The following is a 144,179-nucleotide window of genomic DNA, read 5'->3' on the forward strand; positions in this document are numbered from 1 at the left end:
AAAGAAAAAAACAGTCTAATTTCGTTGTTTCTAATGATATCATGGACATTCAAAAAAATGTTCATAAAACATAAGACTAAAATACCCACACACTCACACTTATATCTTGTCCTCCCTACAGGGTTTCTCGAACTTAACATAAGAAAACATTTATTTTCTTCCACCCGGTATAAGTTCAACAAAGAAGTTTAAGTAAACCTTTGCCAAACTGTGAAAATACCAAAGAAAAATCTAAAATAGTAAATAAATATATAAAAAAAATGTATTAAAGTCCAAAAAAATTGTCCCCGATTCATAAATTCGTTCACAATTTAAACAATAAAATGTTCACAAAATATAAGACTACAGCATCATTTCGATGTATACCTTTGTACCTTTCCTTCCTACAGGGTGTCTCAAACTTTTGTTTCGGTCAAAATAAATGTTAAAGAAAAAAACAGTATATTTTCGTTGTTTCTAATGATATCATGGACATTCAAAAACATGTTCATAAAACATAAGATTAAAATACCCACACACTCTCACTTATATCTTGTCCTCTCTACAGGGTTTCTTAAATTTAACATAAGAAAATCTTTCTTTTCTTCCACCCGGTATAAGTTCAACAAAGAAGTTTAAGTAAACCTTTGCCAAACTGTGAAAATACCAAATAAAAATCTAAAATAGTAAATAAAAATATAAAAAAATGTATTAAGGTCCAAAAAAAATGTCCCCGATTCATAAATTCGTTCACAATTTAAATAATAACTGTTCACAAAATATAAGACTACAGCATAATTTCGATGTATACCTTTGTACCTTTCCTTCCTACAGGGTGTCTCAAACTTTTGTTTCGGTCAAAACAAATGTTAAAGAAAAAAACCGTCTATTTTCTTTGTTTCTAATGATATCATGGACATTCAAAAAAATGTTCATAAAACATAAGACTAAAATACCAATATGTATTGCATATAAAATCTTCGGCAATGTATTGTTTGAAAGACTTAAACATTTTACAAAGGACATTGTAGGTCAATACCAATGCGGATTTACTGCTGGAAAGTCAACTATACATCAAATTTAAACACATAGGCATATTCTAGAAAAGTCACTAGAATATACCATAGATACCCACCATCTCTTCGTCGACTTCAAAGCAGCCTATGACAGTGTTAAAAGAAGTGCATTATATAATGCAGTGATGGACTTTGGGATCCCATCTAAGTTAGTTAAGTTGACCCAACTAACAATGCAAAACGTAAGCTCGTGCGTTAGAATTCAAGGAGAAAACTTTACGTTCTTTGACGTTAATAATGGTTTAAGACAGGGAGACGCGCTGGCGTGTCTCCTCTTTAATATTGCCTTCGAAAAGGCAGTCAGACAATTAAATATTAGAATGAATAGAGCTATTTTTAATAGATCGACGCAAATTCTCGCATTCGCTGACGATATAGTAATAGTGGGCAGAAGTATGAGAGATATGGTGCAGTGTTTTACAGGACGCGGCAAGTGAATTAGGACTTGTGGTAAACGAGGAAAAAACCAAATATATCTTGGTTTCTAAAACCTCCCGAAATATCCAACAGAGAATTCAAATTAACAATCACACCTCTGAGCAAATCAAGGAATTTACATATCTTGGATCGCTAGTAAACTCAATAAACACGACAAGCGATGAAATAAAAAGACGCATAGCAATAGCAAACAGAACTGTTCACGGTCTCCATAAACATTTAAAAAATAAAAATATAAAACGTGCAGTAAACCTCAATATATACAAGACCTTAATAAGACCGGTTTTGATATATGGAGCTGAAACGTGGACCCTATCTCAAAGTGATGAAAGACTTCTTGGTATTTTTGAGAGAAAAATTCGTAGAAAGATTTTTGGGGCAGTAAATGAAACTGGGCTATGGCGTCGAAGATACAACTTGGAACTGTATCAGTTATACACCGATCCAGATATTGTGAAATTCGTTAAAGTGCAGAGACTTAGATGGGCTGGACACATTGCTAGTATGTCAGATCACGAATACACTAAGAGATTAGCATTTTCAAAACCAGAGGGCACAAGAAGTAGAGGACGACCACGAAGAAGATGGATTGATGATGTGGACCTAAAGTTTCTAGGAGTTAGAAATAGGGATGGCGGTTTTTGACAAAACACCGGTTTTCGGTTATACCGGTTTTTTTTTCTTACGGTTTAACCTGGCAGTTATAACCGGCCAAAAACCGGTTTTTCCAAAAACCGGTTTTCGGTTTTTTTAATCCAATTGGTTACAATGTTACATTTACAGTGCACTTTAGTTTGCGATACTCTACTCGACTCGATACTGGATATCAATGTGATCGAAATTAGTACTATCGAAAGAACATCAATATCAATAAAAATAAAACACAGTTTTTAATAAAACCATGTTATTCTATTAATTATTATACTTATTTATTATTCTATTATTATTATATATTTCAGTTCGAGCGAATACTTGAACAAGTAAACATCTTTTTGTGCTCCGCTGTTATCTTTATATCGTAGTGCTATCGATAAAAATAGTAAATAGTTATTGCTATTTTACACTTGGACAAGTTAACGTATGTATTGAAATTTTATTTACATTTTTTTTTTGGTGCAAATATTAATTAGTATATCGAATAGTCACAGAAAGAATCTCCCTGCCCACCAGTGGCGTGGGTGCCTACAATTATAATGATAATCTAAACTTCAGAAAAATAATAGTAAGGGAAAACAAAGTACCTACATATACGAATAATTAATTAAATTAAATAAAAACTATAAGTAAATAGCTTTAAGAGAAGAATTGATCTCTGAAGAGTCAATCTGGATTAATTCTCCTATCGTAAAGCAAAAAAGAGCAAAAGAAATAATAAAATAACTACATAAAAAACTATTATAGACAAAAAAAAATTGTAAATAAAAATTAAAATTTACCCTAAATCAGTATGGTGGTAGTATGTGAAATGGAATGGGAAAACCAAAATCCAAAATCTGATAATATACAGAGTCACTCTCCCATGTTAGAGAAAGCAGATGTGAATCCAACAGTAAGAAAGTCCGGACTGGCCCGAACTCCTCCACCTTTATTCAAAAATAGAACACACAGTGTTTCTTCGAATGAAAACAGCATAAACGCCACCAATAGCCCATCTCAATGTGCCTCAACGTCGACATGCTTATCAGGTAACAAACCAGCACAACACACAGAAGCTACCCGACCAATCTCTTCAGAATAATGATAATACAGGCTGGACGTTAATTCCAAATAAGAAACGCCGATCCGAATATAGTCCTCCTAATAGAAGTAAAAAGCAAACTACTATTGAGGATTATTGGTTACGGAAACCTAAGCCAACGACCAATAGATATAGCCCCTTAGCTACTGATGATGATGATGTACAAGAAAAAATGAAAATGAATCCAAAAAACCTCCACCAATATTTATTCAAAATGTCGAATACATACAACCGTTACGTGAACTGCTTGACGAAAAAATACCAAATCAATATACCCTTAAATGCCTTAAGGATAACCAAATTAAACTTCAAGTTGATTCACCTGACAACTATTCAGATATTATTAAAAACAGAAAAAAAAACACAATTCCACACCTATCAGATAAAACAAGACCGTGGATTTCGGGTAGTTATCCGCAATATTCACCCCACAACAAAAGTTGATGATATTAAAACGGCACTCGAAAAACTAGGACATTCAGTGAAAAATATTTCCAATATAAAACGAAAAGAGGATAAAAAATAGAATTGGTGGAATCTTTTTCACGTAGAATTGGTTGCAAATGCAAATAATAAAAACATTTATAAAGTCAATAAACTGCTTAACACAATTATTGAAGTTGAACCACCACATCCCAAAAGAGAAATTCCTCAATGCCACAGGTGTCAACATTTTGGACACACTCATAAATATTGCAACAGAATGCCTCGATGCGTAAAATGTGCAGCCAACCACTTGTCATCCGAATGTCCAAAACAAAAACGAATTACAGATGTCAAGTGCACAAATTGTCAAGAGAATCATCCTGACAATTATAGAGGCTGTTTAGTTTATAAAGAGCTCCAAAGAAAACAATTTCCAAACCTGAGGGAGAAAACACAACCTAATCATCCAACTTCGTCTAGTTTCTCAAATACTCGTCGCCCATCTGTTACATATGCAAACGCTGTGGAAGGACGAAATCAAACCACCACCGCATTTGTCCCAAACACGAGCACTACACAAGAAAAACTAAACACAACAGAAACAAGTAACAGTTTAGAACTAATGGTCTAAAACTTATGGAGAGAATGGATAAAACGTTCGACCTTCTCATAACTATGCTCTCAAAACTTAATGTATAACACTAAAATTAAAATTGGATACTGGAATGCAAACGGTCTCACAAACCATAGTGAGGAGATTAAGGCATTTATAAAATTAAATAATCTTGGTATCATGATGGTCTCTGAAGCTCATATGACAAACAGGAGCTATTTTAGTATGCCAGACTTCTGCATCTATATCACACCACATCCAATGACAAAAGGTCATAGTGGAACTGCGTTAATCATTAAAAGTAATATAAAACATCACGAAATAAATAAAGTATGTGAAATAAACATTCAAGCAACCTCGATATCCGTAGAACTTAGCAAGGGACATATAACGATGTCAGTTTCGTATTGTCCCCCAGGTAAAATAATTAAAGAGGAACATTTGTCTAGTTATTTCAATGGGCTTGGTCATCATTTCATTGTAGTCGGTGATTTTAATGCAAAACGTACAAGTTGGGGTTCAAGATTGATAACAACACGCGGAAGAGAACTTATTAAAAGCTTAAACGACAATAATTTGACTCCAATTTCTACTGGACAACCAACCTACTGGCCTACGGATAGAAATAAAATTCCTGATCTCATCGACTTTGCTATCCTAAAAGGAATTAGTAGAGACTTTTTAAATATTAAACCATCCTTTGACCTTTCCTCGAACCATTCTCCCATATTTATTGATGTGATGGAACATGTATGCAATACAAATAAACACCCTTCCCTTTCAAATCATAAAACAAATTGGGGTCTGTTCAGACTTGACATCCAAAATGCAATTAATTTAAATCTTCCTCTTAAAACAAATTAAAATATTGAGGAAGCAGTCCATCACCTTACAACAATCATACAACAGGCAGCTTGGAGAGCAACTCCAGATCTAAATCAGAGGAATAACTATGCACCATATCCACACCATATAAAAATCCTAATTAGCCAAAAGAGAAAACTAAGAAAACAGTGGCAAACTTCCAGATCTTCTGGGGACAAAACTCAACTTAATAGGGCTACTCGCATTCTTAAAAGAGAACTACACAAATACAAAGATCAAGGCATAAATAAATTTCTGGAAGGTCTCACTGCGACGGATGACACAAATTACTCTATTTGGAAACTATCAAAAAAACTTAAACATCAGATCAAGCATGATGGACCCATTAGAAAGGAAGATTACGGCCAAGGCAGATGACGACAAAGCCCAAGCTTTCGCTAATCATCTCAGGCAAGTTTTTCAACCTCATCCCAGAATTGTTCCTACGGAAGAAGAAGAATTCATTCACAAGAGCTTAGAGGTACTCTACCAGATGTCACCTCCGATTGAAAATATCAAAATAAATGAATTTAAAGATTTAGTTAAAAATCTTAATATCAAAAAAGCTCCAGGGTATGATTTAATATCGGGAAAAATCTGCAAAAACTTACCTGAAGAAGGACTTCGGTTGGTTATGTACATATTCAACGCTATAACAAAGTTAGGGTATTTTCCGTTTCAATGGAAAATGGCACAAATTATTCTAATACCGAAACCAAATAAAGATCCGCACGAACTACCATCTTATCGTCCAATCAGTTTGCTTCCCATTATATCTAAGATATTTGAAAGGTTACTCCTTCAAAGAATGAATCCTATAATCGAGAAAAAAAAGTTGATACCGGAGTACTAGTTTGGATTCAGGCAACAACATGGAACAATTGAACAGGTACATAGGGTTGCCAAGGTAGCAAGAGATGCAATTGAAAAGAAAGAATACTGCACTGCAGCCTTTTTGGATGTCTCACAAGCATTTGATAAGGTATGGCATGATGGACTGCGATCTAAAATAAAAACTCATTTTCCCCATCCTATCTATACACTTCTGAGATCCTATCTTACCAATTGATACTTCCAGGTTAGACATAATGAAGCAGTATCAAACATAACTCCAATTCTATCAGGAGTACCCCAGAGCAGTATATTGGGACCAACTTTATACTTACTCTACACAGCAGATATTCCCACAACAGTAAACAGCACAATTGCTACATACGCAGATGATACTGTTATAATGGCCTCTAGCTCGGTTCCAGTTAAAGCGTGCCAAAATTTACAACATAATTTAAATGGTTTAGAGAAATGGTTACAACTGTGGCGAGTTAAAGTAAATGGCAGCAAACCTGCACATATAACATTCACTTTATGCAGGGAAAGTGTACCATCTGTGCATATAAACAATACCATCATACCCACAAGAAATGTGTAAATTGTAAATTTAGATTTGTAAATTGTTATTTAGATCTCAGATATTTTTATCAGAAATGTATCGCAAAGGATTTTCATCACTGGATGGATTTCCACTATGTTAATGTGATAAACCTATTGCTTATTGTTTTTTTTTTAATTGTAAAAACATATTGCAGTAAATAAAGGATGTTTAAAAAAATTATATATTTATTGATTATTATTAAATATAATATAGCGTAATATTAATATATACCTATTGCAATAATATAAAATTTAACCCAACCATTTCAACTTATAAAAAATTTCCCATGCTCTTTCAAATGGGATTTAAAAAAAAAATAATATCAACATAAATATTTTACTTAAAAATAAATTGGATAATGCAATTTACCTTTTATTTTTACTACCATCAAAAAAAATTTATCATTTATTTCTTTTAACACGTTTGTACATTTGTATAATAGGTACATTTTAACTCATTTAATACTTCCTGTATGGTATGGGTGTATCGTTTTGAAAACGTAGAGAAATCCTTGGAGATTCGTATTCGTAATCGGTAATTCGATATTCATAGTCAGAACATTACTTTTGGTAATCAGAAAAAGTCATTCAACCACTTTCAATGTCAAGAGTCAAGTGTGAAAAATAGATGTTTGCGTCTACTTCAACCAGATCACTTCTTTTGTAAATATTATGATTACAAATACTTTTTCAACGAAATATTATAATAAAACTTAATTGTTTCTGGCTGATGTGAGTTTGCACTTTCAGTTTGCTTCTGTATTTATAATATAAGATTTGAATTATGGTTTTGTTTGGAATAATTACTTGAGAATAGTAATTATGATTGGGATCCAAAATAATACCTAACCTAATCCTAATCACCGTAAAAACCTAATAACCGGTTTTTACTTTAAAAAGAAAAAACCGGTTATAACCGGGTTATTGCGAAGTAAAAAAAAACGGTTTTAGGTTAAAATCGGTAGGTTTTTCCCATCCCTACAGAAGATGGAGGGAAGTTGCCAGGAATCGACAGGAGTGGCGCCTTCTTGTGAGCAGGCCAAGATCCACAACGGATTTTCGAGCCACTTATGGTGATGATTTTAATGTATGCCCACACTTATATCTTGTCCTCCCTACAGGGTGTCTTAAACTTAACATAAGAAAACATTTCTTTTCTTCCACCCGGTATAAGTTCAACAAAGAAGTTTGAGTAAACCTTTGCCCAACTGTGAAAATACCAAAGAAAAATCTAAAATAGTAAATAAAAATTAGCGGAATCCGTTATTCAGTTAACGAAAAAATCAGCTATGAAAATGAGCATAAGTTTAGGTGATGCATAACTTTTGAAAGTATGTTTATAAATTAATATATATGATTCCATCACTAATAACCTTCGTAGTGGATGTGATTACTTAGAAAATAATTAAATTTGTTTTTGTTCAAAACAATAAAGGAATTTTTATTAGCTAAAATGTCCCCGTTATTACACATTGTAAATTCCGCCACTGATAATTCACATGTCGACCACAGAGTTAATCTTAAGGCTGATTATTATTTATGATAAATCGACGAGACGACGAATGTACAGTGTTCACTGACCTCACCTAGGCAGTGTCAGTGTATCTACCTGCAACTTGGTTCTCCTCCCAAAATTTAAACAAATAATGTTTAATTGAGTCAAAACATCAGTTCCGGTTTTATTTAGTGTAGTTAGCTTTGGTTGATGACAGTTACCTTTTAGTGGACGGGTTGAAATAATGTCGAAAATATTAGCAACGATTTTATTATGTTCTGTTTGCATAGCGCCTGTAGTTCGGTGCTACAACGTTTTAATAGTTTTTCCAGGTCTCTCACATAGCCACTTCAAACTAGGAAATGCTCTAGGAAGAGCATTGGCCGAAAGCGGTCATGAAGTGACTATGATAAGCCCTTTCGAGGATAAAAATCCTCCTAGTGGTTATAGTGAAGTTATGCTAACTGGATTTCTTGAAAAAAAAGATGGTATGTAGAATGTTTCTATTTTGTAATATTTATTATAGATTAATGTTTAATTGTTCTTGTGTTTTATAAATCTTTATACGTAAAATACATTTATTACCCCAACTAAATACCCATTATTAAAAGTACCGGGAGGTACCAATATCTGTTTGTTCGTTTATAATAAAATTTTAATAGTGGAATTCATGATTTTCTTTAAATAATTTATTGGCAGTTGTAGAAATGACTGTTGTAGAATTTTTAAAAAAATTTTATATGCATTTATTCTTTTTTGAAACCTATCCCTGTCTGACCAATATAGGTACCTATACTTTGGGTGTGCACCACAAAAGTGATATTTTATACTCCAGGATTTAGGTTTCTAGCATCTCTATTTTTATTGTGTTTAATATATTTACACAAATACCTTTGGGCAGTTTAACACCTTTTAGTTTTATAAATTTGTTACCTTTACATCCTGGATGAATGGAATGGTTATCAATGTTGGCATTTGTATAGGATGATTTGTGAAATATATAATTTTTACTATTTGGCTATTGATTATGTACTTTAGAACGGGGGTTCTAAATTAACGGGGTTTTATTGTTTCATATGGTCAATGAACCTCTAAATATGAAAAAACCGCGGAGTGCTACCATTTAAAGGCGTGCGTTTCTGAGAAACTGTTAAATAGTCCCTAGGCACAGGGTGAATTAGGGTGAGATCTATGCACTTTTGGTACAAACACGTCTACAGAAAAATTGTTCTAGGTTAAATTTGCTATCGAAATATTACCTTTTAAAGTCAAATATATATTTTTACAAAAACATATTAAAGAAAAACAGGAAAGAAGGCCATTTTGTTCTTTGCCCCATAACTTTTTTCCACAGGGATATAGGTAAAGGCATTGCTTCACAGAAAAAAACTTCCATCCTCTAGGATTTACAGTTTCCGAAATATAATTTTTCAAATTTCGGCGCTTACAGCATTTTTTGGCCATTTCCCCATTATTTCGCAAACATAGTTCTGTAACTTTTTTCTACGCATTTCTAGATAATATATTCAATATTTAGTAGGAAGAGAAGTCAATAACTTTAACATGGTCTATTGTATAAGGTTTTATGACGATTTTTAAGCAAGTTATGATTTTTAAAAAATTTATACTTTAATGATTTTTGGAACCCTACACCATTGTATGATAGAAGGGATATGATTATATAATATATATGATTTTTGATATTTTCTATGATTATTTTTTAAATTTCTCATTATAACTTTTTTTCTTGTACATTTAGGTATATACATTGTGCAATTAAAAAGAAAGCTTATTTTCTTTACTTTAAAACGGTGTATTGTAAAAAATTCTAGGACTGTTTTTAAATAAGATATCCGTTGGATATCCAAGAGTATACCAAATTTGGTAGTACATATACCAAAGAGTATACTAATCATTTTAGAATATCTTGGCGATGTTATGAGGAATGAACAGAGATATGGCTTGTTGCAACTCATTCTTCAAGGCAAGGTATCTGGAAAGAGAGGACCAGGGAGACGAAGAATATCTTGGCTTCAAAACCTGAAAAAGTGGTTTAACCCTTAAACGCTCAAGGGTGGATAAAAATGTCCACCTAATGCGTATTCCCTTGTAACAGATTTATTACGTGTTCAAAAATTGTTCAACAATTATTTATTGTTAAAAATACAGCCCTTTATCGAATGTTAATTTGGTTCTACCGATACTTTGAAAATAAAAGTAATATCTTAAGTTAAATTTGGGTGGGCACAAAAAGTACACCCTTGATAAAGCTTGTAACTAAAAGTTTCTATATAATTTCTCATTGGTAGGAACATAATCCATATAATTATCGATTTCTAATTACATAATCGACATAATTATCCGCTATTGAGGAGACTGAAAGGAAGAATGTGGAGACAATGGACAAATCTGAATTACTGGCTTTTACTGGTATGTTAATTTTGATGTACATCGTAATTTTGTTGTAAGATTTGTAAATTGTTTATATTAATATTTTAGAAGATGCTGTGTTTAGTAAGCATAAGATTCTTCAGTTTAATCCATTTGCAACAACTCTCAATAAATATATTAGCTATTTTCAAAGTGGACATTTTTTACCCACCCTTGGGCATACATGGAACCTAAAAAAGGTTGGGCGTTTAAGGGTTAATACATCGACAACCGGACTATTCAGACTAGCAGCAAGCAAAGTTAGGATAGCCATGCTGATCGCCAACATCCGGAACGGATAGGCACCTTAAGAAGAATATAAAGATACCAAATTTGAGAAAAATTTTGAAATTTTTTAGTTTTTTTCAATTAGAATAATATAATTATATATCATAACATATTTTCTAATTTAAAATAAATTCTTAATAACACTTTTCGATATTGTGAAATATAAAGGTACTTTTCTCTTGAACGAAATTAATATTTTTTAACATGCCTCGTATACTATAGATAAAATTTTATATCTGATGATTGCATCTTAGGTTTTAAACTATGCAGAGCATTTTATAAACAAATTTTTTTCATAAAGTTAATAATAAAAAGGTTTTCCATATGATTTCAACTTAACACACTTACTAACTTAAAAATTTTTCTGCCAAACTGAGAACCTTTCTGAAGCACCTAACATCATCACGACCTTTACATACGTTATAACGACATTCTGAAACCACTCAGTACGTTTTGGCGCATGACACATACAAATTGGAGGTAGACGAATTTCAGTACTGTTTATTTTGCCGCATACCGTAGAAAGTTTTTCATGACATATTTTTTAAAATTTGAACTTCCGAATCATACGTTTGCTGTGTCAGCAGAGGACTACGTGGTTTGCTTATTTATTGCTTTCATGCAGATTTCTTGACAATATTTTGTTGTTCTTCACGTGCCTTCTTCGCTACGGAGGTTGGCAATCATTATGGCTATTATCTTCCTTCCTTATATGCTGCGTTTATCTTGAATCTTGCATTGGATATTAAATTATAGGACAAAAATGGGACTTGATTTTACTAATCATCAACATCAACCCGTACGCGTCCACTGCTGGACATAGGTCTCCCTCAGCTCTTTCCATCTTTCTCTGTTTTGTGCGGCTTGCATCCAGTTGCCGACAATACGCTTCAGATCATCAGCCCATCTGGTTGGTGGTTGTCCCCTGCTCCGTAGTGCTTCTTCTCGTGGCCTCCACTCGACAATACGTTTTGTCCATCGGTTGTCTGACAATCTGGCAACGTGTCCTGCCCAATTCCACTTGAGCGACGCGATTCTTTCGACGGCGTCCGCTGTTTTTGTTCTACGACGTATTTCTTCGTTTGAGATTCGGTCCCTCAGGGAGACACCCACATCTGGCGCTTCATAGTCCTCTGAGTTATGCGAATCTTGTTCACTACCTTTTTTGTGAGTGTTAATGTTTCCGCTCCATAAGTGAGTACAGGCAATACACACTGGTCAAAGATTTTCCTTTTCAGGCATATGGGTAAGCCCGATTTAAATACATAGCTCAGTTTACCAAACGCTGCCCAGGCTAATCCTATGCGACGTGGGAGCACGCAAGTCTGGTTATCTCTTCCCAACCGAATTTCATGTCCCAAGTACTTATAAGATGCAGTCTGCTCAATATCCATTTCATCAACAACAATATTACGATTTAGCACCAGATTCGTCATTATTTGCGTCTTGTTGATGTTAATCTTTTGTCCGACCTCTAAGGAAGCGTGATATATATATATATATATATATATATATATATATATATATATATATATATATATATATAAAATGAATAATTTTGGGGAATGCAGTCAATGTGTTTTGGGCTGATTAGAAGAGAAACACTTTGAACTTTTGTCGAGCTTTCGGACAATTTATTTCCTTTATCAAGACAATCTAAAAATACAAATGTTTAATTTTAGATGAAAACTAGAAAAATAACAACTTACTGCTCGTGGTTTACAAAATAACTAACATACTTATAAAAAACATAAAAATTCTATCTAAAAAATATAAATTGTAAACGTAAATTAATTTTGAAATATGTCAAAAGGACATTAATCAAATGTAGTTAGACTACTTTAATAACTCGATAGATTGGGAAAGAAGTTAGTTATCAGTGTATAAAATAATGATATAAAGATGTAAGCAAATTTGAAGTTATAATTATTAGTAAAAAAAAAAACTGATCGTAATGTAAAAAAACGTTGATTTAGAATGTTATAAATATTTTTCTTTTGATACTATTTAGTGAAATTTTAAAAATTAATAAGACCAAATTGTTTATAAAATGCATAAATTAGTAATATCAGATCTCAAAATTAAAGTCAAAGTTAGTAAATTACAGTCAAAGTTAGTTAGTCAAAGCCAAAATGTTATTATAAATAATGCTTAGATTATTGATATCAGATCTCTTATTAATACAATTTGATTTTTTTATCCAAACCATTTCTTTAAATTCTCTTTTACGTAAATTTACTTCTCTTTCCAAAATTGTTGCTTCTTGAAAAACGAAAACATGAAAAAAAATAAAGCTCGACAAAAGTTCAAAGTGTTTCTCTTCTAATCAGCCCAAAACACATTGACTGCATTCCCCAAAATTATTCATTTTGTATTATTAACAGTCACTACATATTAATAATCATATATATATATATATATATATATATATATATATATATATATATATATATACATATATATATATATATATATATATATATATATATATATATATATATATATATATATATATATATATATATATAATATAGCTCAACAGGCCTTAAAGGCCCATGGCTTGGAATTTCTCCACGGTTTTTCTCCATTTTCTCCTGTCCATGGCCGCAGTTCTCCAATTTGATAACCCGATTGTTTGCAGGTCTTCCTTACATGCTTCTAGCCACTTTTTCCTGGGTCGTCTTCTTCTCCTCTTTCCTTCCCCTCTCAGCAGCGAGTCCTTTGCCCACCTTCTGTCAGCCATTCTCGCAAGATGACCTAACCAACTTAGTCTCTCTGTTCTGACCATCTGGCTTATTTCTGGTTTCCGGTACAGCTCTCTGATCTCTGCATTTATTCGTCTCCTCCAAATGTCTTCATCGTTTTTTACTCCCCCGAATATCTTCCTTAGGACACTCCGCTCCCAGATGTTCAGCATATTTTCTTGGTTTTTGTTCATGACCCATGTTTCGCTCCCGTAAAGAACTGTGGGCTGGATCACTGTTCGATAAAGTCTTAATTTTGCCTCTCTGGAGATGTTTTTGGCTCTTAGTAGTTTGTGTAGGGCTCCGACTGTCTTTCTTCCTCTCGAGATTCTTTTTTCGATTTCCTGGCTTTCTTCCCCTTTACTTGTTAGCATTACTCCTAGATACTCAAACTCCGTCACCTTTTTGAAGCAATACTCTTTATTCTCATTGTCTGTGGTAGTTTTCAGTTGTGTGTCTTCATTTGAGGTCTGTCCCATTTCCATACACTTTGTTTTTTGCTCATTAATTCTCAGTCCATACTGCTTAGCCTTTACTTCAAAGAGTTTGTAAATCCTCAGCAGTTCCCTTTCCGTTCTTGCCGTTTTTAAGGAAGCGTGATATAACTTGTATTATTGCATCATCCATACGATCGGCTATAAGAACGATGTCATCTGCGAATCTCAAATGACTGAGCTTCTCTCCATTTATGTTGATACCATATTCGTTCAGATCTGCCGTCTTAAAACTGTGTTCTAAAAGGGTTGTGAACAGCTTTGGTGAGATGGTGTCTCCTTGCCGTACTCCTCGCTGTATACAGAATTTATTTGTTTGTTGATCAGATAGTCTTACGCTAGCCGTTGCGTTGTGGTAGATATATTTTATCATATTAGTGTAGCGATAGGCTATTCGGCATTCTGTCAATGCTTTTAACATTTTCTGCTGGTTAATGGTGTCGAACGCTTTCTCGTAGTCCACGAATATCAGTGCCAATGGTTTGTTGTATTCCGCACACTTCTTGATCAAGTTTTTTATTACCAGTAAGTGGTCGTTAGTGCTATATCCGGATCTGAAACCAGCTTGTTCTCTAGGCTGATAGAAGTCTAACTTAGCCTCCAGTCTTTTTTTTTTTATCATTTTTGTGAAAAGTTTATATGTATGATAGCAGACTGATAGGACGGTAGTTTTTTAGATCTGTTATGTCACCTTTCTTGTGCAATAAAACAATGACTGCATTGTTCCATTGAGAAGGCGTTTTTCCTTGGTAAATGCATTCGGTGAAAAGTTTGGGCAAAACCTGGATAATTTTATTTCCACCTTGTTTGATTTCCTCAATCACTACTCCGTCATCTCCAGGGGATTTATTATTTTTCATTTCTGAAAGCGTCTTTTTAACTTCGTATGGTGTTATTTGGCAATAATTCTGATCCCTGGTTTGTGATTTTGGGCAGGAGCTGATCTTGCCTTGCGTTGGTGCTCTCATACATTTTGCGATAAAACGATTTGACAACTCTAAGGATTTCGGCTCTATCCGTAACAATGCTGTTGTCTTTGTTTCTTATTTTGTACATATTTTTGTTGCCAATGTTATTCGTATTTCGCCGCAAAACTTTTAAACTTTTGTTTTCTTGAATTATTTGAGTTATTTCTCTTGTATTGTATTCTCTTATGTCTTTTCGGATTAACCGGTGGATATCTTTATTTAATTTCTTCAGGGTTGTGTAGTTGGAGTCGTATTTTTCCGTCAGTTGTCTTCTTTTACTTATTAACTCTTTGGTATTTTGGCTTAATTTTTCTTCATGGGTCACGACCGTCGGGCAGCACTCCCTTTCGGTTTCTTTTAGTGCCTTCGTTATGAGATTATTTGCTAGTTCGACGTCTTCTATTTCGTTTTCTAAGTCTTGTGTACGTCTGGTTAGTATATCTGCATAGACGTCGTTGTTTTCTGAGGGAATCCATTTCTTCTTTCGTGTTTTGAAGATCATCTTTGTTCTTTCCAAGTTGACATTTAATTGTATCCTTGCTCGGATTAATCTGTGGTCGCTTCCTATCGAAAATTTGTTAAGTACTTCAATTTGTACTTCAATACACTTTAATCTTTAATTATTTCTTCTCTGTTCGTTATGATAAAATCTATCTCATTTTTGACACTGCCATCTTGGCTTATCCATGTCCATTTACGTTGAGGCTTTTTATCGAAAAAAGAGTTCATCACGGATAAATTTTCCTGGTGTAAGAAGTTAAGCAGTCTTTGCCCTCGTTCATTTCTTTCGCCGTACCCATACTTGTCCATTTCTACCTCTGCATCATTTTGTTTAAAGCCCATTTTCGCATTAAAGTCGCCCATAACTATTGTGTAGTATGCTGGGGCCTGATTCTAATTCATTTCGACAGTCGCAATTTCATTTCGACACCGCCATAACAGCCGCAGAGTATAGCGATTCTTATTCATTTCGATATTAGTTACCACTGGGGATATTAACCTTATCATGTGAGACTGCTCAGAATTTGGGTTGGCGCTCCGGTTTATTTTAATTTGTTGATAGTCTGGGAAAATTATCGAAAAAATGCCATTTTTGGGAAAAATTATTTACCAGCTATTTTATTGCTAAAATCGAATCTTAAGATTGCATATATTAGTAATATGGGGTATGACAAGTCCGCAGAAAGTGTGTTATTTTATTTATCAACAAATTAGCACTCCTAAATCTTCTTTTTTTTTCAATTAGTGGTCTGTAACTCCTAAAATTTTTCCTTTGAGCCAAAAACACTCAAATAAAAATTCACCGTAATTTAGTTCTGCACAAAGTTATTTTTTTTTTCCGATTTCCTTCAACAAAAATTTTACTCAGAAAATCCGAGTTTTCCCAAAAAATCTGCAATTTTCAATTAAAATTTTAGGGAAGTACCTAATTATTTATCAATAATTAAATAATTGATGACATGAAAGATTTATTATAGTAGATTACACAGAGGGGCTAAATTATGGAATAAATTCATTTCTTTAAAACGGACGATTTTGGAGCAAAATCCCGAAAGAGGTCGATTTTTATTTTTAAATTACAATTTTTTGGCATATATTTCATACTAGTGACGTCATCCATCTGAGCGTGATAACGTAATCGATAATTTTGTTAATGGGAATAGGGGGTCGTGTGGTAGGTCATTTGAAAGGGCGTTCAATTCTCTATTCAGTAGTATAAACATTAATATCATTAGGTATTTATACAGGGTTGCCAAAAAATAATTTTTAAATTAAATTAATTGGCGCAAAAAGAAGAATGTATGTAATTTATTTAACTCAAAATAAATTGTACTACTGTCAGAAAATAGAAAAAAAGGTTTATTTCAGAAATAAACTTTTCTTTTCGCTTAAATTAAATCACAAACAGCCTCCCTCCTACCTATTGGCAGTTTGAACATTTAATTTAAGCTAAAAGCAATGTTTATTTGCAAAATAAACATTTTTTCTATTTTCTGTCAGCAATAGAATGTATTTTGAGTTAAATAAATTACATGCATTGTTCTTCTTGCGTCAATTAATTTAATTCAAAAAAATTTTTGGCCTCCCTGTATAAATAATGATATTAATGTTTATAATAGGGCTTTTCATCGATTGTCATTTGTTTCGAGCTCCTGTCATATGTTGAATAATCTGTGTATAATACTAATATTTACGGATTATACGAAATATGACAGAAGCTCGAAATAAATGACTGTGAATAAAAAGCCCTATACTGAATAGAGAATTGAACGCCTTTGTAAATGAGCTACAACACGAACCCCTATTCCTATTTAAAAAATAATCGATTACGTCATCACGCTCGGATGGATGACGTCACTAGTTTGAAGTATATGCCAAAAAAATTTAGTTTAAAAATAAAAATCGACCTGTTTCGGAATTTTTCTCTAAAATCGTCCATTTTACAGAAAATGAATTTATTCCATAATTTAGCCCCTCTCTGTATATCAGGAGACCCGCGACAATCTAACCAATAATTTAGCAATAATTAAAATGTTAATTAAAAAAATTCGGTCGAAATAATAACCAGAAAGATTATGACGATATACCAGAATAACTATGATTTTCGTATAAAAAAGCACTATACCTATTCAACGTACATTACAGGATTGAAATTGGACCATTTGGGCGGTCTCAGGAATGTTATAAAGAAACATTTTTTTTGGCTTATAAACAAACAGAACCCCTCAGAAAATATTAGATTAAATTAAATTAAGTTAACGCTGTTGAAAAGGGCACGGCTTCTGTGCCCTTTTCGAAGAAAAAAAATTGAATTGCGAGGAATGATTCCAGGTATAACCGGTCAAATTTGACCGGCATTTGCGACAGAGTTATAAACAACAGGATTTTAATCTTTGAACCATTAGATACCTTTTAATTCCGGTCCTCTTTATACATACAAATTTTCATATCTTCAAGACACTCACAACAAAAAAGATTTATGTCACTGTCAGCAAATTATTTAATTATTGATAAATAATTACTTATCTCAAATTTTAGTTGAAAATTAAAGATTTTGTTTGGAAAACCCGAATTTTCCGAGGAAAATTTCCGTCGAAGGAAATTGGAATAAATTATCAATGTGCAGAATTAAATTACTGTCAATTTTTATGCGAGTATTTTGGTTTAAAGTTAAAATTTTCGGAGTTATAGAGCAATAATTAAGAAAAAGATTTCGGAGCGCTAATTTGTTTATAAACAAAATATCACACTTTCTGTGGACTTTGCACAGCTATATTTCTAATATAGGAAATCTTAAGATTTGCTTTCAGCATGTCCAGCAATAAAATAGCTGGTAATTAATTTTCCTTGTTATTTACTAATTTTCCCAGATTATTACCTTACATCTTTCATTGAGTTGATGATTCATGTTGTGGACATTCTCAATTATTATATTTCTAATTTAATACTATTCTAAATAATTCCTCAAAATAAGCAAATTTCAATTAAACCCAGCTATATTAATACCTTTTGCTTTAGTTTTCCTTGCAAGAAATAAACAAAACACATCTAAACTAAACCTAACCTCGCTTTTGGCCATTCATTCATCTCCGTGTCAAATAATTTCGACATCGAAATTATAATATCAACCACTTTTTTGGAGTCGCTATTAATTTCGATAGTCGCTATTTCGTGACGTCATTTCGTTAGTTAGAATAAAATCCACAAGGCTCGCACAGTCGCAATTCGACGTCGCCATATTGAAAGCGACTTGTTTAGTGTCGAAATTTGATTTAGAATCAGGGCTCTGGTGTAGTATGTAATACTGTTTGTAGGTCGTCATAAAATTTTTCAGTTTCTTCATCCAAGTGGCTAGTCGTTGGAGCATATGTCTGGATGTCTTAAGGTTATATCTTGCATTTAGTTTGAAGATGAGGTACACAATCCTGGGACTTATGCTGCTAATTTTAGTTATATTTTGGGCGTGCTTTCTATGTATAATGAATCCTACTCCACCATTTGAAGTGACTTCTTCTCCTCTAAAATGAAATAAGTGTCCCGATTTAAGGGTAACTTGGGCTTCTCCTCTTCGTCTGATTTCACTGAGGCCGATGATATCCCATTTTATTGTTTTCAGTTCTTCCTCCAGCTCCATCATCGTCTGGTCCGATATAAGAATTCTAACATTTTATGAGGTGATAATCATTTGTCGTTCTTTGTGGTAGCCTAATCTTTTCCGGGGATTCTTAGCACCCTTCCAACCCTTTTCCACCCGCTACCTTGGCTGGGGGTGTTGGAGCTGCCGGAGACTGAGGGCCGTTCAGTAGTTAAGTTAAGTTTCGTCTTTCATGGAAATTTGCCTTTGGGGTTTTTAGCCATTAAAACGCCACGCTTGGCTAGTGTGTGTTGGCGAGTTGGTTAGGATGTGGAAGGAGGGAAGGGTGGAGATGAGAATGCTTTGGGTTTGGACATGGTTTCCAATGATGTTGGGGAAATCCATGAGCTCGCGTAGGGTAGGTGTGCTATTCCTGAAGTAGATCTATTCCTTACCGGGATCGCAGAGAAGTATCTACCCGCTACCATTCCGGTGACTTAATAACTTGATTTTACTACCGGTGACTTAATAACCGTAATTAAGAATTCGGTAACTACCGTTCGTTGCTAACTTCGATAGTCGTGACCCGTGACCAGATATATCAAACATCTATTTCATGGTCACCTTCTCAGAAAACGTGTTTGTTACATTACATAATAAATATTGTGATAGTCTCGGCGAACGGTGACTCACATCTGGGGTCGTATTTTCGAATTCAATCGAATTTGTTCGCATACGAGTTATCTCGAATGAAAAATTTCGTATACGAATCTGAATCTGTATTTTTGAACGTCCTTCAAAATGTTATACGTATACGAGAAGAATTTGCACCGGCAACACTGCAAATTCGAACAACATTGGGCTTAACCTTCATCTGAAGATTCACAGTGTTGCCATACTTTTTTAGTTTATTTCTTGTATAATTTCAATCAATGGTATGATCACAATATTAAAAAAAATAGCCAAAATATTAGCTGGATTCGAATCTTAAGCTTGCATAATATTAGTAATATCGGTTTTGCAAAGTCCAATATTCTGTTTATTATTATTTTTGTATCCAGTATTTACACTGATATTTTACTAGTTTTTTGGTGTTTCAAAACTGTTTTTTAAATGCACGTTTATGTAATGTGATAGTATGAAAAAATTGAGAATTTACACTGATATTTTACTATTTACCTTTCAAACCCTTACTTTTTTGGGTGTTTCAAACTATTTTTTAAATAACTTTATATAATGGGATAGTATGAAAAAAATTAGGATATGGTAACGGTGTCATATGTCAAGCTTAGAGCTTAGATCCAATGCTAGAATACGTACATAAAGTTAGGTTAGGTTATATATTCAATGCATTATCGTACGGTGTGTCTTTTCTTTCTATTAAAAAATTATTTTAAACCAGCCATTGAAAAGAAAGTTCAATGTAAAAATATTGTATACAACAACGATTAAAACTATCAATGGCAACTGAAATGACCTTGAAATGACAACAACAAAACAATTCGTATACGAGCATCCAAATTCGAATGGTTCATAGCCATTCGAGTCATCGTATACGAAAAAATTCGTACACGAAATATTCCAAAATACAAGAAACTTGATTTCGAACGAAATTCTTCTAATTTCGCATGCGAAATATGCTCGAATGAATTCGAAAATACCACCCCTGGGGATTTACCAACAACGGTAAATACACACACCGGAGAAGTCTAAAGGTACGTATCCATACGAGGGTGATCCGCGCTCGGTGTAGCAGCTCCACATAGTGGATACGTTGCTGCACTCGGCGCTCACCCTCTTTGATTCAACCGGTTTACGGTTTATATGTAGGGGAGCGCATGCCGTAATCCATTTGAGCAGCTACACCGAGAACGGAGCACCCTCATATGGATACGTACCTTAAGGATATTTTTATAACATAATAAAATTATAAACCTGAGGGAGTTGCTAGTCCCCTACCAGGCGCGTACCAGGTGGCGGATAGGGAAATGCCTCCCAGATATGGGTGGTACCGAGGAAATGAAATATTCGGAGCAGACCAAAACTAGCAACAGTAGCGGCGGATCCAGAGTGGACGGCTACGAACAGCGTCTGACCCAGAGTGGGCGGCTGAATATTAGGTCCTCCAAAAGGGGGTTGTTAATCCCCGGGCGGTAATCCATATCTCTGAAGGAAGGAGCCCCATCGGTTAAGGGGGGACAGTTTTGCTTTATGTGATAGAAGCCAAGCTTCAAAACTCAACCAACTAACAAAAAGAAAAAATGCCAGAGAAAACTCGTACTCGGCATATGGAACGTACAAGGATGGCGAACAAAGGATAGAGAGGTAATAGCGGAGTTCCAAAGAATGAATCTGGATATAATGATAACGACCGAGACGAAAAAGAAAAGAAACGGTACCGAGAAAATAGGAGAAGTCATTCACTGTTGGAGCGGAATAGACAAGAAAGAAATGGCAAAAGCAGGAATTGCAATTATACTAAAAATAAAATGGGAACATGCCATCGAAAACTGGGAAACAATAAATAAAAGAATTGCCAAACTTAACCTAAAAATATACGGAAGACACTAGATCTTACTAGCGGTATACGGTCCAACAGCAGACAGCTCAATTCAAGAAAAAGAACAATTCATAGAACAACTGCAAGAGGAAATCGAAAAGAGAAAGAGGAATCAAGAAATGATTATTGCCGGTGACCTGAATGGAACAACAGGAAGAGAAGAAAACGACAGAACATTAGGTAGATTTGAAGAAGATATAATAAACGATAACTGAGAGAGAGTGATTGAACTATGCGAAATAAACCATTTAAGGATCACAAGCGGCTTCTATAAACATAAAGCCATACAAAAATACACATGGACACAAGAAAAAAGAAAATTGAGGTCTATTATTGATTATGTTATAGTAAACCAAGAAAGCTCGATAGAAATAAAGGATGTGAGGGTAAAACGAGGCGCAGAATGCGGCACAGGTCATAAACTAGTAGTCGCTCGGATGGAATTCCCCTTTATATGGACCCAACAGAAACCGACCTTGGGAGATACTGACGAATCTACGGCTCCGGCAATACCTGTCAATGTGTGCTCAATAAAAGAGAAGAAATTCAAAATAAACCTATTAGAAGAAGACTCCATAAAAGACTTATAGAAACGAAGATGGGACCGAAAGCTAGACGAGTTTAGGTATGAATCATTAGAACAGATTTACGAACACATGAAAACCTGCATAAAGACACCAGCCCTAGAAGTTCTTGGAGAAGAAGACCAAAAATACACCCACCAAAATACAAAATTAAACGAAGACACACTGAAATGTATAAAAGAGAAGAAAGAACTCCATATGAAATACCTGAACACAAAAAACTATGAGGACTTGGAAAGAAGTAAAAAGAAAATTAGCCAATGAAAAAAATGAAAGATGAGAAAACGTGCACAGAGATAGAACAACACATAGGAGGAACGATAAATTCAGAGTCATGGCGTATCTTAAAGTCACTCCAAAGAAATAAAACAGAGAACATCAAGATCGGTCAAATCAAAGAAAACGAGTAGCAAGAATACTATAAAAAATTGCTAACTGAAAATCGCCCCCAATTCAAAGAATCAGAAAGAGACGGAATAGAAATCTATACACATGACAAAATCGAATTAAGCCTAGCTGAGGTAAAAAAGAAACATCTGAAGAAATGGAAATAAAGAGAGGAGTCAGGCAAGGCTGCATACTATCACCTCTATTATTTAACGCTTATTCTGAAGAGGTAATGCGAGAAACTCTGGAAGATGAAACAGTCGGCATAAGAGTAAATGGAGTCTTAGTTAACAACATCAGATATGCAGATGATACAGTAATAATAGCCGATAGTTTACAACACCTGCAAAGACTCATGAGTAAAATAGTAAGGTGTAGTAGGGAGTACGGACTCTCTCTCAATATCAAAAAGACGAAGTTTATGAAAATTAGTAAAAACAACCATAATACTAACGAAATCTTGATAGTAGAGGGCCAGCAGATCGAAAGAGTAAAAAAGTACACTTACCTAGGAACACTTATAACAGAAAATAACGACTACACTGCAGAAATAAAAGTCAGAATCGAAAAAGCACGTTCTAATTTTATAAAAATGAAAAAGGTCCTATGTAGCAAAGATTTAACATTAGCTCTTAAAGTACGCCTAACAAAATGTTACGTCTACAGTGTTCTATACTATGGAGTGGAATCATGGACGTTAAATGTAGAGACAATGAGACGACTTAACGCCTTTGAAATGTGGACCTATAGAAAAATTATGAGGGTTTCCTGGGTAGATAGAGTTACAAACAATGAAGTACTGAGAAGAATAGGTAAAGAAAAGGAAGTTGAACTTACAATTAAAGAAAAGAAGCTACAGTATCTCGGACATGTGATGCGGGGCGAGAAGTATGGCATCCTACGACTCATAATGCAGGGAAAGATAGATGGCAGAAGAAGCATCGGAAGAAGACGAATTTCATGGTTGAAGAACCTAAGAGAGTGGTTTGGATGCAGCTCGAAACAACTATTTAGAGCTACTGCCTCAAAAATTAAAATAGCTATGATGATTGCCAACCTCCGTAGCGGAGATGGCACCTGAAGAAGAAGAAGAGGTAAAAAAGACGATCAAAATTCTAAAGAACAAAAAAGCAGAATGCTTCGGGGGAATACCAAATGAATTGATAAAGAACGGATCTGGAAAGCTATTCCGTATGATACACAAAATGTTTGAGAGAGCACTGAATGGAGAAGGCTTACCGGTAGAATGGACTCAAGCATAGTTATATGACATCAATGTACACTGTGTCCGTAAAGTATGGAACAAATTCTTTTTTAGCTAAACAGAGCATTTTAAGAAATAATCTTGAAACACGTCGATTTTTTATTTTAATTTACCGTATTTTAAAATCATATTCTAATATACAGGGTGAATTACTTTCGAGTAATGACGTCACAGTCATGTTTTTTAAATAGAACACCCCCATTTTGTCTCAATTTTCGGATTACTCTAGCTGAGCTGATTCCAAAAATTTATCACATGTTGATTCAAATTGGTACAGGGTGGTCAAAAATACAATAGTTTTGTGTGTGCTCATAAAGTAACGCGTAGTTAAATTACCAATATTATCAAAAATACTTATTGTATTTTTGATATTTTAATTAATTTTTGATATTGTTTAATTTAATATTTTAAGGTAATATCAAAAATTAGTTAAAATTTAATATTATGAGCACACACAAAACTATTGTATTTTTGTCCACCCTGTACCAATTTGAATCAACATGTGATAAATTTTTGGAATCAGCTCAGCTAGAGTAATCCGAAAATTGAGACAAAATGGGGGTGTTCCATTTAAAAAAATATGACGGTGACGTCCTTACCCGAAAATAATTCACCCTGTATATTAGAATATTACTTTAAAATACGGTAAATTAAAATCAAAAATCGACGTGTTTCAGGATTATTTCTTAAAATGCTCTGTTTAGCTAAAAAAAAAAGGATTTGTTCCATACTTTACGGACACAGTGTATAAAAAAGGAATAAAAAAAAACTGCGAAAATTATCGAGGAATCAGCATAATTTCATCTATAGGCAGACTCTATGGAAAGAGCAGAAGGGAAAAGTTAGAAATATATACAGGAAAAAATCGGAGAAGACCAGGCAGGATTCACAGCGGGGAAAGCATGCTTGGATCACATATACACGGTCGAACAGCTAATAGAAAAAAGAATGGCTAAAAACAGATCCATCCATCTGGCTTTTGTAGATGTTAAGAAGGCGTAGGACACGATACCTAGAACCAAGCTATGGGAAGCAATGGAAGACATCTAAGTCCCACGAAGATTAATAACTGCAGTAAAAGCACTCTACAAGAATAACACAGGAGCTATCAAAATGGGTAATCAAATATGCAGTCCATTTAAGACGACAAAGGGACTACTATAGGGCTGCTCCACATCCCCTACCCTGTTCAAAATATTCCTGGAAAAGACCCTGAAACCATGGAAAAGAAAGTGCGAAGGAATGGGTATATCAGTAAGGAACGAATATCCTATATACCCCAAGTTTTTCTGACGACCAAATATTGATCGCACAAGACGAAGATGACCTCAGTTTTATGATGAGGAAACTGGAACGGCAATATGCAAAGAATGGGGTGAAAATAAACCTAAAGAAAACTGAATACCTAACAACGGAGAATACAGAATTTTTTTTTTTTTTTTTATTTAATGTTGTAATATTTACAATCTGTCCTCAACTGAGAACAATAGGTAAATTATTTGACAAAAATTGAAAATTTTGACCTGTAGAGGGAGATCCAGTGATCACCCTCTTTACATAAATTAAATTAAAACAAATTAAAATAAGTTTAGTTATCACAGATTATTCGAATCTTCTTGCTAGATCCACTACTTTGAATCTCTTCAGGCGTCGTACATCATTGTGGTCATCAGTAAGGTTGCTGGCTAACTCATTTGGATGAGATTCTAGTCTCTTGGAATATTTTTTGTAATATTCCGTTATTACTGTTTTTATGGATGGCACATTGAGGTCTTGCTCTATCACATAGTTTGGCACGTACCAAGGGGCATTCAGCATTGTTCTAAGGACTTTGTTCTGGAATCTCTGCAATATTTCTAGGTTAGTTTGACTGGCTGTCCCCCAAAGTTGGATACCATAAGTCCACACTGGTTTTAATATAGTTTTATATATCAGCAGTTTGTTTTCAAGTGATAGTTGAGATTTACGACCGATGATCCAGTACATTTCTCGAAATTTTATTCCTAGTTGTTTTCTTTTTGTAAAAATGTGTTTTTGCCAAGTTAATCTCCTATCAAGATGGATTCCTAGGTACTTGACAGTATCGGTTTGTGGGAGTTGAGTTTCATTTAGTGTTACAGATGGACATGTTTGTCTTCTCATGGTGAAGGTTACATGGATGGATTTACTCTCATTCGCCTTTATCTTCCATTTTTTAAGCCATATTTGTATATTATTAAGGTCTTTCTGAAGGGTTCTGGATGCTGTATTTGGATCATGGTGAGAGGCTAGTAGAGCAGTGTCATCAGCAAAAGTTGCACACGTTGTTTTGTTACTTGTGGGTAGGTCAGCAGTGTAGAGCAAGTACAATATCGGTCCCAAGACACTTCCTTGTGGTACTCCGGCTTTTATTGGTCTTAGGCTTGTGTATTCATTATCCTGCTTGACTAGGAAATGTCGGTTGGAAATATAGCTTTTTAGGATTTGATAAAAAGGATGAGGAAGGTTTTTCTTTAGTTTAAAGAGCATACCAGCATGCCATACCTTGTCGAAGGCCTGACCAATGTCCAGGAATGCATCAGAACAATACCTTTTATTTTCTAGATCACTTCTGATGTGTTTTACCAGTCTATGTACCTGTTCTATCGTTCCGTGTTGTGTTCTGAACCCAAATTGGTGTTGGGGAATTAGTTTCCTTTCTTCTATAGAAATAAAACAACTGGAAATAGACGAAGGTAAATAAATCAGAAGAACAGATAAGTACAAGTATTTAGGTTTTATAATATCAAACAAAGGAACAACTGAGGAAGATATAAAAAATAGACTAGGACAAATAAGAAACTGCATACGAAGACTGAACCCGATACTGTGGAATAATAACATTAGCTTAACAACAAAAAGAAGGATATATAATACCATGACAAGAAGTATCCTCACTTATGGTTGTGAAAAGTGGACAATAAATAAGAAAACCAAAAACAAAAAAATAAGAGCAACAGAGATGGAATTCCTAAGGAGAAGCTGCAGAGTAACAAGGAGAGATAGAATAAATAACATAGAGATTAAGAGAAGAATGGGAGGGAACTCACACATAATAGACTACATCGAACAGAAGAGATTAACCTGGCACGGATATATCAGAAGAGCAGACCAAAATCGTTGAATAAACCGAATAACAGAGTGGAGCCCGATAGGGAAAAGGTAGAGAGGCAGACCCCGAAGATCCTTCGGAGATGAAGTGGACGAAGCAATGGAGAGAATAAATCTACAGGAAGGGGACTGGCAAGACAGAAAGAGCTGGAGAGAACAGTTGAGTGAAGGAATACAATGAAAACTGTGGAAATCCTAAGTATATATTATATAAAATAATAAAAATAAATTCACGAGATCGTTTGATTTCAATTTAATTTGTACAGTTGCTCATCCTATATAGATTTTTGTGAATAAACCATAATGGCAAACGTGATTATGAATATTTGATAAAGGTTTTTAGAGAGGAAAAGAATAAAAGTTTTATACTGCAGTAAATATTCTGCTAAAATAATTTTGATTTTGATCATGCTATAAATTTCTTGTTTATTTAGTAAATAAATAATATTGCTTTTTATCATGGAACGACGTCATTTAACTTTGGATAAGATAAATAGGTCTGCAGGCCTTCCTCAATGTGGTATGCGGCAAACTAATGTAGCTGAACGTATGGGAGTCTCCCAAAGTGTTATAAGTCAATTGTGGCAGCCTATTTGTGACGCTGGAAGTCCAGTCTGTCATCTAGGACGTGATCGTGCTACATCTGCAGCTTAAGACCGTTTTTAGTGTTAAACACTCGAAGACAACCAACAATTACAACATCTGAATTGGTTAGCGACTTGCAGCGGGCACACCAGGTAACCATGAATGGAGAAATCTCACGGCTAGGTCGAAGCGCGTGTTGATGCGAGTTTCAGGTATGTATTTAAAAATTAGACGTCGGCAAAGAGAGATAATAATATATATAATAGTGAGAACGACAGAGAGCACAGTACAACTCCATAGGACTGTAAAATTAGTAATATTTACTTTGTGATAAGATGGGTCAGACACATGGTTGGACATCCTATCCACAAGAATATTTATTGCACCGCGCCAGTGGGGCCGTTAAAAATATTAGTATTTGGTTAATTCACACAATGATAAAAAGTAAAACCCAACGTAATTAGACCACAAAATTACGACGACACTGATGTATTTCCTCGTTTGTCCAGCTGAAAGGGTCTTTGAAATGTATACCTGTACCGCCCACCCATGTCATTCAACGCTCACCATAATTAACCATAAATAACCATTTGTATTTGTTCAAGTATCGTAAATCACAAAATTTTGAGAGACATTTCTCTATTTCAAATTGCGTTTAATGTATTTCACGTTGGGTTGAATCCCGTCTTCAGTTTTTATCTTTTTCTGTTACATTTTTCTATTTCACTCAGAATGTCGCTTCACGGGCTTGGACCTAGCCGTCAGATTTCTCCATTAGATTCGTTTCGGTCTCTCCAGACCTCTTCGGTAGTGCTACATGAACACCCCTGAATCGAAATGAAACCAAGCTGCCTATTTAAGCAGAATTCTGCGTATCGGAATAAATCTGTAAATAATTCTCTTGGATCCAGGGCCGCCGCCAGAAAAAAATTAGGGGGTCAAAATATTTAAGTCGCTTTTCTATTCTAGAAATGAATGAAAGAACAAGAAAAATTTATATTTTAATAATCATTATGTAATACAAAAAAAGATTAATCGTTAAATAAAAACTGTAATCTCCTTCGATCTTGACCAAATTTATCAATAACCTTGTTTATAAAATTATGTTTATTTTCTAATACCATTTGTCTGTATACACTTAACAAACAGAAACCAGATAATCTATCTTCTGATGTACTTGACCGTAACCAGGTTTTAACACGTCGCATGGTGCTGAACGACCTTTCAATGGTAACACTCGTTGGCGGCAACGCTAAAAATATATTTATCGCCTTTTTAATTGATGGGAAAAAATGCACATTATGATTTAGAATTTCTTGAAATCCTAGGTTTTCATCGATTGTCTTTGTTTTCCAAAGTTCTATCCACGTTTCAATTTCTGTTGAAAAGTTTTCAAGATTATATTTCTGAGAAATTTCATCTTCCTTAAGTTTAAGTTCTGTTCCTAATTTTTTGGGATGTATTTACGAGAGCAAAAATGCGGTACTAGTATCGACAGAGAATCTGAGAGAAATGGACTGTATTATAGATATCATATATGGGATAAACAGGGACACTTTATAGTATTCTTCAGATCCATTTAATATATAAAATTCCCAAGGAAAAGAAAAAGTTTTCCTGTAGTTGGCTGTATACCATCAAGCACAAAATTGGAAAGAAATCCTTTGTAAAAGGTATAAAACTTTTTTATTAAAAATCCCTTAAAAGGGCTACATCACAACAAAACGTTTTCGATTTTTATAAAAAATCATCATCAGTGTTCGATTTAAAAATAAGTATAACCGATTTAATGAATATAAAGTTATTATTTAAATTTTGACAAAGGTTAGAGCAAGTTGGTTATACTTACAAACTGGATGCTAGCTGAGCCACAAAAGAAAAATATCTGGGTAAAAACCCTTTACATAAAATATAGATGCCTTAAAAGTGCATACTTCAATAAAAAGGCCTGTGATGGTCACATGGCAAACAGGATAATGCCCTAAGGTAAGGTATACAGGTTTCCCAACACGTGGGATCCAAATTGAGTTGATCACATTTCAATGACTTAATGGCAACTGAATGCGAAATGAGTGATGTTTCTGAAAGGTGTCAAAAGACAGATGGACAACGTGACGTGGAATTTACCCTGTATTACGACAGCCAACTAATTGTTAGTAAAATATTTAATGAAAATTTACATAGTAATAACAAACATCAACAAAGTTGTGGCTATAATTACATTTAAGTAAGTACCTTGAATATGTAAGATGAACGTAAAGTATGAAATGATTTTTATAATGAGAAATAGCCAGAATCTATGCAGCCATCTATACATGTTCATATTCAAATTGAAGTAAGTCCAACTGTGCTGTTGAAAATTTGATTTACTATGAATTAAAAGGAGTGTTTGGTTTAATTGTACCAATGGCAGAGTAAATTAGAGAGTCTGTGGTAAATGGAAGTCTGATATTAAAGTAGTGTTGAAATTAAGATAAGTTGTATGAGTCACAGGAGGAAACTGATATGATATAATGATATGTGAATTAATTGGTTAAGGTACCTGAGTGTTGATATTGGAAGTGAAGAAGAATATCAATTGAACTAATAACCTGGCAAAAGTATGAGGTCCTTTTATGTAACATAAGCATCTAGGACTAAACATGTTTATGAAATAGGGATTTTTTCTATTTTTTATTTTTTTTATACCAAGTTATCGAGTTGAATTGAAAAGGTTTAAAACTGGATGGATGTATGAAGGTGTATTGGAAAACAAGCAATATGTGTAAAATTAGAAGGTAGTGAATAATTTGAGATTTGATATCAGAATTGTTTACTGTAATGAGGTGTGATGAAAAAGGCTGGGCGCCCCAGAAACCAGACCCCACATCCTATGGATAAGAGAGTGGAAGAATTAGTATAAAAACCTTTTATAAATATTTTTCTGAAGTTTAGTTGGACCTATAACGAAAACCTGATCAAATGGCAATAAGTTATGAAATTGGGTGGAAGAAATCAAATAGTGTTAGAGTTGTGACTGGTCGATTTAGTAAAAACTGTGGAAAAAGTTAAAGTAGATTATTTTGGAAGACTAGTAGAAGTTAAGGGATAATGAGTTGATGTTAGAAATGTCATCTGTTAAATAAGTAAATATGGAGGAAAAGTTAATATAAATGAAAAAGAGTTTGGAAACAGCAAAGAAGTTTGGAAATTTAGGTTAAGAAAAAAGTTGACGATGTAAGGGATTGAAGTCACGATTGAAAGACACATGGCGGTTAACACAGTTAGGGCTACTTTGCTTTTCTCTAATTATTTCCAAGTCCTCGTATAGGTCCAGTCTTAAGAAATTCTTTTGAGGTATGTTGTGTATTAGAGAAACATTTTCCGGAATGTTAAGAGTATGACTGTTTTGTTTTAAATGTTGAGAAAAGGTGGAAGTGTTCTCTCTTTTTGTGTGTTCAAGGGAACGAGATGCTAGTGACCTACAAGTTCTTCCTATGTACGTAGCATCACAGTCAGAGCATTGAAGTTTATAAACCCCACTACGATTCTTGTAGTTGATAGGGTCTTTGCAGTTGGAAAGACATTGTCCTAAATTATTGGAAACTTTAAAAGAGATGTGTATGTTGTCAACTGATCTCTTGATAATATTACTGATATCACCGGAAAGGCTGGCTCTCTTGATGGAAAGGTAATGAAGCATAAATGGGTCTGGTGGTCAGATCCCTGGGAAACGCAGCCTCCCTCAGAGCCCTCAGTTGTCTCTTATGAAGGAGTTTGGTTATAAGGTTTGGTTCGTAACCGTTATTGAAAGCAATTTGTTTGATAGTGTTGAGTTCTTTAGTGTAGTTAGATTGAGATAGGGGGATGGTTTCTAGACGGTGTATGTAACTGTGGAAGGCAGAGTATTTATGTGACATTGGATGGTTTGAAGACAAGGGTATGACATGATCAGTCTGTGTTGGTTTCCTATAAATACTAAAATCGAAGTGGTCATTCAATCTGGTGATGGTGAGGTCGAGAAAGTTAATTGAATTGGATGATTCAAGTTCCATAGTGAACTTAATGTTGGGGTGGATTTGATTAATTTTAGAAAGCAATAGTTCAGCTGATGTGGAGGGTCCTGTTAAGAAAACTAGACAATCATCTACGTATCGAAACCAGTGTAGAATTTCAGGATTTTTCATAATCTGTGTGGATTCTAAATTATCAATAAATATATCAGCTAAGAGAGGAGATAGACAACTACCCATAGCTAGGCCATCAGGTTGCCTGTAATATGTATTATTAAATACAAAGAGATCTTGAGATAAGCAATATTGTAATAATTGGATGATTGAATTGGTAGTAGACATAGTTTTGGAGCTGGCTCTAAGAAGAGAATGTACCAGATTAATAGTTTCTTGTTTGGGGACCGAAGTAAAAAAGTTGCTGACATCGAATGAAATCATAGTAATGTTGGGATGAAGATTAATTTGTTGAAGTTTATTGACTAGATGATTGGTGTTTTTGACTGAGAAACGAGGGAAAAAATTCGTCATAGTGTTGATAAGGTTAAGTATGAATTTAGAAAGGATTGACACTGGAGTGTTTATGAAACTAACCACTGGACGAATTGGAATACCCTCTTTGTGTATCTTAGGTAAACCATACAGTCTGGGTGTCAAAGGGTTGCTGGGTGTTTTGTAATAAGGTGCATCATGTTCTGAAAAAAATTCTGTGTAAGTTTGAGGTTGTCTTTAAGTTTGTTTATGAACTTTTTGGAAGGATCCTCATGAAGTAGAGTGAAATTATTATCAGATAGAAAAGTAGTGACTTTTTCATGATAAAGATTTTGGTCTAGAATCACTAAACAATTTCCTTTGTCTGCTTTACTTATGATAAGATTGTTGGATTTGACTTTGTTTTTAATAGATTTCAGGGTGTTGAGGTGGTCTAAACGTTTCTTATCTGAAAGTGAAGGAAAAGAAGAGGTGAAGTAAGTGTTTTGAGAAGTAGGTGGTAGATTGAATGAGGATGTATTATTAGGATTATTTGATGAGATATATGCATTAGATAAGTTAGAAGAAGTAGCAGATGGAATATATTTATTTTTGAATTTATTGATAGTTTTGTGACATGAGTTTCTAATTCAAGTTTTTTGATTTAATGGGACAGAAAGATTTTGTATGATGATATCTAGCTCAATGGATAGACTCTGAAGGTCCTTTTCAGAAACCTTTCTAGGAATGGAGTATTTGAGTCCTAGATTAAGAAGTTCTAGTTCATTTTTGTTAAAGACAACAGATGAAAGGTTTTTCAATCTTGGATGGAAGACAAAATCAGAAAATTTGGTACTGTTATTATTATTGTTATTAATATGTAAGTTAGATTTGTCATTGATGAGTTTATTAAGTTTAGAATTCACTCTATTGAATTTTACAGAAGTCACCCTGTCCAGTCTGTCCTGGACATCATTCAGAAAACTATTCAAGTTATCAAAACCAATGGATGCTAATAATAAGTCATACGTTACCTTAAGCTTACAATTAATGAAGTTTTTCTTACTATAATGGTTACAAATCTCCTTTTTTAATATCTTAAGTTGGAAGGTGTTCTTTAGGTTGGTTGGAACATTTCTTGGAGTTTTCACTTTACAAAAGGTCGGAAATACTTTGTTATTAATGCAATTGGAGATGAACCATATATCCAGTTTTAGTGTGCATCTTTTTGTGGCTAAGCGCATGTACTGTTGAGCCAAGTTGACCATACCGTCAATTTACAAAATCCACAAGGAAAAGAAAAAGTTTTCCTGTAGTTGGCTGTATACCATCAATCACAAAATTGGAAAGAAATCCTTTGTAAAAGGTATAAATTTTTTTTATTAAAAATCCCTTAAAAGGGCTACATCACAACAAAACGTTTTCGATTTTTTATAAAAAATCATCATCAGTGTTCGATCTAAAAATAAGTATAACCGATTTAATGAATATAAAGTTATTATTTAAATTTTGACAAAGGTTAGAGCAAGTTGGTTATACTTACAAACTGGATGCTAGCTGAGCCACAAAAGAAAAATATCTGGGTAAAAACCCTTTACATAAAATAAAGATGCCTTAAAAGTGCATACTTCAATAAAAAGGCCTGTGATGGTCACATGGCAAACAGGATAATGCCCTAAGGTAAGGTATACAGGTTTCCCAACACGTGGGATCCAATTTGAGTTGATCACATTTCAATGACTTAATGCCAACTGAATGCGAAATGAGTGATGTTTCTGAAAGTTGTCAAAAGAGAGATGGACAACGTGACGTGGAATTTACCCACGGTTATTAGACTTTATTAGTAATGTCTCAGAACCGTGGAACTTACCCTGTATTACGACAGCCAACTAATTGTTAGTAAAATATTTAATGAAAATTTACATAGTAATAACAAACATCAACAAAGTTGTGGCTATAATTACATTTAAGTAAGTACCTTGAATATGTAAGATGAGCGTAAAGTATGAAATGATTTTTATAATGAGAAATAGCCAGAATCTATGCAGCCATCTATACATGTTCCTATTCAAATTGAAGTAAGTCCAACTGTGCTGTTGAAAATTTGATTTACTATGAATTAAAGGGAGTGTTTGGTTTAATTGTACCAATGGCAGAGTAAATTAGAGAGTCTGTGGTAAATGGAAGTCTGATATTAAAGTAGTGTTGAAATTAAGATAAGTTGTATGAGTCACAGGAGGAAACTGATATGATATAATGATATGTGAATTAATTGGTTAAGGTACCTGAGTGTTGATATTCTCCTTCACTTCAATTGATATTCTTCTTCACTTCCAATATCAACACTCAGGTACCTTAACCAATTAATTCACATATCATTATATCATATCAGTTTCCTTCTGTGATTCATACAACTTATCTTAATTTTAACACTACTTTAATATCAGACTTCCATTTACCACAGACTCTCTAATTTACTCTGCCATTGGTACAATTAAACGAAACACTCCTTTTAATTCATAGTAAATCAAATTTTCAACAGCACAGTTGGACTTACTTCAGTTTGAATAGGAACATGTATAGATGGCTAGATAGATTCTGGCTATTTCTCATTATAAAAATCATTTCATACTTTACGTTCATCTTACATATTCAAGGTACTTACTTAAATGTAATTATAGCCACAACTTTGTTGATGTTTGTTATTACTATGTAAATTTTCATTAAATATTTTACTAACAATTAGTTGGCTGTCGTAATACAGGGTAAATTCCACGTCACGTTGTCCATCTGTCTTTTGACACTTTTCAGAAACATCACTCATTTCGCATTCAGTTGCCATTAAGTCATTGAAATGTGATCAACTCAATTTGGATCCCACGTGTTGGGAAACCTGTATATCTTACCTTAGGGCATTATCCTGTTTGCATTTGACCATCACAGGCCTTTTTATTGAAGTATGCACTTTTAAGGCATCTATATTTTATGTAAATGGTTTTTACCCAGATATTTTTCTTTTGTGGCTCAGCTAACATCCAGTTTGTAAGTATAACCAACTTGCTTTAACCTTTGTCAAAATTTAAATAATAACTTTATATTCATTAAATCGGTTATACTTATTTTTAGATCGAACACTGATGATGATTTTTTATAAAAATCGAAAACGTTTTGTTGTGATGTAGCCCTTTTAATGGATTTTTAATAAAAAAATTTTATAACTTTTACAAAGGATTTCTTTCCAATTTTGTGATTGATGGTATATAGCCAACTACAGAAAACTTTTTCTTTTCCTTGTGGATTTTGTAAATTGACGGTATGGTCAACTTGGCTCAACAGTACATGCGCTTAGCCACAAAAAGATGCACACTAAAACTGGATATATGGTTCATCTCCAGTTGCATTAATAACAAAGTATTTCCGACCTTTTGTAAAGTGAAAACTCCAAGAAATGTTCCAACCAACGTAAAGAACACCTTCCAACTTAAGATATTAAAAAAGGAGATTTGTAACCATTATAGTAAGAAAAACTTCATTAATTGTAAGCTTAAGGTAACGTATGACTTATTATTAGCATCCATTGGTTTTGATAACTTGAATAGTTTTCTGAATGATGTCCAGGACAGACTGGACAGGGTGACTTCTGTAAAATTCAATAGAGTGAATTCTAAACTTAATAAACTCATCAATGACAAATCTAACTTACATATTAATAACAATAATAATAACAATACCAAATTTTCTGATTTTGTCTTCCATCCAAGATTGAAAAACCTTTCATCTGTTGTCTTTAACAAAAATGAACTAGAACTTCTTAATCTAGGACTCAAATACTCCATTCCTAGAAAGGTTTCTGAAAAGGACCTTCAGAGCCTATCCATTGAGCTAGATATCATCATACAAAATCTTTCTGTCCCATTAAATCAAAAAACTTCAATTAGAAACTCATGTTGCAAAACTATCAATAAATTCAAAAATAAATATATTCCATCTGCTACTTCTTCTAACTTATCTAATGCATATATGTCATCAAATAATACTAATAATACATCCTCATTCAATCTACCACCTACTTCTCAAAACACTTACTTCACCTCTTCTTTTCCTTCACTTTCAGATAAGAAACGTTTAGACCACCTCAACAGCCTGAAATCTATTAAAAACAAAGTCAAATCCAACAATCTTGTCATAAGTAAAGCAGACAAAGGAAATGGTTTAGTGATTCTAGACCAAAACCTTTATCATGAAAAAGTCACTACTTTTCTATCTGATAATAATTGCATTCTACTTCATGAGGATCCTTCCAAAAAGTTCATAAACAAACTTAAAGACAACCTCAAACCTTTCACAGAATTTTTTTCAGAACATGATGCACCTTATTACAAAACACCCAGCAACCCTTTGACACCCAGACTGTATGGTTTACCTAAGATACACAAAGAGGGTATTCCAATTCGTCCAGTGGTTAGTTTCATAAACACTCCAGTGTCAATCCTTTCTAAATTCATACTTAACCTTATCAACACTATGACGAATTTTTCCCCTCGTTTCTCAGTCAAAAACACCAATCATCTAGTCAATAAACTTCAACAAATTAATCTTCATCCCAACATTACTATGCTTTCATTCGATGTCAGCAACCTTTTTACTTCGGTCCCCAAACAAGAAACTATTAATCTGGTACATTCTCTTCTTAGAGCCAGCTCCATTACTATGTCTACTACCAATTCAATCATTCAATTATTACAATTTTGCTTATCTCAAGATTTCTTTGTATTTAATAATACATATTACAGGCACCCTGATGGCCTAGCTATGGGTAGTTGTCTATCTCCTCTCTTAGCTGATATATTTATTGATAATTTAGAATCCACACAGATTATGAAAAATCCTGAAATTCTACACTGGTTTCGATACGTAGATGATTGTCTAGTTTTCTTAACAGGACCCTACACATCAGCTGAACTATTGCTTTCTAAAATTAATCAAATCCACCCCAACATTAAGTTCACTATGGAACTTGAATCATCCAATTCAATTAACTTTCTCGACCTCACCATCACCAGATTGAATGACCACTTCGATTTTAGTATTTATAGGAAACCAACACAGACTGATCATGTCATACCCTTGTCTTCAAACCATCCAATGTCACATAAATACTCTGCCTTCCACAGTTACATACACCGTCTAGAAACCATCCCCCTATCTCAATCTAACTACACTAAAGAACTCAACACTATCAAACAAATTGCTTTCAATAACGGTAACGAACCAAACCTTATAACCAAACTCCTTCATAAGAGACAACTGAGGGCTCTGAGGGAGGCTGCGTTTCCCAGGGATCTGACCACCAGACCCATTTATGCTTCATTACCTTTCCATCAAGAGAGCCAGCCTTTCCGGTGATATCAGTAATATTATCAAGAGATCAGTTGACAACATACACATCTCTTTTAAAGTTTCCAATAATTTAGGACAATGTCTTTTCAACTCCAAAGACCCTATCAACTACATGAATCGTAGTGGGGTTTATAAACTTCAATGCTCTGACTGTGATGCTACGTACATAGGAAGAACTTGTAGGTCACTAGCATCTCGTTCCCTTGAACACACAAAAAGAGAGAACACTTCCACCTTTTCTCAACATTTAAAACAAAACAGTCATACTCTTAACATTCCGGAAAATGTTTCTCTAATACACAACATACCTCAAAAGGATTTCTTAAGACTGGACCTATACGAGGACTTGGAAATAATTAGAGAAAAGCAAAGTAGCCCTAACTGTGTTAACCGCCATGTGTCTTTCAATCATGACTTCAATCCCTTACATCGTCAACTTTTTTCTTAACCTAAATTTCCAAACTTCTTTGCTGTTTCCAAACTCTTTTTCATTTATATTAACTTTTCCTCCATATTTACTTATTTAACAGATGACATTTCTAACATCAACTCATTATCCCTTAACTTCTACTAGTCTTCCAAAATAATCTACTTTAACTTTTTCCACAGTTTTTACTAAATCGACCAGTCACAACTCTAACACTATTTGATCTCTTCCACCCAATTTCATAACTTATTGCCATTTGATCAGGTTTTCGTTATAGGTCCAACTAAACTTCAGAAAAATATTTATAAAAGGTTTTTATACTAATTCTTCCACTCTCTTATCCATAGGATGTGGGGTCTGGTTTCTGGGGCGCCCAGCCTTTTTCATCACACCTCATTACAGTAAACAATTCTGATATCAAATCACAAATTATTCACTACCTTCTAATTTTACACATATTGCTTGTTTTCCAATACACCTTCATACATCCATCCAGTTTTAAACCTTTTCAATTCAACTCGATAACTTGGTATAAAAAAAATAAAAAATAGAAAAAATCCCTATTTCATAAACATGTTTAATCCTAGATGCTTATGTTACATAAAAGGACCTCATACTTTTGCCAGGTTATTAGTTCAATTGATATTCTTCTTCACTTCCAATATCAACACTCAGGTACCTTAACCAATTAATTCACATATCATTATATCATATCAGTTTCCTCCTGTGACTCATACAACTTATCTTAATTTCAACACTACTTTAATATCAGACTTCCATTTACCACAGACTCTCATTTACTCTGCCATTGGTACAATTAAACCAAACACTCCTTTTAATTCATAGTAAATCAAATTTTCAACAGCACAGTTGGACTTACTTCAATTTGAATAGGAACATGTATAGATGGCTGCATAGATTCTGGCTATTTCTCATTATAAAAATCATTTCATACTTTACGTTCATCTTACATATTCAAGGTACTTACTTAAATGTAATTAAAGCCACAACTTTGTTGATGTTTGTTATTACTATGTAAATTTTCATTAAATATTTTACTAACAATTAGTTGGCTGTCGTAATACAGGGTAAATTCCACGTCACGGTTTCCATCTGTCTTTTGACACCTTTCAGAAACATCACTCATTTCGCATTCAGTTGCCATTAAGTCATTGAAATGTGATCAACTCAATTTGGATCCCATGTGTTGGGAAACCTGTATACCTTACCTTAGGGCATTATCCTGTTTGCCATGTGACCATCACAGGCCTTTTTATTGAAGTATGCACTTTTAAGGCATCTATATTTTATGTAAAGGGTTTTTACCCAGATATTTTTCTTTTGTGGCTCAGCTAGCATCCAGTTTGTAAGTATAACCAACTTGCTCTAACCATTGTCAAAATTTAAATAATAACTTTATATTCATTAAATCGGGTATACTTATTTTTAGATCGAACACTGATGATGATTTTTTATAAAATCGAAAACGTTTTGTTGTGATGTAGCCCTTTTAAGGGATTTTTAATAAAAAAAATTTTATACCTTTTACAAAGGATTTCTTTCCAATTTTCATTTAATATATAGTTAGAACTTTGTGTTTGTTTAGATGCTATTCGTGGTACTGAAATTTCTAATTTAAATGTATTGGCGTAATCCACACATTTTTCATATATTTTATGAAAATATTTATCTGGATCATTTCTTTGTGACTTCAATATCTGAAGAAGTTCGTCTACATGATTTTTTACCAAAAGTAAGTCCATTTCTTTAGATTGCAATATATTGCCAAATTGGTTCCAATTTACTTGAATATTTTGCCATAATATACAAGCAAACAATAAACTTTGAAGCCGATACGCTCGTCAAAAGCTGATTAGCTTTTGTTCTTGTTTGTATACAACTGAACTAAACGCTAACGTGTCAAAGGCGTTCGTGATTTCTACAAAATTTGAAGCAAACACTCTAATAGATTTATATTTTGCTGACCAACGCGTTTCCGAAAATAGTGGTAAACTAGGGACATATTTGTTTCTTAATGGACTATCTCGAAAATTGATTATTCCTTTGATGGTCGCAGCGGTGTTTTGAATATCTTGTATTTTATTTAGGTCATTAATTACTAAATTTAGCTTGTGAGAAGCGCAAAGGAAAAAGGTAGCTTTTGGATATTTGTCCCTAATTATTTTTTGGACGCCGTTTTCATGTCCTGCCATAGTTGAACAACCATCGAATCTCAAACCAACCAGCTTGTCCATATTCAGATTATTGTCTAAGCAAAAGTTCAAGATTGTCTTAGAAATCCCATTAGCATTTAAAGTGGTTAGCTCAGAAAATCCTAAAAATTCTTCTCTTATTTTGCATTTTTATTGCAACTAGTTAAATGATCATTCAATAATTGGTCCCACTTTCCACTCTAAAATCTAGAAGTTACCTTTTGTGGTACCACGTAAAGGTAAGTCATGTGTGCCACAAAAAATTATCGTCAAAATAATTGGGTACAGTTTTTTCCTATTTAACTCTATTAGCTCGCGTTCTGCATTACTAATTTGGTCAATTGCAGGTAGAGTTTTACCTTCAATAGATTTAATGAAGTTTTCAGCATTAACTGTTGATTGCTTGTGCCGATCAGAACTACTATGAGCTTTTGCAGATGCAATAAAATCATTATATTTTATAAAAGGCCTCACTATAAATGCTCCTTGTACGCCTCTATTTACTGCAGGTCGAAAAATAACGCAGTTTTTACATAAAGCCCCTTTTAACTTGGAGGAATACGCCAACCACTCAAATTGTTGAAACCATTCGTATCGAAATGCTCTTTTTTCCCCTCCCTTGAGTCGCCTTTAAAATTATAATTATTGCTGGGTTTAAATGGACTTTATATCAGATCAAATTTTATACTATCTGCTATCGGCTGTTGTGGGTTTACAAAATTGCCCAAGTCGAATTTATGATGAAAAATATCAACCTCAATGTTCGAAACATCCCGAGACGACACAATTTCTAAAAAAAAAAAAGAAACCGACAAGACTTTTTGCATTAGTTTTACCTAATCCGGATTTACTGGAATTATTGCTTTTCTTGGAAACCTCAGTAGGTAACCCAGAACCAATACCACTGCTACTAGCTATACCATCATCCTTAACATTATTTGACTCTTTTTCATGAACCTTAGGTATTAAATATTTTCTAATATCCATTTTGTCACAAATCTACAAAAAAAAACGAAATAAAAAATAGACAATTTTTTTGAAATAAAATTAAGAATTATTAGACAGTAGGGAAAAAATAATACATATTAATTCGTGAAAAGGGTAAAAAGTTCTGGCGTTTATCCCCTTTACAACAATTTTCCCACAGAACAGACGATTGTATATGCTAAACGTTACTTACCTACTATCCACAAGAACTAATAATAATTCTTAACAACACCAGCGTAAGGGCTGCACCACAGTTTAATAGTTACACTATTTAGAGCTCGCTTAATTTAGCCAAATCGCAAAAGTCACAATTTTTCACACTTCAATAACTATACCAACTTATTAAAGAATACTTGCTATATAAAACAGTTTCAATTTCACTACTAAAACAACTGCGGTTAATTCAAAACAAAGTTTGCACTGTGACACCGCTCTAACATCTTTGTCGAATGAACCCTATAGTTCTATGTTTATTGCTCGATACGGTACCGACTAGTCTTTTCCAAATATTAATACAGTTTAGGTAATCTACAGTAGAAAAAATGAAAGAATACCCATGAACGAACATAAAAAACACGCTGTATTTTCCTGTCACCGTGTCACACAAAAAATTGGCCAGCACAGGTACATGTAATAATTATTATTACATGTACTTGCGCTGGGCAATTTTCTTTGCGACATGATGACAGGAAAATACAGCGTGTTTCATATGTTCGTTCATGGGTATTCTTTCATTTTTCCGACTGTACCTATCATAAATCATTTTTGTCAAAACAGGAAAATCCTTTTGCACTCATACCGCCGCATTACTAAACGTGCCGGAATGTCGCACCACCGGATTACAGATATTGTACCTAGAATCTAGAAATCGTAATTGAACCTTTCGCACCTCATTCACTCTTTGTTTTGATAGCGGTCCTTGGCGCCAACAATGTCTGTGTGGAAGTTTTGCACAATGCATTTTATGTGATTTATTTTCTGTTAACATTTTAACTAAACGTACAATTTTGGGTTGTCGTACATTATTGTAAATTTTATGAATTGAGACGGATTTGTTTGATCTTAAGCTGTAATTATCCAGGGGGATCGGCGGACCCCCCCCCCCCGACCCCCCTTGCCGGCGGGCCTGCTTGGAACCACTTTCTCGAAACATCCTTAACATCTTCCTTTTATAATTCATAAGGCAAGGAGACGACGAATAAAGGAGACGAAAGTGGCTCTACAATATGCAGTCACATTCCGTCTAGTCGTCTAGGAAAAATTCCAACGAAAGTTGATTTCTGTTGATTGAAGTTGAAGTTGATTATTGTTCAGATCTGGGACTTCTCATTTCTCTTTAATAGATGTCGCTACCGCTACTATTTTTGAAAATTCTGCTTAAATAGGTACCTAGCTTGATTTCATTTCGATTCAGAGGTGTGCAAGTAGCCCTACTGAAGAGGTCTGGAGAGACCGAAATGTACGTATAGGCATGGTGGATCATACTGAATTGAAACAAGCTGTTTTTAATTTTTCATTTTACTCATATTTTGACACGGAACATTTTTTACACGGAAAATAACATTTTTTGACATTTTTACACGAAATCAACTTTCGTTGCAATTTTTCCTAGACGAATAGACGGAATGTGACTGCATATTGTAGAGTCCCTTTCGTCTCCTTTATTCGTAGTCTACTTACCTTATACATTGTAAAAGGCAGAGATTAAGGGTGTTGCCAGAAAGTGGTTCCAAGAAAATTTTCAGATTTATTGTTTATATCTGGGACTTCTCATTTCTCTCAATTATTGAACAGTTTAAACATGAAGGCTTACATGTTTTTAATGCCACTACAAAGTTCCAATGCTGTTTAGGATAGGCTCGAACGCTTGGATCTACCCATATGTCGGCAATCCTGCTCCTCCGTCATATATCCCAGATACTTTCTTGAAGTACTCAGAAAAGATAAACTTCTGAAAAAGGACATTCAATTCTCTTATAGTAATATCTGAAAAGGTTCTAATAGTCTAAGAGCTAGTGAACCCTCCGACTAACGGTCGTCCTGTAAGGCTAGAAATTTTTCTAGTGATAATCCATAGCACACCAAGGCTAAAAACCATGACCTGGCAGGCATCAGCGGTGCACGTGTATCTACCAGGTGAATCGAAAAGTGCAAATTTAGGGGGTAAAATAAACTTTCTCTTGTAAGGTTTAAATTTAAGTATGTGTTTGAGTAAGTCATTTGGAAGAAATGTGTACAATGACAGGCGATTTTCCTAAAATTATTCTTTTTGCATCGAACAAATTTTTTTTAGGTTTTTTGAATGATTCCAAACTGAAAAGGTCCTAAGCGATTTTTCTCTTAAGTTAATAGTTTTTGTTATATAAGCGATTGAAAATTTTGAAAATTGCGAAATCGGTCATTTTTAACCCTAAATCGGACATTTATCTAAAAATTTCAAAGTTGCCAAGGTAGGTAGATATTCTATAAACATTGATTGATGAAATCCCAAAGAGGTTTTTGGAATACAATATCGTAAACGCCTTTGTTTTTTAATTGCTATTCAAGCGGGCGCGACACTGTAGTATAAGTGAGGACGTTTGAGTTGGCATAAATTCATTATCTCGAGAATGGGCAAATTTCAAGAGAAATCCTCAGATAGGTCGATTTTTATTTTTAAATTAGGACTTTTTGGCATATATATATATATATATATATATATATATATATATATATATATATATATATATATATATATATTTATGCACAGATATCAAAGTGAGGTCCTGACATTACGCGCACTTAGTGAGGACCGGTAGAAAACGTAGACATAATCGTTTCAACTCTTCATAGTGACCTTGACAAGTAAATAGCAATTAAAAAATGACGAGTATACACAAAAAAAATTACGTATATGTGCCCCGTATTGTTCAAGTATATTGCCACCCAAGTGAGGCCATTATACGCAGCTATTAAAGTGAGACTGTATATACTTTTTCGTTATGCGCACAAAGTGAGGACAACTTTACGTGTATATTTCCTTACAGCTCATCAAGTGAGGACCATACAGTGTTGTCGATAAATATGAAATTAATCGTTTCTACTGCCTTTTTCTGTATAACACAGTAAGAATTATTATTGTTTCGATGTTTCAGTCACTTGTAGTTATAAGAAGGATGTGGACTCTTTGTTCTTGCTCGTACTGTTTGTTAATTTTATAACATTTTAGTACCTCAGCATTAAATCACGGTAGCCTTATCGGAGACTAGCGTTAATAAAGAAATAGTTTTATATTTTTTAATAATTTACGTTAAAGATGGATAGGAAAGCAAGAATTTTGAAAATAGCGTTAGTTGAGAACAATAATAATCAAAATGGAGGATACAGTGATAGTTCAGTTATATGAAATTTATATTGAACTTAACATATAAATATAAAAGCCCGACTTTTGATCTAAGGGGAACACAGTTTTTACGGTACATACATATCTGTCATTTGTCAACCCCCTCCTTTCCATTTCCCCCACCCCTTATTTTTAAATAGGGAAGAGGGGCGTGTGCTAGCTCATTTGAAAGGATATTCAATTCTCTATCCAGTATTATTAACATTGACATAATTATCTATACAGAGTGTATTTTAGTATAGGTACTGTTGCCCCTTTCGATTTTCATTTTGAAACGACAATTTTCCAACCTTAATTTTAGTATACAAGATGATTTACTTAATTTAATTAAACTTAATGTACCTTTTTTACTGACTTAATTTTACAGTTATTCCACTAGATGGCAAATACAGTGAATATGTGCATATGTTTTATTTCGAATAATCATTTTAAAATAGTTTTAGTTTTCTATTTTCTCTGAAAATTGTTGCAAGCTTCTTGTTCTTATACTTAAAAACATGTCACTACAAATTTATACGAGACTACATATTAAGAGTATAGAAAGTATTATAATATATGACATACATGCTTTTTTCCATTTATTGAAGATATTTCACCTTACCCTGAAACAATGCAATGTGACCAAGTGTCCTCAACTAAAAAAATATATCCCACTATTTTGATATTAAATGTATAGTTTGTACTATAAACCGTATTGAAATAGATTGCAACATGTGTGTGTGGTTGGGATATTGACTGCGAAACCTAAGGCTTCATTCGCCTAATCATATTTACCTTTGATTCTTATAACAATAAATAAAATTGATTAACATTTTATATCAATATTATTAGTGTTTTTAAACAATATCAGTATGATATATCAGTATGATAAAGTCAAGATAAACAATACTATAACAGAAAGCTTTGAGGTCAAACCAGGACTGCGACAGGGTGATCCATTATCGTCTATAATGTTTAGCATATTACTAGAAAAGGTTATACAGGAAGCAAACATTAATAGAACAGGTCTGATCTACCACAAAAAACATCAGTGCTTGGCATTCGCAGACGATTTGGTAATCTTGGCTAGGAGCAAAATAGAACTTATAGAAACACTCATGAAACTCGAGGAGAGGGCAGCAACCAAAGGATTGTATATAAATGAAGCAAAAACAAAGTATATGGAATGGACAAATAAGCAATTCGTTCGGGGGCAATACATAACAATGACAACAGCGAAGGGAACACAGTATAAATTCGAAGAAGTTGAGAGATTTGAGTACTTAAGAACTGTCTTCACAAGAGATCCTAACTGTGAAGAAAAAATACAAAAGAGAATTATGTCGGACAACCGCGCTATATTTGCTTTTAATGGGTTGTTAAGAAGTAAACATATATCACGAAGAGCAAAACTAAGAACTTACAAGACCGTAATAAGGCCGATAGTAACGTATGCTTCTGAAACATGGGTCACAACAAAAAACATCAAGAGTTGTTATTAGTTTGGGAGAGGAAAATACTGCGCAAAATCTTCGGTGGGAAAAACTTAAATGGACAATGGGTAAGAAGAACAAATAACTAACTGAGCTCTATCAGGATCCTAACATACTAGCAGTAATTAAGGCGCAAAAACTTAGATGGTTGGGCCATGTGCAGAGGATGATTCCATCTAGAATTCCCAGAATGGTACTATCTAGTGCATTGGCAGGGAAAAGACGAAGAGGAAGACCGAGGTCACGATGGAGTAATGGAGTTAGAGAAGATATGAGAAGAATTAACTTAAGGAACTGGGAAACAAAAGCGACTGACAAAAGGGAGTGGAAAAGAATAGTACATCAAGCCATGGGCCTACTAGGCTCGTAGTGCTTACATATTATAATATCAGTTTTCTAATATTATCCAGTTCCATATCCAGTTCCGAATCCAGTGGTTATATTTCTTCCGTATTGTTTAGTTTCGCTTCCAGTGATTGTATTTTTTTTCTTGTTTTTTTTTTGAAATATTTATTTATTATTTTATTACTATATTTTTTTATTGTGCTCATAATAGATTGCAACATTGTCTACAGACATGAATGCAGTAACAATAAATAAAAAAATCGGAGATCCACACCCCGGATTTGAAATCGAAACCTCTGCTTTACGAATCCGAGATCCGAGGTCTACCCACTAGGTCACTAGGCTATCGCTCTTAGACAATATTTTTTCCTGAAACGGGGAACTTTTAAAGCCGGGTCTAGACTATGTAACAAAACATGCTAATAACAAAGTTGTACAACAAATTTGTTGTACAACTTTGTTATGTAACTTGTTATAATATAGCATGAGTATCCAGACTATATAACAAAAAACAAAACAACAACATGCGCATAAATTTTGCAGCATTTTAGATGGATAGCTGGTAGGTTAGGTAGTATATAAAATTGCGTCATATAAGTATGGAGGATCTCTTCATAGCAACAGCAGCTTGTGTAATATTGTGGAGGCGACACCGGCGTGTTAAATTAATATTTTGGATGTGTCCTTCATTAGCAGCTCGAGCAAAATATAGGTAGTGGTACAGCTCTTTTAGCTGATCTGGAAAGAGATAACATAGACCCATCGACAGGAGACATTAAATGTGATGGCAGTTTTAAAAACTTCTTAAGAATGGAAAGTTCTGATTTTGAATTTCTTATAAATGAAATCGGCTATAAAATAGGCAGGAAAGACATTTCGAGATGCAATTCCAGTAAGAGAAAGATTAACAGTTATATTATTAGCAAAGTATATTTTTTAAACTTTTTACTCATTGTTTCAGAGAGGAAGTATAACATTTCTGTAAAATTTAATTCCTCAGTATTATCGTCTTCACCTGTTCATGATTGAGTGTCACTGTCTGTTTGAATTGGTGTAGCTGGAGAAGTAGCGGATGTAGGTGTAGTGGACGGAATAGAAAGGCTCAGATATATTGTATGATTGAGTGTTTGTTTGAGTAGCTGATGAAGCAGTCTGCATCTGTGTAGCGAATGAAGTGAATGTTACAGGTTTTATGTCTGAACACTCTGCTCTGTAGAGAATAGTATTTATGTCAAATTTAGAGTTGATTTGCACCGATTTGCTGTTAAGGTTCCGCGTACTGCTTTTCTTTTGTTGGCTTGAGTTATAGGCGTACGTGCATTAGTTTTAACTACAGTTTCTGTATCTATTTTCACTTCTATTTCAGTCTATTCATCGTGTTTTTTATTTGTTTTTTAAATCAATAAATGTAGCTCATCCCATAGCAATCCCATAATACTCGTTACGTACGAAATAGCTCAATTAAATGAGTAGTCAGTTCTTTCGACAATTTCATTGCGTAAATAACCCTACGTGAACAGAGCAAAGAAAAATCTAGCACAATCACTCCAGAATGAACAAGGCGATATGACTCCAACGGTTGCTGCTCGCGTAGGTACTATGCCAGAGAAATGTTTCAATAACATGTTTTTAGGTGTAGATCAGTCGCGGTGCGGTTTTATAACTTTCTTTGATGTTTACCGACATCTGTTGGATAACATAAAACATGCTATATAACCAGAAAAATGTTATACAACACTGTGTTTTAAAACTTGTTTATTTAAAATTTTGTAACAAGTTACAAAACTTTGTTATTTAACATGTTTTGTTACATAGTCTGGACCCGGCTTAACGGTAACTTCTTATAGGTAATACACTACAATTTGTGAATATTTTTTCTGAAATCTATCGAATGGTACCAAACACGACCCCCACGGAGGTGGGGGGGGGGGGGTTACTTTAAAATCTTAAATAGGAACTCCTTTTTTTTATTTCAGATTTGGATTCTTTGCGTAAAAATAAGCAACTTTTATTCGAAACGTTTTTTCTAATTACGGATAAGTGGCGCTATAATCGGAGAAAACGGGTGTTGGAAATGGGAAATTAAATTAAAATATGGAAAGTCCCCACTAAAATGGAAAATTTTACTTAACTTTTTTGGTTTTAGAACCTAATAATCACAACCCAATAGGTCCCCAAAGCGCTCGAGTGACTGCACATTTAGCATACTTTGCTCCCCTACTATATGTATTATAAATAATATGCGAAGTAATTATTAACCCAAACAACCATAATTCAACTTTTATTTACTAATAAAGAACTGGACGAAAGTGTCACATCAGCTTTTATGAAACACATGAATATTTACATAAAAAGGTAGTGATCTGCTTGAAATCGATATTCCCAAAATCATCTAAAAATTGTTTATACTTGAGTACTTTGAGACTCTTGTAATGTGAATAACGAAATACGATTAGGAATCTCCATTATGTAATTTTTAAATAATACATAATTCTTAGGAAATGAAAGGTATTATACAAACGCAACGTGTTAAAAAATACTACTTCTGAAATTTTTTGATGGCAATAAATGATGAATTGGTTTATCGAATTTATTTTTAAGGTGATACAGTAGCGATCAACAGGTAGCCAAAACGCGTTCCAAGATTGAGGCTGTAATTTTGAATATTTTTTCGAGATATTTGGCACACGTATTTGTAATATAATAAAGAATGGCGGTACAGAGCCCAATTTGAAAAATATATTAATATGTGGAAATTACTCTGTAAATAAATACAATATTAAAAAAACGAGTCTGTACCGCCATTAAGAAGAACAAAAAAATACACTTTCTTCAAATAAACTTTTTTATCAGATGCCTAGATTTTGACCCGTGTTGAGCTGCCCCCCCCCCCCCCACTTGCAAAAATTAAAAAACAAATAGCCCTGATTTATGAGCTATTTATGAGCTCTCATATTCCGCAAACTAAAAATTTTGAGCTCGTTCCACTGAGCAGGAATTTAATACCCTAGTGAATTTAATACCCTTTACCCACTACTTAAAAATAAGAATATTGAATCGGTTTTTGAGGCAGAATTACGAGCTATTTATGAGCTCTTGAAATTATATAGTTTCGATTTTTGAGCTCATCCCCTTCACCCCCAAACAACCCTTTAATTGATTTAACTTAAGAGAAAGATGCTGAGAAAACTTAAAATATATCGTATTGCTGATATAATTCCTATAGCTTATATACTCTAAGAATAAACTATTAAATCAAGAGCATTTCGATTATTGAGCTACAACCCCTTCGCAAGAAAACCACCCTATCTTCCCGGCTTAAGAGAAAGTTGTACTTAAAATGCATTAAACTAATTATTTGGCGACTACATATCATTTAATAATTTATAAGCTTCCAAATTACGCGCATTTAGATCAGTAAATTGCAATTTATTTTGTATAGTGCAGTCACTGAAGGTAAAAATCAACGATTACCTTCAATTTCGGTAAACCTTCATAGATTTTCACGAAAATTGGTCAGTGGTTAGAGGATACGTCAAGAAACAAAGGTGACATGGTACCACCTTGCGCCTTTACCCTGAGGGTGGATACCGCCGCTTCTCGGGGGTGAAAATTATTTTATAAAAAATGACTGCACAAATCAATAAAAGAACAAATTAAAAGCAACATTTATTATATAAAGTTAATAAAATAAGTCAATACTTTTAAGTTATTAAAGATCAAAGATTTTAATTATTTGTGAAAAAATGCATGTTTTGAAGAGGTTTTTTGTAAATCACTGAAAAACTGTAAGTTTTTACAAAAAAGTTAATAGTAGTTTAATTCGTATAGCTTATATTCTAAGAATAAACTCTTAAATCACGCGCCTTTCGATTATAGAGCTACAACCCCTTCGCAAGAAACCCATCCAATATTCCCGGCTTAAGAGAGAGTTGTTCTTAAAATAATTTAAATTAATTATTTGGCGACTACAATCGTTTAATAATTTATGAGCTTGCAAAATATACGCATCTCAATTATTGAATTTCCATTTTCTTTCTATAGTGCAGTCACTGAAGGTAAAAATCAACTATTACCTTCGATTTCGGTAAATCTCCATTTATTTTCACGAATTGACAATAACAATTTGGGGTTTTAGCCTGGGGTATTTGTCACCCCTTCTCGGTAGTGAAAATTACTTTATTAAAAATAACCCCTTAAATCGAGAGAGGGACAAATTGTAAGCAAAATTTGTTATATAATGTGATTAAAATAAATCAATACTTTTTGATTTATTAAAGATCAAATATTTTAATTTTTGGAAAGAAAATGCATGCTTTAGAGCGATTTTTCATAAATGACTCAAGAACTGTAAGTTTTTACAAAAAAGTTTTCATCACTAAAATTGAAGCTAATAAAAAATATAATAAATTGCTTACTTGAAAAACCCTTTAATGTTAATTTAAAGTAAGTTATTTTTTAATTAAATGTATATTTTTTTCCGCGACTGTTCAAATCTAAGGGTTCAAGCTTAAATAACGGGAAAGAGATGCATTTTATAACACTTAGGTACTAAATACTTGTCAAAGTACTTAGAAATACATATCAAACATAAGATCCAGAAAAAGTTTATAGTATCAAAATCCGCTCACCAATTTTCGTGAAAATGAATGGAGATTTACCGAAATCGAAGGTCATAGTTGATTTTTAACTTCAGTGACTGCACTATAGAAAGAAAATGGCGATTCAATAATTGAGATGCGTATATTTTGCGAGCTCATAAATTATTAAACAATATATAGTCGACAGATAATTAATTTAAATTATTTTAAGTACAACCCTCTCTTAAGCCGGGAATATGGGATGGTTTTCTTGCGAAGGGGTTGTAGTTCAATAATCGAAAGGCGTGTGATTTAAGAGTTTATTCTTAGAATATAAGCTATACGAATTAAACTACTATTAAATTTTTTTGTAAAAACTTACAGTTTTTCAGTGATTTACAAAAAACCTCTTCAAAACATGCATTTTTTTGACAAATAATTAAAATCTTTGATCTTTAATAACTTAAAAAGTATTGACTTATTTTATTAACTTTATATAATAAATTTTGCCTTTAATTTGTTCTTTTATTGATTTGTGTAGTTATTTTTTATAAAATAATTTTCACCCCCGAGAAGGGACGGTATCCACCCTCAGGGTAAAGGCGCAAGGCGGTACCATGTCACCTTTGTTTCTTGACGTATCCTCTAACCAGTGACCAATTTTCGTAAATATCGATGAAGGTTCACCGAAATTGAAGGTAATCGTTGATTTTTACCTTCAGTGACTGCACTATACAAAATAAATTGCAATTTACTGATCTAAATGCGCGTGATTTGGAAGCTTATAAATTATTAAATGATATGTAGTCGCCAAATAATTAGTTTAACGCATTTTAAGTACAACTTTCTCCTAAGCCGGGAGGATAGGGTGGTTTTCTTGCGAAGGGGTTGTAGCTCAATAATCGAAATGCTCTTGATTTAATAGTTTATTCTTAGAGTATATAAGCTATAGGAATTATATCCGCAATACGATATATTTTAAGTTTTCTCAGCATCTTTCTCTTAAATTAAATCAATTAAAGGGTTGTTTGGGGGTGAAGGGGATGAGCTCAAAAATCGAAACTATATAATTTCAAGAGCTCATAAATAGCTCGTAATTCTGCCGCAAAAACCGATTCAATATTCCTATTTTTAAGTAGTGGGGGGGGGGGACTCAGCCCCCCCCACTAGGGTATTAAATTCCTGCTCAGTGGAACGAGCTCAAAATTTTTAGTTTGCGGAATATGAGAGCTCATGAATAGCTCATAAATCAGGGCTATTTGTTTTTTAATTTTTGAAAGTGGGGGGGGGGCCAGCTCAACACGGGTTAGATTTTGTGTCATTTTGGAACTACTAATGAAATAAAAAATTTTAGTAGTTCCAAAATGTCATAAAATCTAGGCATCGGATAAAAAAGTTTATTTGAAGAAAGTGTATTTTTTTGTTCTTCTTAGTGGCGGTACAGGCTCGTTTTTTTAATATTGTATTTAATTACAGAGTAATTTCCACATATTAATATATTTTTTAAATTGGGCTCCGTACCGCCATTCTTTATTATATTACGAATACGTGTGCCACATATCTCGAAAAAATATTCAAAATTACAGCCGCAATCTTGGAACGCGTTTTCGCTACCTGTTGATCGCTGCTGTTTCCTCTTAAGTAAAATATGTCATTTGGATATTTTTTTAAACTCGATAGATCCTAGGGACATGTCGGTAGATCGGTAGGATCATCACTTTTGGGAGTTTTGGGAATATCCCAATTGACAACGCAATATACACCGACGCCGTCTACAACAAGCGACGAATCAGAGATGCCAGATTGGAGTACTTTCGCCCATTTTTAGGGTAATTTGAAAGCACATGGGAAAATTTTTATAGGTTGAATTGGTTGGGGAATTTTTCGGGAGGAAAATTGAGCAAACTGAATTGCAATATAAATGTATGTAACATATAACATTATATTAACATTATAACCTATCGAGTATTTGCTTCTGATTAAAAAAACCGAAAAATGGTTTTTGGAACAACCGCTTTTTTTGACCAGTTATAACCGCCAGGTTAAACCGTAAGTAAAAAACCGGTATAACCGAAAACCGGTTTTTTGTTCAACAACCGCCATCCCTACCTTGGTTGTTACAAATACAGTTCGCTGGAATAAGTTTTACCCCCCTTATTAACTTATTTATTTTTAGCGCATAAGAAAAACGCTCGGATAGGTCGATTTTTAAAATAATCATAGTATATTATAGCGTCAATGTTTCGAACTTTACGCGATCCCTCTTCTTTAGGTGACAGGCACAACCTTGATTTTTTTAAATAGGAAAGTAAGTACATCATGTGACACCTCATTTAAAGGCTTTTTTCTACAACCGTGTTAAAAATGCAATTTTTAGAACTCCATACGTGCGTTAAAAATGCTACTTTAAGGCAGGGCCGGTTTTAGGGTTCTGAGCGCCCCTGGAAAAATAAAATTTGGCGCCCCTTCATATAAGAATATACAAATTTACTGCAAATATAAAAAAATAGGAAAAAATCAAAATTTTACCATAAAGAACTATGTAAAAATATATTTATTTAAAAAATAGTAGGATAGTTATTACTTATAACTTATCCAACATAGGGCATAGCATAGCGAGCACATTTTAAGTTCAAGCGACGAAGAAGCGAGGTAAAAGATAAATGCACATTATCAACAACCAGTAAAAAATGTGTATAAATAACTATTTAGATGGAAAATAAGCCACAATTAAATTGAAAAAAATAATTTTATTATCGTTTCGACGCCCAAATCGGGTGTCGTTGTCAAAATACAAATTACTACTAAATTAAACAAAAATGTTTTTGCTTAGTAAAAAATTCGTCTAATAATTTATTTAATCTGACTCATTTATATCATTTAATGTGTATAAATCTTCTACAAGACCAAAAAACATGTTGATTGTGCGCAAGATATAGCTGCATCCCCAATAACTAAATTGAGGGAGTGGCATCCACTTAGCATAAAATAGCATGCGGATATTCTTTGCAAACGCGAGCTTGTACATCTTTATTTTTTCTCTTCCTTTTAGAGCCGTTGTGATATCCTTGGCCTTACAATCATCTATGCAAATTCAAATAAAATCATTCATTTTTTTTTATTATCTCATGAGCTTTTTATTATCTCTATGACTCGATACCTATAGAACCAAGCTATGGTTTTAGGTATCGAGTTACTAGGACAAACAATATGCTGCATACTAAAATTAAACCCGGTACTGTGGGATAAGAACATCAGTATAAAAACAAAAAGAAGAATATAATATAACACCATGACAAAAAGTATTCTGAATAATGGGTGTGAAAATTGAATAAAAAATACGAAAACCAAATGCAAAATAAGAGCAACAGAGATCGAATACCTAAGTAGAAGCTGTAGAAGGGATAGAATAAATAACATAGAGATTAAGAAAATAATGGTAATGAATTCAAGGGATAATAGACAACATAGAACAAAAGAGATTAACCTGGTATGGACATGGCAGAAGAGTAGACAAAAATCGTTGATAAACAGAATAACAGATTGGAGCCCGATAGGAAGAAGGAAGAGAGACAGACCCCGAAAATCTTTTAGAGATAAAATGGACGAAGCAATATTAGAAAAGAAACCTGCAGGACTGGAAAAACAGAAAGAACTGAAAATAACGGTCAAGTGAAATAATACAGGAAAAACTATGGAAATCCAGGGTGGTCAAGAAAAAACAGGATGTTTCTAAATAAATGCGACAAACTTTAAAGGGTAATTCTATACGAAAAAATAATGACAGTTTGCTCTATAAGCGTATGTCAGCAAATACTTCGTTTCCGAGATATGGGGTGTTGACATTTTTTTACAAACTGACGATTTCTTTATTGTTCTAAAACCGGTTCAGATATGCAAATGAAATTTGATGTGTTTTAAGAGGTAATTATTGCGCATTTTTTGACATAAAATTAATAATTTTATATCTACTGTTGAAATGGTGTGAACTTTTTTAAAGAAAAACATAGTAAGCCACTGAGATATTTCCACCAACAAGAGAGATATAACCAACAAAGTGACCATAGCCATTATGATATCCAACCTCCGATAGGAGAGGGAACTTTAAGAAGAAGAAGAGATATTTCAAATAACAAATCATTTTGGAATTACTCGTTCAATTTATGATATATACAAAAATCTATTATTCCTTTTTTTCATACGTCGTTCGTGCCGTTTTTATGCAAAAAGTGAAACATCTTAACGCGTACAAAGTATTCGAAATAAATTTCTATATATTCATATTATGAAAAAGAACTTGTCAATTCTAATTCATATATAAATAGATATACCTGGTTTGTTTTTTTTTATTTCAAATTACACACCCACGGACACACGACAATGTTGATAAAGCAAAGTTTACAGAACAGGAAGACAAAACTATTTAACCATTGAGGCTATAATGACAAGCAGCAGTATAATAATATCACTGACTATTCATAAATTTGTTGATACTTCGTAAATCTGATCTTCGTGTATTTTAAGTATGTATGTATAACATTGTAATACCATAAAAGTGATAGGTATTACCTGACAAATGACCTTTAAAAGCCATAACAATTTTTAGGTTGCATTATTTTTATTAGAGAATTTTTGTGAGCTAGAAATAGTTTTCTTATTGTTACAATTATTTAACATTAATTGTCTTAGGAGTAATTTTAGCCCAAAGATAATCTATAAAGTCCAAAAAAATAGTGAATGTAAAAAATATTATATTTTTTTTTGTTTAGCTAATGCCTCGACAACTAATGGCCATTGGCATGGTAGGTACGGTAATTTTGAACAGTTAGGTACCTAGTAGTGATGTAACGAATATTCGTATTTGCATTCGCATTCGCGGATATTCGCATATTTTTGAATATTCGCATTCGCATTCGTATTCGCAAAATTTGTGCGAATGTTTTGCGAATATGAATATCAGAAAAAAGTAATTTGAAGATAATATTAGGTTAATAAAATCAGAATATCTTCACTTCTCATCTTTTTTTTTTATTAAGGAAAGGTAACTTAACTTCGTATAATCACATTATCAGCCTTTACTTTATTTTATTATTTGGTCTTTTTTATTAAGCCTTAAGATTATTTAAGAATCAGATTTAATTTACACTAGATGTCAATTAACTTCTCACTATAAATTTAGAAAATATTACAAAAATAGAAACAAATTAAAAAAAACTAAATATTCGCATTCGCATCCGCATTCGCGAATGTCGTAGCAGATATTCGCATTCGCATTCGTATTCGCGAATGTTCAAAAAATGACATTCGTTACATCACTAGTACCTAGTGTCATGTGTAAGTAGTGTGTGTGTTGAGTAAGTGGCTTAATACTTTGCAATGTCGACGTCATTGTCTTTGCAAAGAGACGCTAATTGTATCCGAACGTCTGCGGTCCCTCCGGTGAGAACCGATCCCACGAGGACAGAAACTATATTCATTTATTAATTTATAATAAATGAAAAATTTCCGACCCTGGTGAGATTCGAACCCACAACCTTTCGGATTTTTTCGATCCAAAGGCAGGCGCTCTTACCACTGAGCCACGGAGGGGGGTAAATATTATATTTATATATCAGCGTCTCTCAAAATTTGGCGCCCCAAAATTCTGGCGCCCCGGGCGGTCGCCCTGCTCGCCCGCCCCTTTATCCGGCGCTGCTTTAAGGCACTAGTGCTTTAAAATTTTTATGGCACGGCAATTCGTATTGATCGTATAGGCAATTTTGATGTAATGTCAAAAAAATATAAAAATGGAATGTCAGTCAAGTTCAAGTAAAGTTTTTGTACATATTGTCCTGTAATTACGTTTGTAGAAAAAATATTGCATGATATGCGTGTTAAAAAGTGCATTTTTAAGGCACTCATGTGAATTGCAGAACTCGCTGTCGCTCATTCTGCAAACTTTCACATGCGTGCCTTAAACGTGTACTTTTAACACTTATATCATAAATAACTATTGAAATACTGATTACAAAAATTTATAGTATTTTAAGCCTTTCTGAGAGCATATGCGCAAAAATTTCGCTCGAATTATTTTTAAATGCGTTAATTTTTTTCGAATACTGAGAAAACCTTAAGTATTTTTAAAAAATTTAAACGCAGAAAGAAATATTACTGTATTATCCATGGTCGAAAGTCCTTGAGAACTTCTATAATATTTATTTTAATAAGTCACAGGGGTGAAAAAAAATAGTCTGATTTTTAATTTTAAATATATATTACAAAAGAAACTTTTTGTTCATTATAAGGGACTTTCTGCCCTCGGGAATAATGTAGTCTTCTATTTTGCGTTTAAATTTTTTAAAAATACCTATTAGTTATCTCAGGATTCGAAAAAAATAAATGCGTTTAAAAAGAACTCAACCGAAATTTTGCGCCTACGCTCTCAAAAAGGATTAAAGTATTAAACATTTTTGTACTGTTTGAATTTATGCGACGATTGACGATCCACTGTTTTAAAGATTGGTTGAACAGATGTTGCCAGTTGTATGGTCCTCACTATGTGTATCATAAGTTATTCAACAGGGCATAGAATATACATGGTTAGAAAATATACGCCAAAGTCAGCGCCTCTATGCGGAAAATCTCTGAACTAAAAATTGATGTGGACCATACAAAGTGAGGTCCCACTTTTTTTTGTAAAAAAACAGTGTTTGCTATCAGTACATGTCTACGAAAAAGTCTTACATTGATTGACTAAGTGAGGTCCGTATACTGGACCTCACTTTGTACAGGACCTCACTTCAACCGCAGTTTCTTTTGATATGTGGCTCACTTCATACGCTGGGAGTAAATATATATATATATATATATATATATATATATATATATATATATACAGATATATTCTGTCAATCTGGCACCATTTTTAAGCAAAACATGTCAATGTCGCACCCAATTTGACGATGTGGCACCCGATTTTGGGTGCCAGTACGACAGCGTGTATGTTTTCGTCCTAGGAGAGTACAAGTGTTCCTAATGCAGAATATGTAAAAAACGTAATGGTGCCAGATTGAGACTTTTTCTAAACGGACATATTGATTTGTTCAGGCATTTTTCGACAGAGGGTGCTCTACTATATACAACTGTATGTAACTATATAATTTTAGTCAATTTGGCACCAATAAAAAAAGTGGCATAGTGGCACCATAAATCTGACAACCCCGCCTTTCCCTAATATAACCTAACTCATGTTACTTCGCGCCGATTTGTTATACCGCTTAAATCGCTGCGATCAATGGAGATATATATCCGATTCTATGCAAAAAGGTATTTTCAAAGGTGCTCTTTGTGTGCAGTAAATCAAAGTGAGTGCAATAAACTTTAAATTGGATGTTAATATGAGAGACAGAACGAAAAGAATACTTAAATTATTAGACGACAAAGTACAAGATAACTAACCTAACCTAATTTTAATAATACAGTGGAACGTCGATAATCCGGACGTCAAAAATCCGGACCGTCAGTAATCCGGATTTGTATCTAGCAAAAATATCTGATTTTTTTAAAATAAATTAAGAACTTCGCTGCCAAAAACGAACCTCTACCGCAGTTCAAAAATATTTTACACATTTTTTTAAAAGCCCAAATACTGTCTGATGTTTTTACTGTACACATGGTGCTATTATAAATTAATTACAATACAGTGTTTAAACATAAAAAAATGTTTTGATTAATTTCACCTCTAGACACTTTACTGTACAAGAGAGAAAACATAAAATTTTAAAACGTTTGTTGTAGTTTAATGTGTATACTGGCCTTTTTTTGAGGTAATTTCGTTAATTCGGATAATTTGATAATCCGGATGGGGTCCGGTCCCAATTAATCCGGATTATTGACGTTCTACTGTAGTAATAAAGTATTAACCCTTTAACGTTTAGTGTTTATATTGGAAGCCACTAATGGTAGGCTAGCCCAAGCGGGGATTTTTGCAGTTACTCGAGCGCGTCAGATTATCATATGGGGAGAAACCTGGTACCCTGCAGATGTACGTCTACCATATATTGGCTCTTACAGGGGAGTTCGTTAAGGGGGGCCCGAAAAAAATTTATCCTTAAAAAAAACTCCAAATTGTCAGATTAAGATAAGGTAAGTTAAATAAATGAAAAAGAGTGTATATTTCAAAAATCTGACGATTTGGGCCTGGGTCGTAAGGAAATGGGCGAGTCCCAAAGTTTCACAAGAAAAAGCGAATATTTCGCGAAATAAATGACAGATCGAAAAACTAAAAAATTTGTGCTCAATATTTTTTAAAAATCTATCGAATGATAATATACACGACTTCCCACGGATGGGGATGGGGGGTAAATTTAATATTTTAAATACGAATCCCGCGATATTTCGTGAAATGAACATCGGATCGAAAAACTGTAAAATGCACTTATTCAATATTTTTGAAAAATCTGTAGAATGGCACCACACACGACCTCCCACGGAGGTGGGGTGGGGGGTTACTTTAAAATCCTAAATAGGAGCCCCCATTTTTTATTGCAGATTTGGATTCCGTACGTAAAAATAAGTAACTTTTATGCGAAACATGTTGTTGAATTATGGATAGATGACGTTATAATCGGAAAAAACGATTGTTGGAAATGGAAAATTAAATTAAAAAATGGCAAGCGTCTACTAAAATTGAAAACTTTACTCAAATTTTTTTTGGTTTTGGGACCTACTCTTCACAACCCAATAAGTCCCCAAAGCGCTCGAGTGACTGCAAATTTAGCATACTTTGCTCCCCTACCACAAAGAATACTCTAAAGGCATTAATTTTTTTCTTGTAAGAACTGAGTCATTCTATTGTGAAATAAAGTGGAGAAACTAACGAGGTTTTTTATCTAATGAAATTTTTTATTTATTTGATGAAATAGAATCGCCAAGATAAATGTACAGTGTACAGATTTAAAATCCATATACAGAAAGATTCTAAATTATGGAATAAATTAATTTTATGGCTACTTTGGAGAAAAATCCCGAGACAGGTCGATTTTTAATTTTAAAGAGTATGATTTTTTGACATATATGCCATAATGGTAACGTCATCCATTAGGGCGTGATGACGTAATCGATGATTTTTTTAAATGGGAATATGGTTCGTGTAGTAGCTCATTTAAAAGGTTATTTAATTCTCCATTTGGTAATATAAACATACTCCTTATTTATAAAGGGTGGCCAAAAAATTATTTTTGAATTAAATTATTTGCTGCAAAAAGAAGAATGTATGTATTTTATTTAACTCAAAATACATTCTACTACTGTGAGAACAGAGAAAAATATGATTATTTGATAAATAAACATTGCTATTCGCTTAAATTAAATGTTCAAACTGCCAACAAGTAGGTGAGTGGCTGTTTGACATTTAATTTATGCGAAAAGCAATGTTTATGTATGAAATAATAATTTTTTTATATTTTCTTACATCAGTAAAATGTATTTTGAGTTAAATAAATTACATTTCTAATTATATTCTTCTTTTTGTGCCAATTAATTATTTCAAAAAAATATATTTTGGCCACCCTGTATAAACAATAATGTTATTGTTTATATTACTAACTAGAGAATTTACTAACCTTTCAAATAAGCTACCACACGACCCCCGTTTAAATTTAAAAAAAATCATCAATTACATTAAACACCCAAAGGAATGAAGTCATTATTATAGTATATAATATGTAAAAAAAACATAATTTAGAAATAAAAATCGACCTGTCTCGGGATTTTTCTCCAAAGTGGACTGTTTTCGATAAATTTAATTTATTCCATTATTTTAAACATCTCTATACAGGTGAGTCCACGAGTCTTTACCCGTGCGTCATCCTTTAAAGTTAAAGCATATGAAATAAGTCGGAAATTTACTAAACGCAACAGCAAGTGACAGTAAGTAGCTACTGTTCCAATCACGGGTTAAAATTTAACGTTATCAAATAAATTAAATGGCAAATGTAGGTTTTGCTTTAAAATTTTGGTGCAGAATTACAGCTACATTTGAAGTAGCTTAATAAATTCTTTTATTATCATTGATTAATAAATAAATAAGCAATTTATAAAAAAATTTAATAACATATTTTCTTTTTGATATTTTATTCACTTTGGCGGAACAGTGAACACAAGCATTCCTTAACTGTATCAATGAGGTTAGTTCTCAAAATTAATCGTAAAATAACAGAAACTTATCATAAAATTTCAAACTCCAATATAAAATTAGTTAAGAAAACAACTGTTTGTATACTATAAAAAACTTCAACAAACTGACAGCCATAAATGTAAACAAACCAAAACGTCAGAAATTGTACTTAAAATATGTGAAAACATCCCCAATCGTCTTTTTTGTACCTATCTATTTTCATTGTACTGAGCGTAGATCGTTCATAAAAATAACATGTGTTTTTACTTAATAAGAGACGGTAACTGCATGGTTTGTCATTAGTTTCATGCGTGGAACAGAATGATGCTAGATAAAAAGTAAGTGTTTTATCTCGCCAGGTATTAATAAGGCACGGGTAAAGACTCGTGGACTCATGTGTATATATACTATATACAGTGCTGAACGCGCTAATAACCGGCAAAATCACGTAAAAGATGGAAAACATATTAAGTTATTAGATAAAAAAAATGAAACTAGTAGATGTGGGGAGTTTAGCGACAAAAATCTATAAATTTACATTATATTTACTGTCTCCCACCTTTAGACGTACCGCACGAGTTTAGCAACTGCCACTGTGAGAGTGACTGTTTTAGCTGACATTCTCCTCTGATACGTCTAAAGGTGGAACACAATAAATATAATTTAAATATATACGTTTTTATCGCTAAATTTCCCAACTCCACTAGTTTCATTTCATTCTATCTCACAACGTAATATTTTTTCCATCTTTTGCGTTATTTTGCCGATTATTAGCGCGCTCATCAATGTATACAAAAGTGACTACATATTAGGTACAGTTATTATTGTTGGGGTGGAAATGATAGGTTTTTTCTTTAGCTTTGAATTTTACAAGACTTCAAAAAGTTGTCCTGTGGATAAGATCAGTATATCAAAAAAATATAGTTTTTATATACTTGGAAAGCAAAAATTCAATAGAAAATCATACAAAAAAATAAAATGTTTGTCTTCAAAAAAAAACAAACACCAGCGCAATAAGAAACAACAAACCATGGTTTTGTCAAGATGTCAAAGAACTCGCAGAACAAAAGAGAAAATGCTATATGTGTTACAAAAGCACCGGAACGCAGGAACAACGCGCCATCTATATAGAAAAAACAAACAGAATAAATTCGCTAATAAGTACAACAAAAAGAGAGCATTGGATCAAGTTCACAAGTGACATGGATCACTACATCTATGGCGCACTGAGGAAAGTTTGGAAAATGCTAAAAAACAGAAAAAAAAAACCAATCAATGAATTTGTACAGACAACAGCGATACCAACTGAGACATGGGAAAATTTTTCAAAGAGCCCTACGAAGGTGAAGAAGCCAATGACGAACACGATTACAAAGCAGAAGACAGGTATATCACTAAAGAAACTGAAGGAGAAGCGAGAATGAAGATTTTAAAGAATAGACGATCGCCAGGTACTGATGGAATACCGAACGAACTGCTGAAATAGAGCGGTCAGAAAGTCACTAATTATTGTCTCACAACATTGTTTAACAAAATTTTAGACAGAGCAGAGATACCACAAGATTGGCACACCAGTATCATAATACCCATTTTTAAGAAAGGACAAAGATCATATCCGGACAACTACAGAGGAAAAACTCTCTTAAATACGACAATGAAGTTATTCACAGGCATATTCATGGATACATTGGATTCACAGACAAAGACCAGAGAAGAACAGGAAGGATTCAGAAAACACAGGTCGACGACTGATGCAATATTTGTCATGAAACAAGTGAAAGAGAAGTAGATAAAATATAACAAACCCGCATATATTTGTTTCGTAGACCTAACGAAAGCATTTGACAGCCATAAAACAAATGAACAATAACAGCACGACAAAAATTAAAACAGACGACACCACTACGGCCAACATACCAACACCAGGGGAAATCAGACAGGGAGACAGCCTCAGGCCATTTCTATTCAATAAACTAATGGATGAAATAATAGAAGATGTGGAATTGCTACAACTAGGATACATACAAAATGAAGACACTAAGAGCAATAGCAGGGAAGACAAGAAGATATATAATACGAAACAACTTCATCAGGGAACAATGTGGTGTGCAAGATAAAGTCAGATGGGGTAGGCAAAAATGAAGAGAATGGTTCAGTCATGTATAAAGAGTGGAGGAGCACAGACTACAAAGAATTGCACTAGAAGGAAAGCCAGCAGGCAAGCGTCCACCGGGGAGAGCACCAAAAAGATGGAGTGATAGCTGAAGTCTACCTCTCAAGAAATACTTCAACGACGGAATTAAGAAATCGACAGATCTACAACAAGTATAAGAAGAAGATATTCCGTAGTTTATTATTATTTATTTTGTCTTTAGTGTATATTTTGTTTGTTGAGCAAGTATGTCTTTCTGTTATGCAGTTTTAATAGTTTATTTTTGATGAACATATTATATATGCACAAATTTAAAATAAAATAAAGTTTAATGAGTTTGAGGTCTTTCTTCATTCGAATAAAATTGCATATTTTTTTATTACGATAATTAGTGGCACCCACTTTTACATACATATTTTATGAACACGTAAAATCAGTGTTGAGTTTAAATAACTAATATACACTTTTCAGAAAAACAGTCAATGTGACCCCCATAAATGTGGCAATGCTGCGTGGTGCTTGTTTGTAATATATTATCAAAATTTTATACAGATTGGGTGCCTATTTATCAAATAGTTTCTGGGTGCCTAAATATCAATATTTACTATATACAATATACACCGGGAGCTACATTGACGTCGGTTTACTGGGTGCCTGTAGCTACAGTTAATATCTATATATATATATATATATATATATATATATATATATATATATATATATATATATATATATATATATATATACAAGAATAAAAAACCGCTAAACGCCGTAAAAATGAGTGGCGCATAAAATATTCCAGCTACAAAAGATCTGATATGAATGTTACGTGGCGCGAAAATGGATTTTCATTTGATGCAAAACAAAATTCTAGTTTTATTTTAAAAGATTTTTCCATAATATTTCCTAAATTTGAAGTAAACGCGCCACAAAAGAGTAACTTTGATACAGTTTGAATTTTGAAACTCTTTTGTGGCGCGTTTACTTCAAATTTAGCAAATATTATGGAAAAATATTTTAAAATAAAACTAGAATTTTGTTTTGCATCAAATGAAAATCCATTTTCGCGCCACGTAACATTCATATCAGATCTTTTGTAGCTGGAATATTTTATGCGCCACTCATTTTTACGGCGTTTAGCGGTTTTTTATTCTTGTATCAGGAGTTTTTCAAAGTTAGTTATAAATTAAATGTATGAAGTTGAATGCAATGTTACTTTATTACACGTCAAGCTTTATAAATGGTCACCTTTGTTGCATTATCTCCCAAATGATCTAGTGTCCATCGAATGTACACTAGATTTTTTTCTATTCGAAATAGATTGAAAAAAAAATATATTGAGATGGCAGGTAAATGAAGTCGGATTGCCCGTTGCCAGATCAAATTTAGCGTCGTAACCACATAAACCCATTTAGCCTACATAAACCATTTGGGGAATAATCGTTAATTGGATTATACTTTTGTATCTTAATAACTTCTAAACGGCTTAACCGATTTTAATCAGTAAACATGAGTTTGAAATGTATTGACCAGTAGTAACTGATGGATCTAAGGTCAAGTATGATAACTGAAGCTATTACAGCAATTATTGAGCTTGAGAAACCGTTTTTCCCACAGGAAATAGATTTTATCATATTTATGAAGCTTATAACCTAAAAATTCGAATTTTCCCGGATATGAGGTATACACCGTTAGATTAGTCTTGAGTCCTTCTACAAACGCTAAGTTATTGGCGCAATAGGGATGTTCACAAAAAATTAAAAAGTCATTTCAAACATGTAAAACGATTAAGAAACACCCTAGGAATAATTGTCCAAAATTTCAACAAAATTGAAAAAGTCTTTCTATAAAAAATCTTTACTAGAAATCTAACATTATTTTAAATTTCAAGAACGCTTCTCTATTGGCCTGACGTCACTAGTTGCATACCCCAAGCGCGCGCCATTCTCATAGTGTTATTATTTACCTGTTTGACATTTCAGGTCATTTTATTTTGTTCTCTTCTTGTTTTATCAGGGTTAAAGTGGAGTTTTATAGTGAATTTTTTTATTTTAAAGTGGATAGACTGTTTGTAAGAACATATTTTGGGTGGTACAAAAATAAACAAATAAAATGGAAGAAGGTTTTCAGAAAGCCGATTCGTATAAACTACTGACTGTAGTGTAGATGTAACAATGGTGTATGATTTATTGGCATCTTGTAAAAAAATAAATCTACCACAGCTTTACTGAGTATATATTCCATATAATTTTCCATGTCTTCTTTAAGCTAAAAAAATAAATGCTTAATACTCCACAAAAAAATAGAGAAAGTTGTATGCATGCATTGTACGCATGCATATTGTATACATACATTGGCTGGTTATTACCTTACCTTGGTTAGGTGTATTAAAACTATTTTTATTCTTCTTCATGAGCATTGTCCGTTGTGGACGTTGGCTATCATCATGGCAATTTTAATTTCAAATGCGGCGTTTCTGAATAACTCGATCGACTTTTGTCCAAATCATTGGAGTAAGTTTTTAAGTCATGAGTGTCTTTTCTTCCGGGTCCGCGTTTGCTCTCTATTTTACCTTGCGTTATCAGTTGGAGTATACGATATTTATCATGCCTCATGAGATGACCGAAATATTTAAGATTTCGTTTCTTAATTGTAAAAGAAATTTCTTTTTGTTTTCCCATTCGATGCAATACCTGTACGTTGGTGTGGGTCGCCAGGATATTTTGAGGATACGTGGGTACACACACATCTCGAATGCCTCTAGCTTTTTCATTAACGTTTCCATTATTGTCCAGGCCTCTGCGCCATATAGCAAGACCGGAAATAATAACATTTTAGCAGCCGCATTTTTAGTGAAAGAGATATTATATGTCGCAATGGGTGAAAATATTTCTCATGCATGTTGTTAAATGTTACTCTGTCCTTTTCAACTCTAGATCTTATTTCGGTTGTTTCGTATTTAGGGTTGACAACTGTTCCAAGGTAAAAAATATTTTTGAACTTGGGTATTATACATTTTCATTTTAACCAATCTTTTCACTAAATTATTAATGATTTTAATATAATATAAAGTCATACCTACATCCACATGTAGTTATTTCAAGGTTTACTTTTACTGTCTGTATTATTAGAGTCTCGTTTTTAGGAATATCCCAGTTTAAGGAATACAAATTTGAGGTCCCGAAACTTTTTCATTTACTCCTTAAGGGGGTAGGTGCAAAATCTTGGTCTAATGCTATTTAAATTCATTAATTTTTTTCGAATTCTGAGAAAACTAATAAGTATTTTTGAAAAATGTAAATGCAGAAAGAACAATTGCATTATTACCAAGGGCCGAAAGTCTCTGGAAAACTTGTATAGTGTTTATTTTATTAAGTTAGTTCTATAAGTTAGTTATTTTAAGTTATAGCTGCAACAAACCATTTCTTTTTCTGTTTTAAATTGGCTGGAACGGTCTTAAAAATCTTGTCAGAACTGTTTTTTTGATGTATTTACACACCCAGGAACAAAACACCACTTATTTGGCTTCATTTTTAATAATCAAGTACGTAAAAAACTGCGCACATTCAAATACACTTCGTAAATAAGTATACAAAACTAGTCGTCGATCAAAGACGTTACGACTGCTGACGTCACAGACCGTAGCCTCGCTGCAGGGTACCGTTTTTCTAGCCTCCAAGAAAATCAACATTGTGAACTCATTTATCTTAAAAAATATACATTTTTAAACAGTTTTATAATTGTTACGTTTTTATATACCTTGTAATCTATTGAATTTAACTATATTTAAAAATTAGTGAACATGCCTATTCGTAGGTTGAAATGTTGAGTAATTGTCGAAAAACCAAAATTTTCAAAGTTTAGTTTTTCAGTTTTTCGGCTATACTGAGCCGTGTGTATGTCTGATCCTGACGGCTTAAACACTATTTGAAAGCTTAAGTCAACATTATTGATTTGATGTATTTGCGGTTCTCCTGCCTCTTCTTGATCCGAATATATATACCCCCAAAAAATATGCCATTTTGAACCTACCGTCCTATAGCTGGCTTATGGGTGGTCAAAAGTCACAAACTATACCGGTTCTAAATCGGCCTTGACCCCCTCTTTAAACACAGAGAAAAAATATCAAATCAGTTTAATTTTCAAACACACCTACATACATCACAAACATTTTCCCTTTTTTAAATAAAAATTGAGTCACATTTCTAAGCTCTATAACTTTTGAATGGTATAACCGATTTTCAAAATTAGACATGCGTTGGAAATGTAATGATCAGTTCTATTAGAAGCTGCAAAGGTTGGACTTAAATTTTTAAACTTTTTGGGAGTTTTGGGGACGAGAACGAAAAACAGACCCTAAATAGGAAGGGCCGTAAAATCTACACCCTTGGACCAAAATCGATGGTTGACATATAAATGGGTGAGTCTTTTTCTGAACTTTAAGATGGAAGTTGGCCCAATTTTCAATTCAGTCAGATTTAGAAAATCGAAATTTTTGTGTATATATAGTGTCGCGTGTAGGGGGGTGTGGGTGTGCGCCACTGGCGAGAACTGCCGTTCTCTGGTAATGTTCAAAATTAGACATTCGTTGGAAAGGTAATGATCAGTACTGTTAGAAGCCGCAAAGGTCGGACTTAAATTTTCGAAGTTTTTGGGAGTTTTGGGGATCAGAACGAAAAACAGACCCTAAATAGGAAGGGCCGTAAAATCGACACCCTTGGACCAAAATGGATGGTTGACATATGAATGGGTGAGTATTTTTCTGAACTTGAAGATGGGAGCTGGCACAATTTTCAATTCAGTCAGATTTAGAAAATTGAAAATTTCATGTATATAATAGTGTCGCGTGTAGGGGGGTGTATTTCTACGCCACTGGCGAGAACTGCCGTTATCTGGTAATCTTTTCGATATAAAACTAACAGCTTCGATAACTAATAAATCGAAAACTATTAATTTTATCAAAAAAATCTATAATGAACATTTTTTGCTAGTAATTAATATTTTTACCAGCATTTGCGGTCAAAATATAAAAAAATTTCCACTTTCGAGATGAGGTGGCAACCACCTCATGGTAAAATCGTCTTTCGGCATCATATAGATTTTGATCCTTGGACTATCCGCTACTTATTGTCAAATTTTCAAGCAAATCTATCCATTCTGTAAAAATTGCGAAGTGAAAAATTTCAGTTCCTGGACTAATTATACTTTTGGAGCTCTATAACTTCTGAACGGCTTACCTGATATTGATCACTAAACATGAATTTGAAACGTATTGACAAGTAGTATCTGATGCATCCAAGATCGAGTAAGATAACTGAACGTATTACAGGAATTATTGAGCTTGAAAAACCGTTTTTCCCATAAGAAATAGATTTGATCATACTTATGAAGCCTATAACTTAAAAATTCGAATTTTCCCAGATATAAGGTATATACCGTTAGAAGCGTCCTGAGTCCTTCTACAAACGCTCAGTTATTGGCGCAATTCGTAGGTTGAAATTTTGAGTAATTGTCGAAAAACCAAAATTTTTAAAGTTTCATTCTTCCGTTTTTAGCTATGGTGAGCAGTGTGTATGTCTCAGCTTGATCGCTTAGGCGCCATTTGAAAGCTTAACTCAATCCTATTGATTTGGTGTATTTACGGTTTTCCTGTCTTTCCTTGAACCTAAGATATATACGCCCAAAAAATATGCTATTTTGTATCTACCTAGCCCTCTAGCTGACTTACGGGTAGTCAGAAGTCAAAAATTAGACCGGTTATGAATCGACCCTCACACCCTCTTGAAACACAGAAAAAAAATTCAGATCGGTTTAACTTTTCCACACACATACATACATACATACATACATACATATCCACAAACATTTTCCATTTTTTAAATAAAAATTGAGTCATATTTCTGAGCTCGATAACTTTTGAATGGTATAACCGATTTTCAAAATTAAACATGCGTTGGAAAGATAATGATATGTGCTATCAGAAGCCGCAAAGGTCGGGCTTAAATTTTTGAAATTTTTGGGAGTTTTGGGGACGAGAACGAAAAACAGGCTTTAAATGGGAAGGGCCGTAAAATCCACACCCTTCGACCAAAATGGAGAAGTAACATATGGATGGACGAGTCTTTTCCTAAACTTTAAGATGGGATTTGGCCCAATTTTCAATTCAGTCAGGTTTAGAAAATCGAAAATTTCGTGTATATATAGTGTCGCATGTAGGGGTGTTGTGCGCCACTGGTGAGAACTGCCGTTCTCTGTGGATACTACTAGTGACGCCATCCATCTGAGCGTGATGACGTAATCGATGATTTTTTTTTAAATGAGAGTAGAGGTTGTCTGATAGCTCATTTGAAAGGTTATTTAATTCTCTATTCACTAATATAAACATTAACATAATTATTTATACAGGGTGTACAAAAAATTTTCTTATTAAATTAACTTTGATTAAATTTGACAAATAGAAGAAAAATTTTTTTTGTACACCCTGTATAAATAATTATGTTAATGTTTATATTACTTAATAGAGAATTAAATAAGCTTTCAAATGAGCTATCACACAAACCCTACCCTTATTTAAAAAAATCATCGATTACGTCATCACGCCCAGATGGATGACGTCACTAGTATTATATATATGCCAAAGAGTCCTAATTCAATAATAAAAATCGACCTGTCTAAGGATTTCTCTTGAAATTTGCCCATTCTCAAAATAATGAATTTATGCCAACTCAAACGTCCTCACTTATACTACAGTGTCGCGCACGCTTGATAAGCAATTAAAAAAACAAAGGAGTTTTAGATATTTTATTGCAAAAAACTCTTCGGGATTTCATCAATCAATGTTTAAAGAATATCTACGTACCTTGGCAACATTGAAATTTTTAGATAAATTTCCGATTTAGGGTTAAAAATTGCCGATTTCGCAATTTTCAAAATTTTCAATCGCTTATATAACAAAAACTGTTAAGAGAAAAATCACTAAAGACCTTTTCTGTTTGGAATGATTCGAGAAACCTAAAAAGAATTTGTTCGATGCAAAAAGAATAATTTTAGGAAAAACCCCTAATCTTTCCCCTCGCCTGGCAAGGTTTTATGCTCTTCAGAATCGCCTGTCATTGTACACATTTCTTCTAAATGACTTACTCAAACACATACTTAAATTTAAACCTTACAGGAGAAAGTTTATTTTACTCCCTAAATTTGTACTTTTCGATTCACCTGGTAGATACACGTGCACCGCTGAGGCCTGCCAGGTCATGGTTTTTAGCCTTGGTGTGCTATGAATTATCACTAGAAAAATGTCTAGCCTTACAGGACGACCGTTAGTCAGAGGGTTCACTAGCTCTTAGACTATAATGTACTTTCTCGTACATCGAAGGCAATATCCGATGTCTGTAGATAAGTTCCCGCATTGTGCAAATGATAATTATTCAAATAATATATCTTTAGCATTTTTAGGCATCTTTATGACATCTACACTCCTAGCGGAGTGATTGCGATCCTCTATGGTCTCTTCCGATTCATTTTTCGCGGGAAATCAGTCCGCATTAACATTTTGATTTTACAATTGTTTGTGTGACTTGGTATCTTCTACACCACTCGTTACTGTTTTTGCTTATGGTTACCCATTCTCTAACTCTCATCTTCTTAAAGTCTGCAATTATCTGGTTCTCCGATCTCGTTTTCGGTCTTCCTCCTGGTCTGCCTGATAATGGTCTCCATTTAGTGATTTTCTTGGATTTCTCCGTTGTATACGTCCCATTCACCTGAGTCTCTGTGCCTTGATAAATCTGACGATGACTCTTCTCCTTTTAAAAGTTCTCTTACTTCGTAGTTCATCAGTTTTCTAAATTCATTATTGCCTAAGTTTAGTGGGTCCTCCGAATGGTTTTTCTCTCTGGTATCCTCAATCTTTTTTCATCTTTCTGTGCCAAGCATATTACTTCAGCGCCATATTATGTGAGTAGGTACAGGTCTAATTTCTGCTTTGTAAATTTTCAGTTTGGTATTTTGAGTAAGCTTCTTATCTTTGAGGAGGTTGTTGTATTACCATTGGGTTCTGTTCCGTGTCAGGATTTTTTAATTGATTACTTATGCTTCTGTCAATAGTTCCATTAACTGAGACCCCAAGATATTTGAAGTGTTCTACATTTTCAAACTCATATTCGCCAAAACTTCAACATTGATTATGCTGCTGCTTGTGCTACACAAATATCCTTGGTCAACATATTTGAATCCATACCTTAATTGATTATACAGTCTCAGATTTCTCACCCCTTGATGTCCACTCTACAATTATTAATGCTGGACTATCTGATCATGAAGCAGTTTATACGAAGTTTAATATCTCCAGCAAACCTTCCTCGAAAACCCGACGTTTAGGCAGGATTTTTTCCACCCGGAACTTTCGTAAATTCCAAAATGTATGCTTAACCTCTGAGTGGCGCTTTCCTGCTATGGACATGGATAATAATTTCAGTGAATTCTTGGATAAGCTTATCTGTATCTTCAATAAAGCATTTCCTTTAATTGCAATTAAGCCAAAACATCACAAACCCTGGACTACTAAAGGTATCCGAATATCTTCCAAGAATATGCGTTCTCTTCTCATATCAAGAAATTTACTACCAACGTCTCTATCACTGAATATATCACCAAGTACAGGGCAGCCTATCTTAAACTTATAAAATCAGCTAAAAAAGTCTACTACCAGAACCATCTGGGAAGCTCCAAAAGTGTTGCAAAAGAAACTTGGTCCATAATAAACGATCTTCGAAATAAAACCCACACTGCTCAAACATTTTCCCTTCCAGACCCTGTAAATCTAAATGAATACTTTGTTAATGTGAGTAAAAATATTACATCAACAATTTTGCCACAACTAGATCCCATTTCCTATTTCCCTAATTCAAGAAAGGTCTCGAATTCATTCTGTAAAAAACCAGTCGATAAATCTGAACTGATCCAAACAATCAATAGTATCAAAAGCAAATCTTCCTGTAGTACTGATGGTCTATCGATAAAAATTTTTTCTAATCTTCCAGAAAATATGTTAGAAGTCCTCATCTAACTAATTAATGATTCTTTTGAGAAAGGTAAATTTCCAGAGTGCCTGTAGACAGCCATCATTATTCCTCTTCATAAGGGTGGTGAAATATCTAATACCTGCAATTATAGACCTATTGCACTACTACCGGTACTCTCCAAAATCATTGAGAGACTCATAAAAGCCCGACTTATGTCCTTTCTAGTTGAAAACAACATTTTATCACAAAATCAGTTCGGCTTTTTAAATAATAAATGCACCACTGATGCCATGTTTTCTGTACTACATGAGGTTTATCAAGCACTGAACAATAATATTCACACTGCCACCGTTTTTTGTGACTACGCCAAAGCTTTTGATTGTGTAAATCACAACATTTTGATAAAAAAACTAAATTTCTACGGAATTCGAGGCATTTTTTTAAATTGGTTCCAATCTTACTTGGATGATAGGAAACAACTGGTTAGAGCAAATGATACAGACTCTAGTCTCAAAAACATTGTGTGTGGGGTACCTCAAGGTTCAGTATTGGGTCCTCTACTTTTCCTTATCTTTATTAATGACATTACTAATTTAAAAATCGATGGAAAAATCTTTCTTTTTGCTGATGATACCAGTATCACTTGGAGCAACTCAAATATTGCAACTCTTCATGCTACTATAACTTCTGATTTACTTACAATAAAAACCTGGTCTGACTCAAATTTACTCTCGTTTTACGTAGATAAAACAGTAGCATTGTCTTATAAAGCAGCTCTTCAACCCTTACCTCTTAATAACAGCCAGATCAGTACCGTTGATTCTGTAAACTTACTTTACTTAATCAGTAGACCCATTAGTACCTTTCGGTGTAGGGCCAAAGGTGGTAGGGTGATTCTGTAAAATTTCTTGGTATTTTTTTAGACAGCAACCTTAAATGGTCCCTTCATATCGATTTGTTACGGAAGAAACTCTCTTCAGCTTGCTATGCTATAAGATCTGTTTCGAATGAACTCAATTTAGCATCTTCCAAAATAACATATTTTTCTTTGTTCGAGTCACATCTTCGTATTGATCTTCCTTTTTGGGGTTCTGGTACAGCTGCCCAATTCGATGTTATTTTCAAATTACAAAAAAGAGCAATAAGATATCTGTTTGGCCTCAGAAGAACAACACATTGCAGAAGTTATTTCAAAGATCACGCAATTTTAACCCCTCCATCTTTGTATGTTTTAGAAACTGTTTGCTTAATTCGTAAACATCTACATGTCTTTCCACCATGACCTAATCATGACTACGTCACGAGAAATTCTACGTTTGACGTCTATTTGCCGACCCCGTCCTCGGAGTTAGTAAAGAAATCGATATTATATTCCGCAAAAAAATGTACAACCATCTCCCCCTACAACTAAAATCGGCACTATCTTTCCACAAATTCCGTAAACTGACAAAAGCCTACCTGTCTGAAAGACCATATTATTCAGTAGAAGATTTTTTTAGTCAATAACTAAGAAATTACAGTACCCTTTGCACAAGTAGTATTTTTATTATTTTTTTATCTATATTTGGGTGTCATATGCAGCAGCTTAACTTTTTAACTTTTTAACTTTTAAACCTTTTTTATTAATTATTAGGTACACTATGAATTTGCAATTTATTTAAATTTTTGCAATTGATTATTTCTGTTTTAACTTCATTATTATTATTATTATTATTTTAATATATTGACGATTTTTGTAATTTTAGTAAATTGGATTGTTACTGTTTTGTTTTTTTGACTATATTTATAAGCTTTGTCGATAAAATTATAAAATTTTTCATCGCAATAAAGCATATTTCTAAAATTTTACCTTGTCATATAACTGTATTTTTTCTTGAGCATATTAATGTCAATATTTTGTAGCAGCTATTTAACAATGTTACTCCTCTGTAGTGTTCGCCATGTGTGGTGTCACCTTTCTTTAGAATAGGAAACATTCACCCTGTTTTCCATTCCTCCGGCATTCTTTCTTCTTCCCAAATCCTTATTATTAGCTCATATATTTTCCTTTGCAGTTCTTCTCCGCCTAGTTTTATTAGCTCGTTTGGGATTTCGTCTGGTCATGCTCCTTTTTTTTGCTTTAGATTTATGTACGCTATAGTTCCATAATAAATATACCATCTACTGTACTGATAGTTTTTAATTTTAATTTATTTTTTTTTCAGAAGTGGCGAAGTTTAACATTTTTGACTTTGAAAACATCAATCCGTTTGTACAAATATTTTTCATGAACATGCTTATGACTGAAGGTACTAACTTCGTGTTAAATCATCCAAACGTTCAGAAACTGTTAGACTCAAATAAAACTTTCGATGTTATAATTATCGAACAGTTTAAACATGAAGGCTTATATGTTCTACAGTGCCACTACAAAGCTCCATTGATATTATTAAATACGATAGGTTCGAATGCTTGGATCAACCCATACGTCGGTAATCCTGCTCCTCCGTCATATGTCCCAGATACTTTCTTGAAGTACTCAGAAAAGATGAACTTCTGGGAAAGGACGTTCAATTCTATTATAGTATTATCTGAACAGGTTCTAATGTACTTTTTCGTACATCGAAAGCAACAGGCGATGGCTGTTGCCAAATTTCCGCATTGTGCAAATGATAATTTTTCAAACAATGTATCTTTAGCATTTTTAAACGCTCATGAGAGCGTAACACAGGCGGTTCCTTTAGTACCTAATATGATTAATATTGGTGGATTTCATATCGATCCCCCCAAAGAATTACCAAAAGATTTAAAAGAGATGTTAGATGGTGCCAAGGAAGGTGTAATCTACTTGAGTTTGGGTTCTAATATCAAAAGTACTGATATAAAACCAGAAATCAAGCAGGCTCTTATTAGATCCTTAGGAAAACTAAAGCAAAAGGTACTGTGGAAATACGAGGATGAAGATTTTAAAACACCGAAAAATGTGGAGATAAGAAAATGGTTCCCACAGCAGGATATATTAGGTAAGACAACTAACTAATAGTTTTTTTTTCTTATTTTTACATAATGCTTCAGGTCTGTAAAAATGCTTTACTTTAAGCACCAGCAAGATCCGTTAGTACCTGACTTAACAATAACAAGTTCGATCTTACAATTTTTATTTTTAAATTTTTTTGTGAAAATACCGATGTATGAAGACCGGCTAGTACAGAAAGTTTGACTTATTATTCCTTAGTCCAATTATTTTATTCAGTGTAAGAAAATGTCCCTTGATCGAAGACAGCAAAATTACTACCATGTTAGCGATTTTGACAGGGGTAGAATTGTTGCCTATACGCTATGAGCTCGTAGGTAGAGGGGATAATGAAAAATTCGCGAGCGTCAGTAGTGACAAGTTTGTAAACCTTTACTGGAAATTTGCTTGTTGACGTTCTGCATTGAGAGTTGCATATTATAGCTTTTAAATGTCTCACGAAAGTTGTTGTATTAAAGAGTGTCGAAATACTGGTTACAATAGTAAGTAACTGTGTATTCTACAACTTTCCTGTCGCCAAGAATAAGGTGATTTAACGACAAAAATGGATTGATGCAATTAGAAAAAAGTAAGTAAACACAATTTTAATTTTAAAACAATTTTACAATCTTTAATTTTACAATCCAATCCTGAAACAAAATTTGAATGCGTAAAGATAACGACCAATCACAGCAAACATATGATGTCGTTAACTGTCATTCATAAGTTAATATTTAAGAAGTATTATACTATAATTATATTAAATTATTATACTTTTTTGTAGAATAAATTTTTTCTAATATTAGTTGTCAATATAAACGTCAAAACGATAAGCAAAATCTATGAATAATAAATTCTGTACTTACTGCTATTAATTATCGATTACAATCCAATTACTTCTTTACGTTGTAAATATTACACGATAAGAATTAATAGTTTTTTTTTTGTTGACACAAAAACAAAAACAATGACAAACTCACAAGACAATAGAAACGTAATACTAAACGACACCACAATAGAAGCGGTTAATGATTATATATATTTGGGACACAGGGCCCCCGTAACCGGGTGTGCAACGCGTGCGGCGCACGCGGGCGTAACCCCAAAGGGGCGCCAAACCGAAGGTTTGGTAAATAAGAAATATTTATTTTAAATGAGATAATTATTTTTTATATACAATTTTAATTATTTCATGAACAGCTAGAGAAATCTCAAAAATCAAATATTGTGGTATTACTGAAAAAATAATTATTCCCGTCCTGAAATGTTGAACTTATTCCGCCAAAAATATAATACTACATTTTGTTGTTCCTTCCTAATTTTTTTTGAGTAGACTGAATTACGCTTGGCATACCATCCAATCGATTTTATGTTGTAAACTAAAGCAACCCTCAAAATAGTCAAATAAACGTCAACATGACAATTACGACTATTATTGCACTAACCGTTTTGTTTATTCTGCCCTAACTTTTGTTTTCGTGTAAAAAATATTGGACAATCTTTTTTATTTGTTGTTGTTTTAAGTGGTGTGGAAATGAAATTAACTGTGAAAATGGCAAGTATCTTAATCATTACAATGAATAATATTTCGTTTTAAATATAATCGGGTTTCTTCTAATAAAATCCACAATTTACAATTTATTTTGAAAAAAAAAATTAAAACATTGTAGTAGAGTAGGGTAGGAAAGTATGCTAAATTTGAAGTCACTCGAGCGTTATGTGGACCTATTGGATTGTGAAGAGTAAGTCCTAAAACCAAAAAAAGTTAAGTAAAGTTTTCCATTTTAGTGGAGACATTCAATTTTTTAATTTAATTTTCCATTTCCAACAATAATAAAAGACTTATCACATTATTTCTAATAAATGAAAAGAGCGTTGTTGAAAAGTACAATTATTATTGTACGATAAAAAGTTCTTTATAAAAGCTTTGCATGGTCTAAGTCTAAAACCTAAGATGCAACCATCAACTCCTGTTAAATTTTATGAATTTTATAAGAGATAGGTAAAAAATATAGGTACATATGTGTAAAAAAACATGAGTTTCGATCAAGAGTAAAGTGCCTTTCTAGATAACAATATTTTAATTAGAAGGATGTAATTGTATATAGAAACATAGTTAATAACGTTGAACAACTTTTCATAATAACTTTTCAATATCGTGAAAAGTAAACGTACTATGCCTTTCACCGAAATTCCTATTTTTTGACACACCTCGAATAAGATTCATAAAATTTGACATTTGATTGTTGCATTCTGGGTTCTAGACAATGCAGAACTTTTTATGAAGGATAACTTTTTCTCGTAAAATTAATATAAAACAGTTTCCCATATGGTTCCTAGTTATGTAGACACCTTATATAAAATTTGTTTGAAAGCTTTGAAATGACAAAATATTATTGTTTATTTACTAAATGTAAATTTTTAATGTAATAGACAGGGTGCGTTATTAATGTTGCAAAAAAATTTAATAGGTCTGGATCCCGCGTATGAAAAAAAAGTTGATTAATAGCAAGCTGAAAATTTGTTAATAGCTTAAGGGTGTCTAGTCGAATAAACTTTGATATGTGTGAACACTGGAACAGGGGTAGTTTTAATTGTGGAACAGGTTAAAAATTTGGAACGGCCACAGCACGAAAACGGTACATTTATTTTGTCCGACAGAACAGACTTAAACTCTTCGAACAGAGATTAAACTCTCATGCAAAAATCAGACTGCTATTTATCACCAAATGGGCGTTTTAATGAGTGGAACATGTAGAATATGTCAAATGACAGGAATTATGACAGGTAATAAATAGCAGTCTGATTTTTTCATGAGAGTTTAATCTCTGTTCGGAGAGTTTAAGTCTGTTCTGTCGGACAAAATAAATGTGCCGTTTTCGTGCTGTGACCGTTCCAAATTTTTAACCTGTTCCACAATTAAAACTACCCCTGTTCCAGTGTTCACACATATCAAAGTTTATTCGACTAGACACCCTTAAGCTTTTAACAAATTTTCAGCTTGCTATTAATCAACTTTTTTTTCATACGCCGGATCCAGACCTATAAGGGGAAATGCGCAAAATGTCGCCTGTCAAAATTTTCAATGTGTTTTAAATGTATTCATTTTTTTAGAATCCCGAGAAAACGAATAAGTATTTTTTTAAAATATAAACTCAGAATGAAAGATAACGTTATTGCCGAGGGCTGACAGTCACTTAGAATATATAAGAAGTTTCTTCTGAATGAGATATTTGCAATTAAAAATCACACTAAATTTTCTCTTTTATTTTCACCCCTGTAACTTATTAAAATAAGCATTATAGAACTTTTCAGGGACTTTCTGCCCTCGGTAATAACGTTATCTTTCATTCTGCGTTTAAATTTCTCAAAAATATTTATTAGTTTTCTCAGGATTCGAAAAAAAATGAATAAGTTTAAAACACATTAAAATTTTTCCAGGTGAAATTTTTCGGCTTTCCCCTTTGGCTGTTTTCCTGTAAGAAATTATTGAAAAAATTTCATATAAACATAGATCCGAAATCCGAAATTATTTTTCTCTGTACTACAGGACGTTAACATTTTTAATAAATTTTTGATTTTGTAAATGTATTTGTGTCTAATTTACATAATTTCATAAAAAAATTGCATTGAGTTATTTTGAGGTGACAAATATAAATTTTTGTAAAATAAATTTTGACTGTGCTTAGGTTTGGTTTTGGGTTAAATAAATCATTTAATAATTTAATAGATAACATCCAATTTGATAAATAATACATACATGTATTTAAAAGGCGCTAAAATATGTCCCGCACGCGGGCGCCAGTCAGCCTTGCGGGGGCCCTGTTGGGACTTATTATAAAAATAAACAAGGAAAACCAAACAGCGAAGGTAAAAAGAAGGGTCAGATTAGCCTGGGCAGGATTTGGAAAATTAAAATGGGTCCTAAAGAATAAAAAAATACAACAATACTTAAAAACAAGAGTGTTTGACCAGTGCATACTCCCAATTCTCACATACGCATGCCAAACATGGACCTTGACCAAGGCAAACATGGATAAAATAATAAAGACACAAAGAGCCATGGAGAGAGCAATGTTAGGACTAAAATTGACAGACAAAAAGCAAAACAACTGGGTCAGAAATAGAACAAAAGTCAAAGACGCAGGTCAACATATAACCAGGCTAAAATGGAGCTTCGCAGGTCATAACGCTAGACAAACGGACAATAGGTGGAATAGCACGATACAACAATGGAGACCATGGACAGGAAAGAGAGCAAGAGGACGACCCCAGATGAGATGGGGAGACGACATTAAAAAGATAGGAGGAACGCACTGGAAACAGAAAGCACTAAACAGAAGCGAATGGAGGAAACTGGGGGAAGCCTATGTTCAGAATTGGACGAATTAAAGGGCAAAAGAAGAAGAAGAAGAATTAATAGGTCTGGATTCCGCGTATGAAAAAAAAGTTGATTAATAGCAAGCTAAAAATTTGTTAGTAGCTTAAGGGTGTCTAGTCGGACAAACTTTGATATATGGGAACACTGGAACAGGGGAAGTTTTAATTGTGGAACAGGTTAAAAATTTGAAACGTCAGACCACGAAAACGGCACATGTATTTTGTCCGACAGAACAGACTTAAACTCTCCGAACAGAGATTAAACTCTCATGCAAAAATCAGACTACTATTTATCACCAAATGGGCGTTTTAATGAGTGGAACATGTAGAATATGTCAAATGACAGGAATTATGACAGGTGATAAATAGCAGTCTGATTTTTGCATGAGAGTTTAATCTCTGTTCGGAGAGTTAACGACGTTCTATACCTTCGGCAAAGAATTAAGGATTTGCATGAAATTTTAGTATGTTAGAGTTTACTTAAAAAAACTAAGACTTGATTTTTTAAAAATTGTTTTACCGTGCCGTTTAATTACTATTAAGAGTCAAAGTTAAGTTTTAACATGGGCTCTTATGGGAATTCTTAAAAAGTTAATAACTTTTGACCCAAATTTACGATTTTTAATATTTGTGCTTAAATTAAAGGTTTTTTTTGTAAAGAATAACATATTAAAAAATGAGGATTGTTTACCGTACCATTTATTTTTAATTTATTTATTATAACTAATTCCGTAATTTATTCCGTAATTTCCGTAATTTATTATAATTTATTTTTATAAAGTATTCAATACTGAAACATATGATTTGAGTATTCTGCTATAAATGTATTGTTACCAACTTTCGCTTGCATATAAGTTTCCTCCATTTCCTCTGAGAGGCATACCCCGCAACGAAGGTGTAGAACGTCGTTAAGTCTGTTCTGTCGGACAAATAAATGTGCAATTTTCGTGGTCTGACCATTCCAAATTTTTAACCTGTTCCACAATTAAAACTGCCCCTGTTCCAGTGCTCCCATATATCCATATATCAAAGTTTATCCGACTAGGCAGCCTTAAGCTATTAACAAATTTTCAGATTGCTATTAATCAACTTTTTTTTCATACGCGGGATCCAAACCTATAAGTAATAAGTTTGAAACAACTATTATTTGCTTTTCTACTGTCGTCTTTAAAATTCCGGCCGAAATAGGAACACTAGTCAACCGTTAAATGGCGATAGCAGCCATACCAGCGAAACTCACAGAGTGTAGGCAACACTTTTTTTTAGGAACCATTTTTAGTGTAGGCAACGGAACCATTTTTCTTGACGTAGTGTAGTGTTTTATAAAGTTTACGGACGCTGTACATGAAATAGTACTTGTAAACGAGGAAAGAACCAGAAACAATATAATATGATGGTTACTGAAAACACTCAACATGTTCATCAATGTTCAACAGAGAATCCAAATTAACAACTACTATACCTTAGCAAGTCAAAGAATTCACATATCTTGGATCGATAGTAAATACAACAAACACACAAGCCACGAAGTAAAGCATTGCATGCCAATAGGAAACAACTAGGAGACAGAACTCGCCATAGTTTTCTTAAACGTCTGAGAAAATACCTACAACGTACAGTAAAGTTTAACATTTACAAAACCTCAGTAATCTTGGTTTTAATATATTGGGCTAAACATGGACTTTATCCAAAATGACGAAAACTACTTGAAGGGGTCAGAAACAAAACCGCCTAAGTAGCAAAATACACATTTTAAAAAATAAAGCATTAAAGTTTTTGCTCTTTTAAAAATTCTAGACGTTCAAAATTAAAAATTTTAAAATATATTAAACAATTAAAAATAAGTATAAAATTTTAAAGACACTTCTGGCGAGAAAAATTTTTATTTTTTTTACCTCTTTTGACAAAAAAATGCACTTAGGTTGTTTTACTTTTGGGCAAAAATGACTTTATAATACATAAAAGGAACTAAACAAAAGCTTAATTTTCAATTAATATTATTTATCTTTTCTTAAAAAAACACAAACTTTACTCTTTTATAACACTAAAGTTACTTATATTCTGACAAAAAATCTATGTACTCGTCTTGATCGTCATTGGCATCTTCTTTAGAAGATTCAACAGCAGTGCTTGCTTTTTTCAATGTGTTTTTGCGACTTTGACTCATGCAGCAAATCATTATAAAATTGGTGGTAAATGGGGCGTATGAAATTTAGCAGCTTTGTAAATTTTCCCATTTTCGATACTTAATTTTTTTTTATTTTGCTTGATCTCCAAGAGGCTCCAAATTAACATTATTCAGCAGTCGTCCAACATTTTTATTGCATTTTTCTTCGTCTTCGTCCAAAGTTTTTTGACCTTCCGATGACCAACCTTTTTTTGTTACACGGATGACCAAGGGGGGAAATGACCCCAGGTCAAAAATGTCAAAAATGACAGTTAACAAAAAAATGAAGTTTTTTTTTTAATTTTTTAATTTTTTTTATGGCATGGACTTTATGTCATTCAGCCAGTCACAACATGAGTATTAGTGTCATATGTAGTGTGTATGTTGAGTAAGTGTCTTGTTACTTTGCAAAGTCGACGTCATTAGCGTAAAACTACTTGGAATTACACATCATAGACGGTATTTTACTAAACATCAACTTCAGAATATATTTTTTATTCGTAAAATATAGAGAATTTTTTTATTTCAAAATATGAGGATATCTAGAATGACATTAGTCAAATAAAAAAATAACAGGTTAAAAATTGAAAATACTTTTGAATTTATTAAAGAAAAATATACGCTGGGGTCACAATTTCCCCGCTTGGTCATCCCAAGGTTAAAAGAAAATTGGTGTGTTTGGTTTTTAGTATATTTAAACCACTTAATGTATCTCAATTTGATCACATGATTTTTGTTATCCTTTTTTTGGATCTTTAATTAAATTATTTAAATTTGAAAGGGACCCAAAATGTGTCATTTTAAAAACAACAAATTTTTTTGTTGAACACTTTTTTATTAAGTCACACCAGTGATCCGTTACAAATATCTCAGGATTTTTATTTTTCAGTTTTTCTATTAGAGCGAAACTCCGATCACACTTCATGTAGGCGAGACCAGGTTCAAGAAATTTGTGGTCAATATTTTCATTATGTGTAGTGCGAACAATGTGTATGAATATTTTGCTTATATTTTTATTCTTATTCTGACCGCGGCATGAGTCACTGTAAGCAATCACATTTACTTGATCATTTCTTAACTAATAAATTCTTATTTTCTGTTTTTTTCAAAAATCCATAAAACTTACCTGACTCAAAAACATGATCCAAATATTATAATGACAAAATATTTAATTTCTGCAAACAATAGTATCACTTACGACACTGCTATTATACCCCAGGCTGTGGGTGAAAAATAGGTCGATTTCAGGATATAATTCAGGAATTTTTGAAACCTATCAGGTATTGTAAAGGACGATGCCAGGAATAACTTCTACTAAAATGTAACCAAAAATATTGTGCGCTTTTTTTTAAATTGCGATTTTCATTTGTTAAATTTGCAATTTTTATGGATTTTTAATGTTGTAGCTTAGGATATTGATTTTAGAGAAAAACATTTTAATAGAAAGTTGTAGTAAATTAAAAAACCTACAATTTGAGCTATGGTAAGTTTAATTTCGTTAATTGGTTATTGCAAAACAGCCTGCGAAAGGTCCAAAATGGCCGTTTTTTACAATTGCATTATTTATTGTACAAATAATTTTTTTTTATTTTTTAAAGCTTCAAAATGAAGATCTTTCAATTCCAAACATAAAAAAAATTGTAAAGTCAGATTAACGAATTTGTTGCTTAGATATTATAAATTGTTTATCACAAGAGGTCAAATGTCGAAGGCCATAACTTTTTGAAAAAAAATCGTAGAAAGTTAGTGAAACATCCAGTCTCCTTCGAAAGATTTATATCTTCATAATGTGATGTAAATAAATGCGTAAAACATTTTTAAACCTCTAATTTTTGGGTTTGAAAATAAGGGGGAAAATTTCGTTATAAACATTCAGAGCTGAAGCGGCCCTGTACATCCTATGAGTTTTTAACTTGCAGATTATTGTTGCTAAAGATAAAACAAAGATTTATAAAAAAATAAAAAATTTCTACGACCAACTGAAGCCGAGATAATTTTTGGGTTTGCAAATAAGGGGGCAAATTTCGTTATAAACATTTAGAGCTGAAGCGGCCCTGTACATCCTATGAGTTTCTAACTTACAGATTATTGTTGCTGAAGACAAAACGAAGATTTATAAAAAACTAAAAATTTTCTACAACCAACTGAAGCCGAGATAATTGTTTTTTTTTTCTTAAGTCGTAGTGCCTTTATTTATAACAATTAAGAAATTATTTTACAGTCATTGACTAAAGAAATACTTATATTATCTTAAAATAAAAATTATTATAAAATATAATTACACTTAATTATTAAAAATTATTTTTAAAATCGGTGCTTTTGCGAGCGGCCGAATTTTGCAAATCGCCCGGCTCGCTTCAAATCCGCGCGGTCGGAAAATTTTCACGTAACTTGTATTAAATTTTGACAGAAAACAATTTAATAATATTACCGTTATAATATGCAATCTATTTACCACTGTATTTGTTTTTCTTGATAAACTTTTATATGTGAAATTTCATTTCTGAAGAAATAATATTACAAAAATGATACATATATATGAAATATATAACTTTATTTTTAATTTTTTCATTGTTATATAAATATAATAATAATAATGTTACTTCTTACTATAATATACATAAAACTTTTTCTTCTTGTAGTGATTATTCTTTTTGGATTTCACATATAAAAGTTTATAAAGAAAAACAAATACAGTGGTAAATAGACTGTATATTATAATGGTAATATTATTAAATTGTTTTCTGTCATTTAATACAAGTTACGTAAAAATTTTCCGAGCGTGCGGTTTTGAAGCGAGCCGGGCGATTTGCAAAATTCGGCCGCTTGCAAAAGCACCGAATTAAAAAATAATTTTTAATAATTAAATACAATTGTATTTTATAATAATTTTTATTTTTAGATAATATAAGTCTTTCTTTAGTCAATGACTGTAAAATAATTTCTTAATTGTTATAAATAAAGGCACTATGATTTAAGAAAAAAAAAACAATTATCTCGGCTTCAGTTGGTTGTAGAAAATTTTAATATTTTTTATAAATCTTCGTTTCGTCCTTAGCAACAATAATAATGTAAGTTAGAAACTCATAGGATATACAGGGCCACTTCAGCTCTAAATGTTTATAACGAAATTTGCCCCCTTATTTGCAAACCCAAAAATTATCTCGGCTTCAGTTGGTCGTAGAAATTTTTTATTTATTTATAAATCTTCGTTTCATCTTCAGCAACAATAATATGTAATTTAAAAACTCATAGAATGTACAGGGCCGCTTCAGCTCTAAATGTTTATAACGAAATTTGCCCCCTTATTTTCAAATCCAAAAATTAGAGGTTTAAAAAAAATGTTTTACGCATTTATTTACATCAGAATATGAAAACATAACTCTTTCGAAGGAGATTGAAGATTTCACCAACTTTCTACGATTTTTTTTCAAAAAGTTATAGCCTTCGACATTTTACCTCTTGGGATAAACAATTTATAATATCTAAGCAACAAATTCGGTAATCTGGCTTTACAATTTTTTTTATGTTTGGAATTGAAAGATCTTCATTTTAAAGCTTTAAAAAATAAAAAAAAAATATTTGTACAATAAATAATGCAATTGTAAAAAACGGCCATTTTGGACTTTTCGCAGGCTGTTTTGAAATAACCAATTAACGAAATTAAACTTACCATAGCTCAAATTGTAGGTTTTTTAAATTACTACAACTTTCTATTAAAAAGTTTTTCTCTAAAATCAATATCCTAAGCTGCAAAATTAAAAATCTTTAAAAATTGCATATTTAACAAATGAAAATCGCAATTAAAAAAAAGCGCACAATATTTTTGGTTACATTTTAGTAGAAGTTATTCCTGGCATCGTCCTTTACAACACCTGATAGGTTTCAAAAATTCCTGAATTATATCACGTTTTTTCACCCACAGCCTGGGGTATTAATCTACTAGAGTAGTATAACCTACACTCCATAAAAAAATCCAATCTGTGAGTGAAACCCAAACAACATAAGTAATAAAAATATATTTTATTTCCAGTCGCTTGTTTGGAAGTAAAACAGCCTAGGTGCAGTAAGGCGATTTCTGCTCATATCGGTTGGTGAATTTCATTTTGGTTGTTTTTTCTATTCATCAAAAAATGGCGATATAGTGGGGTTAGAGCTTAGTCGATTTTACTACCAAACAAAGATATTCAGAACGTGAAACAGCACTAAAGTCGTTTCCGTGAAAATTGCACTTAGGCGGATTTACTTCTAACCCCTTCACTTCGAAAGATTTTTGAAGCCGTAAACCAAAATGTTTTATGACGTCGAAGATATAACGTTGAATCTTACCGACTATACATAGATTCACAAATTGTGAAATGTATTACTGTGCAGAGACTAAGATGAGCTGGACACATTGATAGGATATCAGATAATGTCTACACGAAGCAATAGACTTTATCAGACACCAATTGTAGAAGCTTTAGGGGAGGACCGCGTGGAAGATGGATTGATCATGATGACGGAGGAACACCTAAACATTCTAAGGATCAGAATAATATAAGTGGCTCTATGTTGAATCGACGGGACTGACGACTTATCTGCGATCAGGCTTAGATCCTCATAGGATCGTCGAGCCAATTATGATGATAATTAGTATGGTATAGTTAGACCCAAACCCAGACATCCAAAGTGAAAGTTATCCTCCAACACCAAATTGTTCTATATGGTCCACATAATGTTCAGAAAAAAGTCACACCATTTTGAGCGTCCGGTTTGGGGGGGAGAGGGGGGAGAAATCTGCAAATTCGTAGTTTTTTACGTTTTTCGTCAATATTTTTAAATCTAAGCGGTTTAGCATGAACAACCCTCTATACAAAATTGTTCTACATTAAATTTGAAATAAAAAAGGCCTTATGCATAACCCTTCTAAAATGAACGGTTCCAAAGTTACGGAGGTAGCATAGTATAATTTGTCCAAAAAAAGGCCTAACCCAGACATCCAAAGTAAAAGTTTTCCTTCAACACCAAAATTGTTTTATAAGGTCCACATATTGTTCAGTAAAAAGTTACACCATTTTGAGCGTCCGGTTTGGGGGGAGATGGGGGAAAAGTCGGTAAATTAGTAGTTTTTAAAGTTTTTCGTCAATATTTCTAAAACTATGGTTTAGCGTAAGGAATGTTCTATAGAAAAATGTTCTACATGAAATTTAAAACAAAAAAGGTTCTATACATAATTGTTATAAAATCAACGGTTCCAGAGTTACGGAGGGTGAAAAGTGGAGGTTTTCGAGACTTTTTATATTTACCGATTTCTCCCCCCTCTCCCCCCCAAACCCGACGCTCAAAATGGTGTGACTTTTTTCTGAACATTATGTGGACCATATATAACAATTTGGTGTTGGAAGATAACTTTCACTTTGGATGTCTGGGTTTTTGGTATAGTTATATCATAAATATTGCCCAAAAAATATAAAAAGTATCGAAAACCTCGAAGTTTCACCCTCCCTAACTCTGGAACCGTTGATTCTATAACAATTATGTATAGAACGTTTTTTGTTTTAAATTTCATGTAGAACATTCTTGTATATAACATTGTTTACGCTATAGCATAGTTTTAGAAATATTGACGAAAAACTTAAAAAAACTACTAATTTACCGGCTTCTCCCCCATCTCCCTCCCAAACCGGACGCTCAAAATGGTGTAACTTTTTACTGAACAATATGTGGACCATGTAGAACATTTTGATGTTGGAGGAAAACTTTTACTTTGGATGTTTGGGTTAGGCCTTTTTTTGGACCAGTTATACTATACTACCTCCGTAACTTTGGAACCATTCATTTGAGAAAGATTATGCATAGGGCCTTTTTTATTTCAAATTTAATGTAGAACAATTTTATATAGAGGGTTGTTCATGCTAAACCGCATAGTTTTAGAAATATTGGCGAAAAACTTAAAATACTACGAATTTACCGATTTCTCCCCCCTCTCCCCCCCAAACCCGACGCTCAAAATGGTGTGACTTTTTTCTGAACATTGTGTGGACCATACAGAACAATTTGGTGTTGAAGGATAACTTTCACATTGGATGTCTGGGTTATGCCATCTTTTGGATCAACTATACTATACTAAATATAAGCTGCTTTATTTGCTCGTTTTTTTACTCTATGGTTTCGATAGCTGAATATTACTACTCTTAGATTATTCGAATCTTGGATCTACATCTAATCTAAGATATCTCAAGATGGAACAGTCGATGCTGCTATAAAAACAGAAACATAAAGGCAGAAAAGCCATACCCATGATTAACGACATTCTGTGGGACCAAACAATATATAAAGCGAAGAAACAGCTAATCTATAATACCATACTTAAAAGTGTAATCACATGAGGGGTCTAGATGCAAAACCGGACATTTCTACTTTTTGGTCAAAATTAGTCTTCATTTCCTTTATTATAGGCTATTGATTATGTACTATAGAAAGGAACTACAACGTTAACGGGGATTTATTATTTCATATGGTCAATGAATCTCTATATATGAAAAAACCGCGGAGTTCTACCATTTAAAGGGGTGCGTTTCTGAGTAATGGGTGAATTAGTCCCTGGACACACGTTACATTAGGGTGAGTTCTATGCACTTTTGTTACAAACACGTCTACATAAAAATTGTTCCTGGTTAAATTTCCTATCTAAATATAACTTTTTAAAGTCAAAGATACTTTTTTTTACAAAAATATATTTAAAAGAAAAAGCACAAAGAAACCCAAAAGAAAGGAATTTTGTTTTTTGTCCCATAACTTTTGTCCACGGGGATATAGGTATAGGCATTGCTTCACAGAAAAAAAACTTACATATTTTGTCTTTAAAATGATGTTTGGTAGCGGTCATTACGAGTTACAGTTTTCGAAATATGATTTTTTAAATTTTGCCACTCGCAGCAATTTTGGGCAATTTTCCTTGTTATTTCGCAAATATTGTTCTGTAACTTTTTTCTGCGTAACTTTAGGCATATGCAATGGTACATGTAAGAGGAATAGAAATAAATTATCTTTAAAATATTCTACTGTATAATGTTTTACGACTTCATCTAAAGAGGTTATCTTTTTCAAGACTTAATACGTTTAACGAGTTTTTATATTTTTTACGATTATTTTTTAAATTTCTCATTATAACTTTTTTTTCTACATTTAGGTATATATTATATAATAAAAAGATAGCTTATTCTGTTTACTTTAAAATGGTGTATTATAAAAAATTCTAGGATCATTTTTGAATAAGATATGCTTTTTCAAAATGTAATAAGTACTTGCAACGATTTTTGATTGTAGGATTATTTTTTAAATTCCCCATTACAACTTTTTTATGTGATTGTGTGTTATGATTAAAGCTTATTTTTTATAGGTAATACTTTGAATCCACTTGACTCGGCCGGGCAAACTTTAAAATATGGCTTAATTCCAATATTTACTGTCAAAGCTCCTGCACCACAAGTTTTGCTTGAAAAATTAGCATGTAAATGTACCAAAGGATCTACAAAAAACTGCGGTTGTAGGAAGATAGGAATTAGTTGTTCAATATTCTGCAAAGGGTGCATGTGCATGGGTACTAATTGTGGGAACTCTAAGATAACTGAGGTGTCAGAGGAAGTTATTGAAGCTAATAATAACGAAGCGATGGACTTTGATTTTGAAAAATTTTTAAATGTCAACGTTTAAATAATTTTAACTAAAGTGATGTTTTCTAAGGCTAATGTTTATGTAATTTTTGTAAAAGAAATAATAGTAAATAATACAGATAAAAAAATATCAAAGAATCACTCGGTTTTCATTACATATTTAAATATAGATGATACACCCTTTTAAAGAACAGAAAGTAAGCCCTCTTTATTGAGCAATATACAGTATATTCATGTACAATAAAAAAAAGTTATAATGACAAATTTCAAAAACAATCGTTAAAAATGTAAAAATAATATTTTTCTGTATTAGGTATTATATAATATATAATACATAATATATAATATATAATATATAATATATAATATATAATATATAATATATAATATATAATATATAATATATAATGTATAATATATAATATATAATATATAATATATAATATATAATATATAATATATAATATATAATATATAATATATAATATATAATATATAATATATAATATATAATATAATAATATTATTTTATTTTTATATTATATTATAAAAAATCGTTAAAAGTATAAAAAATTAAAAAACCATAATCTCTTTAAAAAAAAGTCGTACAACAATATACTGTAGACCATTTTAAAGGTAATTGATTTCTATTCCTATTACGTGTACCATTGCATATACCTAAAGTTACGTAGAAAATAGTTACAGAACAATATTTGCGAAATAACAAGGAAAATTGCCCAAAATTGCTGTGAGTGGCGAACTTTGAAAAATCATATTTCGAAAACTATAAATCCTAATTACCTCTACTAAACAGAATTTTAAAGAAGAAATATGTAGATTTTTTTTCTGTAAAGCAATGTCTATACCTATATCCTCGTGGACAAAAGTTATGAGACAAAAAACAAAATTTCTTTCTTTTGGGTTTCTTTGTGCTATTTCTTTTGAATATATTTTTGTAAAAAAAAGTATCATTGACTTCATAAAGTAATATTTAGATAGGAAATTTAACCAGGAACAATCTTTATGTAGATATGTTTGTACCAAAAGGGCATAGAACTCACCCTAATGTAACCTGTGCCCAGGGACTAATTCACCCATTTCTCAAAAACGCACCCCTTTAAGTGGTAGCACTCCGCGGTTTTTTCATACATAGATGTCCATTGACCATATGAAATAATAAAACCCCGTTAACATTGTAGTTCCTTTTAGCTATCTTATTTTGAATATAATCAATAGCCTATTAGTTGAATACACCTGTGTAGCCTGTGATTAAAGATCCATATATTAACAATTTGATAAAGAGTAAAATTGGACACTTCCTAGTAGTAATTCAGTCTGAAATAATTGGTTCAGATGCAAAAGTGGGCTTTTCCTCCAATTTGAGATAGGGAACAGTTTCAGTTTACTCGGAATGACATAAAGTGGAAATGTCCGGTTTTGAATTTAGACCTCTCACATAATATAGCAGTGAAGTTTAACCAATGAAACAAAGAAAAGAGAAAACGTTACTAGGAACAGAAATGGACTGCTGGTGAAGTGCAGCAGACAAATCAAGAAGAGATCGGATACCAAATGAGAGAATACAAGAAATGATACAATAATTGATGACATAAATAATATAATAATATAATAATATAATAATGATACAATAATTGATGAGTCATGGATACAATAATTGATGACATAAAAACAAAACAACTAATATGGTACGGACCTGTACAGAGAATACCAGATGATAGGATCCCTAAACAGATTTTGAAGTAGACACCAGAAGGAAGAAGGAAAAGAGAAAGCTCGAGAAGAAGATGGAGCGAGGGAATTGAAAAAGAACTAGAGAAAAGAGACGTTCCTCCAGGTCTACGGCTAAACAGAGAAGAATGACGGTTAGGAGTCGGAAGGCGTCGGAGAACGCTTTAAACCGATAGTAGTATGTAGTAGATTTACTCTGGGCTAATTGGCAAAATACAAGGAAAAGTTATTTACCAGCAATTTTATTGCTGAAATCGAATCTTATGATTTTATATATTAATAATATAGGTATGCAAAGTCCGCAGACAGTGTGCTACTTTTTTTATAAACAAAATGACGCCCGAAAATCGTGTTTTTTTTTAATTTTTGCTCTATAACTCCAAAGATTTTAACTTTACCCCAAAAACACCCGAATAAAAATTCACCGTAATTAAATTCTGCATAGAGACGTGTTTTTCCCGATTTACTTCGACAAAAATTTTCCCCGGAAAATGCGGGGTTTTCCAACAAAATCTTTAAATTTCAACTAAAATTTTAGATAAGTAATTTTTTATCAATAATTAAATAACTTGATAGTATAAAAGGCCTTTTCGTATAGATTATAATTCCAGAAGCCGATGCGATGAAAATTGAATGAACAGTTTAGCAACAATTGAATTGTTATATAAAAATTTATGGTCGCTATGATAACCACAATAATTATGATACATAAGAATAACTATAATTTTTCTATAAAAAGACACTGTACCTATCTAATATACTTTACAGAATTAAAATTGGACTATTTAAGCTGCCTCAGAAATATTTTAAAATTATAAACAATTTTTTGGCTTATAAACAAGTAGAATATCTTGGGAAATATTAAATTAAATTAAATCACGAAAACGGTATTGGAAAGAAAGCGGCCGGACGTTTCTTCTAAAAGAAAAAACGTTTATTTGTGATGAGTGGTTCCTGAGATACAACCGGTTAAAGTTGACCGGTATTTACGGCAAAGATGTATTAAAAAATTACAATAGGATTATAATTTTTGAACCATCACCTCTTTATTTTTATCCCATTTCTTCACACCAATTTTCATATCTTTAAAATATTCATAACATATATTATTATAATAAAAACTATCGATATTACGAGTGAAAATTATCAAAAATAGCAAAATTCCAATCAAAAATCAGTTTGGAGTAAATGTAATCTCAAAGTTAAAAATCGGTATACGTTAAAAAATGCATTTTCTCGGCATCCCATGGAGCAATTTTCTTCATTCTTTTTTTGTTCCCAAGTAACTCGAGTAGAGCCATCTAACTAACGCATTATTAAATGTCAAAGTTGCTTTTGTTTTGTTATAATAAATTTATTTATTTATTATAACAAAATTTTTAATTTATTTAAATAAAGATTGTTTATATAATTATACAGCTTTCAAATGAGAATATTTGTGTTTTTAACGTTAAAAGGTACACTTGTAGTAAGTTTATCTAAAAAAAAGTCTACAACTGGAAAAATATGTAGTTTTCTTTTCTTACAAATAAATAAATCTATTATAACAAAACAAAAACAACTTTGACATTTAATAATGCGTTAGATGGCTCTACTCCAGTTACTTGGGAACAAAAAAAGAATGAACAAAATTGCTCCATGAAAAGCCGAGAAAATGCATTTTTTTAACGTATACGCTCTGAGCTTCGCTGGTGTCGCTCCTGGCGGATTACTAATTCAACTTTCACCGGTAATTTTTAAATTTATTATTAATTGTTATCGCTTAATATTTACAACGCAAAAAAGTAATTAAATTGTAATCGATTTTTTTAAGATTTTGCTAGTCATTTTGACGTTCTATTGATAAAATATAAATTTCCTACTTCGGATACTTTCACAATTATCGTGTAGATGGCGCTAAGATTAATATAATTGCATATTACGGAACATTAAAAAAACCTAAATTCAGTATTTAAAACGTAAGTATATTTAAGGTAAAAATATATACCACAGCTTTGACAAACTAATATTTTTTATAATTAATGTTTTTAATTTTAATTTTAAATTAGTCACTTTGACATTTATGTCAAATTTCCGGTAAACGTTACAGACTTGCCACTACTGGCGCTCGTGAATTTGTAAATATCCCCTCTACGTACGAGCTCACAGCGTATACCGATTTTGAACTTTGAGATTACATTTACTCCAAACTGATTTTTGTTTGTAATTTTGCTATTTTTGGCAATTTTCACTCGTAATATCGATAGTTTTTATTATAATAATATATTTTATGAATATTTTAAAGATATGAAGATTGGTGTGAAGAAATAGGATAAAAATAAAAAGGTGATGGTTCAAAAATTATGATCCTATGGTTTATATCTTTGCCGTAAATACCGGTCAAATTTAACCGGTTGTATCTCAGGAGCCACTCATTACAAATTAACGTTTTTTCTTTTAGAAGAAGCGTCCGACCCTTTCTTTCCAATACCGTTTTCGTGATTTAATTTAATTTAATATATCCCGAGATATTCTACTTGTTTATAAGCCAAAAAATTATTTATAACTTTAAAATATTCCTGAGGCCGCTTAAATAGTCCAATTTCAATTCTGTAAAGTACATTAGATAGGTACACTGTCTTTTTATACAAAAATCATAGTTATTCCTATGTACCGTAATTATTGTGGTTATTATAGCGACCGTAAAATTTTAATTAACAATTCAATTATCGCTAAACTGTTCATTCAATTTCCATCGGCTTCTGGAATTATGATCTATACAAAAAGAGTGCTTTCATGCTGCCAAGTTATTTAATTATTGATAAAGAATTACTTAGCTATAATTTTAGTTGAAAATTAAAGATTTTGTTGGAATAACCGGCATTTTCCGGGGAAAATTTTCGTCGAAGTAAATCGGAAAAAACACGTCTCTATGCAGAATTTAATTACGGTGAATTTTTATTTGGGTGTTTTTGGTGTAAAGTTAAAATTTTTGGAATTATAGAGCAAAAAATCAAGAAAAACACGATTTTCGGGCGCCATTTTGTTTATAAAAATAGTAGCACACTATCTGCGGACTTTGCATACCTATATTATTAATAAAATCATTAATTTTTCCCATCATCATTTGAAAGTTAATAATCATCATCTCGACATCCCTGATGGTGTTAAATTAATTCATAACATCCAAGACAGAAACAATCTACGCCTGGATTTGTACGAGGACCTTGAGATTTCCAGAGACATGAGGACCAGCCCCAATTGCGTTAATCGTCAAACAACTTTAAATCGTCCTTTCACTCCTATCCATCGACAACTATTCCCTTAATCCAACCCTAGTTTTCTCTAATTTTTCCTCTCACCCCCCTTCCCCTATACTCCTATTCTCCATTTCCCCCTCCCCCTCTTTTTCCACTACCCCACTAGTTTATAACAGTCTTCTCTTTCCATACTAATCACCCATTAACACATATCTCAACTTGCATTTCTTTTCAACTTCATTGCTGCCTCCCCCACTATCCCATCCCTCACACAGTTTTGATTCTTCTATTTTCCTATCCTTCATATTTTTCTCCACTCCTAGTCATTTCTGGTTTGACCTTGTGTCTCTCTCTCTTTTTCAGGTCCTCTATATCTCATCTCACCATTTCTTTCATAATTTATTTAAATGCCTCCTATTATTATTAATCCTTAAATCGGTCTGGTTTATTGTCTCTTTGGAATGTTCTTCACACTCACTTATCCTGTTGCCTGTTATGTTACTTACTCATTTTCTCTCATCTCCGCTTACAATAATAAAAAACACCATACATCCAATCACTCTGGTCTGTCATATATATCACTTTCCTTACTTAGTAACATTCTGTCACTGCTTTCTTTTTAGATTCTTAGACTTTACTTAACAATAGGATACTGCACACCTATATCCATTACGACCCATTCAGTCAAACTTCTTTCATAAGTTTTATTGCATTCACTATTCTTCTTTTTTCATCTATCTTTTCATTTCCATTCATATCAGGCAACTTCCAATATCCATTTATCCCAAATTAAAATAAAAATTTTTTCACATTTTGCATTTGTTTGATTTCAGTTACAATCACATACGTTCATAAAGTTTGTGCACTTAAATATATATCATTTAGTTCAGTCTATTTACTCCACTATCACCAATAGAAATCAATCTCATACTTTTCTATTTCATATACTCATTCAATTTAGATTCTTCTTTACATACTGACACCAACCCACAATTTGACCTATATTGGTAGCTCTCATTCTAATTATTTTATTCACTATTCCACGTTGGTAGACTATCAAGATACATTACTTCCAATTCATTCAGTCCTTTCAAAACTACATAAAGATGAATTAGACTTTATGTCACATAGTTTAATTTTATTATATTATTACATACTCTCATTCATTTCACAATACTATATACAATCATATCCTTCACACATATATCTACCTCACTAACAGTAATCTTTAGTTATTTAATTTTGTTAACAACTATTTTCCAACTTTTAACAGACATAATTATTCATTACAATAGTATAATAATAAATTTAACACAACATATAGCCACCTTTTGTATACATACTGTTTTCTCGCAATATTCTACCGTTTACCTTCAACCTGTTGTCTGCTTGCCTTGTTAGGCAACCAACATTTCATCACATAAAAACACTCTTAAATTCTGGTTTTCTCGGCTTGTTTAGCTTTGTTTTTCCATGCAAGTCTAATTATCTTACTATGTAGTGTATTTCCTTGTTTCCACAAACTTAACTTTCAACTCGTCATTTCACATCCGATGACGTCACAACTTAAACCACGTAATATATCTGCATTAAATTTAATGAATCTATAAGTTATTCTGGAATAGAGAGTTGCTAATTTAAACTTTACAGTAGATTTTATTATTCAAATAATTTAAATTATTTTTGCAGACAAACCTCTGTATTTTATTAAAAAATCCAAAATCAAATGTAACTTTAACCAAAAATTGGCTTTATCTTGTCATGTCATGTCACCCTTGTCAAATTGTAAATCCATTTCATAATTTCTCAGTTGGTCTGTGCCCATTGAATTGGCAAGTACCTAGTATCTTCGAGCAGGGAACCATGGCACCCTTTTAGAATGTGTTCCACTTTATCCATTAACATCGACTTGTAGTCATAACATTTTAACATATTACATTATGTAAACCATATATGATGATGTTAACACTATTTACGGTGTGCTAGTTTCAAAATACTCGGCAGGATGTAAGTATTCCCACACTTTTTTCATTTTAACAGTCACATTTTTAACCTTTTGCTTTAATCTAACGTGGAAATACTTCATTCTAGGCACTGAAGATGTTCTGTTTAGAACGAAAACGTTCTGCAATCGATGACATTTTATAGTTTTTAAATAAACGATTTTATACCAGAATACATCTCGAAGTTTTTACTTCTGTATTGGTTTTTTATATTATTAATATCTAGAAACATAAGATTCGATTCCAGCAATAAAATTGTTGGTAAATAACTTTTCCCAAAAGTGGCCTGTTCTCCGAAAATCTGCCCAGACTAATTACTCTAACTTAGAAACTTGTTCAATTATTTCGCCATTTTATTGCAAAATTACAATTTTGCGTCGTTTGAATTATCTTGCTACTACTATGTATTTCGTCCTGGATGTAGATATCTTCATCTTGTATGTCTAAGTGGCTCTTTTCAGTATTTGTCCATTCGATGTAAGTTATCTTCGTTACCTGAGACCACATCTGAGTCTTCTGATTATTTTGTCACTACCTGTATTATAATGAACTTCATTATGATACAGATTTTCATTATGATACAGATTTTTAACCAATAGAATCGCGATATGGCATTCGCGATAAAGGTGGTAGACGCGCAATGACCAATGGCGAGTCAAATACATACGCTTTAACAGTTCTCAATATGTAAACAAACTGTCAAAGTGACAAACTACTTAATTTGTTTGTGTTACAAAATTAATAAATTAGAATATATTTTTTGTTGTGAATGATCATAGAAAAAATAGTGTATACAACTTGCATTTAATTATCATTATAAAGCTCGTACTCGCCGCATACGGCTCGTTTCGTATCCCTCATACTCGCTTCATAATGACCATCATTAACCTCCCGTGACTAACATTGGGTCTGTGAGACGGATCACTTAGAGTTTTTACGTTCCAAATTGTATATCCAATAATTATATCCAAATGTATCTTTGCCGCCACCAGTAGCTGCCTGATTCAGGTGCCTGTTTTTAGTGTTGAAGTTTGAGTCTTTAGTGTCAAGTGATTATGCAATTATCGGCAATTTTATATAAAATTTTTTCTCAAAGACCAATGTCGGACGTGACATATTCGATGAAAAAAATATTTATATTAACGAAACAATATGCCAACAAGTGCTGACAATTTAGTAACCCAATTGCTAGAAGTAAAAGGTGAAGCTAGGTACAAAAAAACGGCAGTGGAAAAATTGAGCTAGTTTTTCACAAATGAGATGTTGTATAATTATTGGTATTTTGCTAATGTTTAAGAGGTTTAATAAATTAAAAATAGGTATCAATCTTGTTTAATTTCACTCCTTCAAGGAGTAAACATAAGCCTACACTTGAAAGTGTGTCAATGAAAACATTTTTTATGTCGGTCTCTGAGACGGATGCTAGCTTTAATGTTCAGAAAACCTATGTTAGTTGCGGAAGGTTAAATGCTCGTTGCATAATATACTATTACGTTTGATTTAGCCATTAGCTTCTATTTTGGTAAATATTTGTAAATGCCTAATATTAATGTTATAATTTACAGCTCATCCAAATGTAAAACTATTTATTACACATGGAGGCCTTCTTAGTTTGATAGAAACCATACACTTTGGAGTTCCTGTTCTAGTGTTGCCAGTATTTGGAGACCAAAAAATGAATGCTGCTAAAGTAGAGAATGCAGGTTATGGAATTAAAATACCATTTTCCCAAATAACTGAAGAACGACTGACGGATGCGTTAGAAAAATTGTTGAAGGATCCCAAGTAGGTATAGATAGTCAATAGTCAGGTATTTGATGAATTTTACTTTAAATACATAACATAATGAGCAAACCCATACGGTTTGCAGAAATTTCGGCGTAGCGTTTTACCATTAACCCGGCATGGGTCTCTAGGTTTACTTTTAAGTGAGTGGTCGCGCGTGCAATTTTGTCTAACGTATCCAACTTTTGCCTTTTTTTACTAAATATAATTTTCAAAATAGATTTTAAACTTAAAGTTATCATTAGCTTTACACAATGTGACTGTTCTTGCGCTTGTACATTTTAATATAAAAATGTAGAAATACGATATTATGTAAATCTGTACTAGTACCCACCTTTATTTTATTGTCCCGCAACAGGGCATGTTCTGAAATGATCATTGCACTATTGCAAATACAAAATAAAATAATGCTACAATATAAAATAATGCTATAAAATGATGCTAAATAATATTATACACGATGGTATCGCTATGAGATAATATCTCACGTAAAGCTCACTGACTTAACAATAGGCCACACTAAGGGCCGGTTGTTCGAACGCTAATCAACAATGTTCACTATCAAATATTTAATTACTGTCACCAAAACTGTCAATGTCAACTTTTATTGGGTTGCTGAAAACATAATTGATTAAAATTATGAGATAGTTAATCAATTAACATAACAATTATTAAAATAATTGATTAAGTAATTTCATAATTATAATTAATTATGTTTTCAGCAACCCAAACAAAGTTGACATTGACAGTTTGACAATGATCAGTGACAGTAATTAAATATTTGATAATGATCATTGCTGATTAGCGTTCGAACAACCGGCCCTAAGTCAACTTAACGACCATCTGAGCAGACGGGTCTATTCGATTGTAGAGAAAGGATACTAATTAGGAGACTAGAAGTAACTACAGCATGTGCAATTTACCAGGGAAAAAGTTGTGTGCCATATTCTGAAAGCGTGAAAGAAAATCTGATATAGCGACCAATGCCAGGGTTAAAAAGATATCAAACAACCATTGGCCCTGGCTTTCGATTTTTGCAAAGCATTCGATACGATAGATAATAACAGCGAAATGAAAGCGTTAAAGGAAAGTCGTAAAGATTATCGGTATTCCAAACTAATCGAAAACATACTATAGAATAATGCAACCATGACCGTAATATTACAGAAAGATACAAAATCTATACAAATCAAAAGAGGAATCAGACAAGGACATACATTATCTCCAAAACTCTTTACGGCAGTTCTGAAACATGCTGTCAAACAGTCAGTTGGAGTGGGACGCCAAACGAATGAATGTCGACGACGAAATGCTCTTCCACCTACGCCTACGATTTACGGGCGACACAGTTCTGATAACAAGTAACTTAGAAGTGATTGGAATTACAGCTACTGAGATACATACAAATATCTGGTAGTTATGTACTACCAATCATGACTTACGGCTCTGAAAGGCTTTTATTAACCCAGAATACAGCAAACAAACTCCGAGTAGCCCAAAGAAGACTGGAAGTATAATTACTGAGTTGCATGCTATCTGCAAGGAAGTTGGTTTGAAGGTAAATTAAAAAAAAAACACAATATGACACATCTAGTAGTTCAATATGTACTATATACTCATCATTCTCTTTGCCTTATCCCTATGCGGGGTCGGCTTCCTTAATTGCATTTCTCCACACAATTCTATCTTGGGCCATATCAATGTTAATCCCCTTTACCAACATGTCCTGCCTTATCGTCTCCCCCCAGGTCTTCTTTGGTCTTCCTCTCCTACTCCTTCCAGGAATCTGCACTTCAGCTATTCTTCGTATTGGGTGGTTAACGTCTCGACGTTGAACATGACCAAACCATCTTAACCTATGCTCTCTCATTTTGGCATCAATTGGTGCCACACCTAGACTTCCCCTAATATACTCATTTCTAATTTTATCCTTCTTTGTCACTCCACTCATCCATCTAAGCATTCTCATTTCCGCCACATGCATTCGCTGTTCCTCTTTCTTTTTCACTGCCCAACATTCAGTTCCGTACATCATAGCTGGTCTTATGGCTGTTTTATAGAATTTTCCCTTCAGCTTCATTGGAATTTTTCTGTCACACAACACACCACTCGCTTCTTTCCACTTCATCCATCCAGCCCTAATTCTACTGAATGCATCTCCATCTATTTCTCCATTACTCTGTAATACCGATCCTAGGTACTTAAAACTATTGCTTTTTACAATCATTTCACCATCCAAAGATACCATTTTATTTGTAGTAGCTCCATCTTTAAATGAACATTCCAAATACTCTGTTTTTGTCCTACTAAGTTTTAAACCTTTTTCCTCCAGAGCTTGTCTCCACTGTTCCAGTTTTTGTTCTAAGTCTCTTTCACTATTTCCTACTAACACGACATCATCAGCATACATTAAGCACCATGGAATGTTACCCTGTATTTTCGCTGTTATCTGGTCCAAAACTAATGAGAATAAATACGGACTAAGCACAGAACCTTGATGCAATCCTACTTTCACATGAAATTTATCAGTCTCTCCCACACCTGTCCTAACACTAGTCGTTACTCCCTCATACATATCCCTCACAATCTTTACATATTCACCAGGGACTCCTTTCTTATTGAGTGCCCACCACAGAATCTCTCGAGGAACTCTATCATATGCTTTCTCAAGATCAATGAATACCATATGAGCGTTTGTTTCTTTACTCCTGTATTTTTCCATCAACTGCCTTATAGTGAAAATTGCATCTGTTGTTGATCTACCCTGCATAAAGCCAAATTGATTCTCGGATATTTCGGTCTCTTCACGTATCCGTCTATCAATTACTCTTTCCCATATTTTCATGGTGTGGCTAAGCAGTTTTATAGCCCTGTAGTTTGTACATTGTTGTATATCTCCCTTGTTTTTGTAAACAGGTACCAGTATACTGCTTCTCCATTCGTCTGGCATTTGTCCAACTTCCATAATTCTATTAAATAGACCTGCTAGCCACCTTGTTCCTGTCTCTCCCAATGCTCTCCATACTTCCCCAGGAATATCTATTCAATATGTACTATATACTATTAGTCAGAATTTACGGCTCTGAAAGACTTTTCTTAACTCATTCGCTGCCAATCCCGCGCCAGCGCGTAATATGGTTACTTCAGTTAGGTGCCGTTCAACAGAATGGCTCCTATCTTCGATAGGCAGTGAATGGGTTAACCCAGAATACAGAAATCAAACTCAGAGTAGCGCAAAGTAGACTGGAACGGCATTACTTAAACTGACCCTCCAAGAGAGACAGGGTTGGAAACGAGGAAATAAGAAGGTGAGACGTCACAAATGTCATACTACACTAGGCGAAAACTGCGGATTCTTTGGAGAAAATACTCCCATAAATTTTTTTTGCATAACCACATTCGTGAGACATTCCAGAATAAGATTCAAGAAGTCGCCCACGCAAAAAGTGGTCCAAATTTTTTTAACAATTTTTGTTTAATCAAATTGAAAAAATCCATATTTTTGACCCGAATAATTTTTTTTAGATTTTTTTGACTATTCTGAATAAAAAAGGTATCTTATAATTTTTCTCTAAAGTTGATAGTTTTCGCGGTAGAAGCATTTTAAAATTGAAAAAGATGAAAAATGGCGATTTTCAAGGCTTAATAACTCGGTTAAAAGTTATTACTATGAAAATCAGAAAGTGACTAAATCAAAGTTTAAAACCCCCCCTACAAGATCCTGAAGAAATTTTTGTCATTATTTGATTACCAAGCTCTTATTTTTAAGTAAAAATAATGAGCACCATGCACGTATTAGGCGGCCGTCCATGATGAGTGCGAAAGAGATGCCATTCAGGCAGTCCAATGGCGCACCTCACTCGCACTCACATTTACAGCCACGTCAATACGATCTTACCGCCCATTATTAATAAATAAACATACCAGCTTAGTAAAAAATTAATGACACAAATTTCTTCAGGATCATAAAAGGGGTGCTTTAAATTTAATTTGGTCACTTTCTGACTTTCATAATAATAATCTTTAACCGAGTTATTTTCGCCATTTTCGCATTTTTCAAATTTTAAATTGCTTATAACTCGAACACGATCAACTTTAGAGAAAAATTACAAGAGACCTTTTCTGTCCAGAATGGTCCGAAAAATCTAAAAAAATTGTCCAGGCCAAATATATTGATTTATGCAATTTGATTAAAAAAATTGTTAAAAAAAAATTGGACCACTTTTCGCGTGGGCGACTTATTGAACCTTATTCTGGGGTGTCTCACGAATGTAATTATGCAAAAAAATCTCATGGGAATATTTCTTTCAACTAACCCGCCGTTTTCGCCTTGTCTATACAGCGAATAGCATGACTGAAGTGAAACTGAACGGGCCATGTGGTCAGAACGAATGAGGGCGGTGGACCCAAAAAATTAGTGTGAAGACCACGAGCAGATAGAAGAAGCAGAGTAGAAGTAGACCACCTATACGATGAACAGACGACGTCAAAAGATTCGCTGGGAACTGGCTGCAGGAATCAAAATATGGGCAGAACTGGAAGAAGTTAGCGAAAGTTAGCATATGTTCAACTTTGGATGCAGAAAGCTGAATGATGATGATGATGATGATGATGACGATGATGATGATGATGATGATGATTATCAATATATGGTAAGATAGTAATGGCCTTTTTATTTTATCTAATAATTAAAAACCACGCCAAATTTCTGCAGAAAAAGGTTTGGGTACATAATAATATACTACATATTTTTTTTCATCATATTTTTAACAATCAGAATATACATTATAATGTAAGTTAAAATGTTGTGTTGGGAGCTGGCTTTCTCATTGAGGTCAATGAGGAGGGAAGGCATTCCTTCCAGTGAATAAGTTCTAGGTTGTGTTAATGTCAGCAGGCCATAATCTCTTTAACGTTCTGGCAATTCGTGGTTGTACTAGTGGCTATAAAACTGGGTTGGGATGTGTTTCCATTTTCTCGTGGTGTTTGTTGTAGCTATTTTTAATGACATATGTTATGAATGGAACCTTCAGATCTTGACGTATTTTTACATTTGACACGAACCAAGGTGAATTTGTGATCATACGTCGTATTTTTGACTGGCTCCTTTGAATGATAACAATAATAGATGTGCAGGCATATCCCCAGACTTCGATACCATACATCCATATCGGTGTAATAACGGTGTTGTGTATCAATGGTTTGTGTCCCAAACTTAGTTTTGATTTCGTGACTATTATCCAGTGGTTCTCTTACTTTTATGCCGATTTGTTTTCTCTTCTTTCTTATGTGCACTTTCCAAGCAAGTTTAGAGTGTGGATCTATGTCGAGGTATTTGGAGGGGTTGTTTTTAGAAATAACTTGGTTATTTATGTATAATAGTGATGGACACTGATATTTTCTTTAGTAAAGTCGTCGTGAAGGGATTTAGCCTCGTTTATTTTGATATTTGATTTTTTTTACCCAATTTTCTAGTTTTATGTCAAGTCATTTTGTAGAATGGAAGCTTCTACTGGATCTTGCTGAATTGCTAAAATGACGGTGTCGTATGCAAAGGTTCCTATAATAGTATGTGGAGACGTAGGAATATCTTATGTGAATAATACATATTATAGAATATGACACAAGACACTGCCTTGTGAAACTCAGGCCTTGATTGGGAATTTTTGAGAAAATTCATCATTTATATAATGGACCGTTTACTCTTGTTATAGTATAAGTCGCTCAAATACTATGAGCTCTTTTAATCCATTTCTCGCGGTGGATTAGTCCGCAGTTTCCTTTAGGTCGTCGTTCATAGGTTGTGATGTTTTTTGACTTCTCTACTATCTTCTTCCACTCACTCCGGTCCTGAATCTTTTCTCTCCAGTTTGAAATTTCCATCTTTGATATATCGTCTAGCAGTTGATCTTCCCATCTTATTTTTGGTCTTCCTCTTGGTCTATTTGTTACTGGTCTTCAGTGCATTATCTTCCTGATCATTTACTTTTACAGTAAACTGTCTGTCGTGAAGATGTGATTCAAGCACTCGATAGAAGGAGAGTGGAAAAATTTTTAATATCTTGTTTAACAATAAATTATGTCAAACCTTTTCAAAGGCTTGGCTAACATCCAAGAATACTGAGGGACAGTATGTATTGATTTTGTTCTATTACTGAATTTATTCAGTGTGTTATTCTGTGTATTTGCTGAACTGCTAAGTGGCCTTGCCGAACACCAAATTGGTGTGATTAAATCCAATTCTCAGAGGGAGTAATTACTTATTTCTTCTTTGTAGTATAATTATTTCTACTACTTTTGATAAGTTATACACTAAAGGTAAATATTATCGGAAAACTCGTCAAATACCAGACTATTGAGGTGTCCTGAGAAAAACGATTTTCCGTAGACTATGTATACAGTATGGTGCAAATGAAAGGAATAAATTCGATATTTCGTAAACCGGCGACTTTAACCTTCGGAGTACGAAGACTGGGTCAAGCGTGACCCGAAATTCACTTATTTCTTAATATTTTAGGAAATAATTTTTTTACAAATCCGATTGATCGTAAGTTCTCCTTATTTGTTTAAGTCTATTTTTTCGTATATAATTCGTGAACATGCAAATTAGTTTTTCCTCTACGTAACATCTATGATGCCGGGTCAGTCCTGACCCGGTCTTCGGATTTCGAAAAATATTTTTAATATGTTTGTAGGTACACGTAAATCGCAGCTGTCTTTGTTTGTGGGTATACGTATTCAAATATATGGCCGGAGCGAATTTACCTATGCCCGTTTTCTGTAAGGTATTAAAATCTGGCCGCCGGAGCGAACTAGTGTATACCCATGGGAAACCATCTTTAAAAATTTAAATTTTTATTTAAATAAATACAATAATTTAGGATTATAATGGTTATGTTTGTTTGTTTTTTGTTGAATTAAAGATACTGTTTATTAATACTGACTATTTAAAACATCCTTATAAAGAAAATGAGAATGGGTCACGCTTGACCCATCTTCGTAATCTAAGTAAGTCAAATAATCTCCGTACTCCGAAGGTTAAGAAAAAATCCCGAAACAGGTCAATTTTTATTTTTAAATTATGATATTTTGGAAATGTCATACTAGTAACGTTATCTATCTGGGTGTGATGACGTAATCGATGATTTTTTTTAATAAAAATAGGGGTCGTGTGCTAGCTCATTTGAAAGGTTATTCAATTCTCTATTCAGTAATATAAACATTTGCATATTTATTTATACAGGGTGTCCAAAAAATGTTTTAAATTAAATTTTTGAAAAAAGGAAGAAGAATGAACGTAATTAATTTAATTAAAAATACATTTTACTGCTGTCAGAAATAAGACAATAATGTTTTTTTGAAGTTATACTTCTTTACGCGCGATATGAGGGTGAATTTTTATATGTTAAAATGGATGTTCAAATGACATGTCAAAAATTATCCAATATAGCAGCTGTAGCACAGCTGTGCGCTGTGGTTTGGACGGTTTGGTTATGTATGGTTGTTGCGTTTTAAAATTTGTGGGAAGAGAAACAACAAACAAAAGTTAGTTAATAGTTATACTGCCTTTTTAAATAGTTTTCATATTATATTTTTGGACTTAACATAGAAGAGATGCCTATTGCATGCCATTGTGGCATGCAAGCCCATCAGTACATCATAGTGTGAGTGCGATTTTCAATCACAAAATTACTGATAAAAACCTATTAGCTCGAAGACATAGATAACTGTGGATAACATCAATCAACCGGGACGATCTACGATCTCACTTATTCAAAACTAAAGAATCGGACAGTCCAGTGCTGGAGTCTTTTATTACTGCTAAGGTAAGTGTTTTAAAAATACCATAAATTTTAGGTTATGTTGTTTTTATAAATTAAAAGTGATTTTTTGAGTAGAGTTATCAGATCTTAGATTAAAAATGTTAGACTATTGAGAAAATTATAATATGTATTATATATTATAACAAAATCATTTAATACCTAATGCAAGTATTACCTATAATACATTATTCATTTACAAAAGGAAACAAGTTGTTACAAAAGAAATAAAAATAGAAAATAGTTTCTTTAATCCTTATGTTGTATAATTAAAGTTATCCACCAGAATAATGTTATCTGTGAAGCGTGAAATTGGTAAAAAGTTCCTATAGTTTCCTTAAAAATTGTTTAGTTTGAAATTTAGGCTGACAGAATGTCAAAACAAACAGTGTAGCCTTAAAAGTTGCTAAAGATATAACCAAATTGCAGAAAAAATTGCATGAACATATTCTATTTAGCTGCAACTTCTTGCAGCAAGAAGTTGCTGCAAGTGATTGCAGCTGTTCTATTCAATTCTCGTGTGACACGATGCAATTTCTATTGCTGCAAGAAATTGTGCAATTAGTTGCATCGTGTAAAGTGGCTATCTAGTACATTCACATAACAATATTTTACATAAATCTATTAATTTTAGACGAACCTGCTTATTTAGAGGACGAAAATCATCCTGATCAAGTTCCATCGGAGGAAATGGTACGCAGGCCTCAAAAAAGTGCGTAGGTAACATGATGTTGAAAGAATGGGGAGATTGGAAAAGAAGAAGTAAATTGAGAGTGAGTAAATCCAATAAACACATTTATCTTATGCTTTTTCAAGTGGATATAACAACTAAAAAATAAATAAAGAAAAATGTTGACAAATTTGTATAGAAATGACAAGTTTTTGAGTGATTTGGACAATTTTAAAAACGGTCTTCTCCTCTCCAGTATAACAGATTTAATATTTTGATTTTTTGTTAAAAAATATTCTCAGCTGAGTACTGTGCGGTGGTAAGAGACTGTCTCCTTCTATGCAATAAACCATCAGCTCATGTGAATGAGCCATTTGCTGAATCCATATTTTATAACTGTTCCTCAGCTTTTCGCTTTCATCACATTGTTGTTAGAATTAATGGTTCTGATTTAAGTCGAGTTGCCATATTTACCAGTTTCACGTGGACTCATTTAACTTTTCTCTATTGTTTGAGAACATATAGGCCGACCGCTATAGCTTTTCCCGTGCGGTACGATTCATTTTCAATCAAATTAATTTAAAGCAGGAAGTGAAACGTACGCCGAAGTGTGTAGTATACAGTATACAAAATGTATATACACATCGACGTTCGTTTCAATTTATGTTTTGACTTAATTTGATTGAAAATGGATCGTACCGCATGGGAAAAGTTATAGCGGACGGACTATATCTTCTTTGTCTCTTCTTTGCAAGATTTTTCTTCTTTGGGAATTTTTTCTTAGCAGACGTATCTAATAATAAACTAATGCCTTTGATGCATGAGGGGGTTTCCGCTCTTGATGCTTCTTGAACATGTAATCCACTGTGAACATCAGGTACCTTATTTTTATCAGTGGAAGTAAGTTCACTCGTAAATTATATAGATGTTACAATGTTTTTATAAAAATATTCATCAATTATAGAAATTAATAATATTGGTAACATTGATTACAAAGTTTTTTCCACAGAGTGATTCAAAATTTGCACTTACAATGAGGTTATTTTATTTAAAAACTTTATATTATTTATTAGGTACATAAGATACGATAAAAGTTTTTAGATCAGAATGAAAGTTGTCCTTTATAGATGTCATTTAAGCAATAGTTGATAAACATTATAAGTGGAGTTAAAATGTTATTCATATCAGGTGTAGTTGTGATCTAAAATTTAAATTGCATTAAATTTTTTTGTAGGCTGAACAGATAAATCAAAAAGTTAACATAGAGGACAATAATGCATTAGCGACTGGCATATCATCTCATACGGACAACACCACAGGAACGTTTTTTTATATTTGAACAATTGAGCTTCGCTTCAAAGAAAGTTGGACGCCTTGAAAAAAATTGGAAACTCAGCGTTTGGACTTAAGGAAGATATTGAAAATGCTATAAAGTAGGGATATTATACGGGATTTGTATATACTTTTGTAAATAATATTTATATTGTATAATATTTTAAAAGAAAATAATGAGTACCATTAGTGTTACTACAAATGGCTAGTGATTTTAGTAAGTACTTCTGCCAATTTTGTAAAATTGGCAAAAAAAAAAATTTCTAAATTGTTAATAATTTTGCCAATTTTCGCAAAATTGGCCAAAAACAAAAAAAATATCTACTAAAAACACTAGCCAGTTGTGTCTGAGTTTAGCGAACCGATTATAACTCTTGTTAAATTAAGGTTAAGTTTACACTTTTGACTTACCTACTGATTTAAAAATATTTTTGTAATCCTGTAAGTTGGAATCATAATATGGAAAACTTTTTTATTATTCATTTTAAGAAAAATAGTTGTTCTACATAAAAGTTTCTGCAATATCTAGAATCTATGATTCAACCATCAGATAGCAAATTTTATGGGCAATATACAGGGTACGTCAAAAAATATAAATTTCACTCAAGAGAAAAGTAGCTTTATTTTTACAATATTGAACATTGTTATTATGAAAAGTTAATTGGAATTCGAACTATATTCTAATATGCAATTACATCCTTCTATTTGAAAAAGAAATGATTTTCTGTTATTTCAATTATGGTAACTTTTGTTATTAATTTTACGAAAGAAAAGTTATTCTTTATAGAATGTTCTGCATTATCTAAAACTTAAAATATAACCATCTTATATCAAATTTTATCAATTTTGTATGAGGTATATAAAACATGTTTTTTATGACGACAAAGAAGTATAACTTCTTACGTGAGTACACAAGTACACACACTCTTTTTTTTTCCTTACATTACGCATCAACCATGCAGGGTTATTAGCGTGTATGGATTGTGTTACAAAATTATAAATTAAAAATAGATTTTAAACATAACAATTGGAAATTATAAAAAGCCCTAAATCTCTACAAAGTAAAGTAAAATACTATATTCTTGGTAAAAGGTTGCAGCCTTTGAGTAATGTGAAAATGCTTTTTGTATCACTGTCTTTTCCGAGTGCACTATTTAATGTTGGTGGTATGTTGTACTTTTTCGTTGCACTTTATACTTTGGACACTGCAATAAACAATGTTTTACGATAAAGACACTACACAAATCACACACAGGTTGATCAGCACGTTGGAGTATGTAGTCATGGGTTAATCGAGTATGGCCAATCCGGAGACGAGTGAAGATTACTGACTTGTCCTCTTCTGTTTTTGAATTGTGGAATTTGGTTGTGGTTAATGTCAACTTCGTACAACTTGGTTGGGGAGTCCCTCCATGTATCCTGCCATATTTTAAAAGTATTTTCTTTGAAATATGCTTTCAGGTCGGTGTGTAGGGTTTTCACGTTCTCTTCTGCGCTTGGGTTATTAGGTGCATGCTTTGCTATTTTGTCTACAACCTCGTTACCCTCGATTCCAGTATGGGATGGTACCCAAATAAAATTAACTTTAATATTCATATTTTCAGCCGGTTTTAGTTCCTTTTTAATGAAAAGTAGTAGTGGATGATCAGAATAGAGTTGTTTTAATGCCAATATTGAGCTGAGAGAATCTGTAATAATGATGTTTCTCTTTTTATTTTTGTTAACTATCAGAGCTAATGCTTTTAGAATAGCAAACAGTTCAGCGGAGAACGCTGTTGTGTATGAAGGTAATTTATAAGCTGCTGTGTAGTCTGACGAGTAGATTACTGCGCCAGTTCCGTCTTCGTTTTTGTAGGCATCGGTGTAAACTTTGAAGCAGCTACCATATTTGCTTAATATTTTAAGAAATTCTTGATTGATTTGAATTAGAGGCGTTTCTGATTTGTTTAGCCGCAATAAGCTAGTATCAGTAGAAGGAAGGCGAATTGTCCAAGGAGGAGGGGTTTGGATTGCGGAAATATCGTAGGTGTATGGAAAATGAATACCTATTTTTAATTTTAAGTAACCTATTTTTAAAGTAAGTTTGTATGCGGTAATAGAAATGGTGATCAATTCGATTTGGGTTCTGGAAACAACTTTTAAAGCGGTCAGCGAATACGTTGTGTCTAACTGGATTATCTTGACTAGAGGATACTGCAGCGGTATAAGAAAGACTTAGATATTGTCTTCTAAACGTGAGTGGGATCTCTCCAGTCTCCCAGTATATAGTTTATATTGGACTTGTGTGGTATGCTCCTAAGGGAATTCGAAGACATATATTTTGAATCACATCTATTGTTTTTAAGTACGTCTTTTTTGAGGAGTTGTAAACGATTGAGCCATAGTCAAGTTTGGAACGTACTACGGCCTTGTAGATATGTAGTAATGTAGAAGAGTCGGCGCCCCATTTTTTGTTTGCAAGTGATCGTAACAAATTTTTTCCAGGCTGACAAGTCTTTTTTAAATATTCTAAATGTGTTTTCCAAGTTAGTTTTTGATTGAATATCATACCGAGAAATCTAACTTCGTCTATATATTTAACATGCCCTTCATTTAAGTATAAGTTCTTCAGTTGTATTTGGTGACTTTTCGTAAAACACACTGCTTTGGTTTTAATGGAATTAAATTGAAGTTTACTTGTAAATGACCACTCTTCAATATGATTTATGGCTTGTTGGACTTGGTTATGGATGGTTGTTGGGTTCTTTCCTCTGCAAAGTATAACCAAATCATCTGCATATAACCTAGCTATTACAGGATGTTTAATTTTTGCGATAATAGAGTTGATAGCTATAAGAAACAGAGTTGTGCTAAGGTTCGAGCCCTGTGGTGTACCATTTTCTTGATTTCTTGTTGAGGAATATACGTCATCTACTTTGACTTGAAACTGTCTATTTTCTAATAAATTTGATAAATATTTGAGTATATTACCTCTAATTTTCCATTCGCTAAGTGTTTTTAATATTGAGAATTTCCACACTGTATCGTAGGCTTTACTAATGTCGAAAAATATTCCGATACAATGTTGTTTAATTGCAAAAGCCTCATCGATGGCTTAGTGTGAAAACCTCGTATCTCATTTTTTTTCGAAAATGACATTTTGGTGGTTTTAGTTTGAAAACCTTGTTAGGTTTACGATTTACAACTGTTAGAAAAAATCCAAATAAACCAGACTTTTCATACAGCCGAAAAAAAAACACGTATATCAATTGCCCTTTTGATTTAGTGTGAATACCACGTATATTTATAACCAAGAATTTGGCACTTAATTTGGAGTGTTTGTTTAAGAAATTCGACTTGGAGAAATGTTTTTTTGTAAACAACAAAAGGTAGTCCGGCATATAGAAACATTATATAAACCTTAAATCAAAAGATTTGTACTGTATCAACCTAGCATTTGAAGGTGTGCAATAAGCTATGAAAAATGAAAACCTCGTAAATAATCATGAACACAACCTCATTTTAGATGAAAAACACGTATATCAAGATATACGAGGTTATCATAGTTACTTGGGCAAAGGCTTTATATACTGCAAGGATATTTACGTGTTTTTCATAGTTAATATTTTGTATTTTTCAATTTAATAGCAACATTTAGCACTTTCAGCTCTGAGCCAAGATCAAATATTTGTCTCAATATGCTCAAATTAAAATACGTAACAGTAGTTTTTGTTTTTAGATTATATTATGTAAAAAATCAGTTTTTTGCCTCTCCTGTAAAATTGTAATTTAATGAGATACGAGGTTTTCACACTAAGCCATCGTCATGTATTTCCGATTCTACGTCAATCAGATTGTCTACAGTAGAACGATGTTTTCTGAAGCTACTCTGTTCTGGTATAATGAATTTTTTTGATTCCAGATACCACATGAGTCTGTTATTTATTGTTTTCTCTGGCATTTTGCCCTTACTACAAGTAAGAGATATTGGCCTTTATGTTTCGGGATCTGATTTTGATTTACTTTGCTTAGGAATTGGAATTATTATTGAATTTCTACACGATTTTGGAAATAAACTTTTCGATGAGATTAAGTTGAAAATGCCGAGTAAGTGTTGTTTAGATTGCTAGGTGAGGTTTTTTAGAAAAATAGTGGGTATATATCGTCGCTTTAATACTATAACTTGATAACTCGAAATTAGTAGTTTTGAGATAAACGAGTTTAAAGATTTTAAAGATATTTGTGCTGCTACCATGATGTTGGTAAATACGGAATTCACTCTGCGGCTCTAAAATACTGTTCCTTAACTTTTTGGCAACTGATCTGTTTAGGAATATGGTGTAAATTTGTGTTCCAATATGGAAAAAACATGAAAAATTAAAGTTATCAACTTTTAGCACTACCATAATGTTAACATTTGGTAATGCCGCATGTTGTGCTAAGTCGCATATAAGTGAACTTTTTAACATAACTAATATTTTAAACATTATTTTGTTGAAAATTAGCCCTCTGCCATGGGGGTTGCCAGATCTGCTAACAATTCTCGAATTCTTGCATTAAAATGAACCGAATAAACAGATAGCAATTATGTGGTAAGTTCAATGGTTTCAGAGAAACACGTGCTAAAACTAGATAACTCGAGTTATCTAGTTATAGCATTCAGTGAATGTCGTATTCACGATTATTTCGATTAAATAATAGCTTGATAACTTATCTTGTCAAGTTTTAGCACTGAATATTAGTGGCATTTGAGTTTTATCAACTTTCGTCAATCATAAGTAAATACTTAACCCGTTTGAAGTGAGCTATCAAGTTTTTACACAATATGGAGGCAAATGAAATACATCTTGTGAACTAGTTATCTCAAAAACGTCAATTTTGGAGTTATCAAGTTATATTACTAAGGCGACGATATTATCTGGTCCAGGGCACGAGTTCTTACAGTTTTTTATTACCGCTTCTAATTCATCCATCGCTATTGGAAAGTTTATTTTACTATTATTTTGATCTTCATAATCTATGGTAAATTTTTCTTCATTTCTTTTGTTCCTTAAAAAATTTGGTGAATATTTTGCGTCGCTTGAATTTTTTTCATAAACTAATGCCAGTATATTTGATATTTCCTTTTGGGATTTATCTTCTTCTTCTTCAGGTGCCATCTCCGCTACGGAGGTTGGCAATCATCATAGCTATTTTGATTTTTGAGGCAGTAGCTCTAAATAGTTGTTTCGAGCTGCATCCAAACCACTCTCTCAGGTTCTTCAACCATGAAATTCGTCTTCTTCCGATGCTTCTTCTGCCATCTATCTTTCCTTGCATTATGAGTCGTAGGATGCCATACTTCTCGCCCCGCATCACATGTCCGAGATACTGTAGCTTCTTTTCTTTAATTGTAGGGATTTATATATTATATTAATTTGCCCTAACAGATTTATTGACTTGTGTGATTTGGTACCAGATATTCTTTTACTTTTTTCCATACAGTTGTCATTGGAGTGGAACTGTCAATTGTTGAAACATATTATGTTTTCCAAGATTCGCGCTTAGCTTTTTTGATAGTAAATCTGGCTATAGCTCTTAATCTTTTAAATTCTAAAGGGTTTTGTTCATTTTTCTGTCGTTTGAATTTATTAAACGCTTTTTTGGATTGTTGTATTACTTGTCGACATTCATGATTCCACCAAGGAACTGGATGGAATTTACTATTAAAGTTAATTTTTCCAATCTTTTTATCTGCTGAATCTCTTATTAGTTTTGTAATGAAATCTACCTCTTCGTTCACATTACTATTTTCATTTATGGCATGCAAGTTGCGTTCGATTTTATTTTGAAATTTCGTCCAATCCGCATTTTTTAAGTTCCATTTTGCCTCTGGTATAGCTGTAGATGCTTCTTCGTTATGAATTATAATAGGATAATGGTCACTGTCGTATGGCTCCGGTAATACATCCCATGAAAGCATATGCGTTATTGATGGTTCACATATAGATAAGTCGATAGCAGAACCCTCGCCCGTTCTTATGTCGAAACGGGTATCTTGTCCATCATTAAGTAGATTTAGGCTGAGTTTTTTCAGTAGTACTTCTATTTTTCTACCAAGATGTGATCATTTTTTTGAACCCCATAAAGGACTATGTGCGTTAAAGTCCCCGGCTATTAATCGTGGAGTAGGTATTTGTTCTAAAAGATCCGATATTTCGTTCTGGTTAAGTTCTTAATTAGGCTATTGATTATGTTCAAAATAAGAGAGCTAAAAGGAACTACAACGTTAACGGGGTTTTATTATCTCGTATGGTTAACGGACCTCTAAATTTTAAAAAACTGCGGAGTGCTACCATTTAAATGGGTGCGTTTTTGAGAAAGGGATGAATTAGTCCCATGGCACAGGGCGAATTAGGGTGAGTTCTATGCACTTTTGGTTCAAACACGTCTACAGTAAAATTGTTCCAGGTTAAATTTACTATCGAAATACTACATTTTAAAGTCAAAAATGTTTTTTTTTTACAAAAATATATTCAAAATAAAAGCAAGAAAAAAACACGAAAGAAGGCAATTTTGTTTTTTGTCCCATAACTTTTTTCCACAGTGATATAGGTATAGGCATTGCTTCAGCGAAAAATAACCTCCATCCTTCCTATCTAATATGGCGTTTGGTAGAAGTCTGCAGAATTTATAGTTTCCGAAATAGGATTTTTTAAATTTCGATGCTCATAGCATTTTCCCCATTACTTCGCAAACGTTGTTCTGTAACTTTTTTTTACGCGTTTCTAGGTATATGCCACGGTGCATTTAGTAGAAAGAGAAGTCAATTACCTTTAAAACGGTCTGCTGTGTAAGGTTGTACGACTATTTTTAAGCAAGTTCTGCTTTTTCAAGGTTTTATACTTTTAATGATTTTTCATATTTCTTATGATTATTTTTTAAATTCCTCATTATGACTTTTTTCTTGTACATGTAGATATATACATTGTGGACTAAAAAAAGCTTATTTTTTTACTTTAACATGGTGTATTGCAAAAAATACTAGGTCTATTTTTAAACAAGATATCCATAGAATATCCAAAGGTATCCGTATTCTGAGAAAAATTTTAAAATTTTTAATTTTTTTCAATTAGAAGAATATAATTGCATGTTGGAACATAATTTTTAATTACAAATAACTTTTCTTAATACCAATTTTCGATATTGTGAAATAGAAAGGTACTTTATTCTTGAGCGAAATTCATATTTTTTAACATACCTAGTACACTATTGATAAAATGTGATATTTGATGATAGCGTATTAGGTTTTAGACTATACAGAGCATTTTATAAGGAATAATTTTTCATAAAGTTAATAATAAAAAAAGTTTTTATATGGTTCCAACTTAGTGGGACCTATTGCATGTGTATATGTCACATTTTGATAAAAGCATATCTGGTTTAAAAATAGTCCTAGAATTTTTCACCATACACCATTTTACAGTAAAGAAAATATGCTTTCTTTTTTTTGACAATGTATATACCTAAATATACAATAAAAAAAGTTATAATGAGAAATTTAAAAATATTCGTACATAACAGTATAAGATAAAGTAGTATAAGTATAAAATTTTGAAAAACCATATCCTGCTCAGAGATAGTCACGTGACCTTCTACGATAGACCATTCTAAAGGAAATTGACTTTTCTTCCCATTAAATGTAACATGGCATATACCTAAAGCTGCGTAGAAAAAAGTTACAGAGCAATGTTTGCAAAGTAACACGGAAAGTGGCCCAAAATCGCTGTGACTGGCAAAGTTTGAAAAATTATATTTTGGAAACTGTAAAGGGTAGAGACTTCTACCAGACGTCATTTTAAAGAGGATGGATGGAAGTTCTTTTTCACTACAGGAGTATCTATACCTATATCACTGTGGAAAAAAGTTATGGGTCAAAAACAAAATTGTTATATTTCGTGTTTTTCTCTTGCTTTTCTTTTGAATATATTTTTGTAAACAGAAAATATTTTTGATTATAAAATGTTATATTTCGATAGTAAATTTAACCTTGAACAATTTTCCTGTTGACGTGTTTGTACCAAAAGTGCATAGAACTCACCTTAATTCGCCTTGTGCCTAGGGACTAATTCACCCCTTTCTCAAAAACGCACCTCTTTAAATGATAACACTCCGCGGTTTTTTCATATGTAGAGGTTCATTGACTATATGAAACAATAAAACCCCGTTAACGTTGTAGTTCCATTCTAAAATACATAATCAATAGCCTAAATTGGGGGGATGTTTATGTTACATAAGGAAAAACTAGTTACGTCTTTGATTCTGACTGCAATTGCCTCAATGTTTGTTTCTAGTGATATTGCTGTGCTATTAATATCGTCCTTTATGTATATGGCTACTCCTCCACTGGCTATTTTAGCATGTTGTCGATTTTTAAAGAATAAATTAAAGTTGTTTAGTTTATGTGCAGTGTTGTTTTTAAAATTAGTTTCTTTTAAACAGAATCATTGGTCTGTATTTTGAGATTAGTATTTGCAACATTTCTAAATGGGTGTAATACCCATACAGATTCTATTGAATTAAACTAGTGAATGATATTGTTATTTTAATATGTGTCCGTAGAGGTGTCGCTTTCTGGTTCGGTATGGAAGTCTGGATCAATCTGTCGAAAATAATTTTATTTCTTATTCGGGTGCATCTACTTTTAATTTTTCGGTCAATTAGTTTTGGGTAAATTTTTGTCAGTAGATCTGTGACTTCAGAAATTTCATTGGTATACATTTGTGCAATGCTTATTGGGTCGGAGGAGCCTGTACAATTTTCGAAGAAATCTATTAGTTGATCATAGTTTAAGGGATAACTGCAATTTTGATCTTCAAATAATTCTTCTGTAGGTTTCAGTATTTCCTCTAACGTCTTTTTTGGTATATTGCCTTGGTTTAATTTAGTCTGTTTCTCTTTGTTTTTTGGTACTTCAAAAGCATGTTCTGATGAAGGAGTTGGGGAACGCTCAGAAACTGTGCATTTTTGTGATATTCGATCTGTTTCTATTTGGTTAGTTTGGAGTTCTGTGCTTAGTGTTTCATTTTGCACAACTTGATCGTTAAGTTCGGTTTGATTTTGTGGGATGCCATTAGCTACTTCTTTAGTCGCCTGATTGTTACTTTTTCAATAGAGTTCTCACCGGATTCTGTATTGTGAGGAATTAAAGTGGTGTCGCCTGATACAGATGCCTTTGCTGGACATTCTTTTGTTGAATGCTTGGTATTTTTGCATATTGGACAAGTCTGGTTGTCTAAAGATATCCATATTCTATATGTTGTTTCCTCATGGGTGATAATAAAAGAATCGGGTAAGGTATGGTTGGTTAAAGGGGATATATAGGTTTGTCGCCTGAAGCTTAATATATGCTGGAACTCAGGACTGGAAGTCCCTATAACGGAGAAATGATAAGGGTGACAAAAGGTTGACACCAAATGCTTGCAATTCGGATTCTAAAATTGAGTGTGGAGTAGATGGACATACGCCTGAGAGTACTAGTCGTTGGCTGGGTGTGATTAGTCGACGTGCGTGTAAGAGTTGTTGATTAACTTGGATTTTTCCGTGGTTAGTAATAAAATCGTCCACTAATTTTTCATTTGCTAAGTAAATGCACATTCTGTTGTTGGATAGCTTTGAGCAGAAAATAATATTGATTGGTCGAATAATTTGGCTTAAACTGTGAAGGTAATCTTCAATTTTGGTGTTGTCAATTGCGTCGAACACAATTGCTTGGTTGCGTGATGGAAATACATTAGCGGTTGGTTGTCTGGTTGCGGAAGAGTAGCTTTTAGGTTGTAGAGATTGGTGGTCTGGTGTAGAACTGGGTTGAGTTGACGAAGATGAGGATGTCATGATGTAGAAATTGATATTTTGTATGCCAAAATATCAATTATTTGGGGCCAGTAAATACTGGCCTATTTTTGAGGTCGTCTATAATATGTATTTAAATAAAGTCACCTTACCAATGTTCATTCACAAAACGCGTTTTTAACTTTTGCAAAAACTATAAGCGAATAATATTTAGAATTTAACGTCTTTACTCTTTGGCTGCTATGAAAAGACTCGACCATAATTTTTATATTACAAATAAATATTGCTTTTCGCTTAAATTAAATGTTCAAACTTACAAGATGCAGGTGGCTGGCTTGAATATTGAATTTAATCGAAAATCAATATTTATTGCTAAAATAAACATTTTTTCTGTTTTCGGGCAACAGTAAAAAGTATTTGTTAAATAAGTTACATATATTCTTCTTTTTTTTTTCGTAAAATAATTTAATTAAAAATTTTTTTTGGGCACCCTGTAAAAATAAATATGTAACTGTTTATATTACTGAATGGAGAATTTAATTACGATTTAAATGGGCTAGTTCACGACCCCTATTCCTATTTAGAAAAATCATCGATTACGTCATCACGCCCAGATGGATGATATCACTAGTATGACATATATGCCAAAATTCCATAATTTAAAAATAAAAATCGACCTGTTTCGGAATTTTTTCTTAAAGTCCCGGTTTACGAAATAACGAATTTATTCCTTTCATTTGCACCATACTGTATAATTTAGGAGAGATCATATTAATGAAATATAAACTCATTTTGATTGCAGATATTTTGAAACAGCAAGAAAATTATCGGACTTATCTCGTGATCGTCCGGTTAATCCAATGGATTTGGCTCTATATTGGACAGATTACATTGTCAAACATAAAGGAGCTCCTCACTTACGTGTAGCCGCGATGGAACTTACCTGGTATCAATATTTTCTACTGGACGTCATTGCATTTGTAGTTATTATGATCATCATGACATTTACAGCTCTCTTTATTTTATACAGAAAGTGTTGTTGTAGAAAGAATAAGAAATCGAAAAAAGATTAAAAAATTAGTTTTAAAATTCGGTGTTTTATTAAATAGATATGCCGTTTTGTACTAAAAAATGATTGTTGAAATTGTTTGGCCTCATTATATTTATTTTATTCGAAGTACGTGGTCTATTTATTTCTCCAGATCCTGTACTAAATTTTTCGGTTTTTCGTTAATTCCTTTAGATTTTAGTAGTAAGTAGTTGTTGTAGTTTCAGATAGTAAGAAGAGTCATTGTTAAGTCGTCGTTTCGGATAGTAACAAGACAGTCGGTCGTAGGTAATTAACCTTCGGATAACCAAGGGGGTAAATTTGGACCCCTATGCGTGTTTGTATTTTATAAATTCAGAAATGTTTTTAATTTTAAACTCATATTTTTTTTATTTGACTTTAATATGATTCTAGATACCCTCATATTTTGCAATAAAATAACTTTTTTTAAATTTTATGAAAAAAAAAATATTTTCTGAATTTGGGGTCAAAGACGAACTCCCTTGGCCTTCCATATTCCAATTTTATATTAAGTTAATACCGTCTATTATGTGGAATTGTATGTAAGAAACCATTCAATATTGAAAAAAAAAATTTGTTAAACCTGTGGCGACGTAATTAGTGTACATTTTAAAATTTCTTTAGTTCCAAGTTCAGAATGATGATTCCTGTTTGTGTTCAGTTGTAGTTAAAAATATGTTTTACTAATGTTTATGTATAATTTATTGATACAAGTAACATTAAAATTACGAATACATTATTACATTTCTTAAAACAACTTTATTTTTTTGCCAATTGTCATTTTTGACCTGGGGTCATTTTTTACCCCCATTGGTCATCCGTGTAACAAAAAAAGGTTAGTCATCGGAAAGTTAACAAGTGTCGCCATAAAAAACGCTGGTTTCATTTATAGATAGTATAAAATAAATTAACCCTTTCTCCCTCCTTCCTTTACCTTACTAATAACTAAAGACTTCTAGACCTACCACTTACATATGGTAAGAATGCCTGCAATTATAGACCTTTTGCATTACTACTGGTACTCTCCAAAATTATTGAGAGACTCATAAAAGCCCGACTTATGTCCTTTCTCGTTGATAACAATATTTTATCACAAAATCAGTTCGGCTTTTTAAATAATAAATGTACCATAGATGCCACGTTTTCTTTACTACATGAGGTTTATCCATGCATTAAACAATAATCTGCACACTGCCACTGTTTTTTGTGATTATGCCAAAGCTTTTGATTGTGTGAATCACGACATTTTGATAAAAAAAACTAGATTTCTATGGAATTCGAGGTATTTCTTCGAACTGGTTTCAATCTTACTTGGATAATAGGAAACAACTGGTTAGAGCAAATGATACAGACTCTAGTCTCAAAAATGTTGTATGTGGGGTACCACAAGATTCAGTATTGGGTCCTCTACTTTTCCTTATCTTTATTAATGACATCACTAGCTTAAAAATCGAGTGAAAAGTTTTTCTTTTTACTGATGATACCAGTATCACTTGGAAGTACAACTCAAATATCGCAACTCTTCATGCTACTATAACTTCTGATCTATTCACAATAAAACCCTGGTCCGATTCAAATTTACTCTCTTTTAACGTAGATAAAACAGTAGCATTATCCTATAAAGGAGCTCTTCAACCCTTACCTCTTCATAATAGCCAGATCAGTATCGTTGATTCTGTAAAGTTTCTTGGTATTTTTTTAGATAGCAACCTTAAATGGTCCCATCATGTTGATGTATTTAGCAAGAAACTATCTTCAGCTCGCTTTGCAATAAGATCTGATTCGAAGGATACGAATTTAGCCTCTTCCAAAATAACATATCTTTCTTTGTTCGAGTCACATTTTTGATATGGTCTCCCATTTTGCGATTCTGGTACGTCTACCCAATCCAATGTTATTTTTAAACTACAAAAAAGAGCAATAAGATATCTGTTTGGGCTCAGAAGAACAACACATTGCAGAAGCTCTTTCAAAGATCACAGGATTATAACACTACCTTCTTTATATATTATAGAAACTGTTTGCTTAATTCATAAACATCTCCATGCCTTTCCAGCAAGACCTAGATATGACTATTCCGCCAAAAATTCTACCTTTGACATCTATTTACCAATCCCGTCCAGTAAGTTAGTAAAGGAATCTATATTATATTCTGCCAAAAAAACTTTACAACCATCTCCCTCTACAACTTAAATCTGCAACATCTTTCCCCAAGTTCCGTAAAATGACTAAAGCCTATTTATCTGAAAGTCCATATTATTCAACAGGAGAGTTTCTTAACCAATAACTAAGAAAGTACAGTATTCTTATTTATAAGTCTAATCTTAATCTATATTTGAGTGTCATATGCAACAGCTTAACATAGCTTATTAAATTTCTTAAGGTAGATTATGTAATTTGCATTTTTTTTAATTTTGCAATAGATTGTTACTGTTTTTTGTTTCCCTTCATTATATTTTATTTATATAGACGACTTATATCATGTTAGTAAATTGTATTTGTTATTTGTTATTGTTCTTATTTATGATTCTTTTAAGATTTGTCTATAAAATTGCTAAATTTTTCATGAAAATAAGGCATATTTCTATTCTATTCTATCCTATAGATTTTTTGTTATAATATCCCTACAGTCCGCTTTGAATTTGTTTTACATAATGAGCATTCGCCTATTCGCCATTCCATAAGTTTGGTCCTTCTAGCCGGGTTGTCTTGAATTAAAAAACGTTGTTGCCTTGCCGGTTGATCTGTCGAATTTTTCGCATTGGATTAATTTATTTAAAATTATAATTTCAATTATATAGTATATTTGTCGTGTTAAAATCTAATTAAATCGTCGTGTAGGTACCCTTTTTTTGGCGTAGATATAGCTTGTTCATTTGACTACTATAGCTGGAACATAGAATTTTTGTTTTTTGCTCCTGTCTGTGAACCCATCGTTTAATAAAATCGATTTTGTTTAATTAAATAAATTTTATTTAGATATTTTGCAAACCTAAATATGGATTTTTTGGATTTAGTTTAATAAAATGTTAGTAATTGTTGAAAAATATATACCTAACTGCTATTCTTGACATATTTTCGTTTTCGTTCCATTTATTTCTTCACCATTGATAATTTTGTGGAAGAATTTCAATATTTATTATTAAACATGCCTAAAAGTCAAAACGAACTAAAATTGAAGCGATTATGCTCTAAACATGAAAATATCTTTCGTAGGGCTCAATTATGTTACGACGCCGGGTCGGCCTTAGAAAAAGATCCAGAAAATGCCTCCAAAATGCGTAACTTTGCAATAGCATATTACAGTACTTTTGAAAAAACTCTTCAGAGTATGAGGAAATTGTTCAAGATATCGTTATCTTAAAACAAGAGATGGATCCAAATGCTGGCGTTGCTTACCATACGCATTTAGATGCATTTTATAATCTGTACTCGAATATTGAATATTTAGCTTCATTATTAATAAATAAAGCTGTTGTTTCGAGTAATAATCCCAATAATACTAATAATTCTGATATTAAAATGCCTAAATTTGAATTAGTTAAATTTGATGGTGAAGATATCTATATGGTCGGTTTTCTATGAAAATCTCAAACAATTTGTTCATAACAAAATATAATATCTCAAATCAGATAAGCTGCAGTATTTATTGAGTTGTATTTCCGGGAAAGCCTTGAAAAGCTGCAGCTCAATAGAACCCATTCCTAATAATTATGATATTGTCGCTGCGTGGCCGACAAAGGGGTGGGGGTAGGGGTGAATATAAAAAATATAAGGGGTTTTTGTGACGTTCGTGATTGAGATAGTGCACCAAAATTTGGGTATAAGTAGACCATGACATAAATAATTAAAATCCCCAGAGCCGGAAACCAGAGTGGGGAAGGAAGTTAGTTATAAGGGGTCAAAATTCCGTTTTTTATTATTTTTTTTTGTGACGATCATGATCGATATAGGGCGCCAGAATTTGTCATGACCGTAGGTCATGACATAACTGAGTAAAATCTCCAGGAGTGGAACGCTGCGTGGCCGAGAAAGGGGTGGGACAGGGGTGAATATAAAAAAATGTAAGGGGTTTATTGCGACGTTCGTGATTGAGATAGGGCTCCAAAATTTGGAAATAAGTAGACCATGACATAACTAAGTAATATCCCCAGAGGCGGAAACCAGAGTGGGGGACGAGGGTAGTTATAAGGGGTAAAAGTCGCGGTTTTTATTATATTTTTTTGTGGCGCTCATGATGGAGATAGTGCACCAAAATTTGGGAGTAAATAGGTTATAACGTAACTAAGTAAAATCTTCAGGGGCGGAAAGCTGCTTGGGGTACAAAGGGGTGGTAGGCAGGGGTGAGTATAAAAATATATGGGGTTTTTTTTTGCCGTCCATGATCGAGATAGTGCACTAAAATTTGGGAATAAGTAGATCATGACATTACTAAGTAAAATCTCCAGGGGCGGAACGCCGCGTGGGGGACAAACGTTGTGCCGGATCCCAAAAAAAATAATACACACTGCGACTTTGACCCTTTAAAACTACCCTCATCCCCAACTCTGGTTTTCGGCTCTGGGGATTTTACTTAGCTAAGTCATGGTCTACTTATTCCCAAATTTTGGTGCACTATCTCAATCTAGCACGTCGCAGAAAACCCCTTATATTTTTTATATTCACACCTACCCCCAACCCTTTATCGGCCACGCAGCGTTCCACCCCTGAAGATTGTACTTAGTTACCTCATGACCTACTTATTCCCAAATTTTGGTGGACTATCTCGATCATGAGCGTCACAAAAAAAATAATAAAATCGGCGATTCTGACCCCTTATAACTACCCTCATGCCCAACTCTGGTTTCCGGCTCTGAGGATTTTACTTAGTTATGTCATGTTCTACTTATTCCCAAATTTTGGTGCACTCTCTCAATCACGAACGTCGCAAAAAATCCCTTATATTTTTTTGTATTCACCCCTGCCCCACCCCTTTGTCGGCCACGCAGCGTGCCACCCCTGGAGATTTTACTTAGTTACGTCATGACCTACTTATTCCCAAATATTGGTGCATTCTCTCGATCATGAGCGTCACAAAAAAAAATAAAAACGTCGACTTTGACCCCTTATAACTACCCTCATCCCCCACTCTGGTTTCCGGCTCTGGGGATTTTACTTAGTAATGTCATGATCTACTTATTCCCAAATTTTGGTCCACTATCTCAATCACGAACGTCGCAAAAAACCCTTTATATTTTTTATATTCACCCCTACCCCCACCCCTTTGTCGGCGACGCAGCGTTCCGTCCCTAGAGATTTTACTTAGTTACGTCATGACCTACTTATTTCCAAATTTTGGTGCACTATCTCGATCATGAGCGTCATAAAAAAAAATAAAATCCGCGATTTTGACCCCTTATAACTACCCTCGGCCCCAACTCTGGTTTCCGGTCGTTGGTAAAAGTCATGTATACAACTAATTCAACATATCCCCGAATAGTTTTTATATATTACTTATCAGGCACAAAATCCGCTTGTATCTCTCCGACTAGATATAACGATAAAAAATATTTGTTTAATCTCTATATGGATCTAATTGTTAATTTTCGCGGTTTGCAGTCTAATAATGCATCCTATTTGGAAATATTTTTGGAAAAGTTTGATACCAATGTTTCTTCACTAAAACTATTAAATCTAGATAATTTAGATGATGATATATTTTAACGTTTTAACGTAATGGTAAAATTACCACAAGAGACCATAGATTCGTTTGATTTAATAAGAAATAATAATGATTTACCCGCTTATGATGAACTATTAAAATTTTTACGCCAACGTAGTAAATCTCTTATTAAAAATAATAGATCCCGTATTTCAAAAAGTAATGTTCCATTTCAAAAACCGAACAAATCGTCTTATTTGCAAGAACAGAATACGTATTCCTCTATAGATTGTGTTGTTTGTAAAAAAGACCCACATTTTATTAAAGATTGTAAGCATTTTTTAGGGCTACCATTTGAATCAAGATTTAAATTAGCGAAGGAGAATAATTTATGTTTAAATTGTTTTTCTTCAAAGCATCGAGTATCCAATTGTCCATCAAAATTTTCTTGTGTATATTGTAAAGCTCGTCACCATTCCTTTCTGCATAAGCCAAATACTACTCTGCCTAATGAAAATATTCCATTTCCCACCACTAGTACTGAGCCTACTTCTGGTCCTACTGATAATCCTTCTAGTTTACATGTCCGCGATTCTAAAAATATCCCAAATGAATCAGAATCGAGTTCTGTTGGTCTCTTTGGGACAATAATGGTTAAAGTTGTTGATAAATGGGGTAGTGATCACAAAGTTAGATTTTTGTTAGATAGTGGTTCTTCTGCTAATTTTCTTACTTTTGATTTCTCCCGAAAATTAGGCTTAAGTTATTCGAAATTAAATTTGACAGTCTCTGGTATAGGAGGCTCAACAACGCCGATAGTAGGTAAAACTAACATTGTTATCTTTTCCCATTTTAACAAAAATACAATAGCCTGAAGAAGTGTTGCTTATAGACACAATCTCTAATAAGTTGCCAGATCAACCAGTTGATAAAGACTGTATTAACAGTATAGAACACTTGACTTTAGCAGACCCGCATTTCTTTTTTCGTGGCAAGATAGATGGTATCTTAGGCTTATCTGTCTTTTCAAATATCATTGGTTGTAATAGAGTGTCGTGCGAAGGTTCTCTATCAGCTATTGAAACTAGTTTAGGTTATGTAGTCATGGGCTCAGCTTCACCAAATTTTGAAAAAATCCACACATATTTGTCTTTCCTCTGTAACCCTTTGTTGAATTTAGATTCCTTGGTCGAAAGAATGTATGAATTAGATGATTTGCCCACTGTTACTAATATTTCATCAGAAGATGAAATTTGTGAAAATTTATTTTTAGAAAATATATCTAGAGTTTCGTTGCCGTTCCAAAATGATCCTAATGTACTGGTTGATTTTTTGTTCTTGATAATAGATTGCTGTCCTTAGAAAATTACCTCGCACCAAACCCAGAACTTAGAAAGCTTTACTGTGATATCTTTCAAGACTATTTAGACCAAAAGCACATGAGTTTAGTTGCCATTCAAGCCATTGATTCGTTGTCGTATTATATTCCCCATCATTGTATTTTTAAACCAGATAGCCCTTCCACTCCTTGTAGAATAATTTTCGATGCCTCTATGAAAACTAGTAAAGGACGGTCAATAAATTAAATTATTATTTTTTTTTTTATTTAGCTAATGCCTCGACAACTAATGGCCATTGGCATGGTAGGTACGGTAATTTTTAACAGTTAGGTACCTAGTGTCATGTGTAGTGTGTGTGTTGAGTAAGTGTCTTGTTACTTTGCAAAGTCGACTTCATTGTCTTTGCAAAGAGACGCTAATTGTATCCGAACTTCTGCGGTCCCTCCGGTGAGTACCGATCCCACAAGGACAGAAACTATATTCATTTATTAATTTATAATAAATGAAAAATTTCTGACCCTGGTGAGATTCGAACCCACAACCTTTCGGATTTTTTCGATCCAAAGGCAGGCGCTCTTACCACTGATCCACGGAGGGGGTCAAAATTATTTATAAAGGTGCAAAATTGCAAAACAATCCTACCACAATATTGTTGAATTTTCGTCTTTTTCCAATCGCAATTGTCGCTGATTTGAAATAAATGTATAGACAGGTTAAAGTTGTTGAATCTCATTGTTCGTTTCAAAGAGTTTTGATGAGATTTGATACCAATGATCTTATTTCAATTTTCCAATTAAATACTTTAACTTTTGGAGTAAAATCCTCACCATATCTTAGTCTCAGGGTAATAAAACAATTATATAATGACGAATGTAAAAATTTTCCTAATGATATCATCCCAATTTTAAGAGATATGTATGTAGACGATTTTATTAGCAGATTTCCAAAGGTTTATGAAGCTCAGAAGACACTCAGTTATTGAATTTGTTTCAAGAAGGTGGTTTTAAATTAACCAAATTGATGTCGAACTCGGACGATCTACTATCGACAATTCCCGAACCCCTTCAATTGGTCAAAACCAAACAATTTGATAAGTCAGTCTCCAAAGTGTTTAGGATTGCAATGGGAAGAAAAATGTGACAATTTTAGTTTTGGGTTAGAAATACCCTCATCGACTCATTGTACAAAAAGAAACATTCTCTCACTTGTTGCTCGTATCTTTGATCCCTTGGGATTCCTCCTATAACCCTCTTGCTTAAAATTTGTATAAAAAACTTTGGACTCTAAGGGTAGATTGGGATAGTACTGTACCAAAAGAAATCGAAATAGCATGGGAAAAGTTTCAAAATGAATTTCATATCCTATACAAAATACAAATTCCAAGCCATATAGTAGTTACACCTAATTCGTCGTTGTCTTTTGTAGGATTTTCAGACGCAAGTGCTGCTGGATAGGCAGCCATTGTTTATTCCAGGGTTGTTAATTGAACAGATCAAGTTAGAGTTGCTTTACTGTACTCTTAATCTAAAGTATCTCCAATGTGTAAAATAACTCTTCCTCGATTAGAGCTTTGTGGAGCGCTTATTCTCTCAAAGCTTCTTTCACATGCTATTGAAACCTATTCTCCTAGACATAATATTGGTAAAATTTTTACCTTAAGTGATTCCATGATTTTATTAAATTGGATAAAGTCCTCAGAGAAAAATCTCAAATTATTTGTTCAAAATAGAGTTGTTACAATTCATAAGATGGTTCCTTCAGAGTATTGGTTTTTTGTTCCTGGAAAGGAAAATGTTGTTGATTGCGCCTCTCGAGGTTTGTTTCCTTCTTCGTTAGTCAACCATCCTATATGGTTTATTGGTCCAAATTGGTTACTGTTGGAGCCAGAATATTGGCCTATTCAGTCTGTCAACGGACAGGAAATTATGATTTGTGATTCTGAATATAGATCACAAACCTTCTTTGGTAATGTCACTCGTGTAATTTCTCCACTGTATTGAATATTTTTCCAGTTGGTCGAAACTTTTAAATTCCACAGTATACGTATTGAGATTTCTTAGAAAACTACATTTAAATAAACGGATATCTATACTTGATTTAAAAATTGCAGAAATTGAATTAATTGGAGCTGTTCAGCAAAAACATTTTTCTGAAGAATATAAAGCACTTTCTCAATATCTCGTTGTAAAATCTTCCATGCGTCGTTTGAATTCATTTATTTAAAATGAAATAACTAGATTAGGTGGACGTTTGTCTAACTCTCAATGTAGTTTTGAACAAAAACATCCGATTTTGTTGCCCAATGCTGATCCTTTAACCATTTCGTTAATAGATTATTTCCATAAATTGCATTAACATTCTGGAACGTATTTGTTGCAAAATCTTTTGAGAACAAATTATTGGATATTATCTAGTCGTCAGGCCATCAGAAATAGAATTTGAAGATGTAATCGTTGTTTTCGTCTTAATCCCAAACCTACCTATCCTATGATGGCTGACTTACCCGCCGTAAGAGTCTATCAGGCAAAACCCTTTTTGCACACTGGTGTAGATTATACTGGTGCGTTTTCCATTACTATAGGAAAATATCGTGGCGTAAAAACTCAAAAGGCTTACGTATGTTTATTTGTTTGTCTAAGTACGAAAGCCTTGAATTAGCCTCTTGAATTAGCCTCTTCGCTCTCTACAGATTGTTTCTTAGCCGCTTTTAATAAGATTTTTATCTCGCCGTGGAAATTGTAAGGTTTTATATTTAGATAATAGCACGAATTTTGTGGGTGCCAAAAGAGTCCTCGATGAAATATATATCAATTAACCACTTCAAAAATGTGATATACTAGGTTTTAAGTTATTCGTATTTCGCGCGGTATCACTGCCCATTGTTGACAGAAGTGACCATCCCACTACTCTGTAACAGTATATAAGACAATTGTAACCTGTATTCGACCTCTTGTATGTTACTTCAACTCTACAATAAAATTAGTCCGTTCATGTCCGGCTTTTATTTAAAGTTGTAACGTCTCGAACACGTGTCAGCTGAATAGCTAATGCTGATACATTACATTGGCGACGAGGATAAACTCTTACTTACAGCCAAACGTGTAAAAAATACGTAGTGAAAAACGTGTAAAAAATAGTGAAAAAAGTGTAAAAATGGCTGAATCGATATGTGGTCAATTACGCGAGTTCTGTTTGAAGAGTTCAGACTGGTCAATTTTCAAAGCGCGGCTAGGAAACTATTTCGCAGCAAACGGTATCAAAGTCAATACGGAAGCAGAGAAGATGAGAGATATTTTATTAAACGCTTTAGACGAGGGCGCATATCAGCTTATTTTCGATCTGGTAAGTCCTGAAAAACCATAAGAAAAAAACGTATAATCAGCTTCTTGCTACATTGGACGGGTATTTCAAACCACAGCAGAGTCCGTTTGCAGCGCGATTTAAATTTTACAGTGCCATAAAAGAGGTGACCGAATCGGCGAGTGAGTGGGCTGCACGCTTAAGAGGATTAGCGGTAGGCTGTGAGTTCGGCAGCGAGTTAAAAGTATGCCTAAGAGACAGATTTTTGTTCGGTTTCGGCAAGGGACCCGTGTTGGACCGACTTATGGAAGAAGAGGTAAGCGCCGATATCGAAAAAATGGTCAGTTTAGCAGCTTCCAAGATGGCTGCCAGAGAAACACACGAGGAAATGGTAGAGGTTAAGCCAGAACCTCTTAATCACGTCAGTTCTGAAGGCACGGGAAGGTACGAAGGTACGCGAAGGTACGATGCGCAGCGACGTTGGAGCAACGCGCAGACTCCGAGGAAATGGGCAACTACAGAGACGCAGAGATCAGAAAATGAGGAGCAGCACAGAGGTTACACGCATGACATCCAACCTCAACAACGACAACATGGTGCATGTGACAGATGCGGAAGGATGAATCATAATAAAGATAAGTGTATTTATAAAAAGTATATTTGCAATTTTTTTAAAAATCGGCCATTTGGCCAGAGTTTGTAAAGGTAAAAAGAAATCTTTTTTATCGCATCAAAATTTTTTACAAAATCAAGAACAGGCAAAAAACGTTCCTGATTAGAGTTGCACAAGTTTGACTTGAATGTTTGAACTTGACTTGAGTTTGACTTAATTTCAAGTCAAACTCAAGTCAATCCTTCCGACAAATAATTCAAGTCAAGTCAAACTGGTCAATCGTACAGGTTTGAAAATTCAAACTGTTTGTCAAACTAGTTTGAAAAAGTTTGAAAAATCATTTATTTCGTAGATACACTTTTTTGTTGAGATAGACATGTTAGTTGCCAATTGAGATAAGAAATTTAATAATACAATGAGTTCCATATAAAAGTAACTTGATATAGGAAGCGATTATAGTCAAAACAGGGTAATAAATTTCTTAAAAGTGATTGTTGTATGCTTAGAATTGCTTGCAAGTCTCCTTTTATCGATAACTTCTTTATATTTTTGTGTTATTACTAGATTAAAACAAAGAATTCTTTGAATGTTTTTTTTATCATACAAGTGTAATTTAGTCTACTTTAACAAAAATTTATGAAGGAACAACAAAATATAATATTTTTAATAGAGTAGGTTTAACGCATTTTTTTGCAACTTTTCAATTTCGTTTTAAAGTATTAGTTCACTATGTGTCATTTTATAACACTGTTCTTTATTTTTACATATTTAGTCCTGTCGCCAGGGGGGGTACAACGGCCTTCTCAATTCAGATGGACTTACCCAAGTATTTTTTATGTATTTTGACCCGTAGAACACGAATTTTTTGGGTAACAGTTGATCCGGATGTCGATAAGATTGTTATAAACAAAGAAGTTGAGGAATTACATAACAGCGATTTCTCGCAAAACAAAACATTTTTTTGTATTTTTTGGGTCATTCTAACCAAAAAATGTTCCTACAAGTTTTTTCGTAGGATGCATAGTTTTCGAGATAAACGCGGTTGAACTTTCAAAAAATGGAAAAATTGCAATTTTTGAACCCGAATAACGTTTGAATAAAAAATAAAATAGCAATTCTGCTTACCGCCTTTAAAAGTTTAAGTCAAATTATATCTGTTTTGAATATTTGCATTGCTAAAAATTTATTTTTTGATTGTTAAAAAAAGCTATAAACACATACTGTTTCCCGTGCCTAATACATGCGTTTTAATGCATGCTACTTAGAAATAGCCCCGCTTGCACTTTTACCTCCTCTACGTACTCGTTCGATTTTAAATGAGAAATCATTGAAACATCACTCAAGCACTAGGTGTTTATAGCTTTGTTTTAACAATAAAATAATACATTTTTGGCAATACAAATAATTAAAACCGATATAATTTGACTTGAACTTTCAAATGCGGTAAGCAGAATTGCTATTTTATTTTTTAATCAAAAGTTTTTCGGGTTCAAAAATTCTAATTTTTCGATTTTTTGAAAGTTCAACCGCGTTTATCTCGAAAACTATGCATCCTACGAAAAAATTTGTAGGAACATTTTTTGGTTAAAATGGTCCAAAAAATACAAAAAAATGTTTTGTTTTGCGAGAAATCGCTGTTATGTGATTCCTCAACTTCTTGGTTTATAACAATCTTATCGACATCCGGATCAACTGTTACCCAAAAAATTCGTGTTCTACAGGTCAAAATGCATAAAAAAAACTTGGGTAAGTCCATCTGAATACAGGAGGCCGTTGTACCCCCCCTGGCGACAAGACTATATTAGGCACTTTGCAATTTTCATTGTTTTGAAATTACCTGCCTTACGTCAAATACATCAGTATATTTATTTTTCTTAATTATTAATACTGCTTCGACTACAGATTGTTTCTCTTAATTTGTGCAGTGGGAATACCTTCAAAATCAGACTCAATTTGTTCTGGTACTTATTCTGAGCCGAAAAATATCCAGGTTCAGATAGTATCTCACAAAGCACACACTTCAAAACGAACGTAATAAACAAGCCAAGCATAGATGTCTAAATATGAACTCTTTCTGGTATCAACCGAGAAACGAAAAATACACATACGCAGCAGAAGAAAGAAATGCAAGAAGCATAATTGACTACATAGTATATCCTCGAGACGCAGAACTAACGATACAAAATATAAAAACAGAGAACGAAGCCGAACTCGGTACCCAACACAGACTAGTAACAGCAGAGATAAACATGAAACTAATGGAAATAATAGAGAGTCCTCAATATACAAGAATAGCAATACATAAGATGAAAAATATGGAAATGAGGAAGTTATACATACCAAAGAGAGACAGATAAAATACTGGAACAGCATGAAAACAATGAGGAAATATGGAATATGGAAGCGAGATGGAAAAAATTGAGAGACACGTTATGGAACACTGCAAAACAAGTATGTGAAATAAGAAAGAATGGCAAGAATAATAAAAGAACTGGATGGTGGAATAAGGAAATAAAGCAAGCAGTAAAAAAGAAGAAAGAAATGTGGAAGCGATACATAAACAAAAATAAAGAGCAAAACAGAGACGAATACAGAAGACAGAGAAATATAGTGAAAGAACTAGTAAAAGATGCGAAGAAGAAGAGCTGGAAGGAATTCGGTGAAGAATTGAACGAAGATTTTGGGAATAACAATAAACAGTTTTGGAATAAAATAAGAAGCATGAAAGGAACAAAATGGAAACAAACAAGAGGAATTAGAAATTAGCGAAATGAATTGAAAACAAACATACAAGACATACTGACCATATGGAATAAGCACTATAAAGAAAAATTCGAGGCAAGCAACCAACAAAATGAGGAGAGAGGACAGCAGGCAAGAGAAGTGGATAGGGACAATCGAGTAGACGAAATTCATATCAAAGATATTGAAGAAGGATTGGCAAGAATAAAGATTGGAAAAGCGGGAGGTGCCGATGACATAGATCCGGAGATGATGAAGTACGTGGGAGAACGTGTCAAGCTTTGGCTACTGGAAATACTGAGGGAAGCATGGAGAACAGAAAAGATACCGAAAAACTGGGAAGAAAATGTATTGATGCCAATACACAAGAAAGGAGATGAAGCGGAATGTGATAACTATAGGGCTATATGCTTATCATCAGTGGCATATAAAGTCTACACCGGGATAATAGAAAGGAAGTTCAGAAAATAACTGGAAGGAAAACTAGAAGAAGAACAAGCGGCTTTTAGTAAAGAAAGAGGAACAACAGTTAATATATACATACTGAGAAATATAATTGAAAGGAAAAATGAAATAGGAGAAGACTTATATATTACGTTTACAGATATTAAAGCTGCTTTTGATTCTATAAATAGAGAAGTAATACGGTCAGTAATGGAAGATCTGCCAATCCCGTAAAAGATAGTAAGCGTGGTAAAAAGTACATATTGCAGAAACGTACTTGCTAAAGTACAAATAAACGGAAACAGATCGCCAATAATAAACCTAATGAGAGGAATAAAATAAGAGGACAGTCTCAGCCCAGTTTTGTTTATATTAGTAATGAATAGAGTAATGAAGAGCGCTAAAAGAAGGTCAAGGCAATTATAGTCAACAATAGGGTACAGGAATTTAGTACCAGTGAGAATTGAGGGATTACTATATGCAGATGACTTAGTAATAATAGCAGACAATAAAGAGAAAATGCAAAGAATTATTCGATATCTGGGTGGAGGAAATAGAAAATTTTAAAATAAAGGTAAATGTAAAGAAAACGAAGACGAAGACCATGATAGTAACCCAAAAGAAAGAGGAAGAAATAAACCAAATGATATTTAGGTGCAAAAACGAAATAATAGAAACAGTCTCGACGTTTGAATGAATAACTTGGAGTAATAATATCTGAAGATGGAAAGATATATGTATCAGGAAATCTCATACATATATACATAAATAAAACAATATTTGGAAAGGAAGAAATAGATAAAGAAATAAAACTGAAGGTATACAACGCAATCTCTGTACCAACTTTAATAAATATATGCAAGTGAGACATGGGTAAACAATGCAAAAATAGACACTACAATAAACGCAGCGGAGATGAAGCAGATTAGAAAAATAGCAGGAAAAACGAAATTGGACAGAATAAGAAAGGAAGATATTAGACAAAAACTGAAACAGGAATCGATAATAACCAAGATATAAAAAAAAGAAAATTAAAATGGTATGGACACATTAACAGAATGGACCAGGGAAGACTACCAAAGCAGGTGATGGAATCGAAAAGATATGGAAAAAGAAGGAAAGGGAGGCCAAGGAAGAGATGGATCGATCAGATTATAGAAATTGGACAGGAAAAAGGAAAAACACATCAACAAATAAAACCTCCGACGCCCCTGAGGGCCATAAGAAGTTTCGAGAAAGAAGAAGAAGATATTTAAACCACAGACAGACAAATTAAACCCAATAAACCCGCTATTTAGGATAATTAAGAAAACTTAATGCATCTTTATTGATTTATTTAAAATTTAAATCCAAATATAACATTATTTTGTAGCCTGTAAAACCAATAACCCTAGGGTCAGTTTTGAATTTTAGAAATACTTTTCTATTGTCGTGTTTTCTAGGAAACTGCAGGTTGATGCCAGATGTTTATTTCGATGAGATAAATGCCTCTGTTAATGAAAGAAAGTCATAAAAACTCAAAATGATTTTAATTTTGAATTGTCCATTGATAAACCAAATAGTATTTTTTGGCAACCATTAAGGGCATAGGCGTAACATCTCCTCTGTCAAAATATTCAATGTGTTTTAAATGTATTTATTTTTTTCGAATCCTAAGAAAACAAATAAATATTTTTGAACAATTTAAACGCAGCGTGAAAGATTACATTATTTCTGAGGGCCGAAAATCCCTGAAAACTTCTATAATGTTTATTTTAATAAGTTACAGAGTAAAAATAAAAGGGAAAATTTACTGTGATTATTAATTGAAATATTTCATTCAAAAGAAACTTAGATATTATTTATTCTAAGGGACTTTCGGCCCTCGGTAATAATGGAATCTTCCATTCTGCGTTTAAATTTTTTAAAAATACAGGATTCGAAAAAAAAATGAATATCTACATTTAAAACACATTGAAAATTTTGACAGGCGACATTTTGCACCTTTTCCCTTAACGAGAACTCGGAGTAACAAAGTGCTTTATTCCGGTTCGAAAGTCAAATTATCCGTATAGATTCATTTCTTCATATAACAAGTTGTAAAACTCCCGTTTAGTAATTCCTGAATGTACTAATCTGGTTATTGGTTAGTTTTTTTAAGTGAAACTTTTTATTAAATATAATATATTAGATTATAAACAAGGTACATTCCAGGTCAAATAACTCAGACAAAAATTTTTGGATCTCAGATTTGTCTGAAACTTAGTGTATAGCTTCTGCTTAATTCTTCCTATTTTCTCTCAAATACCATTTTAAGCGGTTTTACAATGACTTGGTATTTATCTAAACAAATTTGTATTTTTTATCGTAAAATATCAATAGAAAAATAATTTTTTACTAGTAGGGACTCAAAAATTCATTATCGTGCATTATAACAAGTTATTTTAATTAAAAACAAGATATTCTTTCTAAATTCTTTCTAAATTCATATTATTTAACACACCTCGTATAAAATTAACAAACTTGTATAACTGATGGTTGCATCTTGAGGTTTAGACCATGCACAGATTTTTATGAAGAATAAGTTTTTTTCCTAAAATTATTAATAAAAGAGTTATTACATGTCTAATAAATAAAAATTATGTTCGGAATCGGTAATTTAGGAAAATTTCAGAGAATTTTTTTTTCAAGTAGAAAGCTGTTATTGCATATTTCGATATGGTTTTTAATTACAAATAACTTTTTATAATTAATTTTTTGATATTTTGAAATATAAAGGTAGTTTGCTCTTGAGCGAAATTCATATTTTTTGACATACCTCGTATACTGTTGACAAAATTTGATATCTGACGATTGCATCTGAGGTTTTAGACTATACAGAGTACTTTATAAAGAATGACTTTTTTTCGTAAAATTGATATTAAAAAAGTTTCCCATATGGTTCCAAGTTACGCAGACACCCTGTATAATATTGACTCAGATATTATTGCATGTAACTTTTGTTGTATTTTAAAACTATATAAATTCTTCGACCCACTTAGAGCCGTTTTACATGACCGAGATTTACTTCGAAAATTATTTCAAGAATAATAACGAAAATTTATGTAGTAAAATTATACAATTTTTCCATTGTTCCTTGTTTTACACCTACAGTTAAATCTTAACATAATTGTTGTGAAACGCATGCGTAGTGTGTAATGTGACTGACATTAAATAAAATTTTGTTATAAATAAAAGGCCACTGATGAAAGAAAACTAAGTTAGAGGTAACATAAGAAAAGAAGAAATGTGAAATGACATTTTAAAGTTATAAGTTACAACTTTCATTTGTTTATTTTTTAGTAATATCATTAGAGAGAGAAGTAAATTCTTGTGCAAAAATAATTAATTTGAATAAATCAAAGATACTTCACTGAATAAACAAATCAGCACATGTTGTAATTATAAAGGTTATGTTATCGTAAACACCACCGCCTTATTTAACGTTCTGCGCAGAAACTCGCGCAGTTTACTCTGAAAACTTTCTAGAATATAGAACAGGTTCTTAATTTTTATATTGAAAATTATCATGGTAAATTTCAGAGTAAATCTTGTGTTTTACACCTAATATTTTTATTAGATAATTTTTCATGGTAGTTATCAGCGTCAGTTTCGAAGTAAATCTCTGTCATGTAAAACGGCTCTTAAAGTCCTGTGTTTTGGCTATGTGTGGGCAAATTTTCAGCCAAATCGAAGAACTTATATTTTGGGAAAGGAGGAACATGTAAAAAACAGTATTTTAATGTTTTCTACACTAAAATTTGATAAAAAAATTGTTTTAAATAAAAAAACTTGTTATAGTGCCTAATATTCACATTTTTGAGTCCCTTCTATTAAAACGTTGTTTTTTCCATTGATGTTACGATAAAAAAATGCAAATTTGTTTAAATAAACACCAAATCACTGTAAAATCGGTTAAAATGATAGTTTGAGAAAAAAAAGTAGAAGAAGAAAACGGTTCGACGATAAATATTAATGTATTATTTTTACCCCCCCCCCCCTATCCCCCCCCGGGCAAATTTTCAAATTTTTTCCGCCATTGGCGGAGTAGCAGAGAGAATTGGAAATAAACACGTTGCCTAATATGATATTCAAACTTCAAACTGTTTGAAGAAGTTTGATTTCAAGTCAAACCTAAAGATATCGAAATCAAGCCAAGTCAAACTTTTTTAACCAAAAAAGTTTGGTTTTCAAGTCAAGTCAAGTTTGCTGAATAAAATCAAACTAGTTTGACTTGATGCATCTCTATTCCTGATGTAAATAATGATGATGATATTGACCTTTTTAATATATCAGATAGGAATATTTTTGATTCGCAAAGCACGAATACGGATATTTTAGAGGATTTGTTTACGTTAAAGGTATTAGTACACAATCATTATTTAGTATTTCAAATTGATACGGGTAGTAGTGTTTCTTGTTTGTCTAAGCAGTGTTATTTAAAATATTTTCCTGATATTTACATAAAACAAACAAATAGACGTTTTATTTTTTATAATGAGGTAAAAGTTGAGCCCCTAGGGGTAATTAATTTGAAAATTTCATATAACAATAAAGAAAATTATTTAGATTTTTTTATTATGGAAAATGGAGGCCCACCATTACTTGGTAGGGATTTTCTGGTAATGTATAATTTAAGCTTATCAGTCATAAATAATATTAAACAAGGTAACTTGAATGACAAACATATTGAAAGTTTAATAAAGAAATATAATGACGTTTTTTCGCCTGGATTAGGTAATTTTAAAAAAGGGTTAGTGAAAATTAATTTAAAAAACCCCAATGTAACTCCAAAATTTGTAAAGGCAAGGCCTATACCTTTTGCCATTAGGCAACAAGTTGAACAAGAACTAAATCGTCTTTTGTCTTTAGGTATTATATCACCGACTGATTACAGTCCCTGGGCTACACCAATAGTACCGGTATTCAAGAAAAATGGGCAAATTAGGATCTGCGGTGACTTCAAAGTAACAGTCAACCCTGAAATAGAGATCGATCAGCACTATATGCCAAGAATAGAATTGTTTGCAAAGCTTCAAGGAGGCAGGGAGTTCACCAAGTTAGATTTGTCACAAGCTTTTCAGCAAATAAGTCTGGATGAGGGCAGTAAAGTATTATTAACTATTTCTACTCATTTAGGTCTTTTTAAATTTAATCGTTTAACTTTTGGCATAGCATGTGCACCAGCTAAATTTCAAAAACTTATGGATGCATTATTTAATGGTGTTGCAGGTTGTGCAGTTTTTCAAGATGATATTTTAATTACTGGAAGAGATAAAAAAAGTCATTTAGAAAATTTAGAGAGAGTTTTATCTATTTTACAAAATGCAGGGTTTAAATTAAATTATGATAAATCTATTTTCTTTTCAAAAAGTGTTGAATATTTAGGATTTGTTATTGATTCTAAGGGGTTACACCCATCTAAAGATAAAACTCTAGCCATTGATAAGGCACCGAGGCCAACTAAAATTAAAGAACTCCAATCATTTTTAGGAAGCATTAATTTTTATAGTAAGTATGTTAAAAATATGTCGACTATTTTAAATCCTCTGTATAGATTGTTACAAAAGAATGTTTCTTGGAATTGGACTGAAGAATGTGAGGTAGCATTCAATAAAATTAAAGAAATATTAAAATCTTCTCAAGTTTTAGTACATTTCGATCCGAATTTGGAGCTTAGACTAACAGTGGATGCTTCTATAGAAGGTGTTGGGGCTGTGTTAAGTCATAAGTTCCCAAATTCGGAAGAAAAACCTATTGCCTGTGCGCCCAGAACGCTATCAACTTCTGAACGTTCCTATTCTCAAATCGAAAAAGAGGGATTAACAATAATTTTTGGAATTTTAAAATTTAGTCAATATTTATATAATAAAAAATTTATTTTAGTTACTGATATGAGGCCACTCTTAACTATTTTTGGCCCGAAAAAAGCAATACCACAATTTTCAGCAAATCGTCAAGGCGATGGGCAATTATTTTATCGGGTTATCAATACGAGATAAAGTATGTTTTAAGTGGAAAAAAACAGTGCAGATTGGCTATCACGTTTACCGATAAAAAATAGTAAAGATTTTTTATTAAGTGATTCAGTTGAATTTGATTACTGTAAGTTTGTAGAGTCAAGTCAAGATTTAAAATTAAATTTCGAAAATATTAGGCAAGCTACCAATTCGGATGTTCTGCTTACTAAAGTAAAAAAATTTATTACAAATGGATGGCCTAAGAAAGTAAAGAGGGCTCAGTTGAATCCATTTTTTGTTAAAAGATATGATTTTTGTATTAAACAAGATTGCATTTTTTGGAATCATAGAATTGTTATCCCTTATAGGTTACAAAACGAAATTTTAAAGCAACTTCATAATACACATATGGGTACTGTTAAAATGAAAAATTTTGCTAGAGGTTATGTTTGGTTTCCAAATTTAGACAAAGAAATTGAAAAAATTAGCAAGTCATGCGAAGCTTGTACGCTTCATTCTAACAATCCCCAAAAAGCAGAAATAATACTCTGGTCGTGGCCAAAAGGTCCATGGGAAAGAATACATCTAGATTATTTTGAGCTAAAACGAAAATATTACTTAGTCATTGTAGATGCATTCTCAAAATGGTTGGAAGTTTTCGAAATGTCAAGTATAAATTCTGTGTGCACAATTAAAGTACTTAGAAGTGTATTTGCTAGGTTCGGCCTGCCATTAACGTTAGTTTCAGATAATGGTAGATCTTTAGTTTCTGAAGAATTTGAGTATTTTTTGACACAAAATAACATTAAACACTTAACTAGTCCTCCGTACTCTCCCTCCTCCAACGGAGCTGCAGAAAATTCTGTAAAAACTGTTAAAACCGCGATTAAAAAAGCTCTTGAATCTCGTAACAATTGAGATATTCATTTGGCATTAGTTAGATTTTTGTTTGACTACCGTAATGCACCGCATGTTTCTACTGGTGTTAGCCCAGCGATACTCATGTTCGGTAGACAGAGAAATAGGTTTTCAACTCTTTTGCCATCAGAACACACAATTACAAATAAAGGCTTAAACACTGTTGAAATACGCAGAAGGGTCGAAAACGTACAAAATAAGCAGGTAGAATATAATAAAGGTGGTAAAAATAATATTAATTTTGAAATAGGAGAAACAGTTTTAGTCAAAGATTATAGAAATGTTAATTGTCCTTGTTATGTTAAGGGAAAAATTGTAAAAATTTTAGGTAAGCGAACTTACTTAGTTGAAGTGATCGATTTGCAAAAAACTTGGAAAAGGCACACCAATCAAATCAAAAATTCGAAGTTGTTAGTAACAAAGTACCACACATTCCAATAAAATCAAACATTTCAGCTAACGACGTTCAAGAAGGCAATAAATCTGACGAATGTCAAAACGTTCAATTAAAAGAAAACCTTGCTGAAAATGTTGCTAAAGACATTCCTCAAATTTAACAGCCTTCCTCAGAAAATAACTTTAATGAACACGACAATTTTAAGACGCTCTAAACGTAATAAAAATAAATGATTGCTGAAACTTGTTAAAAATTCTTGATGGTTATATACTTTGTTTTTGTTAAAAAAGGTACCTAGTTATGTATTATATTAGGCTGATTAAGTTATAGGATAAAAGAAAATTTTTATAAATGAAGGATAGGCATATATTTTTTTTTGTATTTACAGACTCTGAAATTAATATAAAGTGTAACATTATAAAAATTTCATTTCACTCTTATTAAAGAATTAAGTAGGTAATAATTATTTTTTTATGGTATGTTAAAGTATGAAATATTTGCATATTTTTTTAAGGGGAGGAATGATGTGATATACTAGGTTTTAAGTTATTCGTATTTCGCGCGGTGTCACTGCCCATTGTTGACAGCAGTGACCATCCCACTACTCTGTAACAGTATATAAGACAATTGTAACCTGTATTCGACCTCTTGTATGTTACTTCAACTCTACAATAAAATTAGTCCGTTCATGTCCGGCTTTTATTTAAAGTTGTAACGTCTCGAGCACGTGTCAGCTGAATAGCTAGTGCTGAAACATTACAAAAAACTTATAAAGATGCATTAAAACAGGAACTTAATATGTAATACCAAAATTTCTTGGAAAATGAACGTACCTTATGGCAGTCACTTCGGTGGCATTTGGGAAAACAATATAAAAAGCGTAAAACCTCATTTAAGTAGAGTTGTGGGGAATCAGATCCTTACTTTCGAAGAATTTTTAACTGTTCTCACACAAATCAAGTGTCTTTTGAATTCACGTCCTTTATGTGTTCAAAATAATTACCCTGAAAATCCAGTCGCGCTGACTCCATCGCATTTTTTATGTACAGAACCTTTAGTGTCATTACCCTTGATGGATATTGATCTTTATAAAAATATGAGTATTTTGAAAAGATATAAATTACTAGATTGCATTGTTCAATATTATTGGAAAACATGGCATTCAGAATATTTGTCTTCTATGCAGTCTCGTTTAAAATGGAACACTAACTCGAATCCTCCCAAAGAGGGAATGGTAGTTATAATAAAAAATGAAACTATCCGACCTTTACAGTGGCCTCTGGCAGTCATAGAGACTTTGTATCCTGGAAAAGATGGGATTCTTCGAATTGTACAAGTGCGAACCAAGCACGGTAGTTATAGGCGCCCCGTCGTTAAACTGTGTCCTCTACCCAGTCAATAAACTGGAGAGAATTTTTTTGATGTTAAAATTTTAGTTTAGGGTGATGGGTTCATGTGCAGACTTAGCATATTAAAATTAAATTAGTTGTCGTTGATTTTTTTGTTACTTTTCCTTTATTTTAAAAATAAACTGGGGGCAGGATGTTTTGGCCTCATTATATTTATTTTATTTGAAGTACATGTTCTATTTATTTGTCCAGATCCTGTACTAAGTTTTTCGATTTTTCGTTAATTACCTTTAGATTTTAGTAGTAAGTAGTTATAGTTTCATATAGTAAGAATAGTCATTGTTAAGTCGTCGTTTCGTATAGCAACAAGAGAGTTGGTCGTAGGCAATTAACAAGTGTCGCCATAAAAAATGCCGGTTTCAGTTATAGTATAAAATAAATTAACTCTTTCTCCCTCCCTCCTTCACCTTACTAATAACTGAAGACTTCTAGACCTACCAGTTACATACAGTGGCGTAACAAACTCCGTCGGCCCCTCCCCCTCCCCCCGCAGAATTTGAAATGGGACCCTTTTAACCCGGGAGCAGTAGCGCCGTTAGAAAAAATCCAACTTTTTATTATTTTCCGTGATAACTTAATGAAAAATTTTGCAACATAACTTTCCACTTGTAAGTGCCTCGAAGAAGATTGTAGTAATGCGTAGGATTTTTTTTTTAATTATTTAATTTCATTTTTATTTTTTTTGTGGAATTTATGGCTTTGGTGGGAACCAATTAGTTTTAAAATTGTTAGAAATAGATATTTTTAACATAAAAAGCAAACAAAAATATTATAAAATTGAAAGACTAAGTTTTCACTCTAATGGCATATAGCATATCCCACCAGAATGAAAACAATGGGAACCTTCTCTGGTTACACCTCCGAGGCTTCTACAATTTGCAAGCCATACGGATGCTGAGACTAAGGAAGATGAGGGAATTCTACAATTTACAATTCACGTCCCATCTGCTCAGCGCGGTAAAGTTCCAACGAGACTGGTTCCCTTCATACTCCACACAGAGTAAATGTAAATCAAAAATGAATAACCATTTTTAATTTCGTTGCAAAACGAAAATACAGCCGAACCATATTCCAGTCCAATCAGAGAGTGCTGCAAGCACCTCTACCGGTTTCGAAACTTATTAGTCTCTCATCAGGAGGCACATATGCTGCTCTCCCCGATCCAACCAAAACAAACCCCAGCGTGCAGTCCCGAATTGCAACGAACGAAATGGCATAGATGCCCTAGCGGCAACTGCTAGCAAAAGACTAAGTTTTCACTCTAATGGCATATAGCATATCCCACCAGAATGAAAACAATGGGAACCTTCTCTGGTTACACCTCCGAGGCTTCTACAATTTGCAAGCCATACGGATGCTGAGACTAAGGAAGATGAGGGAATTCTACAATTTACAATTCACGTCACACAGAGTAAATGTAAATCAAAAATGAATAACCATTTTCAATTTCGTTGCAAAACGAAAATACAGCCGAACCATATTCCAGTCCAATCAGAGAGTGCTGCAAGCACCTCTACCGGTTTCGAAACTTATTAGTCTCTCATCAGGAGGCACATATGCTGCTCTCCCCGATCCAACCAAAACAAACCCCAGCGTGCAGTCCCGAATTGCAACGAACGAAATGGCATAGATGCCCTAGCGGCAACTGCTAGCAAAAGACTAAGTTTTCACTCTAATGGCGTATAGCATATCCCACCAGAATGAAAACAATGGGAACCTTCTCTGGTTACACCTCCGAGGCCTCTACAATTTGCAAGCCATACGGATGCTGAGACTAAGATGCCGCTGAGATGCCGCTAGGGCATCTATGCCATTTCGTTCGTTGCAATTCGGGACTGCACGCTGGGGTTTGTTTTGGTTGGATCGGGGAGAGCAGCATATGTGCCTCCTGATGAGAGACTAATAAGTTTCGAAACCGGTAGTGGTGCTTGCAGCACTCTCTGATTGGACTGGAATATGGTTCGGCTGTATTTTCGTTTTGCAACGAAATTGAAAATGGTTATTCATTTTTGATTTACATTTACTCTGTGTGGAGTATGAAGGGAACCAGTCTCGGTGGAACTTTACCGCGCTGAGCAGATGGGACGTGAATTGTAAATTGTAGAATTCCCTCATCTTCCTTAGTCTCAGCATCCGTATTGCTTGCAAATTGTAGAAGCCTCGGAGGTGTAACCAGAGAAGGTTCCCATTGTTTTCATTCTGGTGAGGTATGCTATATGCCATTAGAGTGAAAACTTAGTCTTTTGCTAGCAGTTGCCACTAGGGCATCTATGCCATTTCGTTCGTTGCAATTCGGGACTGCACGCTGGGGTTTGTTTTGGTTGGATCGGGGAGAGCAGCATATGTGCCTCCTGATGAGAGACTAATAAGTTTCGAAACCGGTAGAGGTGCTTGCAGCACTCTCTGATTGGACTGGAATATGGTTCGGCTGTATTTTCGTTTTGCAACGAAATTGAAAATGGTTATTCATTTTTTATAAAATTGAACTTTGTTTTAAATTCGTATTGTTAGATTTTGTTCTACGCGCGACTGCTTACGTGACAGAAGTGAGCGTGACT

The 144,179-nt window shown here is 33.1% G+C and overlaps 1 protein-coding gene across 1 annotated transcript; it reads left to right on the forward strand.

The window, feature by feature from the left end:
- The first annotated feature begins 8,106 nt into the window (after positions 1-8,106).
- Positions 8,107-118,947, forward strand: LOC114329463 (UDP-glycosyltransferase UGT5-like). The gene is made up of 4 exons (XM_050645808.1): positions 8,107-8,548; positions 74,370-75,167; positions 97,919-98,138; positions 118,573-118,947. Exons 1-4 carry the CDS (start codon positions 8,305-8,307, stop codon positions 118,841-118,843), a joined length of 1,533 nt encoding a protein of 510 aa, XP_050501765.1. The 5' UTR covers positions 8,107-8,304; the 3' UTR covers positions 118,844-118,947.
- The last annotated feature ends 25,232 nt before the right edge of the window (positions 118,948-144,179 follow it).

Source organism: Diabrotica virgifera, chromosome 3 (assembly GCF_917563875.1).
Source record: "Diabrotica virgifera virgifera chromosome 3, PGI_DIABVI_V3a".
NCBI classification, from domain to species: domain Eukaryota; kingdom Metazoa; phylum Arthropoda; class Insecta; order Coleoptera; family Chrysomelidae; genus Diabrotica; species Diabrotica virgifera.

What these genes read in the sequence shown, in the direction of transcription:
- LOC114329463 (XM_050645808.1), top strand. Translation starts at nt 8,305, where the DNA reads ATGTCGAAAATATTAGCAACGATTTTATTATGTTCTGTTTGCATAGCG. An exon ending in ATTTCTTGAAAAAAAAGATG is followed by an intron (nt 8,549 to 74,369) that starts GTATGTAGAATG and finishes TTTTTTTTTCAG; the next exon opens with AAGTGGCGAAGTTTAACATT. An exon ending in CCCACAGCAGGATATATTAG is followed by an intron (nt 75,168 to 97,918) that starts GTAAGACAACTA and finishes TATAATTTACAG; the next exon opens with CTCATCCAAATGTAAAACTA.